This window comes from Ovis canadensis, chromosome 9 (genome assembly GCF_042477335.2).
Source record: "Ovis canadensis isolate MfBH-ARS-UI-01 breed Bighorn chromosome 9, ARS-UI_OviCan_v2, whole genome shotgun sequence".
Taxonomy (NCBI): domain Eukaryota; kingdom Metazoa; phylum Chordata; class Mammalia; order Artiodactyla; family Bovidae; genus Ovis; species Ovis canadensis.
In genome coordinates this window covers 87,080,803-87,218,450 of record NC_091253.1, presented here as the reverse complement: position 1 = coordinate 87,218,450, position 137,648 = coordinate 87,080,803, and the positions used below count along the sequence as shown (strand labels likewise).

Below are 137,648 nucleotides of genomic sequence, written 5' to 3'. Positions count from 1 at the left end.
TCACTCAGGCACTGGGTCCTGCCAAGGACACCTTAAAGTGTTTCAGGAATCTAGAATCTTTTCTGTCTTGTAACAACCAGAGTCCTAGCACAGCCTGCCATTCGGACTGTTGTGAAAACTTCCTAACTTGTTTCTCAGCCATTGCTTCCAGCGAAGTTCCCTTTAAATCCATTCTCTGAGATGAAAGCAAAATTATCCAAATGCAAATTTGACCTCCCTGAATCCTGTGGCTCCATTTTTGCCTCCTAGGGCCTGCAGGTGTGTGAGTGCTTAAGCAAACAAGAGTGACAATGGGTGCTAGTCCTGCAAGAAACTGAACACCTGCTTAGTCGTATTTATTGCCTTTTCAATAGGACAGGGAAAGGACAGGAAAAAAAAAAGCAATAAATCACTAACTTGGCCAAACAAAATCAGCAGGCCAGATGAAGTCAAGGGAGTAAAGGGGAATGGAAAGGGGACATGTGAGGGGCAAATCACCAAGGGCTTTCTCAGCCCTCGTAAGAGCTCTGGCGTTCCTTCTGAGTGAAATCCCAACTATAGGAGTTTTGAATAAAGAAGTACACAAGTTTACTTTTATTTGGAAATGATCATTCTGAGTGCCATGCAGAGAATGCAGATGGGCCAAGCAGTAGCAGGCAAGAGCAGGTGGCTCAGAGCAGGACCACAGCAGTAACATGTCTGAGATGGACTCAGATTCGGTATATATTTTGACAGTAGGGCGAAGAGGATTCCCTGACAAAGTGGATGTGGGAATGAAAGTAGCTGAGAATAACTTGAAGGTTTTTGCCATGAGCAGCCGAGAGGATGGAGCTGCTGTGCGTGGACCACAGGTGGGAGAGAGGTTAAGAAGCCTATTAACCATCCAAGCAAAGATTTTGAGTTTGCAGTTGATACAAAAGCCTGGAATTTGGGAGATATAAGTTGGAAAGTTGACCTACAAACAGGCTTGTCAGGCATTTGCTTGCACTGATTGTTTTGTCACCAGGGAAGTCCTTCTGCTTTTATCAGGCTCAATTTTCTCATCTTTAATATCTTTCTGTGAGTTCCTTTCATTGGCCTCTCCTCTCCTATTTAGTACAAAGTCATATCTTAAAGGGACACCGGCTACTCTCAGCACCACTCACCAGGAAGTGAACTCCTGGGGATGAAGGTGATTCTTGTTCTTTTAACAGCCTCCCCACCCAGCACCCACTACTGAGTGCTGCTGTGCTCGGTACATATTTGTTGAAATAGCTTTTCTTTATTGCAGTTACTCTTCACTGTGCCCTGCTCATAGACAAGATTTGTTAATTCCTGTTTTAGACAGCTATACTGATGAGAAGCCAATAATTTGTTTTAATATTAAGGGTGACTAACACAGTACACACACTGTGAGCCTTTAACAGTAACCACAAGAGATTGATATTGTCCTCAACAATTTAAGAAACTGGGACTTGGAGAGACATAAAATTTGCTCAAAGACAAACAAAGCTTGCAAGTGTTGAATCCACCAGCTGATCCAAGTCTGTCTAATTCAAAGCCTCTACCAGGTTTTGCAGCCTCACTAAAAATAATCTTGTCAGATTTTAAAAACAGCCTAAGAATCATAAAAACAGTAACTTGAACCCAAATACTTAGGTTATAAGCTATTCTAATGTTTTGATGATTTTTATAACAATTTTGAGATGTAATTCACATATAATATTCACCTATTAAACTGTATGATTCAGTGGTTTTTAGGATATTCAGTTGTGCAACTGAAGAGGGAATTCATAGGGCCTGGACCCCATCTTAGGCCTGTTCATGTTGATCATGCTTGGCCACCTCTCCAATGGACTCTGAGCTCTGTGTTTAGTGCCTATGGAAACGACAACAGAAGGATAAGACCCCTCCAGACAGGCCATACATTTTTCCGTACCTATCGGAGTGTAACCTCAGGCTTATTGATTATTGGCCAATTGTTTAACTGTTTGAGCACATAACACATGAATGATGGGGTTATTGGGATTGTATTTACTGTTCCTTTGTTTATGTAATTCTCAAGGAATTTGGAGTGGTGGGTTCAGATACATACACATGGGGTATAAAAGATTTTCACAAATGCCGGTCGGGGTCCTTGGGTAAGAGGAGACTCTGCCTTGGGCCCGCCAGTGTAATAAACTGCACTCTACTATCTGCATTGTCCTTCTGAGTTTGTTTCCCGGAACACGTGGCTACAACACAACCATCACCACAATCAATTTTAGAACATTTTTATCACCTCATATCCTTTACCTCATACCCCTATTATCCCATCCCCACCCAAACCCTATGTACCCACTACCTTCTGTCTCTATGTATTAATATTATATATTCTGGACATTTCATATAAATGGAATCACAGAACACACCACATGCTGGTCTTTTGTGACTGGTTTCTCTCACTTAGCATAATCATGTTTCTAAGATACATCTATGTTGTGCCATGAACCGGTTCTTCATTCCTTTGAGTTGCTGAATAATATTCAGTTGTATGGAGGTACTGCAATTTGTCCATTCCATCAGTTGATAGACATTTGGATTGTTTGTTTTTTTAGCTATTATAAATAACGCTGCTATGAGCATTTGTGTACAAGTTTTTGTGTGGACATATGTCTTCATTCCTCTTGGATATATACCTAGGAGTGGAATTGCTGGTAATATGGTAATTCTGTTTGGCAACTCTAATTTTTAAGGAACTACAAGTCTTCCAAACTGACTGTACCATCTTATATTACCACCAGCAGTGGATGAGATTTCTGATTTACCACATCTTAGCACTAACATTGTTATCATCTGTCTTTTTGAGTTAGCCATCCTACTGGGTGTGGAGAAGGCAATGGCACCCCACTTCAGTACTCTTGCCTGGAAAATCCCATGGACGGGGGAGCCTGGTGGGCTGCAGTCCATGGGGTTGCTAAGAGTCGGACATGACTGAGCAACTTCACTTTCACTTTTCACTTTCATGCATTGGAGAAGGAAATGGCAACCCACTCCAGTGTTGTTGCCTGGAGAATCCCAGGGACAGGAGAGCCTAGTGGGCTGCCATCTATGGGGTCGCACAGAGCTGGACAAAACTGAAGCGACTTAGCAGCAGCAGCATCCTATTGGGTGGGCTTCCCTGGTGGCTCAGTAGTAAAGAATCTGCCTGCCAATGCAGGAGACATAGGCTGGATCCCTGAATCAGGAAGATCTCCTGGAGAAGGAAATGGCAACCCCCTCCAGTATTCCCCCCTGGCAGGCTACAATCCATGGGGTCCTGGGAGAGTCGGACACAGTTTGGCAAGTAAATAACAATCCTACCGGGTTTGAAGTGGTATCTCATTGTGGTTTTGATTTGTATTTCTCTGATTATATTTTACCTAGTTTTAACACATTTTATTATGTTTCTGGCCCCCTAAACTAGCTAGATTTTCCAAAAAGGGCTTTTTCTATGACTAATCTATATGATTGTTGAAAACCAAGGCTGTTCAAAATCACAAGTTTATAATAAGAACTGTATCTACATAAATGGATTGTTTTTGTTTTATTCCCTTCTGATTCTGAACATATTCTAAGAGAATTAGAAGGGTGCGTTTGAGATAAATTTACTAAAACAGACTCTGTAGTACACAGTACTCTTGCCTGGAAAATCCCATGGATGGAGGAGCCTGGTGGGCTGCAGTCCATGGGGTCGCTAGGAGTCGGACATGACTGAGTGACTTCACTTTCAGTTTTCACTTTCATGCATTGGAGAAAGAAATGGCAACCCACTCCAGTGTTCTTGCCTGGAGAATCCCAGGGACGGGGGAGCCTGCTGGGCTGCCGTCTCTGGGGTCGCACAGAGTCAAACACAACTGAAGTGACTTAGCAGCAGCAGCAGCAGTACACACCTAAAGGCAGTTTGGGGAAACCTCGGAAAGCATCTCAGACAGTCTCCCTGCAAAAGAGCTAAAACTGTGATACAACTGTGGAACAGAACAGATGTGATATCATCTTAAAGTGCTGTAGACCAAAAAAAATAAAAATGAGCTTTCCAAATATGAAGCCCAAACCAAATGTCATGACGGCTGATCTGAACTGCAAGGATTCATTTGCTCAGTGAGAAACGACAGGGATGTACCCAGTGATTCTCACAAGTACTGCTGGAGAGCCTGGAGTGTATGTGTGTGTGTATACATTTCCTTGACAATCAACAGCAGATTTGTCAGGCATCCTACCTGTTTGGTGCCTGTTTACATGTATTGATCCTACCTTGGGTTTGGTGTGGTAGGGTCAAACTTAAGCCTAGTCCAGATCTTTCTAAATGTGAACAGGAATAGCATCAAAGAATGAAATTCATATTATTATTGTGATTTTAATTTTTGATAGTAATGGAATATTTAATAGAGAGTCTGAATGTACAAATGGACCATGGCCAGATCATATATGACAACAGAACTCTTGAAACCTCTGAAGTAACCAGCCTGGGAAGCCAAGCCACAACTTCTGCAGCAGTTAGGTCCCACGTGGTCAGGACTTCATGGCTAATGGCCAATTTCTCTTATTTTTACCCCCAATTCCAACTCAGAACCAACCAGGGAAAACCAAATGTGCTTCCCTAACTAGTAACATAGTGTGCCTGCTGGATCCTAGATAGCCCGCTTCCAGCTCCCCCTGCCAACAACCTCCAATCAGAGCATACCTGAAGTCCTCCCCTTCTTTCACTACACTGCTTTCCCACTCTCTTGCCTGCCTTTGAGCCACTGCCACATGCAAGTGATGGTGGCTGACTCCTTGGAGGCAACTGGCTCGGAATGAATAGCCTTTGTTTGTTCTCATTTGGGTTGTTTTCATGTATTTCCGCAGAGCGAAACTATATCCTTAATTTTCACATGAATCATTTTTATTCCTAAATAAATGGATCAGAATGACAGGATAATGCAAGTAGAATTGTTTTTCCTAGGAGCTGGATGGCAACTCAACACCCAACGATATGTGACACCAGCTCCAATCCCAGAAGTAACTGCGGTTGTGGCAAAGAGATCAGAAACACAGGTTATAAAATTTATGTAGTCTCTTTCCATTCTCTTTTTGATAACCACTGATTCTTTCCTTTTTGTGAAATTACATATCTTGTCTGTATTGGCTAACAACCCACTCCATACCACATTTAACTAGAAAACAGCACTCTTTTTTTCTATTTCCTCACTTAACAGTTCATAATTTTTTGAAGAAGGAACATATTTAGTTCAATACAGTCATTAGGCAATTTCTTAAGTTATCCAAGATAACTACCATCTGGACCTGCTGGTTTAGATTTATTCTAATTGTCAATATATTCCATTACATGACTTTGTTTCTTTCACAAACTGATGAGATAATTCAATTTTTTAACCCTCTCCTAAAGTTTGAAAACTAATATTGCTCTAGGATTTTGTAATTTTTACAGATAAAGAATACATTACTTTTACTTTTTCTCCTCCTTTTTCTCCCCTCCTCTATTTTTCTTTAAAAATAAATTTGTTTGAGCTCCAAGGTATTTTTTGACCTAGTGAGCCTCTCCTGTAGGCCCAGAACCTAGAACAAAGCCTGCCATGGTACAGTAAATGCTCAATAAATATGTGTTAGATTAGCAAATTACATTTAATGAAGAAGTAATATTATTGGAAGTTAAAAAAAAATGAGATACCACCACATCTCATAAAAACGCAGCCCACCAGGCTCCGCTGTCCCTGGGATTCTCCAGGCAAGAACACTGGAATGGGTTGCCATTTCCTTCTCCAATGCATGAAAGTGAAAAGTGAAAGTGAAGTCACAAGTAGTGTCCAACTCTCAGTGACCCCATGGACTACAGCCCACCAGGCTCCTCCATCCATGGGATTTTCCAGGCAAGAGTACTGGAGTGGGGTGCCATTGCTTTCTCCCATAAAAACAGACAACACCAAATGCTGGAGAGGATGTGGAGCAACAGGAACTAACTGCAAAATTGCTGGTGAGGTAGCAAAATGTTATAGCCACTTTGGGAGACTGTTTGGTGGTTTCTTATAAAACTAAACATACTCTTACCATATGACCCAACAACTGTGCTCCCTGGTATTTACCCGAAGGAGGTGAAAACTTGTATCCACACAAAAACCTTCACATGGATGTTTATAGCAGCATTATTCATAACTGGAAAAACTTGGAACCAACTAAGATGCCCTTCAGTAGATAAACAGATGAATTCTGATGCATCCAGACAGTGGAATATTATTGAGTGTTAAAAAGAAATGCAAATTGCAAAAAATTGCAGAGTCAGACACAACTGAGCGACTAACACTGCTACTAAAAAGAAATGAGCTATCAAGCCACAAAGACATGTTACTAAGTAAAAACCCAATCTGAAAAAGGTTACAGACCGTATGATTGCAATCATAGGATGTTCTAGAAAAGTCAAAACTATGGAGATAGTAAAAAGATCGGTGGCTGCTAGAGATCAGTGGCGAGAGAGATGAATAGGCAGAGCACAGAGGACCTTTAGGGCAGTGACAATACTCTGTATGACATTATAATGGTGGATACAAGTCATTACACATTTGTCCAAATGCACAGACTATACAATACCAACAGAGTACCCTAAGATACAGTATCGACTTTGGGTGATCATAAAGTGGGCTTCCCTGGTGGCTCAGAGGTTAAAGCGTCTGCCTGCAATGCAGGAGACCTGGGTTCAATCCCTGGGTCGGGAAGATCCCCTGGAGAAGGAAATGGCAACCCACGCCAGTATTCTTGCTTGGAGAATCCCATGGACGGAGGAGCCTTGTGGGCTACAGTCCACGGGGTCGCAAAGAGTCAGACACGACTGAGTGACTTCACTTTCACTTTCACTTTCAAAGTGTATATATAGGTTCATCAGTTACAACAAATGAACCACTCTGGTGGGGATGTGGATAAATGGGGTGGCTATGAAGGTGTAGGGACAGAGAGTCTATGGGAAATCTCTGTACTTCCTCTTAATTTTGCTGTAAACGTAAAACTGCTCTTAAAAAAAAGTCTGTTAAGAACAGTTGTAAAGAACTTTGGTCAAAATAAAAGATCTCTTCATTTTTTTTTAATTGAAGTATAGTTAATTGACAATATCAGTACAATACTCGGCTTCCTGGGTGGCTCAGATAGTAAAGAATCCTCCTGCAATGCGGGAGACCTGGGTTCTATGCCTGGGTTGAGAAAATCCCCCGGAGGGCATGGCAACCCACTCCAGTATTCTTGCCTGGAGAATCCCCATGGACAGAGGAGCCTGGTGGGCTACAGTCCATGGGGTCACAAAGAGTTGGACACGACTGAGCAACTAAGCACAAGCACAGTTAATTTATACTATCATATTAGTTTCAGGTACACAGCAAAGTGATTCAGTCATACACATATATGTGTATGTGTGCATTCAGTCATGTCCGACTCTTTGCAACCATTTGGACTGTAGCCCACCAAGCTCCTCTGTCCTTGGGATTTTCCAGGCAAGAAGACTGGATTTGGTTGCCATTTCCTTCTCCAGGGGATCTTCCCAACTCAGGGATCTAACCTGTGTCTCCTTCATTGCAGGTGATTTCTTTACTTCTTGAGCATTGAGCCTCCCTATATGTACATGTATCTATTTTTAATTCTTTTCTATTTGAGCGTATATTAAAATGTTATATATTATTATAAATAATATTATACCATATGTATTATATTAGAATAGTTCTTTGTGCTATCTAGTAAATCCTTATTGCTAATTTTATGTGTGGTAGTGTGCATTTGTTAATCCCATACTCCCAACTTATCCCTCCCCTGCCCTTCCCTTTTGATAACCATGAGTATGGTTTCTTTTTTTTTCTAAAAATATTAATTGTTTTGGCTGCACTGGGTCTTAGTTGTGGCATGCAGGATCTTCAAACTTCATTGCAGCATGCAAACTCTTAGTTGCAGCATGTGGGATCTAGTACCAGGATAAGAGGTTGAACCTGACCCCCCTGCATTGGGAGTATGGAGTCTTAGCCACTGGACCACCAGAGAAGAACCTCCTGAGTAAGTTTTCTTTGTCTGTGAGTCTATTTCTGTTTTGTAAATAAGTTCATTTATATTCCACATATAAGTGATATATATTATCTTTCTCCACTTCACTTAGTATGACAACCTCTAAGTACATTCATGTGTGTATGTGCAGTCACTTAGGCATGTCCCACTCTTTGCGACCCCATGGACTGTAGCCCACCAGGCTCCTCCGTCCATGAGATTTTCCAGGCAAGAATGCTGGAGTAGGTTGCCATTCTCTTCTCCAGGGGATCTTCCCGACCCCAGGATTGAACTTGTATCTCCTGTGGTCTCTGCATTAGCATGCAAACTCTTTACCACTATGCTACCTGGGAAGCCCCTAGGTCCATCCATGCTGCTGCAGATGGCATTATTTCATTATTTTTTATGGCTGCATAATATTCCATTTGAAGAAGGAAATGGCAACCCACTCCAGTATTCTTGCCAAGAGAATCCCATGGACAAAGGAGTCTGGCGGACTACAGTCCATAAGGTTGAAAGAGTTGGACATGACTTAGTGATTAAACCACCAATATTCCATTAGTGTGTGTGTGTGTGTACATATATTACTTTGTACTCCCGACAAAGGTCCATCTAGTCAAATGGATGGTTTTTCCAGTAGTCATGTATGGATGTGAGAGTTGGACCATAAAGAAAACTGAGCACTGAAGAATTGATGCTTTTGAACTGTGGTGCTGGAGAAGGCTCTTGAGAGTCCCTTGGACTACAAGGAGATCCATCCAGTCCATCCTAAAGGAGATCAACCCTGAATATCTATTGGAAGGACTGATGCTGAAGCTGAAGCTCCAATACTTCGGCCGCTTGATAAGAGCTGACTCATTAGAAAAGACCCTGATGCAGGGAAAGATTGAAGACAGGAGGAGAAGGGGATGACAGAGGATGAGATGGTTGGATGGCATCACTGACTCAATGACATGAGTTTGACCAAACTCTGGGAGATGGTGAAGGACAGGGAAGCCTGGCGAGCTGCAGTCTGTGGGGTCGCAAAGCGTGGAGACTGAGCGGCAACAGCTATAAACGCGCACACACACCACACCTTTCCACATTCTTCTCTTGATGACACCTTGGCTTCCATGATGATGTTTGCTTCCATTTCTTGGCTATTGTAAACAGTGCCTCTATGAGCACCGGGGTGCATTATTTTTCAAATTAGAGCTTCCATCTTTTTAGGATATGTACTCAGGAGTGGGATGACTGGAAGATCTTAATTTTCAATCTGCCAATCAGGTATAGGGCTTCCCTGGTGGCTCAGTGGTAAAGAATTTTCTTCCAGTGCAGGAGACATGGGTTCAATCCCTGGGTCAGGAAGACCCCTTGGAGAAGGAAATGGCAACCCACTCCAGTAATCTTGCCTGGGAAATTCCATGAACAGAGGAGCCTGGCAGGCTGCAGTCCATGGGGTCGCAAAAAAGTTGATACAACTTGGCGACTAAACAACAAAACAATCAGTGATCAGGGAAAATAAAAAGTCCATTAGCTTGAATTTCATATCTCCTTACCTTAAGTCAAACCGACAGCAAGTGATTCTCTAATAATCAGGGAGCAGGAGAACCAAAGTTTTGCTGCCATGGGAGAGAGCTACTACTCAGGTTAGTATGAGCAGGCAGAAAGCCTGCAGTCAAACAGCCACCATTTTAGCCTCAGCCCTAAATTCACTAGTGGGGATGAACACACTTTTAAACTCCTCTAAGCCTTAGCTGAAAGGGGGTCGGGGGGAGCAAGTATAATGGTACCACTCTCATAGCTTTGCTCTTAATATAATGAGATAATGTCCGTAAGATACATGGTTCACTTCCTGGCCAAATTAAAAATTAGCCACCAACAATAAAGATCTATAAATATTATAAACTGAGGTCACTGTCTCCGGAGTCCAGAGCCCATTTAGTCAACATTTGCTGTGTCTCTGATTATACTAGTAGACACTAGAGCACTAGAGACTGCTAAGAAAAAACAGCCCCTGCCCTTGGGATATTTACACTCCTCAGGAAACAATTCAAAAGCACTTACAAAGTAACTTGAAAATGAGTGCAGATATCCTCTGTATCAGTACAAAAAGAAAGAGGCAGCAGTGGACATTTTCCTGGCAGCCGAGAATAAGGGAAAAGGAGGCGTCCCATGAGGGCAGCCTTGACAGTGCCTTATTTTCAACAGTGACATGGAATGCCCTCTCTCCGCGCCCCAGGGCAGCCCATGTATATACCTAACCCAGGGTGAGCATGGGAAAGGTGGAGGGAAGCCTTCTGGCAAACGGTGATCTTCTATTCAGTGCTTCAGTACTAGACTGAGTAGTGGGAACTCAGATATGGGTCAGAGGACTTCACTGTCTAACGAGGAAAGCACAGACCTGCTGATGAATGCTGTGAGAACACATTGGTCTCTGGAGACTGACATAACCAGCCTGGGGGTCAGGGAAGGTGATCAGCTCTGGTGTCCACTGAGCAGAGGTTTAAGAAGCAAACAGGAGTGAGGCAGAAGGGAAGGGAGAAAACGGCAATCAGAAGGAGAAAGCAACACAGGCAAACTCTCAGTGACGGGAGGGTCGGAGCAAAGGGAGCATTCGTCCTCCACTTAGGCAGTGACTCGATTTTAGCTCTTTCAAAAGCAAACAACTATATCTGAAGTTCCCTAGGTTATCAGCTGAAAAAGTAAAGAAAACTGAGTTGGACAACATTTATCTCATATTAGGAATTGCTCAATTATTAATTCAGCAATTAAGATTTTAAACAAATGACTCAGATTTCTACTTCAATAAGATCAGATTTGTACTCAAACCAGACCATAACTGTTTTGTTCTTAACCCATGACTGTATTATTATGAGTTATTTTAAATATTTAAGGTTATTCAGCTTTTTTCAGGTGACATCCAAACTTATTCAAGTCATTAATATTTACCAAAATGCATGAAAACATCCAAGAGATAAAATAACATTCAGTTATCAGCTTAACCAGTTCTGGGGTTTTAATGTACAGCATGGTGATTATAGCTAATCATACTGTATTATGTACTTGAAGATGCTAAGAGAGTAAATGTTCCCACCATACACGCAAGCTGCTGCTAAGTCGCTTCAGTCGTGTCTGACTCTGTGCGACCCCACAGATGGCAGCCCACCAGGCTTCCCCATCCCTGGGATTCTCCAGGCAAGAACCCTGGAGTGGGTTGCCATTTCCTTTTCCAACGCATGAAAGTGAAAAGTGAAAGTGAAGTCACTCACTCGTGTCCAACTCTTCACGACCCCATGGACTGCGGCCTACCAGGCTCCTCCATCTGTGGGATTTTCCAGGCAAGTGTACTGGAGTGGGGTGCCATTGCCTTCTCGGATACACACAAGAAGAAACAGCAATTAGGAGATGGGATGGAAGAAACAGCAATTATGTGATGGGATGGAAATTGTAGCTAATACAAGAATGGAAATCATTCTGCAATAATATATGTGCATCAAGTCAACATGTACACAGTAAACTTACACAGTCTTATGTCAGTTCTACCTCAGTAAAGCTAGGGGAAAAATAAAATACTTTTCTTTTAATACAAATCCTAAGTTTTGAACACGTATTTCCCTCTTTCGAATACCAACACACACAAAAAATAAGTACCTTTGCCACCCTAGCACATAAAAATTTGGATGTTGTTTACTTTCTGCATGCAGTTCTAAGCCACTTAAAGTGATACATATTTCACCTCTAAAGGCCAAAATTCTCTGCCCTGAAACTCCTAACATTATGTATGTATATACACATACATGCATGCATATCTTAATTTTCATTCATAACAGTATATTTTATATCATATTATCATATCATATGATAATGATTATTTATTCAGCAATTAATACTTGCTGCACCATCTATCATGCACAAGACGTCCTGCTCTAAGAGACAGAGAGGTGGATAAAACAATTCTGCTCTTAAGGAACTTGCTAAGGGCAGAAGAATTTGTATTGATACAAATAAGACATGCCAGAATTACCACAAGAAAGGTATAAATGAACAGTAGATTCAAAGAAGGTAAGAATTTCATCTTGTTGGAGAGATCAGAAAATGATTCACAGAAAGAAACTAAGGGTCAGCTGGATCTGATGGGATTTAGTGTGGCAAGGGAGAGAGGAAGCGGGAGACGGCACTGGGGACGTTTAGAAAACAGTAAGTCTGGTTTGGCTGGAACAAAGTATGCAGAGCGGAACGGTGGGAGAGATTGCTAGAAAGTTAGGACCATTAGGAGATCCTAAATTCTGCTACATCTTTAATAGGAAGCAACATAATTGGAGCCACATTTTAGTACAAATAACCTGGCAATGGACACTGAGGACAGAGTCAGACGGGGGAAAGTAGAAGCAGAGAGACCTGTGAGGAGGCACTGAGCAGGATCTAGGCAGGATGGGAGTAGGGCCTGAGCCAGCACCTCCTTTCTGCAGAAATGAGAATTCCAAAAGGAAAAAATCGGCAGCACACCACCACCATTCACAATTAGCACTCACCTCCACGTTTCTACTGCTCCTTCCATTCTTCTGGCCCCACAGTCTGTGATGAGGGAGCCAGGATGGCAAGCCATTGGGCAAGGGGGAAAAAGATGGCCCAGCTACAGACCCAACTGCCAACAAGGTATTCTGTCGAAAGTCATTCCAGAAAACAGTACACTCTTGCAAGCCAGCTAAAATATTTTAATTACCAACTCTGAGTAATAACTACTACAAACATTTATTCTATATACATTTTAAAAGTTAAGTCAAGGAATATTTCCCATATCTGGCAATGTCACATCACATCGATGTCAAGTATATAAAAGCTAAATTTACTTTTTTGAAGGAAAGTCAAAATCACTATAAGTGAGTCTTTGGCGGCCCCTTGTGGAATGTTTAGTGTGAACTTTGAAATATTTACTCTCCTCCACAGCACAGGGTTTCCCTTATGGCTCAGCTGGTAAAGAATCCACCCTGAATGCCGGGGAAACCTGAGTTCGATCCCTGGGTTGGGAAGATCCCCTGAAGAAGGGAATGGCTACCCACTCCAGTATTCTGGCCTGGAGAATTCCATGGACTATACAGTCCATGGGGTCACAAAGAGTCAGACAGGACTGAGCGACTTTGACTTCCACAGCACAACATACATAGAAACAATAATGGGCATTTCCATCTTTAATATATTACATTATTTTTAAGAGATGCAATTTAAAATAAATCCACATGAATAACTTAATACAAACCAGGAACATAAGAGATCGGATGTAAAAAATGTTCAGTAAATTTTTGCGTCATAAGTTTATGATGGTTTTGCTTTGTGTCATAAATTAAGCAAAGATAACAAGAAGTCAAAAAACTTAGCTTTATATGGTGCTAAGTACATATAAAAATTTTTTCTCAATAATACTTCTACCCTTAAATTATTACTAAGAATTCTTTAAGACTTTATTAAGTCTTTAAATAGCTGGAATAAATTTTAACATATATTATTTCGCTCACAGAAATGCCAGAATAAAATGATTAGATAAGCTCTTAAGTGTCACTTTCCTTTATATGACTTATGGCAAGTTTATCACCATTTTTTCCAAATTAGAGTGTCAGGAAGTCTCTATCCTTCCTGGAATCAAGTTGAGGTCAAACAGAATATTACTGCCCATTAGCGAGCAAGGCTCGCTAGGAGGGGCACACCTTAGGGGGAAGAGATAGATTGCTATCCTAAATCAGGAGAAGGTAAAATATTTATTGGTTGTTCCCAAAATTAACACTAATTTTTTTCCTAATGTCTTCATTAGAAGTGAAACAAAATAGAAGAATATAAAGTGCCAAATTAATCATCCCTCAATATATGATTGGTGAGCTTTTTTCTTACTACTTTCTCCCACCTAGTAGTCAGTACCTGTAAGAATGTAGTCATTACTAGAATGTGGTAATATTTATTTTTGTCTTCATGCAATGAAGATGTAAAGACCTTGGGTTGGAAGCAGTGGCCTTTCTTTGGAACTGAACTCTCAAGATAATTGTATTCGTGCAACTCTTTTAGCTCATCAAATGAGATAGTTGTTTAAGCCACTAACACACTAAGGAGCTACTCTATTCAGGCAGAATTATTCTAAATTAGAATTTTCTTCCTGGTATACCAATAGGCTTTTCTTAAATGGCAAAACAATCTTCCATTTAAGACATGGTAATCATATGCGTCTTGAATTTATCAGCAAGAGTTGTGCAAAGAGTTTTCTCATATACAAGTGGCTGACTATCTCCGCTAGACCCCACACTTGCTATCTGTGTGATCTTAGATTATCCAACCTGATTCCCGGTTTCCTGATATAAAGCAGGAATGATACTAGCTGCATTAAAGAGTCACTTAGAGTCCCTCTGAGTCATGTAAAGGACTTAGGACAGTGCCTGCACATAGCAAATGCTCAGTTAACGCTTTGCTGAAAAAATTTTTCAGTCAGACAGTTTTCACAACCAGGCTAGAGGCTGACTTCACAGTTTCATTCAGCATAGTACTAATAATATCAAGATCATATGCTGTATAGCCATAACTGTTGTTTCATTTTATTTTATTTATATATACCCAAATGTGTAGTTACACTGATTGGTATCATAAATTAAGAGTAATTTCACAATACATCATTTCATTTAATTTCCCTTATTTAAAGAAACATACTTGGAATCAGTAAGTGACTTGTACAAGAGCACAGTTAGTAAGAAGTTCAGGATACCAACCCGGCTTTTTGATTTGTGGCCTAGTGTTCCTTCCAGAAAACCAAGATCATGGCATCTGCTCCCATCACTTCATGGGAAATAGATGGGGAAACAGTGGAAACAGTGACAGACTTTATTATTTTGGGCTCCAAAATCACTGCAGATGGTGACTGTAGCCATGAAATTAAAATATGCTTACTCCTAGGAAGAAAAATTATAACCAACCTAGACAGCATATTAAAAAGCAGACACATTGCTTTGTCAACAAAGGTCCATCTAGTTAAAGCTTTGGTTTTTTCCAGTAGTCACGTATGGCTGGGAGAGTTGGACTATAAAGAAAGCTGAGCACCAAAGAATTGATACTTTTGAACTGTGGTGTTGGAGAGGACTCTTGAGAGTCCCTTGGACTGCAAGGAGATGAAACCAGTCCATCCTAAAAGAAGTCAGTCCTAAATATTCATTGGAAGGACTGATGCTGAAGCTGAAACTCTAATACTTTGGCCACCTGTTGCAATGAACTGACTCATTTGAAAAGACCCTGATGCTGGGAAAGATTGAAGGTAGGAGGAGAAAGGGATGACAGAGGATGAGATGGTTGGATGGCATCACCAACTCAATGGACATGAATTTAAGTAAACTCTGGGAGTTGGTGATGGACAGGAAGGCCTGAAATGCTGCAGTCCATGAGGTCACAAAGAGTCAGACACGACTGAGTAACTGAACTGAACTGAACTGTTTCTTCCATTACACCCTAACTAGTTATAAGAAAAATCAGCTAAGAGAATGAGCAGGCCAAAAAATTGATTACATATTTTAAGGCAATTTAAGAAATCATTTATTATTAAGAAATTATTCTTATTATTACTATTTATTAAGAGACTATTTTAAAGCAATTTAAGAAATCTGACTGTGGCTCAGATCATGAACTCCTTATTGCAAAATTCAGACTTAAATTGAAGAAAGTAGGGGAAACCACTAGACCATTCAGGTATGACCTAAATCAAATCCTTTATGATTATAGAGAGGAAGTCACAAATAGAATCAAGGGATTAGATCTGACAGATAGAGTGCCTAAAGAACCATGGATGGAGGTTCGTAACATTGTACAGGAGGCGGTGATCAAAACCATCCATAAGAAGAAGTGCAAAAAGGCAAAATGGTTGTCTGAGGAGGCCTTACAAATAGCTAAGAAAAGAAGAGAAACAAAAGGCAAAGGAGAAAAGGAAAAATATACCTCCTTTGAATTAAGAAAATTCCAAAGAATAGCAAGGAGAGATTATTAATAAAGTCTTCCTAAGTGAACAATGCAAAGAAATAGAGAAAAACAATAGAATAGGAAAGACTAGAGATCTCTTTAAAAAAATTAGATACCAAGGGAACATTTCAGGTAAAAATGGGCACAAAAAAGGACAGAAATGGTATGGATCTAACAGAAGCAGAGGATATTAAGAAGAGGTGGCAAGAACACACTGAAGAACTATACCAAAAAAAGATCTTAATGATCCAGATAACCATGATAGTGTGATCACTCACCTAGAGCCAGACATGTTGGAGTGCAAAGTCAAGCAGGGCTTAGGAAGCATCACTACGAACAAAGTTAGTGGAGGTGATGAAATTCCAGCTGAGTTATTTCAAATTCTAAAACATGATGTTGTGAAAGTGCTCCACTCAATATGCCAGCAAATTTGAAAAACAGTGACCACAGGACTGGGAAATGTCAGTTTTCATTCCAATCCCAAAGAAAGGCAATGCCAAAGAATGCTCAAACTACTGCACAATAGCATTCATCTCACACACTAGCAAAGTAGTGCTCAAAATTCTCTAAGCTAGGGCTTCAGCAATATGTGAACCGAGAACTTCCAGATGTTCAAGCTGGATTTAGAAAAGGCAGAGGAACCAGAGATCAAATTGCCAACATCCGCTGGATCAGAGAAAAAGCAAAGGAATTCCAGAAAAACATCTACTTCTGCTTCATTGACTACACAAAAGCCTTTTGACTGTGTGGATAATAAACTGTGGAAAATTCTGAGAGAGATGGGACTACCAGACTACCTTACCTGCCTCCTGAGAAATCTGTATGCAGGTCAAGAAGCAACAGTTAGAACTGGACATGGAACACAATACTTTCCAAAATGGGAAAGGAGTGCGTCAAGGCTGTATATTGTCACCCTACTTATTTAACTTATATGCAGAGTACATCATGCAAAATGCTGGGCTGGATGAAGCACAAGCTGGAATAAAAATTTCTGGGAGAAATATCAATAACCTCAGACATGCAGATGATACCACCCTTATGGCAGAAAGTGAAGAAGAACTAAAGAGCCTCTTGATGAAAGTGAAAGAGGAGACTGAAAAAGCCAGCTGAAAACTCAACATTCAAAAAATGAAGATCATGGCATCTGGTCCCATCACCTCATGGCAAATAGATGGAGAAACAATGGAAACAGTGACAAACCTTATCTTCTTGGGCTCCAAAATCACTGCAGATGGTGACTGCAGTCATGAAATTAAAAGACACTTTCTCCTTGGAAGAAAAGCTATGACCAACCTAGACATCATATTCAAAAGCAGAGACGTTACTTTACCAACAAAGGTCTGTCTAGTCAAAGCTATGGTTTTTCCAGTAGTCATGTATGGATGTGAGAGTTGGAGTATAAAGAAAGCTGAGCATGGAAGAACTGATGCTTTTGAAGTGTGGTGTTGGAGAAGATTCTTGAGAATCCCTTGGACTGCAAGGAGATCTAACCAGTCCATCCTAAAGGAAATCAGTCCTGAATATTCACTGGAAGGACTGATGCTGAAGCTGAAACTCCAATACTTTGGCCACCTGATGCAAAGAGGCAACTCACTGAAAAAGACCTTGATGCTGGGAAAGATAGAAGGCAAGAGGAGAAGGGGATGACAGAGGATGAGATAGGTGGATGGCATCATGGACTCGATGGACATGAGTTTGAGTAAGCTCCAGGAGTTGGTGATTGACAGGGAAGCCTGGTCTGCTGCAGTCCAGGGGAGTCGCAGAGTCGGACACAACTAAGCAACTGAACTGAAGAAATCATTTAGATTCTATGTTTTTGTATAATCAAGCATTGAAAATTAACAAATTATTAGGACAGCATTATAATGGTTTACCTGGACATAAAGTAACACTGGTAGCGCTAAAAACAAATCCACTCATTCAATGAGTATTTACTGAGCCTCTGCTACTTGCCTGGCAGCAGGCTAGGTACTAGGGATACAATGGTATTTTAATCAAATATGACAGAGTCCAGGCCTTCACAGAACTTACAGTCTCACGGTGAGAGAAAATTAAAGACATAAATAAAAGCACAGGATGCTACTGGAGCTGTTGCCAGCCAGTAACATCAATAATTGACAATAATTAGGATAATGATTATTTTCTGGATATCTGGAGACTTTGTTTAATAAAGTTATTCACGAGTACCATGTGATCCTCTTCCAGTTAACCTACCCACCCCTTGATCTCACTGCATCTGTAAAACCTACCAATAAGAAGTTTGGAATTAGCTTCATTCATTAACTTTTGAATTCCTACTTTGATCTTTTGTCTTCACAAAGTTTTATTTTTATTATAAATTCATTTAAATACACAGCACTAAGTCCTTATACTCTTTCACTCATATCAATTTAAATACTCATCCCAATTTAAAGCCAGAAATTTTTTTTTAATTAAACTTCAATTGTTTAACAGTTCATTAAGTAGAGAATAACACATGGAGATTATTTATCTCTAAAACTAAACACGGTAAAATCTTGTTTTTCACCACCAGAGTGAAATAAAATATTATATTCTAGTGGACTGAGTAACCACAAAATGACAAATGTGACATACAGAGAGGGCAGTGTGATTGCGGAACATGGAACAATAACAAAGTGCCTCTGGATGGATTAGAGGCAGGATTCCAGATTCCTACACTGCACTACTGACAATTTCATATGTAACAAGGTAAAAGAAACTTGTGTGTGACTTATGGGGATTTATTAACTCACTAAAACTCTCACTGGAATAACCACATATATCTAATAAACTACTTTTTACATCTGCTTAGTTATCAATATTAAGTAAATTTTATTTAACCAGAAGTCTGTCCAAATATGACACTTGCTAAATTAAGAGAAAGATTGAGATTATAGAGTAAACTCAACAGAATTTCTGAAAACATTTTATTTATATTTCATTTTCAGTCAAATATTCAAAGATTTTGAAATCTATAAGGCCATCTGTCTCAAGTTCAAAAATTTTAATATTATCTGGAAAACTATTTTTGAAAAGTGATTAGTGAAGAACATTTCAACACATAGTGATGAAATGCACAGTTTTTAAATTTTACATGAAACAGTTAAATACATTTAACACTAAAAATTCTTTATTTAAAAACACTAAGTTATTAAAATGAATAAAAACGACATAGTAATATTAGATTTTTCCAAAACTCACTACTTCAAAGAAAACATACAATGACATGGATCATAATATATACAAAACAGGAAATAAATCATCATCTGTCATTGATGGGGAGATTTGCATGCTTTCAAAATACTCATAATTTTAAGTCACACAAAATGTTGCTCAGAGGGAATGCTTCTTTTATATTTAAAGTCTCTTTAGAGGCGTTTTAAATTCCGCTTACTCTGGGCACTTCCTGGAAGAACATCTTTTCTATTTCTTGGCTTTGCTGCTCCTCTACTACATTCTTCAGACCCATGATAAGCACACAAACATAGCACACAAAAGTCAAAGCCACAGGCTGTGCGGCTACATAGCCCCCTTTTCTTATAAGGCTGGTACTTAGCAGGGGACTGGCACCTTGGGCAAGGTTTTAACGCTTCATCAATAAAAAGTGTTTTGGCAACCTGCAGTAAAAGCACACACACTAAATCTTCCATTTTCGCATAGAGAACAGCTTTATTTCAAACTCTGTAAATAGTTACTCCTAATAACTTATGATAAATACTCACCTTGACATATTCTTCCTGTTTACTACTACTTAAGTGAGTAACAGAAGAGCTTGCTATAGGTGTCAAAACTTCTCCCCAAGGAGAAAATGTTGAAGCTTGTTCTTTCTGAAAACCTGGTGTCCTAGCCTGTGCTTGCACAGACCTTAAAGCTGATCGATTTAACAGATGGAGCCGAGTGGCGGCATCCTCAACATTTAATACAGCTCCCTGTGGTAAAAGACAAGAGGGGTCAACACTGCCATATCGAAAGTTCCAGGACAGGTTTCAGATGCACATGTAACATGTTTGGAAGTGATTTCTGTACCACTAGAATTTTCTCGCTAAACCATTCCTTTTTAGAGAGGAAAAAAAAATTCTCTTATCTAGCATTTAAAAGTCAAAGAAAAATACAAAGTTGAAACAATAAATGCTAGCTTTAAGTTTGCATCATTGGTTATTTTTCTGTTTAAGGCATGAGTTTGCAAATTTTTCCTGGAAAGAACCAGACAGTTGCAAGCTAGTCAACTGTCATTTTAGCAAACACAGCTACAGAGATATGTAAATGAAGGGTCAGGGCTGTTCCAATAAAACTTATAAAAACACAGGTGATGGACAGGATTTGGCCCACAGGTCAGAGTTTATCAAGTCCCCTTTTAACCCAAGGTGAAAGAGGAGGTAAATTTTTTCAAAATTTGCTATGGGACATCATGGAATTCTGTGAAGATTTCTTACTTCAGCCACATGTCAGAAAATTAATGGTCCTGGTTAGACCATAAAACCCAATTTGTTTGGCTGGCTTTTACAAATACCAAATACTTGCAAAACTTGATTCATTTTTACACTTGAGTTTAAACAGCTTTGATATTTTTAAAGGAGAAAAAAATATCTCTTATTTGAAATGGATTTCCACATTACTCAGATAGTTGCTGCCAAGTTGCTTCAGTCGTGTCCAACTCTGTGCGACCCCATAGACGGCAGCCACCAGGCTCCGTCGTCCTAGGATTCTCCAGGCAAGAACACTGGAGTGGGTTGCCATTTCCTTCTCCAACTCAAATAGTTAGCCAAGAAATATTTTCAGTGAATAATACTTACAGCCTTCTATTTTGTTAAGGTTGGAAATGAGAAAAACCATTGTAGGTTTTTTTTTTTTAAAACAAACTGGCGTTCTTAACTAATTATTAAAATAAAATATACTATAGGTGAATTTCCCGAGTGTCCACCTATCATTGTGTTTTCTCTCCCTTGACAGCCTCCCTTTGCCAGAACTGTTTCCTAAAGGGGGAAGAGGTAGAACATGAGAAATTATAGTAGGATAAGTATAGGAATGAAGCTAGCTGGCCGTGAAAAATTATGCAGTTGATAGCGTAACAACATAGGCATATGTGTAATGGGTGACTACTGGTTTTTAGAAATTAGAATGAATACAGTTGAACTTACTCAAGGATTCAATATGTTACATCCTATAAATGATTTGCCGCCTAGGCTAGAAGCATATGACACAAGAGTACTCTAAAAGAAAACACCCACTGGATTTCCACGCAGTTGGCAAATACAGTGATGATGCATGCACCAAAAAATGAATAGAGATATATTGTCAAAGCGAATTTCAGCCATAGAAGAACATTCATTCATTTAACAAAGATTTCGTCTAATAGGTGCCAAGTGAATAAAACAGTCTAACCCCTATCCTCCCAGAGCTTACTATCTCTGAACAGTGTAAGGTCTAGCAGTCAACAAAGGCAAATATTCATGAGTAACAACATTTTTCAAAATATAGGCACCCCCACCATACCAGAAAATATTTAAATGTGAGAGAGGAGTCTCTTACTGTTGTTCATTTCCATGATTATAAGTAAACAGTAAAGACTACAGTAAATTAAGAAATTTGATGGAAATAGTGTAATATTCCAATTTTATAGTCATTCTCACTGCTGCAAGGCAAACAGATAAAATGAGATCCTATTACACGTAACTGGTGCATGTGCCATTTATTTTTCACATGTAAGGATCTTTCAGTGACACTATACACATGTGAGGAAAACCATCAAACAACTTTGTTTTATAATTATTCTGTTTTGGTTAATGATACACATTAGGATAGTGCAGGTAGAAAGCAGCCAGTTCATTCGGGAACAAGAGGGCAAAGGGCATCTGGAATGATGTCTCTGAAGAAAAGAAGGAACAGGTAGAATACCTGATTTATTCAGACTTACACAGAGGAGAGTTCCAGTTCTGGCGGATGGTGAGTCAGGCATCTGTATAGAGAAACACTAAAAAGAAAGAAAGAGTAAGAGGGAGAGAAGGAGAAGGAGAGAGAAAGGGAAAGAGAGGAAAAAGAAAGAAACTGGGCAATTATTAACTTATTAACTGTGAGGGGAAAAGTTATATAAGAAAAAAGGTGTAATAGGTATAATCATACTGTACTATATGTTACGGCTGTCAAAAAGTCATAATAATCTCAACGCAGTCTTAATAATGTCAGCACCTAATCCTGATTCACTAATGATGGTGTAATTACATTCATAAACTAGGAGAAAAGACTTCAGAGGAAGAGCTGGGTAGACAGCTGGGTAGACAGGTAGTAGTGGGAGGTTAGAGAACTAACCTAGTTCCTCTACAGAAAAAACTAAACAAGCAATAGCAGTGAAGACACGCCACTCAGAAATATGCAGGTGAATATCAAAAGAAAAAGAACTAGAGAGTTGAAACTGATTGCCTTGATGAGGCAAGAATCAAGAGCAGGAAGAGCAGGAAAATACATGTTTTGTTATAAGCTTCAAAGTCCAATTTGGTGTTTTAAACCACGTACTTGTTTTTAGTTTTTTAAAAATTTAAAGCGAATCAAAATAAGGGGGAAAACTCAAGGAAAAAAATAGAGTTCTTTAGGAATCCAAGCTTTTTTAAAAAGTAGGATATAAGGTAGAATACTTTATCTAGAATTACTCAAAGGCTTGCCAATGTTTCTTTTACATAGGATGTAAGGAATGCATGAAGCTAAAAGCTTAATAGGTACTTGCTTAAAAATTTGTTTTTTGGTCTGTCCTTAGCAGTAGGGTGCCACTCTAAAAAGATATGTTAAGAAGGCAATTAATATCTTCAATATTATAAGCTCCCAGAGCCAGCAGCTACAGCAGTAAGTAGCTTGTGAGGGATTATCATAGGTGAGAAGATAAAACTTGCCTTCAAATAAAATAGAAAGTCAATACTTTAGTTAACAGCAGTCCCTAATATTTCCTTGGAATGAGAAAACCCTCAATCTGTATCTGGGTGTTCATATTTGTTTATACGATGATTCATTTCCCTGGAGGCTCAAGTGGTAAAGAATCCGCCTACACTGCGGGAAACCTGGGTTCCCTCCCTGGGTTCAGAAGATCCCCTGGAGGAGGGCATGGCAACCCACTCCAGTATTCTTGCCTGGAGAATCCCCATGGACAGAGGAGCCTGGAGGGCTACAGTCTGTGGGGTCGCAAAGAGTCAGACACGACTGAGTGACTAAGCACAGCACAACATGCCTCATTTCAATTATATTTAGCCAAAGTATAAGTTTACTTGTGTTATTACATGCTTTTTACTAGAATAAGAATAAGGAAGTTAATTCTGAGTTTCTCTTGGTATTTATGCCTAAGTAAGGTCTAAAAGTTGAATACATAGTAAATATGGGTACTTGAGTCATCAGATATTTGCTTATAACTTCAGGGCTGGACCTCAAATCTTTAAGAAAGTGCAAGTTCATGATGCTTTACAAGTACTAAGCCGCCATGCTCACTCACCTCCTGCTATTCCCTCTGCTGAAACAACTTTCCCGTCTAACTCATTATTCAAGTCTCAGCTGAGATGCATTTTTTCCTTCTCCTGATCCCCAAGTATCAAACACTTCTTTTAAATGTCCTAATATAACTAACTCTGAGCTTCCTCTAACACACCTGTATTGTAATCACCTGTTTATATTAGGTGTAAAGCTCCGAGAGAGCAGGGATCATGTCAAAAATGTTCACCACGGTAATCTGAGCAACTGGCATATACTATCTACTCAAGACTATACTTGAGTAGAGTATACTACAAGTATACTACATCAAGACTGGATGATTTAGTCACTAAGTCATGTCCGACTCTTGCAACCCCATAGACTGGAGCCCTCCAGGCTCCTCTGTCCCTGGGATTTCCCAGGCAAGGATACTCAAGTGGGTTGCCATTTCCATCTCCAGGGGAGCTTCCCAATCCAGGGGTCAAACAGGCGTCTCCTGCGCTGGCAGGCGGTCTTCTGCATTGCTAGCAGATTTTTTACGGCTGAGCCACTAGGGAAGCACATAAAAGACTGAATAGGTAATGCTATAACAATATCTAATTATGAACAGGATCTGGCATATCCTATTAAAATGGTATCAAATACCGATAACAGCATATATACTTAAACAACAAAACCCAGCAAGATGTTCTTCATTTCAGTTAGTCCACTCCATTTATGGACTTAGTAGAGATGGAGTTTGGGGGCGGGGGGAAATGAGTTTATGAATGTGGGAGTTCCCTGGTGGCCTAGTAGTTAGGATTCTGCGCTTTCACTGGCATTCAATACCTGGTGGGGGAACTGAGATTCTGCAAGACTGTGGTGTGACCAAAGGAATAAAAAAGAGCTTACGAGTGAATGTTGATAAAGAGAAAGACCGAAGAATAGCAGGAAAACCAAATTAGGTTGTCCAAACATATGTGATTATCAGATACTCATACAAATATGTTTTAGAAAAGCATTATTTACATTACCTCAGAATTTGTTTTCAGTTGTGTGATATGTAATTTCCTCCTTCGATTTGCTTTTTTATCTTGAACAATAATTTCGCGCCAATTTCTGCTCACTTTCCAAACACTGTAACGAAAAGATTATATTGTATATATGCCACAGAATTAGCATTTTTTACATATGGCAATAAGAGAAACTTGTTTATAAAGATTTTGGATAGCTAATTTAAAGCTAAAATTTCACATTAAAAATATGACTTGATTTGCATAGCTGTGAGAGAAGACCTATTAAAATACATCAGCATCATATTGATAGGTTACTATCTTACAAACGGTTAAGGAAATAAAACAGTTTCATATAAACCCAAGTGAGTCCACTGGAGACTGATTAAGAGGATTTAACTTACATGCAACACTAATATTTAAAACTTGGAACATGACATGCCACAAATGATTATCAGCTACAGTGCAAGAGATTATATAAATTTCTCCTATTATTGTATTTAACCAATATCTGTCATTTTGAGTAAACAAACACAAAAACAATCAATCCTGTTTTGGAACTACTAAGTGCCAGATACAGCTGACCCCTGAACATCAGTATTCTTGCATGGAACAATCCCATGGACAGAGGAGTGTGGTGGGCTACAGTCCACTGGGTTGCAGTCAGACATGACTGAGTGACTAAGCGCACACCTGAACAACACGGGTTTGAACTCTGTGGGTCCACTTACATGTGGATTTTTTTCCACGGTAAATGCTACACAGTCCCTGGTCAGCTGAAACCAGGGATGACGAACCATGGATACAGAGGAAACTCAGATGCGGAGAGCTGACTATAAATTATACAAAGATTTTAAATTTTAGGCTGCACACCAGAGGGTCAGCACCCCTATTTTCTGGTTGTCCAAGGGTCAGCTATAATAAATATTATTATGAGCAGCACTACAAAGTTTCTATTTTGTAAACCAAAGTTTATGAGAACAAAGCAGCTAAAGAAAAAACCATAATTTATGTCCAGTGAGTGCTTATTTATCAATAAAAGTGAATGAGGTTAAGAGAAGGTTATGGAGGGCCCTAGGTTACACCTAAGTTGTCAACACTACTATCCTTCCAGCCACCTCAGTTACCATTGCCTCTCTAAGCTGACACAGGCACCTTGTGTTAGATGGAGAGGAACTAGCAAAAAGTCACTCATTAATGGAAAAGAAATGAACCATCAATATATAGTTGGGTGTTCACCTCAGCTATTTCAACTGAGTCCGTCTCTCACATTTCCAAGAATAAGCACTGCCAAGTTGCACATGCACTCTGCAGTGCAAATACTAGAAATCTTGAGGGATGAGCAGGGAAGGCAATTATTGCAATGTGCTCTTTCACTTACATTGCAATATGACTGAATATCACTTGTCCCACAAGTGAGCACATAAAAGGGTCGCCCAAGTTTTAACTAGTCTGTATCCAAATATTCCGCCGTGTAAAAACAAAATCCCTATATCATAGCCATATCCCTAATTTTTTAAACAAATAATTTATCTCATTTGAACATTTTTTAAGGCATAGACATATAGGTCATTAATCTTTCTTATTATCCTATTTGGGTTACACCAAAGACATTCCTGACCAAGACTATTCTGAAAGGACTGAAACCTCAACAAGAGTTTGTGGGGAAATATGGGCTTAGACATCAGAGGGCTCAATTATAGATCTGCAGCCATTCCTATCTCCTTAAGTGACTGCTGGCAGGTCGCTTAACTTCTCTAGAGCTCAGTTTTCTCATCTGCAAATATGTGAAAGGACTAGACATTTCAGAAGATTTCTAGCAATGAAATTCTACAATTCTGTGCAATAGCCTACACTTAGTTTATGACAGCGGAGCCTGGTGGGCTGCCGTGTATGGGGTCGCAGAGAGTCGGACACAATTGAAGCAACTTAGCAGCAGCAGCAGTTTATGGGGGAAAGGTGAAGAAGGGTTTCAACATAAGTAGGAGCCAGAAAAGAATAAGGATTCGATGAACCAAACTCTTGACATATACCTATGGAAAAAGAGACTGACTAACTCTCTTGTTTGTCCTGCCTCAACCATGACCTTGCAGAAATCCTGTTCCACATGTATTCTCTCCTTCCTGGTCCTGGCATACCGATGGGGCTTGTCTTCTGATAGTCCTGCACTTTGCAAAACTGCCAGTATAAGCAGTTTCAATTTAGTCTTGTAACTAGTTCCTACCCTCAATACTTCCATATATGTGACTCAGTTTCTGTTTACTTATGAAGCAGCATTCAAGATACTGAAATTTCTGACACTGAAGAATTTCACTTAACCATCTTTGATAAAATATAAAGTAACCAAGACAGAGATCATAAAACAAAATTTCAAAAAGCTACTCAACTAACAGAAAAGTTTTCCACCTTAAAAAAAGAAAGTGATAAAAGGCAGTTTTATTCCAGAAAAAAAAAAATCTTACCTACATAGGCTTTCTGCAGTCAAGGAATCTAAAACCATAGCAAGAACATGCTTTAGATTTCTGTACTTTAATTCTGTTAAGATGTCCAGCTTTTCTATACCCATTTTCTTGCCAATCAGTCCTGCAAGTACACGCTGTAGTACAGCTATTTTCCCCCCGTCCCTTTCTTCTAACAATTCATGTGCACCGTTTTGCTGGAATCTTTTCCTTTTGCTTTTCATAAAAAGCTCATGCACTAATTGCAAGGCTGGGGTCTTTGATAAATTCTTAAAGCTTAAATCTTCACTCTTATTGTCACTGCTCGGTTGGCTCTCTGAAATGTCTGAAGCGGTCGCTGGTGTTGATTCAGAGCTAGAGAGGTAGGTTTGGTTTTCTTCTTCTGTCTCAGATTGTGAGCCTTGCTCCCGAAGGGTGGACAGTCTTCTCAATCTTCCAAGACGCCTTGACTTTTTTATGGTGTCCCCGACTTTGAGAGTTCCCTTATGTTTCTGAAGTAGCTCTTGGAAAGAGCCCTCTTGCTCAGATAGGGGATCTTCTGATTTATCCAAGCAAAGTGAGTTGAAACCACTGTCTTCAGGGGTCGAAATATTGCGTCTCACTCCAGCTGAAGGAGAAAATCTTCGACTTGTATTAAATTTAACACTTGGTAAAAGATTACTGATTGGAGTCACAAATATGTCCTCATCTGTTCTACAGCTTGTTCCACCAACAGAAGAGCCCAGAAGTTCAGGATATGTATTCTCATTATTAATACATAGACTGCTGTCACTGAAGTCATGTGTGATAGAGTCTTTAAAATTACTGCCCTGAATCGGAGATATACATTCAACTTCAAATAGGCCACAGTCATCTTTGGAATCATCCACTGTGGAAGTCTTCTGTTGAGAAAAATTAAGTCTCAGTTTTTGACTGCTGGAAGTTACTTCTTCTGTTCTCAAAGTGCTAGTAACTGAAGAACTAAAAGTATCTTGCCTTGGAAAACCTGAAGCACTGCTTGGAATATTTTTTTCTAAATTGGGAACTTGGCTTGTACTGCTTTCGAGGGAACTGCTTTGTGATTCAACATCCCTGTCTAGAAGAGAGAAAGATATGTCCAATCTTCTGCGCAGCAAATGTTTTTTTCCACTGACTTTAGGAGTTTCACAAAGGTCTGGGGTTTTATCATTTTCCTTCCTGAGGAAGACAAATCTCTTTCTTTGAGTGGGAGACTCTAAACTATGGGTTAAGGCCAAACTTGAAGTTTCAGGATATTCGTGGATCAATGTTGAGCCTCTTTCTTTCTTTCCAAATAATTCTTTATCTGTATTATCAAAGCTGCACGATTTTAACAGCTCACTGTAGCCACTATCTTGAAAAGAAGATGTGGAACAAAGGTCTCCAAAGCTGGAGGACTTGAGCCTGACAATAGGAGAGTCCACCTCATTTCCTGCTCCAGTGCCAGCTTCACCTGAATGCCTTTCTGACATCTTCAAAATCTCTGTTTCTACAAAGTGAAAACAAATTTTATTCTTCCTTTGAAATTAATAGCCTGACAGCTAATACCAAAATACTTGTTATGAGCACAGATGATTATGGAAAATTGTATGGCAATAAAAAAAAGTTACTTTAAAAAAACAAATCTCCTCTGCTACATACTCCTGTGTATCTTACTTACGACAGTGTTTCAACATCATAAAAACCAAAATTTCTAGGATATAAATGTTCACAGATTACCTGACTAAGCATAGTCTAGGCACTGTGCACAGATATTTTCATTAACTACGCTTGAGGAAAAAAATATATCATGGCATAATTTTTAGATGATTGTATTACCTTATAATTTTTACAGTGCTAAAATACATTATTGTAGTTCCAACATTCTAACTTATTTGTGCTGGCCTATATTTAGTCAAGTGGATATTTCCTTTCTGAGTTCTATAATGTAAATAAAGATGCTTAAAAAAAACTATATGCTGATTTTGACCACTGGTCAAGTGAGTGCAGCCACTATAAAACAGCAGTTCAGCAAAGCAACTCTAGGATAATGTTACTCATACTTGTAACATGGGCTTGTCTCAGAAACCTGGTCTTTCTGACCATTCACAAGGTCTGAATTCCAAGGCTTTCACCTTTGCAAAGGCTCTTTGGCTCACTGATAAATTAGTAACATATTCTTGAGCTAACCAAAATGAACCAAAGCTCCACAGGCCATCTCAAACCTGGAAAGTTATACTCATTCGTGCCTCATCTGGTAAATATTTTCTACTCAGGAACCCACCCTTTATAATATTCTTAAATTGAAAATAAAGAATTTAAGTACATAACTTAGAGAAGAAGTGTGATTCAGTATTATATTTGTAAGGAAGGACACTAGGAAACATTTCACTTTTTTTAAGGAAACACTTTAAGGAAACTCTTTTTAAGGAAACTCTTTAACGTTTTCAACAGTATCACTGCATTCCTTTTTAGAACTTGAATTCAATCTTAAAGTATAAGAAAGTTATTTATCCAGATTATTCAAAGCACACGAAGAAAACTGTCATTCTTTTAAAGTTTTCTCCAGACTGAATACATAGTTCTCTATTTAAAAGATCCTGGGAAGATATATTGTTAGTTGAGTATAACGGGAAAGTTATTTATGCCTAAGTTCCTATTCTAACCAAAAAACCAAATTGTTTCTTTGTGGTATAATGATCATTATTACTGGGCAAAGTAAGTGTTTTTCAACTTTTAAAACCTATATTCTATTTTGGTAAATCTCACATATGTTCTCTTCTGATTTAGATTCCCTCAGATTGTGACAATCACTGATCTCTTCTGTACCTGCTTACCAGCCAAGATGATCAAATTTTGCTTTCTGTATTTCATATTTTAAAACAATTTTTGTTTTCAAATTACACCTCCACACACGAATGTTTCCTACTCTCCGAAAATCACTTTATTAAGTAACAGTTTTTTCTCATGTCATTTGGTAAAGTTAGGTCCGAGCCTTTTTAAAACTTTTAAAAATTAAAACAAATGTAACTATTCTTCTACTTCACCACTAGGTGTCTCACCATGCTCGAATTTGGGAACCTGAGAGGCAAATTGATGGAAACAAAAGCAGGGATGCAAATAAAATCCTCTCCCCGCTAAAAACCATAGACCACTTGCTTTAGACATACAAAAAACTTCCGATTTTCCTTTTGTTCATCTACCCATTTGAAATTGCTTCCACCGTGCTTTCTCTGGTGTCATCATTTTTTTTTCCCCATCTTTCATCATTTTCAACCCAAGACACTGGTCTCAAAACGTGGTTTTTCAAACTTCAAAAGTATTTATGCAAAATCGTGGAATGCCGGTTGACTTGCTCAGTTTCACTGATTCAACAGTTCACTGATGAAACAAACAAGCCTCTTCAATATTCAATTTTTAAAACCAAGCTCCTGATAAAGAACACACATCTCTATAGTGCTCTTTTAAAAGGCAAAAACAAAAACACTGGTTAACTCAATGAAGTACTTAAAGTAATTAAAACCGAATTTCCTTCATTTGTTAAAGTGCAACATCTTACCATCAGTAAAATCTTGAGTTCTTAGACGCCAACGTTACCTAGGCTTCCGATAAAGGAAATTTCTCACTTTGCCTTTAAAATTCACGCCAAAGTAATACCACTTAAAGAGACAACTAATTTTGAACAATTAATGGAAACGTGCAGTAGCAGCACGATGCCGGCCAAGATTTGAAGGATACCTCAAGTACGTGCTATCGGGATTATTTTCTAACGCTTTAAAAGGCCTAAATCACTTTGAATTCCCCCCAGCTTTCCAGACAACAGAAATTGTCATATCTCTGTGTGCTCCAGCTAGTCTCGGGACGGAGGGAAACGGCCCCAATTCGGCTCTCTGACCACGCAGGGTCAGCGGCTGCGCGGTCGCGTCCTGCCCGAGGTGCCGTCGGCGGGTGGCTGGTTAACGGTCTCCCCGGGGGCGTCAACCAGGCCGCTCGTTGGTCCGCGGACCCTCCCCAGGCCGGGCTGGCGGAGGGAGGCCGGCCCCAGGGCCCCAGGAAGCCGCCGACGGGAAGAGGACGGGCCGGCGTCGCCTGGAACCAGAGCGAGAGGAAGGCGAACCGCGTCGGGGCGCCTCTCTCGTCGCGGCCCCTGGGAAGCTGAGCGGGCGCGGGGCAGCGGACGCCCAGGGGCCGGCCGCCCTCACACACCTGGCGTCCCCGCTCCCGCCCACCTGGGGGCCCCGGGGCGGCCGCGCCCACCGCGCCGACGCGCCGGGCGGGGATGTGTGGGCGGCAGCCGCCCGAGCGCCGCCGAGGAGCCGCGGCCTCGTCCCCAGGGATGCTCGGCTATGGCAACCTCCACGCCGGCTCCGCGTGGGGCCGCCGCCTTTTCCCTCCTTCGGTTTGAACTGCCCGCCCTGAGTAACCGCCCCGCCCTGAGTAACCGCCCCGCCCCGCGCCGCGCCGCGCCGCCCCTTCCTCCCGCCGGCCGCCGCCCCGCGACCCCGCAGACCCCCGGCCCTGCGTGCGCCCGGGAGCTCCGCCTCTGCTTTCCAGCCCTCCGCGCCCCCACCGCACCGAGGCACCCGCGTGCGTGCTAAACCGCTTCAGTTGTGTCAGACTCACTGTGACCCCTCAGACTCTAGCCCTTCAGGCTCCTCCATCCATGGGATTCTCCAGATGAGAACACTGGAGTGGGTTGCCATTTCCTCCTCCAGGGGATCTTCCCGACCCAGGGATCGAACCCGCGTCTCGTAAGTCTCCTGCATTGGCAGGCGGGTTCTTTACCACTGAGTGAGTGAGTGGAAATCGCTCAGTCGTGTCCGACTCTTTGCAACCCCATGGACTATGCAGACCATGGAATCCTCCAGGCCAGAATACTGGAGTGGGTAGCCTTTCCCTTCTCCAGGGGATCTTCCCAACCCAGGGATCGAACTGAGGTCTCCCGCGTTGCGGGCAGATTCTTAACCACAGCCACAAGGGAAGCCCTCTTTACCACTAGCGCCACCTGGAAAGCCCCTCTGAGGCACCTAGGGCTTTCTAATTTGGTAGGCTCTTTCTCACGCACCCCCAACCTCCCGCCCCCCATCCCACCCACCACCACCCCCATCCCCGCTCCCCGTCCCTCCCCCCCGCCCCGCACAACCCCCACCACCCCCACCTCCGTTTTAACTGCGGGCAGCACTGTATAGGAAGGTTAACAGGTCCTAGGCGCCATGGGTGCTAGGTTGCTTTAGTCGTGTCCGACTCTTTGCGACCCTACGGACTGACTGTAGCCCACCGGGCTCCTCTGTCCATGGGGATTCCCGACCCAGGGATCGAATTGGCATCTCATGTCTCTTGCACTGGCAGGCGGATTCTTTACCGCTAGCGCCGTCTGGGAAATCCAATAGGTCCTACTGTGGGATGCTATTAAAAATAACGTAGGAGAACGTTCACTTGAAGATGTTTCCAGAGATTAAATGAAGAGTGAAAAGCAGGTTACAAACCGAATGCCATCCTTTAGAAGTACAGATACACACAGGATAAGATCTGAAAGGTATGACTAACTTGGTTACAGCATCTGTAGGCTAGATTATGCTTAAAAAAAAAAAAATCTAAAAAGGGATATTTTATGTGCCAGGCTGCATCCTCTGCTCTTAGCAGTTTCTTTCTAATCTCTCTTTTTTTTTTTTCTGTCTTCTTTTCCTCTGTTTATTCCCTAAATGGGGCGTCCTACGTAACATTTTTCTTACTTTACCATTCTGTGCTTACATAATTCGGATTAGGAGTTAAAAGTCAGTAAAACTAACTTTAAAGTCAGTTACAGCCACTCCTACCACTCTCCTCCAACACAGAACTTCTCCATCTGGGTGCCCCTTCGATATTCTAAATGCCATATATTAAAAAAAAAATCAGACTCACTAACAATTATTAAGCTTTGACTATGTGCCAAATGAGGGCTTCCCTCATAGCTCAGTTGGTAAAGAATCTGTCTGCAATGCAGGAGACCCCAGTTCGATTCCTGGGTCGAGAAGATCCGCTGGAGACGGGATAGGCTACCTACTCCAGTATTCTTGGGATTCCCTCCTGGCTCAGCTGGCAAAGAATCCGCCTGCAATGTGGGAGATCTGGGTTCAATCCCTGGGTTGGGAAGATCCCCTGAAGAAGGGAAAGGCTACCTACTCCAGTATTCTGGCCTGGAGAATTCCATGGACTGTTTAGTCCATGGGTTCACAAAGAGTCAGATACGACTGAGTGACTTTGACTTTCACTTTCTTTCAATGTGCCAGTTACTGGGCTGCTGCTGCTGCTGCTAAGTCGCTTCAGTCATGTCCGACTCGGTGCAACCCCATAGGTGGCAGCCCACCAGGCTCCTCTGTCCCTGGGATTCTCCAGGCAAGAATACTGGAGCGGGTTGCCATTTCCTTCTCCAAAATACTGGGCTAGGTACTGGGAAAACAAAGATGGAAAGACGCATATACGCATATACGGCTAGCTGATATAAATGCTATAGTAGAGGAATGGCAGTAACACAAAAAGAAAGAGATCAACTAACGCTATAGAAGAAGAGCGGCAGAGCTGACTATACAAAGACTGTGATATGCTTTTATTTATCTTTTGGCTTCACCCGCACAGCATGTGGGATCTTATTTCCGAAACCAGAGATCAAACCCGTGCCCTTTGAAATGGAAGCACAGAGTCTTAAACACTCTGATATATGAGGTGGAATTTGAAGGACGAGTGACATCTTTCAAGAGAGCAGGTGATTCTAAACTCAAAACAAAATGTGCAAGAGCAGGAGAATTGAAACAATGGGGGCACATTACAGAAACCATAAATAACTTGTTATAGCTAAAAACTGACTCGTTCCAGGAAAGGGCAAAGAAAATTCTTGACAAGAAGTCAAGCCATGGAGAGTTTTGGATGCATGTTAAGAGTCTGAAGTTTATCCTCTCAGCAATGCAGAGCATTTTAGAAGGACCACTCTGGTGGCAGAGTGGAGGACAGAAAGAAGGGAGGTGAGAGGGGCACTGGAATCCACTGTATTACTCTGGAACATAGTGGGTGTGGAGAAGAACCTAGACCCGACTCAGTCAGCAGAACCAGCTGCCTGGAGCAGGGGAATGAGGAACAGAGCACAAGTTTGGGAGAAAGTAAGATGAATTTAGTTCAAGGTTGTTAAGTATGAGGTACCAGTAGGACTTATGGTAAGGAACTGGTAAATTACACATTTTCAAGATGGCACCTTCCTGAAGCCTCAGTCACACATTCAGGTAGAGGGAGGAGTGTTCTTTCTAGGTCCTCAAACAAGTCTCTATTACAATCCAGGCTCTATTTTGCCACTCCCCGCCCAGCACTTGCTATCCTCTTCTGCTGAATTTTCTCCATATCATGTATTACCTTCTATAATACCATATTATTGGAACTTCCCTGGGATGGTCCAATGGTTAAGAATCTACCTGTCAATGCAGGGGACCCAGGTTTGATCCCTGGTCTAAGAAGATCCCAAATGCCGCAGGGCAACTAAGCTCATGCACCACAACTACTGAGCATGCATGCAGCAACTACTGAAGGCTGTGCACCCTATAGCCTGTGCTCCACAAGAGAAACCACCGCAATGAGAAACCCACATACCCCAAAAAAGAGTAGCCCCACTTGCTACAACTAGAAAAAGCCCTCACAAAGCAATGAAGACCCAGAGCAGTCAAAAAGAAATAAATTCCTTTTTGGTTACCTGTTTTAAGGTCTGCATCACACTCCACTGTAATGTAAAAAGGGAAGGGAATTTGTTCTGTGGTTAAAATCCACACACCCCCAAACACCATTTAAACATTGCCCTTTTCTCTTTCTGTAGTTAATTTTTCTTTTGTTCCAACTGAAGAGTAAAAGAGTACACCATAACTCGTTTAGATAGTCAAAGGGTATTTTTAATACCACTCCTCATCCAAAAAAAGGGGGGCAAAAGACACCTGGTTACATGTTAGCTTGCCCTAGCTTTACTCATATAGCCCAAATTTAAGCCACTGAGCTATATTTTCCTATTATTTACCCATCACAGTATTTGGCTTCTTCCCTTCCCTTTCTGGATTGGCTGTAATCTCGTTACTGACCTCAGAACTCTAAAACCCAAATGTTTTCCACTGATCTAATGCTTCTTTTGGAAACTATCCAGGAATGCATAATGAAAGGTTTTCCATCACCATGATATTCAAGTTATGCAGTATACTTAAATGAATATGATCAAGGAAAAGGAAAACAGATATTCAGGGGAGAAAAACAGCAACATGTATCTCCATAACCACACTATAAGGATTTAAAAGCACTAGTATTCAAGATCACAAGACAAATATGTTCATTCAATTCAGTTCAGTTCAGTCGCTTAGTCATGTCTGACTCTTTGCGACCCCATGAACCACAGCATGCCAGGCCTCCCTGTCTATCACCAGCTCCCAGAGTTTACCCAAACTCATGTCCATCGAGTAGGTGATGCCATCTAACCATCTCATCCTCTGTTGTCCCCTTCTCCTGCCTTCAATCTTTTCCAACATCAGGGTCGTTTCAAATGAGTCAGCTCTTTGCATCAGGTGGCCAAAATACTGGAGTTTCAGCTTTAACATCAGTCCTTCCAATGAACACCCAGGACCAATTTCCCTTAGGATGGACTGGTTGGATCTCCTGGCAGTCCAAGGGACTCTCAAGAGTCTTCTCCAACACCACAGTTCAAAAGCATCAGTTTTTCTGTGCTCAGCCCTCTTTATAGTCCAACTCTCACATCCATACATGACCACTGGAAAAACCATAGCCTTGACTAGACAGACCTTTGTTGGCAAAGTAATGTCTCTGCTTTTTAATATGCTGCCTAGGTTGGTCATAACTTTTCTTCCAAGGAGTAAGCGTCTTTTAATTTCATGGCTGCAGTCACCATCTGCAGTTATTTTGGAGCCCAAAGAAATAAAGTCTGACACTGTTTGCACTGTTTCCCTATCTATTTCCCATGAAGTGATGGGACCAGATGCCATGATCTTTGTTTTCTGAATGTTGAGCTTTAAGCCAACTTTTTCACTCTCCACTTTCACTTTCATCAAGAGGCTCTTTAGTTCTTCTTTACTTTCTGCCGTAAGAGTGGTGTCATCTGCGTATCTGAGGTTATTGATATTTCTCCTGGCAGTCTTGATTCCAGCTTGTGCTTCTTCCAGCTCAGCGTTTCTCATGATGTACTCTGCACATAAGTTAAATAACAGGGTGACAACATACAGCCTTGATGTACTCCTTTCCCTATTTGGAACCAGTCTGTTGTTCCATGTCCAGTTCTAACTGTTGCTTCCTGACCTGAATACAGATTTCTCAGGAGGCAGGCCAGGTGGTCTGGTATTCCCATCTCTTTCAGAATTTTCCACAGTTTATTGTGATCCACACAGTCAAAGGCTTTGGCATAGTCAAGAAAGCAGAAATAGATGTTTTTCTGGAACTCTCTTGCTTTTAGGATGATCCAGCGGATGTTGGCAATTTGATCTCTGGTTCCTCTGCCTTTTCTAAAATCAGCTTGAACAACTCGAAGTTCATGGTTCATGTATTGCTGAAGCCTGGCTTGGAGAATTTTGAGCATTACTTTACTAGCATGTGAGATGAATGCAATTGTGTGGTAGTTTGAGCATTCTTTGGCATTGCCTTTCTTCGGGATTGGAATGAAAACTGACCTTTTCCAGTCCTGTGGCCACTGCTGAGTTTTCCAAACTTGCTGACATATTGAGTGCATTACTTTCACTAATATGTTCATTAGAATAGGGCAATGCAGTGATGTCTGGCACACAGTAAAGGCTCAAGAAAAGTTAGCTGTAACAGCATCTACTGACCAAGGTTCAGAATGATCCTAAAATTACTGATTCTTACAGATAGGAAAGGGAATGTTGGGCTGGGAACTAGCCTTGACACAAATTCTTTATCCTACCCCTCTGTAGGGTCCCAGGAATCATTTCTATTCTGCATGTGTTGATCCATTTTTGAGGATCCATTATCTTAATACCTCAAGCTGCAGAATCAGAATCCAAGTCAGTTTGCAATGACTAAAGTTACACTCTTCCAGGCAGTCTAGTTATTAAGAATTGGTGCTTCTAGTGCAGCAGACACATTTTTGGTCCCTGGTTAGGGAACTAAGATTCTCCATGCTGTGTGATGTGGGCCCTGCCTCTCAAAAAACAATTTTTGTTTTTAAACAGGCACAAAGATACACTTTCTGGATCACTCCATAACCTTTCTCTTATGATGACAATAGTTTTACCTAATATTTCTTCAGTCAGTTCAGTTGATCAGTCATGTCTGACTCTTTGCACACCATGGACTCCAGCACACTAGGCTTCCCTGTCCATCACCAACTCCCCGAGCTTGCTCAGACTCATGTCCATCGCGTTGATGACACCATCCAACCATCTCATCCTCTGTCATCCCCTTCTCCTCCCACCTACAATCTTTCCCAGCATCAGAGTCTTTTCAAATGAGTTGATTCTTTGCATCAGGTGGCAAAAGTATTGGAGTTTCAGCTTCAGCATCAGTCTTTTTGATAAATATTCAGGACTGATTTCCTTTAGGATGGACTGGCTTGATCTCCTTGCAGTCCAAGGGACTCTGAAGAGTCTTCTCCAACACCACAGTTGAAAAGCATCAATTCTTCAGCGCTCTATTGAGTTACCTCTTCCCTTTGGCTAAGAGGGGAGGTACTTCGTAAGACAGCTGCGGATAAAAAATATTTATGTTCTACCTTAGCCTGTCTGTGGAGGAAGAAACTGCATAGTTTCATCTTGTTTATTTACCTTATATGCAGAGTACATCAGGTGAAATGCTGATGCACAAGCTGGAATCTAGATTGCAGGGAGAAATATCAATAACCCCAGATATGCAAATGACGCCACCTTTATGGCAGAAAGCAAAGAGGAACTAAAGAGTCTCTTGATGAAAGTGAAAAAGGAGAGTGAAAAAACCGGTTTAAAACTCAACATTCAAGAAACTAAGATTATGGCATCTGGTCCCGTCACTTCATGGCAAATAGATGGGGAAACAATGAAAACAGTGACAAACTTTTATTTCTTGGGCTCCAAAATCACTGCAGATGGTGAATGCAGCCATGAAATTAAAAGACAATTGCTCCTTGGAAGAAAAGCTGTGACTAACCTAGACAGTGTATTAATAAGCAGAGACATTACTTTACTAACAAAGGTCCATCTAGTCAAAGCTATGGTTTTTCCAGGAGTCATGTATGGATGTGAGAGTTGGACTATAAAGAAAGCTGAGTGCCGAAGAATTGATGCTTTTGAACTGTGGTATTGGAGAAGGCTCTTGAGAACCTCTTGGACTGCAAGGAGATCAAACCAGTCCATCCTAAAGGAAATCAGTCTTGAATATTCATTGGAGGACTGACACTCTGATGCTGGGAAACATTGAAGGCAGGAGGAGAAGGGGATGACAGAGGATGAGATGGTTGGATGGCATCACCGACTCAATAACATGAGTTTGAGCAAGTTGCAGGAGTTGGTGAAGGACAAGGAAGCCTTGTGTGCTGCAGTTTATGGGGTCACAAAGAGTTGGACATGACTGAGCGACTGAACTGAACAATGAAGAAGCAGGATACTCCACTGAGTTTCCTGGATATTTAAAAATTGGCCTCTAGGAAAACCCGGAAAGTCAAGTCCCAAGTTGGTCTGTGGAGGTGCAACCAATTAACTCTTGGAAATGAAAGGTCAGGCTCAATGTTCCCAGGTTGCTGGATGGGAGAGAGAAAAGCAATAGAGCCTGCTTAATAAAAAACCAATAGAGGCTTCCCTTATAGCTCAGTTGGTAAAGAATCTGCCTGCAATGCAGGAGACCCTGGTTCAATTCCTGAGTCAGGAAGATCCGCTGGAGAAGGGTTAGGGTACCCACTCCAGTATTCTTGGGCTTCCTCTGTGGCTCAGCTGGTAAAGAATCCACTTGCAAAATGGGAGACCTGGGTTCAGCTGGTAAAGAATCCACCTGCAATGTGGGAGACTTGGGTTCAATCCTTGGGTTGGGAAGATCTTCTGGAGAAGGGAAAGACTACCCACTACAGTATTCTGGCCTGGAGAATCCCATGGACTGTACAGTCCATAGCATTGCAGAGTTGGACACAAGTGAGTGACTTTCACTTTCAATAAGAAACCAAAGTAGATGTTGCGGAGAAAGAAACCTGCTTCTCAGATTAACTACAATAGTTATTAACAACTGTTTATTTTCTAAATTGTAATAACTTCATTTTCTTCTTCCCCTTTCTGAGATAAATATTTGCTGTTGAGAGTGCTAATTCTTAGGTAGGTTGATTCAGGAGGGGGAGGAGAGGGGGAAGAGGAGGTGGCGGAAGGAAAGGGAAGAGAAAGGGGTCTGGGGCTCTCAAGGAGGAGAAAAGGACAAACGTTTCTTTCCTACATTCCTTCAACATAGTCACATAAAATGTTTTTTTCTTTAAGCCCAGAGCTAATAATTACACAACTCATCTTGCTCAAGGTATGTTTTTCCTTAAACTCTTTACCAATGATTATAAAACAACAGTGTATCCTGTTGGAGGACATGTTCCTTCTGAAGAACCTTCTGACTATCCTGTCATCTTAAAATGTATGTGGTGGGAGTGGGTCCGGTAAGATCTTTCTGGTGAAACTGAAAGTTGCTCAGTCCTGTCAGGACTCTTTGCTACCCCATGGCCTTGAATTCTCCAGGCCAGAATATTGGAATGTGTAGCTTTCCCTTCTCCAAGGGATCTTCCCAACACAGGGATCGAACCCAGGTCTCCCACATTGCAGGCGGATCCTTTACTGTCTGAGCCACAAAGGAAGCCCATTATTTTAGAAATGTTATCCCATTATTTTAAAATGTAAGTTGTGGGAATGGATCTGGTAAGACCTTTACAACCCTGAGACATTCTTTTGATTTACTGTAACAACCAACTGAAAAAGTATATAGCTCTCTTGCTAAGACTAGCGAGGGGGGCACTCTCCATCCCCTCTTCTGATGTCTACGTTAGAAGCTTTCCGTCCTTTTTCACTGTAATGAGACTTCTGCCACACAAAGTTCTGAGCGTCTGAAGCCTGGATCCTGATGCCCATGCTAAATCTTCAGAGACCACAAATCCGACATTGTTCACCGTAAGCTATTACTGTGAGAAAAAAAAAAAAAAAAAAGCAAAGGTTGTGAACCCAACTGTTCAATTTCATTAAAATTTTGACCTTTGAAAGCACACGGCCTCACTGGTGGTCTTCTTGTTCTTCTAAGGAGGAATGAATACAGGGGACAGAAGGAGGGCCAGTGGACAGCTGCTGCTGCTAAGTCGCTTCAGTCGTGTCCGACTCTGTGCGACTCCAGAGATGGCAGCCCACCAGGCTCCGCCATCCCTGGGATTCTCCAGGCAAGAACACTGGAGTGGGTTGTCATTTCCTTCTCCAATGCATCAAAGTGAAAAGTGAAAGAAGTCACTCAGTCGTGCCCGACTCTTAGCGACCCCATGGACTGCAGCCTACCAGGCTCCTCCGTCCATGGGATTTTCCAGGCAAGAGTACTGGAGTGGGGTGCCATTGCCTTCTCCACAGTGGACAGCTACCACTACCTAAATCCCTTAGCTTTAAGTGGGAGCAACTGACGTACCTGCCCACAAGTAAAATGTGTGAGTCAGAGAACGAGCGCCTAGGAGAGAAAGGGTCGAAAAGCAAAAACGAAATTATATGAAAGATAGCGACCGAGGGGGTGCTCCACTGCCCCGGCACAAACAGCAAACGATTCGAAACACGTAGTCTGAAAAGGGCTTTTCGACGTGGATATCCGCGGTGGAGCCGATTCTTCTACGTTCCTTGGAGTAACGGTCAGCCTAGTATTCCACGAGCACTTCACTGGGGTTTCTCTTCTAACCCTCTGCCCGCCTAGAAAAATGTTGCTTTCTGCAGACTTCATTTATCAGAGAGACAAACCTCCTTGGACATGAAAGGCTGCTAAAATGCTTTGCTTCCCTGAAAAATGAAAACAGCTAAGAGCGAAACAAGCACTCTCGACTAAACTCGAAAACAAGAAGGCATCCGCTTCACCCGCTTCTGCTCAATCCAGGTTCCTCAGCCACGCCCGGAACGGAAGGGGCGGAGACTACGGAACGGGCGGAGACTCCGACACGTCAGAAGCAAGCGCCGGAAGTTGGCCGCGGGTCAGAGGCGAGTCGGAATTTGTTTCGAAAGGCCTAAAGGTTTCTCCGTGTTACGTGAGTAGGAAATTGAAGGTTTGGGATTTGAGGGTGGGAAATTTGGTCCCAAACTGCAAAGACAGTAAGGTCTAAAGAGGTCTAGTGTAAGGGTTAGAGTCGGGAGAGGCTGGGGATAGAGTCGATACTTCTAGTGTTTTGCCTGTTTAGCTGTTGGGTTGTTTCCCTGTTTAACTGTTGACTGGCTTTGGGGAGTTATTTATTCTTCTCTTTGGTTCGCGTGTTCTCCTATTGAGAGAGGTGTTTTGTTTTTTTTTTCTTTTACAATCTCCTGCTAAATTTTGGAAAAATATAACGTGTTAAATGAAGACGCGGGCTTTGCAATCAGATCTAAATCTCTCTGATTCTGCAACTGAGTGTGTTAGTCGCTCAGTCGTGTCCCACTCTTCGCGACCCCATGGACTGTAGCCTGCCAGACTCCTCTGTCCGTGGAATTCTCCAGTCAAGAATACTGTAATGGGTTGCGATTCTTTACCCCAGGGATCTTCCCGACCCCGTGATCGAACCCGGGGCTCCTGCATTGCTGCTGAGTAATCCTGCCCAAATGAACTTCCCTAAACCTGACTCTTTCATCTGTAAAATAAGAGTCCAATTTGGGGGCAAATGCACAACGCGTTTTTTTGTTTGTTTGTTTCGTCCTTTAGACCCAGCCATAGGATTTGAAACAAAGTACCGACTAGGAATTGGGACCTTTTTAGCTTGCCCTCGGAAAAATGATTCCTGGTTGGATTTGTGAGGGCCCCGTTTTGAGATATTAAATATTTGAGTCTCCGATTTCAGGGACAACAATGGACACCCAGAAGGACGTTCAACCCCCAAAGCAGCAGCCGATGATCTATATCTGTGGAGGTAAGAATAACACAAAGTAAGAGTATTTAAACTCGGTTTAAAAAAAAAGAATTGTGCATTTGTCTTTGACTTAAGTGAGTCGTTCATCTTTAAAGTTAGAAAGCTGAACAGCTTTAGCAATCTTAAAAAAAAAATCCTCTCATTATGAAAGGAAATCTCAAATGAAATCCTTTCATTTCCTCTTCTAGGAAAAGTGCCTTGCCCACCACTCTTTTTTTCCTCTCTCCTTTAGCTTACTGATAATAGCAACACATCCTTAAGATTGAGTGTATTTTAGTGTGTTGGATGAAAAATATGGTCAAGATAATTTGCTTGTCTGTAATAATTTCTCTTTTAGGCATTGAATAAATGAATGTATTTTCGTTTCTAGAATGTCACACAGAAAATGAAATAAAATCAAGGGATCCAATCCGATGCAGAGAATGTGGATACAGAATAATGTACAAGAAAAGGACTAAAAGATGTATCCTTTTAACTGTACTTCTTAGGTATGAGATGGGAGCAAGTGAAGAATAACGCTTGGTTTGATAGTCAAAGACTAATTACTTGTGAAAATGGTAACAACTTGGATTACTTCACCAAAAAAAAAAAAGTTTATCATTTTCTTTGACAATACTTCGGTGTGTAGATGTATACCAAGTAATCTAAATACTAGTTGATTTTGGCTTTCATAAGTGTATTTTTCAGCAGTTCTATATAAGTACTCATTCCTGAGCTTCAGTTTATGAACAAACTAAATTATACAAAGGGAACTAAGTAGTGTTTTTATGCTACCTAATGGAAAAAGTGAGACTTATGAATTAGTTGAAAGACAGAGTAAATTGTTATGTAATAACTGACAGTATTTTTTAGAACAGTAAATTATTGCTTTTAACACTGCTTTAGTTTCTTGGTGCGTTGGTCTCTATCATGGAAAGAGGGCTAATAATTAAAATAGTTTATTTTTTAGTTCATTTCTCATCATAGTAGATAGTGAATTTTATTCTTCTGTGCATTTTAGATTAACTTAAATCTAAAATGACTAACGTTTTAGATTAAATAGATTATTGCAAAGAGAAAGTGACTTGGAAGTACTAAAATTTTAATTTTAATGTACCTTTTTATGTCCTTAACTTGGTATATTACAGTGGTGGTTTTTGATGCTCGGTGAAACATGAAATTCGGAGGAATATCTTCACTTTTATTTGGATTTGTTGCTAATGTATAGATTTTGATTAGTGTACTTTATGAATACAATTATATACACATTTCATTTTTAAAAACTATATTGTATTTAGATATCTGTTAATAGCTTATATAAAGATATTATTTTTCATTCAGTTACATGGTTTGTATTTTAATTTTATTGTATATGTAATCTGACACTCAGTGGAGGTTAAAAATGTTTCCCAAACTACACTTTGAGCAAAACCTGGAATCATCTGGGACCCTTGTTAAAAATGAAGTTTTCTGGGGCTTTTTAAAGGTCTGATTAAGTTCTTAGGAAACCTCTGTTTTACATCACCAATTGTTTGTAAACTCTCCAGCTTTTGTATAGAGTATACCAGTGCACTTACTGTCAATGTGCATACCTCATTTTGAGTTACAGTTTTTATTTGTTAACTTGGCATAGGCTTTCTGTATTTATATGTAATGGTTGACTTTTTAAAATCTTGGGCAGTGGAAAAGAAACTTTGATGGTTGCTTTCTGCAAGACAAAATCCCAAGTAAAGTGGATGAAGCAGACTGTTAAGGCAGGTGTGGTTTCCCAGTTGTAATTCATTAAAGTAAACAAAAAATTCTGCTTTCAGCATATTAAAAAAGTTGGTTTACACTTAATTATTGGATGAATGTTTAAAGCTTTTGCTTTGATAACTAGGAATATGGATACTGAGATACTCCATCTGTTCCAGGATTCGATTAGATAAACTTTATTGATAGCTTTGTGTGTCTCGAACATTCAGAGAATTATCTGTGCCATTTAAAAGAAGTACCTGTTATTTCTACTGCCATCCTTAAATACTAAGTTCTGTAAATTCATTATGTGCTATATAGCACTACCATACTCGAGATTTTTAAAGGCTGCTTCCTTGATCCAGTTTTTCCTAGACCGTGGCTTTCATAATTCTGTGATTCTGCCATATTCCTTAATTCCTTCTTGAGCTTGTCCTTTCTGTATGGAAGAGTCCTGATAAATGACAGCTGCCTAAACCCCAACTCACTGATAATGTTGCTCTTAACTATTCTAATTTCATCATAGGTCCTTTGTGCTTTAGTAGTTTGAGTATTGTTGTTTGGTTAACTAGTCTGTGGTTTAATGGGTAAAGTATGACACCTGGAATTCATTTCAATCAGTTACCTCCTTATGTCTCCTTTATCTATAAAATGAGAGTAATTTTACTTCTTGCCTACCTGGACAGTTATAGAAAAGGTAAAATAGATATAAAATAGCTTTTAAAAAATTCTTTTGAATACTGGTCTATAAATATAAAAATCAGTAAATCTGAGCTTGAAGCTAACACATAACTTGTTCCCTACTTAAACTGTTTATCAGACACACAGGTTCATCAAAATTTACTGGCCAGTTTATTTAACTTCAGCTTAATTGTTGAAGTCAAGAAATTAATACATCTATACCTACATATACCTGCAGAGTCCCTTGTTAGATGGCAGTGACTTCACCAGGATTCACTTTCCTTATTTGTAAGGTGGGCATCAAAAAATACACTACAGCACCTACCCCAAACATTTGCTGCAAGATAAAAACTCTTAAAGTAATAAATGTTAGCTATTCACACCGTTACAGTTTCTGCACAGATGATTGTATTCAGTTCAGTTCAGTATAGTCCCTCAGTTGTGTCTGACTCTTTGCAGCCCCGTGGACTGCAGCACGCCAGGCCTCCCTGTCCATCACCAACTCCTAGAGTTAACTGAAACTCATGTCCATTGAGTCGGTGATGACCTCCAACCATCTCATCCTCTATCATCCCCTTCTGCTCTAAATCTTTCCCAGCATCAGGGTCTTTTCAGATGAGTCAGCTCTTCACATCAGGTGGCCAAAGTGTTGGAGTTTCAACTTCAATGTCAGTCCTTCCAATGAACACCCAGGGCTGATTTCCCTTAGGATGGACTGGTTGGATATCCTCGCAGTCCAAGGGGCTCTCAAGAGTCTTCTCCAAGACCACAGTTCAAAAGCATCAGTTTTTCTGCGCTCAGCTTTCTTTATAGCCCCACTCTCACGTCCATACATGACTACTGGAAAAAGGTAGCCTTGACTAGACGGAACTTTGTTGACAAAGTAATGTCTCTGCTTTTTAATATGCTGTCTAGGTTGGTCATAACTTCCTTCCAAGGAGTAAGCGTATTTTAATTTCATGGCTGCAGTCACCTTCTGCAGTGATTTTTGAGCCCCAAAAATGTCAGCCACCATTTCCACTGTTTCCCCATCTATTTCCCATGAAGTGATGGGACCAGATGCCATGATCTTTGTTTTCTGAATGTTGAACTTTAAGCCAACTTTTTCACTCTCCTCTTTCACTTTCATCAAGAGGCTCTTTAGTTCTTCTTCACTTTCTGCCATAAGGGTGGTGTCATCTGCATATCTGAGGTTATTGATATTTCTCTCGGCAATCTTGATTCCAGCTTGTGCTTCCAGTTCAGTGTTTCTAATGATGTACTCTGCATATAAGTTAAATAAGCAGGATGATGATATACAGCCTTGATGTACTCCTTTTCCTATTTGGAACCACTCTGTTGTTCCATGTCCAGTTCTAACTGTTGCTTCCTGACCTGAATACAAGTTTCTCCTGTATAGCAAGTCAGGTGGTCTGGTATTCCTTTCTCTTTCAGAATTTTCCACAGTCTATTGTGATCCACACAGTCAAAGGCTTTGGCATAGTCAAGAAAGCAGAAATAGATGTTTTTCTGGAACTCTTGCTTTTTCCATGATCCAGCGGATGTTGGCAATTTGATCTCCGGTTCCTCTGCCTTTTCTAAAATCAGCTTGAACATCTGGAAGTTCATGGTTCATGTATTGCTGAAGCCTGGCTTAGAGAATTTTTGAGCATTACTTTACTAGCGTGTGAGATGAGTGCAATTATGCAGTAGTTTGAGCATTCTTTGGCATTGCCTTTCTTTGGGATTGGAATGAAAACTGACCTTTTCCAGTCCTGTGGCCACTGCTGAGTTTTCAAAATTTGCTGACATACTAAGTGCAGCACTTTCACAGTATCATCTTTTTGGATTTGAAATAGCTCAACTGGAATTCCATCACCTTCACTAGCATTGTTCATAGTGATGCTTTTTAAGGCCCACTTGCCTTCACATTCCAGGATGTCTGGCTCTAGGTGAGTGATCACACCATCTTGATTATCTGGGTCGTGAAGATCTTTTTTCAACCGTTCTTCTCTGTATTATATACACCTTTGGGTTAGTCTCAGCTACTGGTCTTGCTGTTTTCCATACTCTTCAGCTTGCTCATTGTAGAGTCCTAACCCCTAGACCACCATGGAATTCCCATCCCAACTTGGATCATTGTAAAATAGAAATTTCACGGCTCTGTCTTGCTGAAAATCTTCAGTAGCCTCCCATTTTGATAAAGTAAAAAACTGTTGGGAATAGTACAAGCAGAGCCCTCTCCCTCCTCTGTCACCACTTCAACCCACCTCTTAACCTTTGGTTCTAAGGAGATGTTTGCAGTTCTTTAATAGTGTCAGACTTTATCTTTTTGGGCTCCAAAATCACTGAAGATGGTGACTGCAGCCATGAAATTAAAAGACACTTACTCCTTGGAAGAAAAGTTATGACCAACCTAGATAGCATATTAAAAAGCAGAGACATTACTTTGCCAACAAAGGTCCGTTTAGTCAAGGCTATGGTTTTTCCAGTGGTCATATATGGATGTGAGAGTTGGACTGTGAAGAAAGCTGAGCACCGAAGAATTGATGCTTTTGAACTGTGGTGTTGGAGAAGACTCTTGAGAGTCCCTTGGACTGCAAGGAGATCCAACCAGTCCATTCTAAAGGAGATCGGCCCTGGGTGTTCTTTGGAAGGAATGATGCTAAAGCTGAAACTCCAGTACTTTGGCCACCTCATGCGAAGAGCTGACTCATTGGAAAAGACTCTGATGCTGGGAGGGATTGGGGGCAGGAGGAGAAGGGTGAGGATGAGATGGCTGGATGGAATCACCAACTCGATGGACGTGAGTCTGAGTGAACTCCGGGAGATGGTGATGGACAGGGAGGCCTGGCGTGCTGGGATTCATGGGGTCGCAGAGTCAGACACGACTTAGCGACTGAATTGAACTGAGCTGAAGCTGATAATGGACCTTGCCTGTGCCTTTTCTCGTGTTTTTCTCTCTGCCTAAAATGACCTTTCTTGTGTTATTGCGAACATCAGAATTTTGAAATATTTTGTTGTGTTCTAGCTATCTGTATTATTGTGGGAAAGTACAAAACCGATCTTCCTTACCCTTTGTGACCTACATTCTCTCTAGAAACTTAGAATGTTCTTTGCTAGTGCCCTGAAATTTTGCAGTATGTGCCTTGGAATGAATCTGTTTGCTTGTTTTGGTTGCTGGGTGTATACTCTCAGCGTGGAAATTGAAGCTCTTCAGTTCTGGGAAATTTTTCTTGGGTTAATCACTTCCTATCCTCAGTCAGCAAAAACAAGACCAGGAGCTGACTGTGGCTCAGGTCATGAACCCCTTATTACCAAATTCAGACTTAAATTGAAAAAAAAATGCAGAAAACCACTAGACCATTCAAGTATGACCTAAATCAAATCCCTTATGATTATGTACAGTGGAAGTGAGAAATAGATTTAAGGGACTAGATCTGATAGAGTCCCTGATGAACTATGGAAAGAGGTTTGTGACATTGTACAGGAGACAGGGATCAAGACCATCCCCAAGAAAAAGAAATGCAAAAAAGCAAAATGGCTGTCTTGAGGAGGCCTTACAAATAGCTGTGAAAAGAAGAGAAGTGAAAAGCAAAGGAGAAAAGGAAAGATATACTGATTTGAATGCAGAGTTCCAGAGAATAGCATGGAGAGATAAGAAAGCCTTCCTCAGCAATCAATGCAAAGAAATAGAGGAAAACAATAGAATAGGAAAAACTAGAGATCTCTTCAAGAAAATCAGAGATACCAGGGGAACATTTCATGCAAAGGAGCTCAAAAAAGGACAAAAATGGTATGGACCTAACAGAAGCAGAAAATATTAAGAAGAGGTGGCAAGAATACACAGAAGAACTATACAAAAAAGATCACGACCCAGATAATCACGATGGTGTGATCACTCACCTAGAGCCAGACATCCTGGAATGCGAAGTCAAGTGGGCCTTAAAAAGCATCACTACGAACAAAGCTAGTGGAGGTGATGGAATTCCAGTTGAGCTATTTCAAATCTAAGAAGATGATGCTGTGAAAGTGCAGCACTCAATATGTCAGCAAATTTTGAAAACTCAGCAGTGGCCACAGGACTGGAAAAGGTCAGTTTTCATATCAATCCCAAAGAAAGGCAATGCCAAAGGATGCTCAAACTACCGCACAATTGCACTCATCTCACATGCTGGTAAAGTAATGCTCAAAATTCTCCAAGCCAGGCTTCAGCAATACGTGAATTGTGAACTTCCAGATGTTCAAGCTGATTTTAGAAAAGGCAGAGGAACCAGAGATCAAATTGCCAACATCCGCTGGATCATGGAAAAACCAAGAGAGTTCCAGAAAAACATCTATTTCTGCTTTCTTGACTATCCCAAAGCCTTTGACTGTGTGGATCACAATAAACTGGAAAATTCTGAGAGATGGGAATACCAGGCCGCCTGACCTGCCTCTTGAGAAATCTGTATTCAGGTCAGGAAGCAACAGTTAGAACTGGACATGGAACAACAGAGTGGTTCCAAATAGGAAAAGGAGTGCGTCAAGGCTGTATATCATCACCCACTCTGCTTATTTAACATATGCAGAATTCATCATTAGAAACCCTGGGCTGGAGGAAGCACAAGCTGGAATCAAGATTGCCAGGAGAAATATCAATAACCTCAGATATGCAGATGACACCACCCTTATGGCAGAAAGTGAAGAACTAAAGAGCCTCTTGATGAAAGTGAAAGAGTGAAAAAGTTGGCTTAAAGTTCAGCATTCAGAAAATGAAGATCATGGCATCTGCTCCCATCACTTCATGGCAAATAGATGGGGAAACTGGAAATGGTGGCTGACTTTATTTTTTGGGCTCCAAAATCACTGCAGAAGGTGACTGCAGCCATGAAAGTAAAAGACACTTAGTCCTCGGAAGGAAAGTTGTGACCAGCCTAGACACCATATTAGAAAGCAGAGACATTACTTTGCCAACAAAGGTCCATCTAGTCAAGGCTATGGTTTTTCCAGTAGTCAGGTATGGATGTGAGAGTTGGAGTATAAAGAAAATGAGCCCAGAAGAATTGATACTTTTGAGCTGTGGTGTTGGAGAAGACTCTTGAGAGTCCCTTGGACTAGGAGGAAATCCAACCAGTGCATCCTAAGGGAAATCAGTCCTGGGTGTTCATTGAAAGGACTGATGTTAAAGCTGAAACTCTAGTATTTCGGCCACCTGATGCGAAAAGCTAACTCATTTGAAAAAACCCTGATGTTGGGAAAGATTGAAGGCAGTTTGAGAAGGGGATGACAGAGGATGAGATGGTTGGATGGCATCACCGACTCAATGGACAATGGGAGTTGGTGATTGACAGGGAGGCTTGGAGTGCTGCAGTTCATGGGGTCGCAAAGAGTCGGACACAACTGAGCGACTGAACTGAACTGATCCTCAGTATTCTCTCTCTAGATCTTTTAAATCTAGTTTAGACTCATTGACCTAACTTTTTCATCTTTTCTCTCTCTTTTTTTAATCTGTGAAAGATTTCACATTTACTTTCTAATCCATCTATATATTCTTGGATGGAATGTCTTTATGAAGATGATAGTGATGTTTTTAATTTGCCAACATAGTCTATTTACTTGCGAGTTGGTGTTTATCTTGCTTGTTTATTCAGCTTGATTGTTTCTGTACACAATTATGACCAGAAAAAACCATAAAGTGTGCGTGAAAAGAAATTTTCTGAGTACGTGTAATTGCAACTCCTGTTTAATTATCCTGTGTCTGAGTGAAGCTGGGTCTGCAAGGCCAATCAGTGGATGGCAAACCGGAGACTAGCCAGTCGTCACGCAGAGGCTCTCAACCCCGCCCGCGGCGGTCCGCCTCAAGCTCTCGGTCTGGGGAGGGGCGGTGTGGGCAGGGGCGGGGCGGAGCGGCGCGCCCCTCCCCGGGTGCCTGAGCGAGGCTGATACGGTGTGTGGCTGGGTCCTCTGCACGGCTTGGAGTCTGAACCAGGTGAGTATGTGCGCCCAGGAGTAAACTACATCTCCCCATCGCAATCCCTCCCTCCGGGGGGCGGGGTGAAAGATAGACTCTGAAGTAGGGAGGAAGCGCGGGATGAACAGCCTTCTCAGTCGGGGAAGAAACTGGGGCCTTTTGTTTCTCGGGGCTGAAGTTGGCGGGTGTTGGGGCAAGGTCTCCGGGGGCGGCCACTAGTTCTATTCCCCGGCCACAAAGCCGGGGAATAGAGAGAAATTATTCATAAGAGTCCTGAAGTGGCCCCTGACCGCTGCGGGTTGGCTGTAGAAGCTCCGGGATCGCGGGCAGGCCCTGAGCCCGCTGTCCTCTCTGGTCGCGCTGTACATAGAAACCGTTGCTACGGGCTGGAGGATGCCGTTTCCTTTCGGTCTCCGGCTGCAGGTGGCGCCCAGCCTTGTGGATGCTGGGGAGAACGTGCAAAGGTGGAAGTCAAAACAGTGTTTCCTGTTACTAGCGTATTGCAGTTTGCGCTGGAGGTATTACTGACAAACTGATGAGTAAATGTGGGAAATGGATGTGAGTTAGGATGGTGGAGAAGTTAACCCCAACTAGGACCACAACTTTCCTAATCAGATACAAGTTGCAAGCAGATGTGGAAGAGTTCTAACAGGAGCAAGTAAAGTATAACTTGTTTTTTGGAGTTTGAGAGTTAACATTTATTGATCTTGAGAATGTGTCTCCTCCCCACCGCAGTCCTCCACATGGTAGTTTTCAAAAAAGATTCTCAGAAACGTTAAAACGGGGTTTATGTTGAAATTCTCTTAATTAGGTAAGCGGTGTCTTTATCATTTCTAACGTTTTTCACTATGTGTTATTCAAATCATAAAACCTCAGGGGTTTCAAGATTCCTTTAATTGAAGGTAATCTATTTTAATCCTGTTAGGTGCTTAAATCCTCCCATCAAATATCCTCCAGCTCTTGGGAAAAAAATGTCCTACAGACAATTCATTCTATTCTGGGCAGCATCAATAATTTTAAAGTTCTTCACTTGGTTTCTTGTAACTTCCACCATTAAGGCTACCCTTGTGATGGGAGACCATCCTACTGGGCCCTGCTAGTTATGGTGTGAAAGCCATATTCTCACTTCCTCGCTGGACCTCATTCAAAAGCTGACAAACTGTCATCTATATTCTGTACCCAAGTCAAAGCCAGCAGGAATATGGAGATGCTGACAGTGCATCCTTTTTCTGCAGGGGTCTGATGTATGATCAGATTCAGAGGGCAGGCATGCTGAAGGGAATATTCCTTATGGATTAGACTTATTGCTACTTGTTTTAAAATTTATCACCCAGTGTGTTTTAGTGCAGTGTTTAAAAAAAAAAAAACTTTGACAATATAACTCATTATGTATACATTTTACTTTGCAACATTTATATACACATTTGTGTGTGCATTTATATATGCCTGTATTTATCATTTCTTTATATAGGCATGAAATAAAAGTTTCTGTGAAACAGTATTTAATGGTTAGTGTCAGGTAGTCTGATTTTATTCCTGATTGCAGCTGACTAAGTTGATTTCATGAGTTGCCACCTGTGATTTGAAAAGCACAATTAAGTATGACAGTTAAGTATGTGGGCTCTGTAGTGGCCTGAGGTTCAACTCTTCAGTTCACTACTTAATAGTTATATGACCATATGCAATTTATATACTTGAAACATCACCTTCTTCATCTGTAAAAAGGAAGTAATATCTTTCATGAAAGTGGTCTTGAGGACTGACATAATTCATGACATAGAAATTTAGCTTCATAAATGTTAACTGTTATTACTGCTCTCTGTTTAAAACATACTTGATACAGTAGTTGAAGGATTAAACAAAATAATAATATATGCAAAGTTCATTAAGAATTAATGTGTTTGTTGCTGTTATTGACACTATCATTAGCAGTATATCAGTAGAGTGAAGCTATCCAAGGCCATCATATTCCCAATTCAGTTGAATTTAGCAGGTATTTCTTAAGGGATATGAGACACTACTTACTATGTTAGTTCTGAAGCTCTGAGATGAGTTAGGTAAAATCTCTCACAATCTAGAAGAGAAGACAAAGAAATAGAATTTGGATATCTGCTATATGGTACGAGAGAGGTATGTGCAGAGTTCCTTTAGAACATATTAGGCCTGGCAGCTGTTCATTGATGGGAGTGGGCAACTGAGAATGTAAGGAGGCAGGGAATGTGGAAGAAGACGATGCAGAATTACAGAAAGGAGATTATTTATGTTTGTACGGAATCAAAAAAACAATTAGGATGTGAACAGCTAAAGTAGGAGATACCAAAATCAATGTTCAAAGATACCTTAAGAAAGCAGCTTGAGCACTAAAGAGGATCAGAATACGCACACTACACCCAAGTTGGCCACTTTGGCATAAGGATTATTTTGAGCAGAAGGCAAATAAGAGCAGACGCAGAAAAAACTCTTTCTGCCTTCTCCTTTTCTGCCTAACAGCAGGACATAAATTTCCCTTTATGAAGGTGTTCCCTCCTCTCCTCTCATCCCAAGGTGAGGAGTACAATCCTTATCACAGCAGATGGACAGTCAGCACTGAGGTGAGTCTGCAGAAACAACCCTCATTAAAATAACTCATCTTCCATTAGTTTTTCCATATATTTACTTTCTAGAAGCCAAAACCCTTTTTCCTTTGTCTAATCATTTCTACACAATTTATCACACTTTGTTAAAATGATACATAGGTTCCCAGAGGTAGCGGTTTCTTTGAGTTTTCACTTTTCTGTGAAGCCTCCAGGAGTATATAAAATAAACCTTTTCTCCTGCTGATATCTTTTGTCGGTATGAATTATTGGCCTCAGGTACTGAACCCAAATTGGTAGAAGAAAAAGATTTTTCCTCTACACACCAAATCTTGCTTTGTCATTACATTTCAATTTTGCTTAAGTGAGAATTAAGGAAGCTAATCTATGTGTGGTAGATAGTAATTTAGCCCCATGAATGCTAACTGCTCTTATAAGACAGAGTTTACAATGAGCTTCCTCCTTAGAAGAAATACTCCAGAGACTTCCCTGGCGATCCAATAGTTAAGACTTTGCAGGGGGGTGCCAGTATGATCCCTGATCAGGGAGCTAGGATCCCAGATGTCTTAAAACCAAAGAACCAAAACAGAAGCAGTCTTGTAACAAATTAAATGAAAAGCTTTTAAAATGGTTCACATTAAAGTGGTTCACATCACTCCATCTCCTTTTCTGTAGAAATGAAAAATAAACATTGCAGAAGTACCTAGATGGTTACTACTATCCAAATTGAGTTTTACTATATAAGATTCATAACTGTTTTCCTACACTACATTTCAGCTATGGCCACCAAAGATTATCCATCATTGTGGGGCTTCGGGACAACAAAAACATTTAAAATTCCTGTTGAACATTTGGATTTCAAGTATATTGAAAAATGTTCAGATGTTAAACACTTGGAAAAAATTCTTTGTGTGCTCAGGTAAGCGTTAAAAAATCTTGTTTCAGTCTGCCAATTTTAATTATCTTGTTGACTTCTGAAATTCAAAGCCTCATTAGAAATTTTGGAGCAAAATTTCAAATATTGAGATTGTTGTTTTTGTCCATGTTAGGTGCCAAAACAGTGGTTTTAAATCTGTGGTTAGTTTGGAGGGTTCTGGCCCGATTTAATTCCAGCAAGAAAATGCAGGAGACACAGGTTCAATCGCTGGGTTGGGAAGATCCCCTAGAGAAGGAAATAGCAATCCACTCCAGTATTCTTCCCTGGAGAATCCTATGGACAGAGGAACCTAGCAGGCTACAGTTCATGGGGTCACAAAGTCAAACATGATTTAGTGACTGAACCACATTTTTCAGCACCAGACTTAGGTTAATCGGCATCCCAGGAGGAGAGCATTTTTCTTGCTTCCTTCCTCCCATTAAGGTAAAGCAGCTTTTAGGAGGCATCTGCTTCTGCTGATAAAGCGCTTTGGCACTGTCTCACTTCTAACCACCTGCCAACAAAGGTGAGTGACTCACTGGGAGCTGTCACATGGACGGTGGGGTGGGAGCAGGAAGTAGGACCAAAAGTCAGGGAATCAAGGCCTTTTCTGGGTAAGAGCCCTGTGGCCGTGATTGTCAAACTTTCATATTCACCAAATATGGCGGTTAAAAAATTGCTAATTTGAGGGCCCCATTCCTAGAGATTCTGCTTCAGGAAATTGGGAGCGGGGCCCGGGAGCGGGGCCCAGGGACGTGTTTCCAACAACAGCCTGGAAGATCGACAGGCAGGTGGTCAAGGGGGCTCTGCAACAAACGCTGACCTGGAACTTCTCAGTGGTCCAGTGGTGTGCCTTTCAATACAGGGGATGCAAGTGTGATCCCTGATCAGGGAACTGGGTTCTCACAGCCCTCGGAGCAACTAAGCCCTGATACTGCAACTAGAGAGAGTCTGTATATGACAATGAACGATCCCACATGCAACAAAGATCCCAAGGCGCTGCAACTGAGACCTGACGCAGCCAAATAAACAAATGTGCTCAGTCGCTCAGTTGTGTTCGACTCTTTGTGATGCCATGGACTATGGCCTGCCAGGCTCCTCTGTCCATGGAATTTTCGACGCAGCTTACCTGAAGCAGGTTGTTGCCATTTCCTTCTCCAGCGGATCTTCCCAACCCAAGGATCAAACCCGAGTCTCCTGCATTGACAGGCAGATTCTTTACCACTGAGTCACCTGGGAAGCCCAAGTAAATAAATACTTTTTTAAAAAGGGAAACTGACCTGTTGCATACCAACCTGTGCCACCTGTGTGGTGTTTCTCAAGGAATTTTCGTTTGAAGGGTTTTCTCATATTGCGGAAGCACTTGTGAGCATGAACTTCCCCTTTCCAGGACATCAATAGTATTCCTTTTACTCAGCAGTGATTCATTCTTTCCTCTGATGCACTTCTTTATCTCTATGTCCTTTCCTTTTTCTTTCACCTTTAGCCTCCTGCCCTTCCTAAGCAGTCCTGCTTGTCCCCAGCCAGAGTTGAGGTAATAGCCTCATCATATCATTGTTTTCTCTTTTGTTTTTCTCAACATATGAGAACATTTTCATTTGTATTTGATCAATGACTAATAAAGAAAACAAGAGTTTATGGGATGGAAGAATTTGAAAGAGAGAAAACAAGAGTTTATGGGATGAAAGAATTTGAAAGATTTTTTTAATTAATAGCCTTTTTAAGTGGTATGGACTTGGAATTATATTTTAAACTTTAATTTGAAAATGGGATTTATTTTTATTTCTCTAAAAATTTAAAAGTAAGTAGATTCACAAGAAACAGGGAAAAGATTGATTTTCCTTAAAAAAAATTTAAAAGTAGATTCACAAGAAACAGGGAAAAGATTGATTTTCCTTAAAAAAGTAAACAAGCAAAAAAGAACAGATGTCTCTAACTCTGTAAGGAAGGAATTCTGTTCCTTGAGTGATTGAATTTAGAGGTGTGTTGTTCTAAACTCTTCCTCTGCCATTATCTTCCTATCCCCTTAGGGGGATAGGAAAAATTGAGCTAGGATAGTAATTCCTCACTGGAAAGTAACTCCAAAGTCTCACTCTTTGCCGGTCTCTAATAATGAATTTCCATTTATAAGTTTAAAATTACCTTATGTACAAAATGAACATGTGAGTGTTGAAGAGGAGAGAAAATGTTATTTATTCAACTTTTAAAGTGTGTGATGGAAATTGGTGTCTTTGGAGCTCCTGTTTCTCCCCTTCATTGCGACACTCCATAGATCAGATGAAAGTAGAGGTTGCTGAAATTGAGGAAGGTTCCGGGAAAGCAGCAGCCCAGCCTTCCTCCTTGTAGGGAGGCGGGTCATGAGATCTCCTTGGAACCCCTGGGCTCCATGGAACCCAGCTTGCAAACCACAGGTTTACGTGATCTCTAAATAAAGTGGTAACTCTAAAATTTCTGAATTTTTTAAAAGGTCTGGTGAGGAAGGATACTATCCTGAACTTACAGAATTTTGTGAAAAGCACCTTTCAGGCTTAGCTCCTGGAAGTAGAGCTTTGAGGAAAGATAAACCTGCGGCAACAGCATCCAGTTTTACAGCAGAAGAATGGGAAAAAATTGATGGTGACATAAAGGTATAGAGTAACATCACTTTTTTGGTGACATTGTCATGGGATATATATCTACTTGTCTGAAATCAGTAAAGGGAATTTTGTGGTAATTACTTACGTAGTATTGGTTGCTTCTTACATCCAGGAGACTATTGTGACTATGTTTTTGTAGATTTTTATATATATATGGAGGTATGGAGCATGCTCACGTACATGTATGTATTTTAAATGACTAAGTAATACCCCATCCTACGAAAGAAACATAATTCAGTCAGCATGTATGAATCATGCTATCCAAACATGTTTGTTCACAATTTTTTGTACATCCTGGTTATTTCCTAGGAATAAGTTATTAGAATTCAAGTGCCCTGATATGAAAGGATCTGAATGTATTTCTGTTAAAACATGCTTCTTTGTGTCTCAGAAAGTTGTACCTTTGTAGTCTCCCAACAGCAGTATGTAGGAATGCCCACTTCAGGTTACTCTTCCCTGGATACGATAATCATTTTTTGCATTTTAAAATCAAGTAAATGGTTTAAAAATGACAGTACATAATGTATTGTTTGTTTACCATAACATTAAAGTTTTAGAAGTCTGTCACTTGAATTTTTTATTTCGTTAATGACCTGCTTGTATCTTTACTGATTTCTTTTAATCAGCATTATTGTTATAGTTTACATTCAATAAAACTTAGCCATTTTATAAAACAAATGAATGTATACAACAAAACAGAAATAGGCTCACAGATACAGAGAACAAACTAGTGGTTACCAGTGGGGAGAGGAGAGGAAAGAGAGGCAGGATAGGAGTAAGGGATTAAGAGATACAAACTACTATGTATAAAATAAATAAACAGCAAGGATGAAATAGAGAAATAGAGTCATTACTTTATAACTTTAAATGGAATATAATCTACAAAAATATTTAACCACTATGTTGTACACCTGAAACTAACATTATATTGTAAATCAACTGTATTTCTATTTTTAAAAAGTTAGCTGTATTACGGTAATTTCACTGAGTTTTGACAAATCGTATACGATAGAATATTTCTATCACCCCTACAAGTTTCACTGTGCCCCTTTGCAGTCAGCGCTGACCATATACCCTGGTTCCTGGCAGCCACTGAACTGCTTTCTATCATTACAGATTTGCCTTTTCTTGCCTTTCATATAAATATAATTGTATAGTATATCTTCTTTCATATCTGTCTTCTTCCACTTAGCATGATGCTTCTGAGATTCATCTGTGTTGTTGAATGTGTCCATGGTTCATTCCTTTTAATTGCTGAGTAGTAGTGATTTGTATGGCTATCTTACAGTTTGTTTAACCATTTACTACTTGATGAACAAATGCCAGTTTTTTTTTCTTTCTTTTTGATTTATTTGGCTGTGTCGCATCTTCAGTCTTCATTGTGGTATGTGGAATCTAGTTCCATGACCAGGGATCGAATCTGGGCTCCCTGCATTGGGAACTACAAGTCTTAGCCACTGACCACCAGGGAAGTCCCCCAGAGTATTTTCTAAAGTGGCAATCAATCCTGCCAATAATGGATAAAAGTTCCAGTTGCTCTACATCATGGTCCATAATTAGGATTGTCAGTTTGGTTAATTTTAGCTCTTCTGTTGGGTGTATAATTGTATCTCATTGTGCTTTTTATTTGTATTTCTCTAATTGCTCATGATCAGATAGATTATATTCTTTGCAGCCAGATGGAGAAGCTCTATACAGTCAGCAAAAACAAGACCAGGAGCTGACTGTGGCTCAGATCATGAACTCCTTATTGCCAAATTCAGACTTAAATTGAAGAAAGTAGGGAAAACTGCTAGACCACTCAGGTATGACCTAAATCAAATCCCTTATGATTATACAGTGGAAGTGAGAAATAGATTTAAGGGTCTAGATCTGATAGACAGAGTGCCTGATGAACTATGGAATGAGGTTCATGACATTGTACAGGAGACAGGGATGAAGACCATCCCCATGGAAAAGAAATGCAAAAAAGCAAAATGGCTGCCTGGGGAGGCCTTGCAAATAGCTGTGAAAAGAAGAGAAGCGAAAAGCAAAGGAGAAAAGGAAAGATATAAGCATCTGAATGCAGAGTTCCAAAGAATAGCAAGAAGAGATAAGAAAGCCTTCTTCAGCGATCAATGCAAAGGAATAGAGGAAAACAACAGAGTGGGAAAGACTAGAGATCTCTTCAAGAAAATTAGAGATACCAAGGGAACATTTCATGCAAAGATGGGCTCGATAAAGGACAGAAATGGGATAGACCTAACAAAAGCAGAAGATATTAAGAAGAGGTGGCAAGAATACACAGAAGAACTGTACAAAAAAGATCTTCACCACCCGGATAATCACGATGGTGTGATGACTCATCTAGAGCCAGACATCCTGGAATGTGAAGCCAAGTGGGCCTTAGAAAGCATCACTATGAACAAAGCTAGTGGAGGAGATGGTATTCCAGTGGAGCTATTTCAAATCCTGAAAGATGATGCTGTGAAAGTGCTGCACTCAATATGCCAGCAAATTTGGAAAACTCACCAGTGGCCGCAGGACTGGAAAAGGTCAGTTTTCATTCCAGTCCCAAAGAAAGGCAATGCCAAAGAATGCTCAAACTACCACACAATTGCATTCATCTCACACACTAGTAAAGTAATGCTCAAAATTCTCCAAGCCAGGCTTCAATAATATGTGAACTGTGAACTTCCTGATGTTCAAGCTGGTTTTAGAAAAGGCAGAGGAACCAGAGATCAAATTGCCAACATCTGCTGGATCATGGAAAAACCAAGAGAGTTCCAGAAAACCATCTATTTCTGCTTTCTTGACTATGCCAAAGCCTTTGACTGTGTGGATCACAATAAACTGTGAAAAATTCTGAAAGAGATGGGAATACCAGACCACCTGACCTGCCTCTTGAGAAACCTGTATGCAGGTCAGGAAGCAACAGTTAGAACTGGACATGGAACAACAGACTGGTTCCAAATAGGAAAAGGAGTGCATCAAGGCTGTATATTGTCACCCTGCTTATTTAACTTATATGCAGAGTATATCATGAGAAACGGACTGGAAGAAACACAAGCTGGAATTAAGATTGCCGGGAGAAATATCAATCACCTCAGATATGCAGATGACACCACCCTTATGGCAGAAAGTGAAGAGGAGCTAAAAAGCCTCTTGATGAAAGTGAAAGAGGAGAGTGAAAAAGTTGGCTTAAAGCTCAACATTCAGAAAACAAAGATCATGGCATCTGGTCCCATCACTTCATGGGAAATAGATGGGGAAACAGTGGAAACAGTGTCAGACTTTATTTTTGGGGCTCCAAAATCACTGCAGATAGTGACTGCAGCCATGAAATTAAAAGACGCTTACTCCTTGGAAGAAAAGTTATGACCAACTAGATAGTATATTCAAAAGCAGAGACGTTACTTTGCTGACTAAGGTCCATCTAGTCAAGGCTATGGTTTTTCCTGTGGTCATGTATGGATGTGAGAGTTGGACTGTGAAGAAGGCTGAGCACCCTTGAAGAATTGATGCATTTGAAGTGTGGTGTTGGAGAAGACTCTTGAGAGTCCCTTGGACTGCAAGGAGATCCAACCGGTCCATTCTGAAGGAGATCAGCCCTGGGATTTCTTTGGAAGGAATGATGCTAAAGCTGAAACTGCAGTACTTTGGCCACCTCATGCAAAGAGTTGACTCATTGGAAAAGGCTTTGATGCTGGGAGGGATTGGGGGCAGGAGGAGAAGGGGATGACAGAGGGTGAGATGGCTGGATGGCATCATGGACTCGATGGACGTGAGTCTGAGTGAACTCCGGGAGTTGGCGTTGGACAGGGAGGCCTGGCATGCTGGGATTCATGGGGTTGCAAAGAGTCGGACACGACTGAGCGACTGACCTGAACTGAATTACTAATGATGTTGAATGTCTTTTCATTTCCTTCTCATCCATATATCTTCTTTTGTCTTTAAATCCTTTGCCCATTAAAAAATTTAGATTGTTTATGTTCTTATTGAATTGTAAAATATGTATCTTCTGTGTATTTTACACATGAGGATGTATCTTTGCAAATATTTGCTGATATTGTATGGCTTGCCTTTTCATTTTTTTTTAGATAGCATCTTTGGAAGAGTAAAAATTTTTACTTTTGATGAAACCAATTTTTCTTATAGTTTGTGCTTTTGTGTCCTATTTAAGAAACCTTTGTCTCATTTAAGATCCCTAAATTTTCTCCTATGATTTGTCCAAAAAGTTTTATCATTTTAACTCTTAAATGTAGGTGTAAGATCAGTTTTATTTTTTGGACACACAGACAGATATATACAGACACCCAGTGCATATATTTGTATATACCAATATGGATATCGAAATGTCAAGCATCTAATGAATGATTATCTTTTTTTCATTGAACTTCTTGGTTCGAGTGTCAAAAATAGGTTGACTTTGTACATGTAGCTCTGTTTCTGTATTCTGTTCACCAATCTAAATATCTGTCTTTACACCAGTATTCCATTGTCTTGATAACAATGTCTTTTTAAACATTTTTAATTTTATATTGGAGTATACTCACATGCTTGCAGAAGGCAATGGCAACCCACTCTAGTACTCTTGCCTGGCAAATCCCATGGACAGAGGAGCCTGGTAGGCTGCAGTCCATGGGGTCGCTAGGAGTCAGACACGACTGAGTGACTTCACTTTCACTTTTCACTTTCAAGCATTGGAGAAGGAAATGTCAACCCACTCCAGTGTTCTTGCCTGGAGAACTGGGGAGCCCGGTAGGCTGCTGTCTATGGGGTTGCCCAGAGTTGGACACGACTTACGCGACTTAGCAGCAGCAGCAGCAGCAGCAGCAGCAGCAGCAGCATACTCACATGCTAGCAAGATTATGCTCAAAATCCTTCAAGCTAGGCTTCAGCAGTACATGAACCAGGAAATTCTAGATGTATAAGCTGGGTTTCAAAGAGGCAGAGGAACCAGAGGTCAAATTGCCAACATTCATTGGATCAGTGCGAAAACAAGGGAATTCCAGAAAAACATCTACTTCTTCTTCATTGACTATGCTAGCACCTTTGACTGTGTCGATCATAACAAACTGTGGAAAATTCTTAAAGAGAGGGGAGTACCAGACCACCTTACCTGTCTCCTGAGAAACCTGTATTCAGGTCAAGAAGCAACAGTTAGAACCGGAAATGGAACAACTGACTGGTTCAAAATTGAGAAAGGAGTACGACAAGACTGTATATTGTTACCCTGCTTATTTAACTTCTATGCAGAAGTTAAATTTCACATCATGTGAAATACTGGGCTGGGTGAATCACAAACTGGAATCAAGATTTCCAGGAGAAATATCAACAGCCTCAAATATGCAGATGACATCACTCTAATGGCAGAAAGTGAAGAGGAACTAAAAAGCTTCTTGATGAAGATAAAAGAGGAGAGTGAAAAACCTGACTTGAAACACAATATTAAAAAACTAAGATCATGGCATCCAGTCCCATCACTTCATGGCATATAGAAGGGGGAAAAGTGGAAGAAGCAATGACAGATTTTATATTCTTGGACTCCAAAATCCCTGTTAATGGCGACTGCAGCCATGCAATTAAAAGATGCTTGCTCCTTGGAAGAAAAGCTATGACAAACCTAGACATATATTAAAAAGCAGAGACATGATGTTGCTGACAAAGGTCTGTAAAGTCAAAGCTATGTCTTTTCCAGTAGTCATGCTGGGATGTGAATCAGACCATAAAGAAGGTTGAGTGCCAAAGAACTAATGCTTCTGAATTGTTTTGCTAGAGAAGACTCTTGAGAGTCCCTTGGAGTGCAAGGAGATTGAATTAGTCAATCCTAAAGGAAATCAACCCTGAATACTCAGTGGAAGGACTGGTGCTGAAGCTCTAATAGCTTGGTCATCTGATGCAAAGAACCAACTTAGTGGAAAAGGCTCTGATGCTGGGAAAAATTGAAGGCAAAAGGAGAAGGGAGAGGCAGAGGATAAGATGGTTAGATAGCATCACCAACTCCATGGACATGAATTTGAGCAAACTCTGGGAGATAGCAGAGGACAGAGGAGCCTGACATGCTGCAGTCCATGGGGTCGCAAACAGTCAGATATGACTTAGTGACTGAACAGCAACAAAATAGTTGATTTACAATAGTTGTGTTGTGTTAGTTTCACATGTACAGCAAGGTGATTCAGTTATGCACTTACATATATCTATTCTTTTTTCAGATTCCTTTCTCATATCAGGTAGTGCAAGTCCTCCAACTTTGTTCTTTGTTTTCAAAGTTGTTTTGGCTGTTCCAGGTCCTTTGCTTGCCAATTTCTACAAAATAGAAATTGTATTTGTGTTGGGGTTGTTTTGAATTTGTTGATCAGTTTTGGAAGAATTGATATTTTGATAATATTGAAATTTCTGATTGATGAACATGTATTTTTCTGTTCATATAAGCTTTATTTAATTTTTTGAAGCAGTGTTTGTAGTTTTCAGTGTATATATACTTCTTATATATTTTTAATGAAATTTATTCCTAAGTATCTCTTTTATACTATTATAAAAGTTGATTCTCTAATTTAATTTGCTCATTCCAAGTCACTTCAATTATGAAATTTTATTTCTTTATTTTTATTGTGGAAAAATACACATCATATGAAGTTTATCATCTTTATCATTTTCAAGTATACAGTTCATTAGTGTTAAGTATATTCATATTATTATGCAACCAATCTCAAGGACTTTTTCATCTTCCAAAACTGAAACTCCATACCATTTAACAATAACTCTCCAGTCCTACCCCCACCACCAGCCCCTGGCAACCATCATTCTACCTTTTTTTTTTTTCTGATCTGTTTACATTCTTTTTATTTTTTATTTGTTTATTTTTTATTGAGGATGATTTACAGTGTAGGGTTACTTTCAGGTGTACAGCATAGTGATTCAGTTATACATACATATATGTTGGTATCTTATTTTTTTCATATCCTTTTCCCATATAGGTTATTGTGAAGTATTGAGTATAGTTTCTTCACTTTGATTTATCTCTAGGTCCATCCATGTTACTACAAATGGCATTATTCCATTCTTTTTTATGACTGAGTAACATTTCATTGAATAAATATACCACATTCTCTTTATCCATTCATCTGTTGACAAACATTTAGGTTTCTTCCATTTCTTGCCTATTGTAAGTAGTGTTGCAATGAATATTGGGGTGCATGTATATTTTCTTTTCTCTGAATCTATGCCCGGCAGTGGGATTGCAGGATCATATGTTAACTCTATTTTTAGTTTGTTAAGGAACCTCCATACCATTCTCCATAGTGGCTGCATCAGTTTGCATTTCCACTAATAGTATAGGAGAGTTCCTTTTTCTACACACACTCTCCAGCATTTATTGTTCGTAGACTTTTTGATGATGGCCATTCTGACAGTATGAGGTGATACCTCATTGGGGTATTGATTTGCATTTCTCTAATAATGAGTGATGTTGAGCATCTTTTCTTGTGCCTTTTGGCCATCTGTGTATCTTCTTTGGAGAAATGTCTATTTAGATCTTCTGCCTGTTTTTTTGATTGGTTCTTTGGAGTTTTTTAATATTGAGTTATATGAACCATTTCTATATTTTGGAGTTTAATACCTTGTCAGCTGCACCATTTGCACATATTTTCTCCCATTCTGTAGACTGGTTTTTCATTTTCTTTATGGTTTCCTTTGCTATAAAAAAGCTTTTATGTTTAATTAGGCCCCATTTGTTTATTTTTGCTTTTATTTCCATGACTCTAAGAGATGGATATTGCCACAATTTATATCAAAGAATGTTCTGCCGGTGTTTTCCTCTAGCAGTGTTTTGGTATCCAGTCTTACATGTAGGTCTTGAATCCATTTTGAATTTATTTTTGTGCATGATGTTAGAGAATATTCTAATTTCCTTTTTTTTTACATGTAGCTGTCCAGTTTTCCAGCACTATTATTAGAGAAACTGTCTTTTTGCCCTTCTATGTTCTTGCCTCCTTTGTTATAGATTAATTGACCACAGGCCTGTGGATAACTTTGAGGTTCTTTATCCAGTTCTATTGATCTGTATTTATGGTTTTTGTGCCAGTACCATACTCTTTTGATTATTGTAGCTTTGTAGTATAGTCTGAAGTCAGGAAGCCTGAATACTGCAGCTCTATTTTTCTTTCTCAAGCTTGCTTTGGCACTTCAGGGTCTTTTGTGTTTCCAAAAATTTAAAAATTTTTGTTCTAGTTCTGTGAAAAATGCTATTGGTAATTTGATGGAGGTTGCATTGGATCTGTAAATTGCCTTTGGCAGGGAATTTATTTTATCAAAACTGCAAAGTTATTGGTATAAATTTGTCTAAAATATCTTTTTTTAAAAATATCTGTAGGACTGTTAGAGATGAGCTTTTTTTATGCCTGCTAATTTGTATTTTTTCCTTTCACTTTCTTTTGACTAGTCTTGTTATGTTTGTCAATTGTTTAATTGTTTCCAAAAAAACCAAGATTTGGATGTTGATTTTATTTTTCTATTTTATGTTTTATGGATTTCTACTCTTATTTTTTAATGATTTTTATTTCCTCCTACTCTCTTTGGCTTTAATGTGTTTTCTATTAGTTTTTTAAGGTAGAAGCTTAATTATTAATAATTGATCTTGAACCTTTCTTCTTGCTTAAAGTTGCAAAATTTCCTCTAATACTTTATCTGCATGGTATAAATTATTATATATCGTGTTTTCATTATCTCTTAGTTCAAATTATTTTCCATCTGATTTCCTTTTTAACTCATGAACTCCTTATAAGTGAATTCAAATTCCAATTTCTTGGGGATGGTCTAAATACTTATTATTACTGAATTCTAGTTTAGGTCTCTTGTGGTCAGATTCCATACTTTGTATAATTTCAACCCTATGAGATTTATTGTGACTTTTTTTGGCCTATGCTCCATGTGCTCTTGAAAATAGCATAGAAGTCTATATTGATTAGGCCAAGTTGGTTAATGTTGCTCAAATCTACTCTAATGTTACTGATTTTTTGTCCACTATTTTCCTGTGTCCATACTCTTAATCAAATAGATTCATTTTGGATACTGAGTATTTTATTTTTGGAATTTCCATTAATTCGTTTTTAAAGTTTTCAGTCTTCTCCTGAATTTCTCAACTGTTTCTGCCTGTTGTTCACTCTTCTCATATATTTATTGCAGCTGTTTTTAAGTCTCTGTTTGTTATTTCCAACATCCATTCACTCTCTGTGTCTGCTTCTGTTGGCTATGGGTAGCCTTTTGCTGATTCTTTGTCTTTATTGTCATTTTTTATATTTTATGCTGTCCATTGTATATAAAGGACTTCCCTGGTGGCTCAGATGGTAAAAAATCTGCCTGCAATGCAGGAGACCCAGGTTTGATCCCTAAGTCACAAAGATTCCCTGGAGAAGGGAATGACTACCTTCTCCAGTGTTCTTGCCTGAAGAATCCCATGGCGAGAGGAGCCTGGAGGGCTACAGTTGCAATCCACGGAGCTGCAAAGAGTCGGACACAACTGAGCAACTAAACACAGCACAATACATTGTGTATAAGAAAATCAGAAGTAATTAATATTTACCAATAGAAAGGAGCATGTCCTTTCTGTCAAACTGCTAAAGTTGGAAAATGTGGTCAATCTAATCTGTATGTTAATTTGCACCTGATTTGCTTGGGTGTTTGAGATAAAGACATAGGTTCTACTGTCAAGGAACTTACAGTGTGGTAAGAGAGACAAACAGTAAATAGAGGATTTTAAATATTCATGCTAAACACTTTTCTCCCAACCAGGAAGTTCAGAGAAGGCTCACTGGAAGGGAGATGAATATGATCTTGCAAGATAAATAAAGTAGAAAGGGCAGAAATGAGTATACTGACCAATACTGAACTGTACACTTAAGAATAGTTAAGATGATACATTTTATGTTATTGTGTATTTCCCTACAATTGCAAAACACAGAGTAAGAAGGGCATTTCAGATAGAGAGAATGTCATGATCAAATTGTCACCTAAAAATTGACCCATAGTATGATGATATAGTCTTTTCTAATGTCTGGTTAATTATGTAAAGCTGTATATTTACCTTCTTTTTTGCCTCTCTTCTTCTCAGAGTTGGGTATCAGAAATTAAAAAAGAAGATGATAAAATACACTTTCATGAAACTGAAACATTTCCAGCAGTGGAAGATAATTTGCCCCCAGTTCGCGGTTCAAACAGCCATCTTCATGTTGCCAAGGTATACCTTTTTGGTGTGGGGGGTCGGTGGTAGGGGAGGAAGTTGTTGTTTATTAAGAACATTAGCTTGGTTTAATCATTGTAGCCAAAGCGTGGTGTCCTCTGGGCAGCTGGAGCGTTTTTTCATGGTGATCCTGTGTTTTCACCTTGTTGAGTAAGCCTCCCCTGGAGATCAAAACAAAACAATATTTTCCTTTGAAGAACTTGCATCTTGGGTTTACTGCTTCCCTTATTTTTGTTTTTTGACTGTTCTGTCTCTTCTACTCTGACAAGTTTTGATGAGTACTTAAGATCCAATTGAGTATGTAAACATTTCAGGGAATAATTTTATGTATCCAGTAGAGGTACAGTGGGAATAGTTTGCATAATTAAATATGGATTTAAAGCATTAAACAGATGGATTAATCTGTTTAATTAATCCATTAAATCCATGGATTTCAAGCAGTTATAGATGGCATTTCTCTGTTTAGTGCATCCCCTCCCCAACCCCCAGCCCCTCATGGTTATTTCTCTGAGGCTGGTCTCTATTTTGCCACGCAGGTCTCTCCTTTCTAATGCATGGTTTCCATAGAGAAGGGGCCTGTTGGAGTTCCAGGTTCACTTAACTTCCAGTTAAAACTGAGTTTCTTTGTGTCTCCTTTACCCTGATATTACAGATTCCAGCCTGTCTCCAGGGGATTTTGGCTTGAATCATACATTGCATTGCCTCTGCCCTCCTTTTTTCCCTGCTTTTTTTCCCTTTTATTCTTATCTCTGAGAGGATGGTTACCTAACTGTCTTCATTTTGGGTTGGGTCATTTTTGTTTTTCTCGTTTCTTCTTTGACCTCTCAGTTTCATTTGAAAACTATCCATAGCCTTTCATCACTCTGCTTCTTGGTAATTTACCTTCCTGGATCTTTTTACTCCTCACTAGGAATTACGCAGGTAACTGAGGTACACAGTAAATAAGTATGGTAAGGATAACACTATCTGTAATCAATGAATTTGTATTTATTGAACCCTCATTATGTGCTAAGTCTATATCCTGAAACTATAACAATGAATAATATTTCCTCTGTGTCCTTACTGTAGTCCAGTAGGAGTAGACAGACTAATGTAGTTCTCAAAGTATGGTCCATGGATGTTGGTTATCCCTGAAATCCTTCTAGGGGATCCATAAAGTCAATATTATTTTTAAAACTCTTTTATAAAATAACGCTTTGTCTCTTTCACTTCGTTGACTTTTGCACTAAGGGTAAAACTGCTGGTTGCAATTTAGACTATTAAGTCATGTCCAGCTCTTTGTGACGTCATGGACTGTAGCCACCAGGCTCCCCTGTCCATGGGATTTCCCAGATAAAAATAATGGAGTGGGTTTCCATTTCCTTCTCCAGGGGATCTTCCTGACCCAGGAATCAAATTCACTTCTGCATTGGCAGGCAGATTCTTTACCCCGGAACCACCAGGGATGCCCCAAACTGCTGGTACCTTACCGTGAATTGAGGCAGTGGCACTAATTGAGCTAGCGGTCATTGTTTTCTCCACTGCTATGCACTCATAGTAAGAAATTCCTATTTAACTTAAAAATGTCTTTGATGAAACAACAAAAAATGTATTTTTGTTAAATATGATACCTTGAAGACATATCTTTTTAATATTCTGTGCGACAAAATGCAGACTTCACAGAAGGCACTTCACTGTGAAATGAAATATGATGATCATCATAAGAAAACCCACTTGTGTGACTGACTGTCAGCTGAATTAGCAACTTTTTCCTGGAACAACTTTTACTTGAACAGATGACTGACAGACCAGCTGTAGTTATTCAGAGTTCAGTTTTTGGTAGACATTCTCATATAAATGAATGAAATAGTCTGTCACTTCAAGGAAAACAATGAATGGTATTAGCTGCCAGTGGTAAAATCTGAGCTTTCAGGTGGAATTCACAGTACTTCATATTCTTAGGGGGCTCTCAGATAGATGCTTGTGACCAGAAAAAAAAAAAATTTCCCCTTAGGGGAGACACTTAATGACTTTTATGATGAGCTCTGTGAGTAGTTTTAACTTTTTTTTAAAAATTGAGCTACAGTTGATGTATGGTATTATACAAGTTATAGGTCTTATAGTAATTCACAATTTTTAAAGGTTTACTCCATTTATAGTTAATATAATATATTGGCTGTATTCCCTGTATTTTACAGTATATCCTTGTACCTTATTTATTTTGTACATAATAGTTTGTACCTCCTAATTCCCACTTTCTCCTTCTCTCTCCCTACTGGTAACCACCAGCTTTCTATATCTGTGAGTCTGTTTCCTGTTTGTTATATTTATTAGTTTGTTTTATTTTTTGGATTCCACATACAAGTGGTACCATATAATATTTGTCTTTCTCTGCCTGACTTATTTCCCTTAGCATAATAGCCTTCAAGTTCATCCATGTTGTTGCGCATGGCAAAACTTCATTCTTTTTTATGGCTTAGTAGTATTCCGTTGTATGTATATGCCACTTCTTCTTGATTCATTCATCTGTTGATGGACACTTAGGTTGCTTCCAGATCTTGGTAATTGTAAATAATGCTGCTGTGAACATTGCGGTGCATTTATCTTTTCCAATTAGTGTTTTATTAGGTTGGTGCAAAGGTAATTGCAGTTTTGTGTTGTTGAACTTTGCTGTTTGATATTGGAATACATTCTTAAATGTGGTTATATTATATATCATTTTAATTTGAATTTCTTGCTTTATGGTTTTTTGCTAATGACTTATTTTTGTTGTTTGAGATCCCATGGACTGCAACATGCCAGGTTCCTTGTCCCTCACCATCTCCCAGAATTTGCCCAAGTTCATGGCTATTGAGTCAGTGATGCCATCCAACCATCTCATCTTCTGTCACCGTCTTCTCCTTCTGCCTTCAGTCTTTCCCAGCATCAGAGTCTTTTCCAGTGAGTCTGCTCTTTGCATCAGGTGGCCAACGTATTGGAGCTTCAGCTTCAGTATCGGTCCTTCCAATGAGTATTCACGGTTGATTTCCTTTAAGATTGACTGGTTTGATCTCCTTGCTGTCCAAGAGACTCTGAAGAGTCTTCTCCAGCACCACAGTTCGAAAGCATCAATTCTTCAGTGTTCTGCTTTCGTCATGATCCAGCTCTCATATACATACATGACTAATGGAAAGACCATAGCCTTGACTATATGGACCTTTGTTGGCAAAGTGATATCTTTGCTTTTTAATACAATATCTAGGTTTGTCATAGCTTTCCTGCCAAGAAGCAATCATTTTCTAATTTCATGGCTGCAGTTATTTGCTGTTTATATTACTCAGTTAGTAAAGAATCCACCTGCAATGCAGGAGACCGTGGTTCGATTCCTGAGTCTGGAAGATCCGCTGAAGAAGGAATCAGGTATCTACTCCAATATTCTTGGGCTTCCCTCATGGCTCAACTGGTAAAGAAGAAGACTGCAATACGGGAGACCTGGGTTCGAGCCCTTTGTTGGGAAGATCCTCTAGAGAAGGGAATGGCTACCCACTCCAGTATTCTGGCCTGGAGAATTCCATGGACTGTGTAGTCCATAGGGTTGCAAAGAGTAGGACACAACTGAGGAACTTTCACTTTTTCATAGAAAGGATGTTAGACAAAGAGCAAATTCAAGTGACTTTTTCATTCAAGTTCAAAATGGTTGTTAAGCAGCGGAGACATCTGGCAACATCAGCAATGCACTTGGCCCAGGAACTGCTAATGAATGTACAGTGCAGTGGTGGTTCAAGAATTTTTGTAAAGGAAAGGAGAGCCTTAAAGATGAGGAGCATAGTGGCCAGCTACTGGAAGACCAATGAGAGAAATCTTTGAAACTGATCCTCTTAAAACTACATGAAGAACTCAACGTCGACCATTCTACCGTCGTTTGGCATTTAAAGCAAATTGGAAAGGTAAAAAGCTCAATAAGTAGGTGCCTCATGAGCTGACCACAAATCAAAAAAATTCTTCTTTTGAAGTGTTGTCTTCGCTTATTCTACCCAACCACAATGAGCCATTTCTTGATCAAACTGAGGTGTGCAATGAAAATTGGATTTTATATGACAACTGGAGATGACCAGCTCAATGGTTGGGCTGAGAAGAAGCTCCAAAGCACTACCCAAAGTCAAACTTCCACCAAAAATAGGTCATGGTCACTGGTGGTCTGCTGCCTGTCTGATCCACTACAGCTTTCTGAATCCCAGCAAAATCATTACATGTGAGAAGGATATGTTCAGCCTATCTATGAGATGTACCAAAAACTACAAAACTTGCAGCTGGCATTGGTTAACAGCAAGGGCCCAGTTCTTCTCCATGACAACTGGTGCTTCAGAAGTTGAATGAAGCATCCACCGTATTCACCTGACCTCTTGCCAACTGACTACTATTCCTTCAAGCATCTAGACACTTTTTGCAGGGAAAACACTTCTACTACCAGCAGGGTGCAGAAAATGCTTTCCAAGAGTTTATCAAATCCTGAAGCACAGATTTTTATGCTACAAGAATAAACAAACTTATTTCTCATTGGCAAAAGTGTGTTGATTGTAACACTTCCTATTTTGATTAATAAAGATGTGTTTGAACCTAGTTATAATGATTTAAGATTCACAATTCAAAACCACAATTACTTTTGTACCAACCTAATATTTGGTATATACCCTGGAGTGGAACTGCTGGATCATATGGTAGTTCTGTTTTTAGTTTTTTGAGAACCTGCCATACTGTTTTGCACAGTGGATGCATCAATTTATGTTCTTATCAACAGTGTACAAGAGTGGTCTTCTCTCCACATCCTTTCCAACATTTGTTGTTTCTGGTCTTTTTGATGATAGCCATTCTGACAGGTGTGAGGTGATATCTTATGGTTTTAGTTTGCATTTCCCTGATGATTAATGATGTTGAACATCTTTTCATGTGCCTGTTGGTGATCACTATGAAAATTTTAACAGATATGATTTTTAATTGTATAATGAAATATAGGAATATTTGGAAGACCTGTGTTAACCCCTAATGACCAGTGTATAATATTACAGAATTGTGCTTGTGTATCCATTCAGATGATTTCAAATGATGATTTTTAAGAAACTATTTTTAAGCGGTTGTTTGCTTTCCTCCCATTCTCTTCTGGTGCTTGCAGTGGGCATGCGACCTGGGTTGAGCCACTTAATGACACGAAGCTAGGGATTGGTCATTGATGGGCCCAGAATGCAAACTAGCTAGTCAGAGCCGTTCCCTGGGATTTCTCTAACTAAAGATGGGGAGAAGAGTCAGTCTCCTTTTCCCTTCTGATTGGGAAGCCGGTGGGGTTATAATCCCAGACTGAGTATAGCCACATTTCCTGCTGCATAGAGAAAGCAAGCAATCAGGCAGAGAGAAGCAGAGACTTCTAGGGAAGAGAAGACAGGTGGAGAGAGGAAGAGCTATAGAGAGAGGGTATATGAATCCTTCATCCAGCAATATCCCAGCCCTTTCATCCATTTGGTTACATAAACCAGTAAATTATTCTTTTTAAACAAAATTAGTCCAACTTGGGTATCTGTCATTGCAAGCAAAACAGCTCTAATACAGCAAAGTAGCTATTCCTTCAATGCCTAGGTTTTAAAAGAATGAATGAAAAAAAAAAGAATGAATGATAGTTTCCTATTTTTTCATTATAAGAAAATCAATAATAATCACATTTCACACATGTAAGTTTTAAAGTTTTACATATGTACCTAAAGTCCTATTCATCACTCTCATTAATCTGCTGTGTATTATTATGTTAATAATTATAATACTGAAGCTGTGCTAACTTCAAGGGTAACTTATTCTTATCCATTCAATTCATGTATCTTAAGCTAATACTTCTCCTTTATAGGCAAATATGCTAATCTTATATTAAATATTTCATAAAATATAATTTTATTCTTTTAGGAAAAGAATTCTAAAAGTAGACCAGCTAAAAAGAAAATTCCGAGAGATTATGCAGAGTGGGATAAGTATGTTTTATATTTCTTTATATAAAATTGTCAGTAAAAATTCACTGTCATAAAATACTGTAATAACTCCTTTATTATTTTAAATCTGAACATATCAAATGTAAGTTACGTCAGTAGAGTACTAAGAGTATTTGGATTAAACACTCTTGATTTTGTTTTTTCATTAAATAAAAAACTATGGCATCCTTTTATGAGTAACCAAAAATAACTAATGTAATATTTACCCATCCAAAATAACAAATTTGTAAATTAAAAGAAATTAGTCACTACTGTAATAACAAAGTTCTGCACATTTAGGTCTGATTAATATTTAAGTCCTCGCTAAGTTCTGTGTTTTTTAGGAAAAAATACAGGTGATTTCTAATACAAACCTACCATATACTTTTGAAATATTATTTCTAAAGGTACAATGATAGGGATATAAGAGTATCAATAATAAGTTTTATTCTCTTGTTTGTACTGAGCTTTTTCCTAGTTTTTTATTATTCTTTCATTTAAGATTTGACGTGGAAAAAGAATGTGCAAAACTTGATGAAGATAAAGAAAGAACTGTAATAAACAACAAATCACATTTGTCTAAAATTGAGACAAGACTAGATACAGCAGGTAATGGGGGGAAATAGGAATGATTTAGTAGTCTTTAACTTTTTTGAATGATAATAAAAGCTGTTGACCCAAAGACATTCTCTTTAAGTGCTGCATATTTCCGTGGAAAGTTTATAAATTTTCTCCTAGGGCTGACCGCCTCTAACAAATTCCATTCTATCCTTAAACTTCTTAATTTTATGAGTAATAATAGTTATGATACTTAAATGTAATAAGACTTAAAAATATATGAATATATAAACCTATTTTTTTTACCATGATTCAGTTTTCATTCCCTTTTTCAAATCTTTTTTGCCCAAATCCTTCAAATTTCTTTTCCTCCAAACAAAAAGATGGACCATTTTCTGTTCACTTTAAGTCCACAGGTACATAGTACCTTTAAAGTAAAGCAAAACAATGATTCAGAAATCTAAACCTTCAAAAATTCTGAATGATTAAAAAGAATAGAAATATCATAATCTTAGGAAACCTTTTATTTTCTTTTGTTTTTATAGTTTTCTGCTTCTGTTAAAATAAGCATTTTTGGATTTAAATTTGGAAAATTCTATCAAGTTATAGTTTTACTTACAGCAGATAACATTTATTTCTAGGTCTAACTGAAAAGGAAAAGGATTTTCTGGCTACTCGTGAAAAGGAAAAAGGAAATGAAGCTTTTAAGTCAGGAGATTATGAAGAAGCTGTAAAGTATTATACTCGGTGAGCAGATTTTTGATGTGGTTTAATCTTGTCATTTAAAAAATGATAGTGTTTAATTGTTGAAATGATATAAATAAGCTAAATAATGTGTCATAATCACTCAGTATATTGTACTTGAAATTTATCATAAATTCACTTGTGTTTGCCTTGTTTTTTCAATACTTTTCTTAAAACTCCAAGTTCCCACTCCACTCCCATGTTTGACACAGTTTCTGACGTTACTATTTTACAGAGGAAATAGAAGCTGTCTGGATGGAATTCAACAGAAAGTTCATTCAGGATAGAGGTTAAAAACTCAGGTTTTACAGTAGACTGCCTGGCTCTAGTACTTATGGTACTACCTCCCACCACAGGGCCTTTGCATACATTGAACCTCTGTCTAGAATACTCTTTCCTCTACTTGTTATTTAGTTAATTCTAACTTGTCATCCACATCTCAGCCCATGCCTTACTTCTTTTGTGAAGTTTTCTTTACTTCTCAGACCATGTTAAACCTCCACCCGACTCAATTACCGCACCAATGCCCCCCACCCCTGCCACTGCCAAATTTGCAAACCCATATAGTAATTTTACCTCTTTGTAATATCTGTGGGAGGTATGATTCAAATTTGTGTGATCTGGCATTACCTGGACTATGAAGTCTGTAAGATTGAGCCCACTTGTCATTTTTAAAAATACCATTGGACCCCTAATGCCCAGCCGACACCTGGTTCACAGTACATGTTCTTTGTATGCTTGTATGAATGTATGAAGCTCTTATAGTCTGTGAAAAGTAAACTAATTTCTTAAAATACTGTTATAGACAAACTGTGCTTATAGAACCACTAATGCTATCTTATTAATAGAACTAAATGCTATAAAATCGTGCTTCCACCTTTGGAAATAAGTTTAAAAAAAAAACACGTTGTTTGTGTCTCTAAAGAGGTTTGCTCAGCTGTTGAAGTGAACATACAAAGTAAAGAGAATATTGAGGTATCATTCATTCAGTTCAACCTCCCCTGTTTAGGCAGGTGGATGTCAGCTCTGGTATTGTTTTCTCTCTACTTATAGATTTCCGCCAGCGGAGAATCTTTTGTCTGTTACAGGGAACAAACTTTCTTGTCTTCCTCTTTGAAGAAATCATAGAGGTGAAGAATTAAAGCAGCATATTGCAATGGTTAAGGGAACTCAAACTGCCCCTTTTCAGACCTTGGGTAGATTCTTCACCTCTTTTGTCTCAGACATCTCAGTGTGATGAGACTATAATAGTGCCAACCTCAGAGCAGCTGTGAGGATTAAATAAAACAAGTTGCTGAGAGGCAGGTAACATGATGGTAAAGAGGACAGGTGCGAGTAAACCACTGAGGTCTGAATCTTAACTCTCCCATTGTCAAGCTGTGGCCCTGGGCATGTTACTTAACCTTTCTGCCCCATCTGTTTTCTCGTCTATAAGATTGGGAAAGCAGTAACTCCTCCTCTGTGCATTATAATGAGGATTAAGTGAGTTTAATGTTTAATGTCTAGCATGTGGGAGGTACTCAGTGTCAGGCTCTTGTGTTATTCATTCTTAGATGTATTTTCTATGTTTGATTGCTACCCAACCATGTGATTTGTTTATATTCATCTTTAATGATCTTGTGGGGCTTCCCAGGTGACTCAGCAATAAAGTATCTGCCTGCCAATGCAGGAGATGTGGGTTTGATCCCTGGGTTGGGAAGATCCCGTGGAGAAGGAAATGAAAACCCACTCTAGTATTTTTGCCTGGGAAATCTCCACTAATGATCTTAATAAATGGACACTTTTTGTGTGAGTTTTCTGTTTTTATCTGATATTGTAATTCTGGATTTAGAAGATTCAGTGTACCAATACCCTTATCGTTCCTATATTTAGGAATACGTTATTTTAAAACTACAGAGAGAGTATTTATTTCTTTGACTGCACTAGGTCTTAATTGCGACAGGCAGGGTCTTAGATCTCCATTGTGCTGTGCGGAATCTTTTAGTTGTGGTATGCAAGCTCTTAGTTGCAACATGTAGGATCTATTTCCCTGACCAGGGATTGAACCCCCTGGCCTACTTGATTGGGAACATAGTGTTTTAGCCACTGGACCACCTGGGAAGTCCCTAGCAAATGCATTATTTTATAGCATTTCAAATCAATTTTATAAGCAATGGCCAGGTAGGTTTAAAATTCTTCTTTTCATTAATTATATTACATTCATACCCTTAGTGTAGCAAAACTTACTCTGTTAAGATATGTATTCCTCAATTACTACTGCTCTTTTCTGTTTCCTTCAATTGAAATCCTTTGGTAAGATTATGATTCTTTCCTAAGAGTTAAATCTACTTTTAGATAATAGACTAATTTGTGTCTGTTAAGACAATAATAATTTAACAAAGGGTATTATTTGTGGTTGATCACTATTTGCATGTTTTTTTTTTTTTTAACTAGGAAATTGTCTCCAAAAAGTAAAAAAAAGAAAAAAAAATTTTGATGTTAACTAAACTGGCTGTTTTTGAGGAGATCTGTGTGGGTATTTAAGGGCTTCCCTGGTGGCTCAGATGGTAAAGAATCTGCCTGCAATGAGGATTTGGGTTTGATCCCTGGGTTGGGAAGACCCCCTAGAGAAGGGAATGGCTACCCATTCCAGTATTCTTACCTGGAGAATCTCATGGACAGAAGAGCCTGGTGGGCTACGGTCCATGGGGTTGCAAAGAGTCGGACACAACTAACGTGACTTAGCAGCAACAATATGGGTATTTAAATGATCATGTCACTTCTAAAGCCAGAATCAATTTTAAACCTTTTCGCTAGAAACTTAAGCATCTGTCTAAACATTGATTTAGTAGTCTGTAGAATTTTATGTTATTACTTTTGACAGCCCATGCTGTGTTAATTTGCTGGGGCTGCCCTGCAAACTGCCACAAACTGATCGACTTAAACAGCAGAAACATATTGTCTCACAGCTCTGGAGGCTAGAAGTCTGACATCAAGGAGTCTGCAGGGTTGGTTTCTTCTAAGGCCTCTCTCCTTGGCTTGTCTGTGGCCATCTTCCCTCTGTGTCCTCAAGGGATTTTTCTTCTAGGTGTGTCTTCTTATAAGGATACTAGTCATATTGGATTAGGAAACACCCTCATGACCTCACTTTAACTTAATCATCTCTTTCAAGACTATCTCCAAGTATAGTTATATCCTGAAGTGCTGGGGGGTGGGACTTCAACATACCTATTTGAGGGGACGCCATTCTACCCGAAACATGAGCTGTGATTGTTTTAGCTTCTAACTTTAGCTGAGTTTCCTGTCATTTTATGTTTCCCTGTCATTGGCTTGTTGACATTAATGTTTATTTCATACATTTTACCACAATAAAATATTAAAAACTTTTTAAAAAGTGTCTCTTTTACAGGAGCTTATCCGTGCTTCCCACCATAGCAGCTTACAACAATCGCGCTCAAGCAGAGATCAAACTGCAGAACTGGAACAGTGCTTTTCAGGACTGTGAAAAGGTCTTGGAGTTAGAACCTGGGAACTTAAAGGGTAAAACATATTCATAAAATACCTTTAAATTTGCAGCACCATCTGTTGAAGGTCATTTGTAGACACTCATTATGTTTACACTAAAAAAATTCAAATAAACTCAGATTTCTATACGTGAATCATTACCTTCCTCAAGTTACTTTGAATTTCAAGTTTAACTTGGGATTTAACTTCTTAATTACTTGCACTGATGTAGCTAGTAATCCCAGATGATTGAATAAAATGTACATGTTTTTGTTTTTAATTGTTTTTGGCTGCACTGGGTCTTCACGGCTGCCTGCAGGCTTTCTCTAGCTGTGGTGAGTGGGGGCCGCTCTTCGTTGTGATGCGCAGTCTTCTCACTGCTGCGGCTTCTAGAGCACGTGGGCTTCAGTAGCTGTGGTGCATGGGTTTAGTTCCCCTCAGGCTGTTGGATCATATTTCCCCAACCAGGGATCGAACCCACATTCCCTGCATTGGCAGCTGGATTCTTAACCACTGGACTACCAGGGAAGTCCTACATGGGTTTTTAAAGAAATATCTCATGCTTGCATTTGAACTGTAGTTTGTGGGGTTTTTGTTTCCTTTCAATTTTTAAAAAACTGTGGTAAAATGGACATAGCACAAAATTTTACCATCTTAGTCATTTCTAAGTACAGAGTTCGGTGGTCTCAAGTACATTCACATTGTTGTACAGTCAGCTCTGCTGTCCACCTGCAGAACTTTTTTAATCTTGAAAATGTACCCATGAAACAGCAACTCTTTGTCCTCTCTACCCACCCCAGCCTCTGGCAACTCAGTCTACTCTCTGTCTCTGTGATTCTATTATCCTAGGTACCTCATACAAATTAAATCATACAGTATTTATCTTTTTCTGACTGGCTTATTGAACTATATCTTTTTATCTAAAAAATAAATTTAAATATGATTTAAAAAATATTTATTAGTAAGCCCACACCAGAGCTCTAGAACGTTCTACCAGCTGCTTTTTGGGTTTTTCCACCTAGATGTCCACAGACCATTTTAAATTAAGTGTGTCCAAAGCTGACTACATATTTCTACCAACACCCGTCCCCTGTTCTGATTTCCTATACTACCTTCTTGTGGTCCAAGCCTGACGTATGCAAGTCAGACTCTCCTCTCCTTTTCTGTTACCAAGGAGTCATCCCAAAAGGGAGAGGCATAAATTCGTCCTGTTTCTAAATACTATGGATTCAGATAAATACAACCACTTACTTTTTTTCCCACATGCCTACAAACATGGGTGGGCAGAAACCATGAGTGTGCTGAGGATGGATCCTGGTGCATCAGCCCAACTGTCATCATCACAGATGCCCTCCCTTCCCCAGTGAAGTTCTTCTTTGCTTGTATGTTGTCTCTGTCACAGCATATGGGTGGGGTCCTAGCTTTAGGCAGGTACCCATAAAGGTTTTACAGTTTCTACACCACCACTGTGCCAGGCCCTGTGCCATGCAGTACATGTATTAACTCCATTACTTTTCACAACAGCTCAGTAAAGGTGCAGGTACTGTTTTTAGTGGACTTGCCAGGTGGCTTAGTGATAAAGAACCTGCCTGCCAATGCAGGAGATACAAGTTTGATTCCTGGGTTGGGAAGATCCCCTGGAGAAGGAAATGGCAACCCACTCCAGTATTCTTGCCTGGGAAATCCCAAGAACAGAGGAGACTAGCGGACTATACAGCCCATGGGTTCGCAAAAGAGTTAGACATGATTTAGCAACTAAACAACAACAGCTGTTACTAGCACACTCATTTTACAAAAGGACATGGACATATTGAGAGACTGCACAACTCACCTAAGATCACCCAGCTGGTAAGTGACAGAGCCAGGACTTGACTGGATGAGACTCCAGAGTCCACATTCAACCACTGTGCTACTCTTCTGCACTAGAATGGTCTTCTGTTTTCATTTTTCCCCATTTGAATAATTTCTTAAGCACCAGAATCTTCACTATATAAAAAAACAAATTTGACAGAGCCAAATCTAGTAATCAGTATGGCCATAAAACATTAAGAATTCTTAGACTTTCTTAAGTGGATAAATATCATGCTCTTTGAAACTTTATTTTTTACTTAAAAATAATTGTTCTAAATGTAGCATGGTATATGGTTATAACCTGAAGCAGAAGATGGACATTAGTGGAAAGATTGGTGAAATCCACAGAAAGCCTAATGTTTAGTTAAAAATATTTCTTAGTTTTAGCAAATATATCATAGTTATGTAAGATGTTAGCCTTGAAGCTGGGTTGGGGTATATGAGAACTGTCTGTTTTAGCTTTGCAACTTTCTGTAAATCTGAAATTATTTCCAAAATAAAGAGTTTTTTAAAATGGTAATTGTTATATCATGAATATTTCTTTATGGACAGTTCCTTCTGAAATCTGAGTAGGAACAGTAATAGCTCAATTTGTACTTATGCTATAATTTTGTTTATATTAATGATGAAATGATTTATCCTCTAGATTTTCCTGGCTCATTCTTAGACTAAAATCAAACTAGCCAAATTTGTTTTAAAATAGTGTTATTAAAATAAATCAGATATAAATTACAGGATCAGATATAAATTCCAGAGTTACAAAGCCTTATTTTTTTCACAATCATGGCTTACTATACAAAGTTCTCTTATGACATAATTAAGCATGATGGGACTATGAAGGCATTCATTTTAGTATTAAAAATTATCAAATTAGATGCTGTAACCTTCAAAACTTCTCTAATACAATTTACCAAAGTGTGCAATTTCTGAACTTAACTGACTTAAACACCAAGATTCTCTCAGTTCCTATTCATTTTAGATTGCTATAAAGACTTCAGTAAGGACCCATATTCTGAGTTAGGTGCTTGGTTATTAATATAAATGCCACATTTAACTGAAAGGCTTTTTAAGTTTTCAGAAAGTAGAAATAATAGTCGTGATGATTATAAGGAGGGACATATTATTATTTAGTGAAGAGCTTCCCAATATTGTAGCACAGTATGGTGCCTCCAAAGGGTTAAGATGTGGAGTCTCTCAGCCTTGGAGGAACTGGCAGAGCCTGGGGCTGTCAGAGGGCCAGGCTGTTGGAAGGGACAGTTTTTTATTGCAGCTTCTTCTGTTTGACCTCAGGATCATTTTCTATATTTATAAGAATGTGAAAATGGGTCTAGTTTGCACAATTGCATTATAAATTCTTCCCCTTGAAAAATGTGTCATAATCAGAATGCCATATGTTAAAAAAATATAACTTTATTTTGGTAAATTTTCAGCTCTTCTGCGCCGTGCCACCACATATAAGCATCAAAACAAGTTCCAGGAAGCTATAGAAGACTTGAATAAAGTACTGGCTGTTGAACCTGATAATGAGTTGGCCAAAGTAAGCACAGAAAGCAATCCCTCACCTAATTCTATAGTTTGCTTTTTCTGGGTTTATGTTAAGATGATACCAACCTTGCTGGATAAATGATATTGAGGAATGAATAGGACACAACTTTAAATAGTAGATACATCTCAGACACTCCCGGTGTTAACATGTATTTGAAGTGAAAGAAAGCAGACTCTTAAATTGTCCAAAATCATTAACCTACTCCTAAAGGATAAATAATTTTCTCTTTCCTGCAGCGCTGTAGGCAATCCTTTTCTTTGAGCCAATTTCAGTTTATTATGCAGAGTGGTGTAGAAGTTCCTAGGTAGGATTAGGCATGAGCTTAATGGCCATAAAGAGTGTTTTATCCTTTAACTTGTATGGTAAGCATAGCATCATTGACAGTAAACTGACTCAGATATGTACTCAGGGGATCTGTGTTCAGACCTACAGAGTGGAGGTAAGTGTCAAAAACTATGAAGGGTCTGAGACACTCCCCTACTTAAAACTTAGCAAGGTAGCCTAGAATATACAGGACTTCTGGGTCAGACACAGAAGACTCTTGCTCCTGGCATGGCAATCCAATGAGCAACTCTTTGTCCAACTCTTTGCGACAGTTTGGCTCCTGGAGTTTGCTCAAACTCATGTCCATTGAGTTGATGCCATCCAACCATCTCAGCCTTTGTTTCCCCCTTCACCTCCTGCCCTCAGTCTCTCCCAGCATCTGGGTCTTTTCCAGTGAGTCAGCTCTTCATATGTGAAGGCCAAGATGGTTGGATGGTATCAACTCAATGGACATGAGTTTGAGCAAACTCCAGGAGATAGTGAAGGACAGGGAAGCCTAGAGTGCTGCAGTCCATCGGGTCAGAAAGGGTTGGACATGACTGGGCTACTGAACAACAACATTATAAAATATGGGTGCTGAGTTTTCTAAATTTGAGATTCCTCAGCTGTGACACAAACCCACTGAGTGTGTAGTACCTATCTGGGCCTTCTGGTGCCTCCATGGAACTTGGTGGCCAGGGTAACTGCATAAGCTTGAAGCTTATGTCCGTCTAGTCGGTAATGCCATCCAACCATCTCATCCTCTGTCATCCCCTTCTCTTCCCGCCTTCAATCTTTCCCAGCATCAGGATCTTTTCAAATGAGTCAGTTCTTCGCATCAGGTGGCCAAAGTATTGGAGCTTCAGCTTCAGCATCAGTCCTCCCAGTGAATATTCGGGGTTGATTTCCTTTAAGATGGGATACAAGCAAATCTGCCGAACCTTTAAATATTACTCTTTAAAAGCATGTGTAGTATGGTTTAATTTTTATAAAACTTTTGGACATGTCTGCAAGTTTATATGCATATAAACATATCTAGGAAGATGATCATCAGAATATCAGTAGTTTATCTGAGAGGCAGGATTGCAGATAGTTTTTTTTTTCCTTTTTTATGCTTGTTATACTTTAATTTTTTTAAAATAGAAATATATAATTATAATCAGAGAAATTAATGAAGTTATTTGAAAAGAAAAATAAAGGCCACCATAAAAAGCTTTATCTTAGTTATCTTTATTTGCTTTTCAATATCTTCATATTATTACCTGCAAGAATAGTTGTATTTTTTACTAAAGAAAAAAATTTTCTTTAACATGGTGATTATGTTGTAGAAAACCCTGTCAGAGGTTGAAAGAGATCTGAAAAATTCTGAACCTGCATCTAAGACTCAAACCAAGGGGAAAAGGATGGTTATTCAGGAAGTAGAAAACTCAGAAGATGAAGATGAAAAGGACAGTGGAATAAAACATGAAGATGGCAATGGAGATAAAAGTAAGACATCTTCTCTTTGGTTTATGCAAAAGAGCTATCTTGTTACATGATAAGCTGCTTCAAGTTTTCTGTTTGTACTGAAATTCTTAGTCTACCAAACTTTTTTTAGCCTTTACCTTGTAAATCCACAAGCAAGTTTTTTCTTCTTTTTCTTAATATGGCTCATCTGTTTTTCTTTTATTATTGAAGCATAATTGCCTTATAATATTATGTTAGTTTTGGCTGTACCACATGTTTCAGTAACTTTATATATCATGAAATGATCACCATGTAAGTCTAGTTAAAATCTTTTCCTTAATACAATCTCCCAAACCTATTTTTCTTCATAATCTGACATCTTTTCTAATGCTCAATTTAATTCCTGATTATCACCTTTACATACAAATGGCTGCTTGTTTGTCACCAACCATTTGTAAGTTAACCTTAAATCAATCTCTGAGATGATTGTTTTATGGGTAACTGCTTAGTTGCAAACAAATATGTTGACTTCAGAGGGGTTATTTACCTAAAAATGAATGCACTATTGCTGTACATGCCTCTCTCCAAGGAAATTTTTAAAAAATATGCAATTTCACTTTTGATGTAATTGTTTTTTTTAAAAAAAAGAATCTAGACTATATAAACTTTCATCTTCATAATGTAAGACGATGAAAGTTATATCAACTTTAAGCAGAAAAAAATCTGCCTTTTCACCTGACCAGAGCAAGAGGAAGTTTTTGATTTTTCTTGAGAACTCCTGAGCGACTAAGGGGGAAATGTCAGTGTTGAAAATCATTCCCAGGTAAAAATCAACTTTAAGTAATTTGACAGAATATTTTAATTTTGAGGGAGAAATATGAAGTGTTCAAGTCATTCAACTAAAAAACAAAAAAAACAAGGAGTATAAGTTTTTGTTTTTTCTTTTAAAGTGGCAAAAAATATAATGTAAAATACATACCTCAGGTTAATATATGACCAGTTAAGCTAGGATGAAGACAAAAGCACAGAAAAGGAGGAGGGGAGAGAAGCGGAGACAGAGCAGAGCAACTGAGGGGGGACAGGAAAGTGAGGGCACCAGAGGGAGGAAAGGAGACTTTAATGTAGGCAGCTCTTCAAGCACTGAGGTGCACCTTTTTAAGTAAGTTCTGGCAGCAAGTGTTTTTCTTAGGGTTTATGTGTAACAAGATAATTAGCCAGCATTTTGCAATTAAAGAGTTATTTAAAGTCTTATCTGAAGCAATATAAACTGTATCAATTGCTATTATTTTACAATTATTTTAAAAATTTAAGTATAGCAAAAATGGGCTTCCCCGGTGGCTCAGTGGTAAAGAATCCGCTTGCCAATCAGGAGAACAAGTTCAATCTCTGGGTCAGGAAGATCGCCCAGAGAAGGGAATGGATACCCACTCCAGTATCCTCATCTGGACAACTGCATGGACAGAGGAGCTACAGTCCATGAGGTCACAAAAGAGTTGGACACTACTCAGCAACTACACAACAAAAACTACAATGGTAAAAACGGACTGTTTTGGTGTGCAGTTCTAACACGTGTGTAATTTCGTATAACCATCACTGCAGTCAGGAGACAGATCACAAATTGTTGGCCAAAAGAAAGTGTTCTTTCTTTTTTGCTTCCCTTTTAGCCAAACCCTCCCCTCCCCGCAAGCCTTGGGTAGCCATTGATCTATTCTCTGTTCTTACAGTTTAACTTTTCCCAGAAAGTCACATCAATGGAAGCAGAGAATATGTAACCTTTTGCAACTAGCTTCCTTCACGTAGCATAATGTCACTGAGATTCATTCATGTAGTTGCATGTATCTTTGATTCATTCTTTTTTTATTACTGAGTAGTACACCTTTACATGGGTATGTCGCTGCTTGTTTATCCCTTCATTTCTTCAAGGGCATTTGGGTTTTTTCCCAGTATTTGGTATTTATGAATAGATAAACACTAAGATTTATCTATTCATAAAATATGCTACTAAGATTCATGCACAGATTTTTGGGTGAACGTATGTTTTCATTTCTCTAGGGTAAATACCAGGAGTGAACTGTGAGTCATAGGGCAGGTGTATTATGTTTAACTTTACTAAAATCTTCCAACTGCTTTTCCAGAATGGCAGTACCATTTTTCATTCCCATGAGCAGCATTTTCATTCTTCCGATTTTCATTTTATTCCCATAAGCAGCATTTTTCATTCCCATGAGCAGCATTCCCATGAGAAGTATATGGCTTCAACAGTACATGAACTGTGAACTTCCAGATATTCAAGCTGGATTTAGAAAAGGCAGAGGAACAGAGATCAAATTGCCAACATCCTCTTGAAGAAAACAGAATTCCAGAAAAACATCTATTTCTGCTTTATTGACTATGCCAAAGCCTTTGACTGTTTGGATCACAATTAACTGTGGAAAATTCTGAAAGAGATGGGAATACCAGACCACTTGACCTGCCTCTTGACAAATCTGTATGAACAACAGATTCATAACAGCAACAGTTAGAACTGGACGTGAAACAACAGACTGGTTCCAGATAGGAAAAGAAGTACATCAACGCTGTATATTGTAACCCTGCTTATTTAACTTACATGCAGAGTACTCCCTGGTGGCTCAGAGGTTAAAGCATCTGCCTGCAATGCAGGAGACCTGGGTTCGATCCCTGGGTCAGGAAGGTCCCCTGGAGAAGGAAATGGCAACCCACTCCAGTATTCTTGCCTGGAGAATCCCATGGATGGAGGAGCTTGATGGGCTACAGTCCACGGGGTCGCAAAGAGTCAGACACGACTGAGCGACTTCACTTCACTGAGTACATCATGAGAAACGCTGGGCTGGAAGAAGCACAAGCTGGAATCAAGATTGCCGGGAGAAATATCAATAACCTCAGATATGCAGATGACACCACCCTTATGGCAGAAAGTGAAGAACTAAAGATCCTCTTGATGAAAGTGAAAAAAGTTGGCTTAAAGCTCAACATTCAGAAAACTAAGATCATGGCATCTGGTCCCATCACTTCATGGCAAATACATGGGGAAACAATGGAAACAGTGGCAGACTTTATTTTTTGGTGCTCCAAAGTTGCTGCAGATGGTGATTGTAGCCATGAAATTAAAAGACGCTTACTCCTTGGAAGAAAAGTTATGACCAACCTAGATAGCATATAAAAAAGTAGAGGCATTACTTTGCCAACAAAGGTCTGTCTAGTCAAAGCTATGGTTTTCCCAGTAGTCATGTATGGATGTGAGAGTTGGACCATAAAGAAAGCTGAGTGCTGAAGAATTGATGCTTTTGAACTGTGGTGTTGGAGAAGACTCTTGAGAGTCCCTTGGACTGCAAGGAGATTCAACCAGTCCATCCTAAAGGAAATAAGTCCTGAATATTCATTGGAAGGACTGATGTTAAAGCTGAAACTCTAATACTTTGGCACCTGATTTGAAGAAGTGACTCATTGGAAAAGACCCTGATGCTGGGAAAGATTGAAGGCAGGAGGAGAAGGGGACGACAGAGGATGAGATGGTTCAATGGCATCACTGACGCTATGGACATGAGTTTGAGTAAGCTCCAGGAGTTGGTGATGGACAGGGAAGCCTGGTGTGCTGCAGTCCATAGGGTTGCAAAGAGTTGGACACGAATGAGTGACTGAACTGAACTGAACTAAGCAGCATATGAGAGTTCTAGCTGCTTCACGTTCTTGCCAGCATTTGGCATTTTATGTTTAAAAATAATTTTAGCCATTTGGTTAGGTGTATGGTGGTTTCTCATTGTGGTTCTAATTTGCATTTTGTTGTGGTTGTTGTTTAGTTACTAAGTCGTGTCTGACTCTTTCGCAACTCCATAGACTGTAGCCTGTCAGGCTCCTCTGTCCACGGGATTTCCCAGGCAAGAATACTGGAGTGGGTTGCCATTTCCTCCTCCAGGGGATCTTCCCAACCCAAGGACTGAACCCACGTCTCCTGCATTGGCAGGTGGATTCTTTACCACTGAGCCACCAGGGAAGCCCTACCCAGGGTTTGGTATTACTTAATTGCCTTTTCCCTTGCTAAATGTTGATATTTTCTTTCTTCCTCACTTGTAAGGAATTTTGTACTGTATATTAGCAGTTCGTAATATTATTATATGTGATTTTCAGTTTTGTTCAAATCTGATGCGGAACTTTTAAAATCTAGTTAGTTTTGGGTAACAGTTTTCCTACCTAATTCTGTGAACTATGGTTCTATTGTTAGTTTCAAAACTTTTGCAGTGTTATCTGAATCTGTCCCACTTGTGTACCACCCCATGACCACCTGGGGTCTGGGCAATGGTTTCCCCTGTAAATCACTTCTCAAAAATTTTGGTAGAATGTTTGAGGTTAGATTTATGCATATGGATCCCCTGGCAGGCAAGCTCATTTCAGATACAATTATAAAATTTTTTTTTTTTAAGTTCCCTCCTCTCTATGATTCTTCCCTACTCTTTGTGGCTCTCAGAGGTTTTTCTTCCTCTTCCTCTAGCTAGAAAACAACAATTTAATTCTACTGTACACATCCCATGACTATGCGCCTCTAGGACTGAGCAGTAAGAGGAGAGAAAGAGAAAAAAAAAAAGAATGGGGATATCCTAGGGACCAGTTTCTCTGACCAGAATAAGAGTTCCTCTCCCCCAAGGTTTTAAGTGTCTACTACTTGACTGCCGCTGCGTCTTCAGTTGCTAATGCACTGTTTGGGGACTGGGACTGGAGAGAAAGGAAAAACAAAACAAATGGAAATAGGGAATTTCCCCATAGGGGCTAAATATCTTTTTTTTTTGTTTGTTTTAAGGTAAATAGCAGAGGGCGTCTCCTAAAGCTATTTCTTTCCATACCCAGCAGACTGTTCTGGGTTTTGAACTGCCATTGATCCAGGATAGGAAATATCAAAGAAAAGAAAATGGAGAAACTGACTGCTGTTTGGGGGGTATTTCCAATTCTAGTTCCATTCCCCCATCAGCCTGCTACCGTTTTCCTTTCAGTGTCCTCATATAACTGCTCCATGAATTCTGTCCAAGGTTGTTAGTTGTATTCAGTATGAGACACAGGGTGGACTTTATTTATTCCATATTTATTTGTTTATTTATTATTTATTCCAGTTTGTTTATTCCTGTGATTCCAGAGGAATCACACTTCTCATTACTTCTATTTGAACAATTAGCACCCTTGAAGAACTATGAAAGTGCTTTACATATAGTATTTCACTTAATCCTCAAGGAAGCGATTAATTATCCATACTTGAAGTATTCGCCTGTAATGCAGGAGACCCGGGTTTGATCTCTGGGTTGGGAAGATCCCCTGGAGAAGGAAGTGGCAACCCACCCCGGTGTTCTTGCCTGGAGAATCCCATGGACAGAGGAGCTTGGCAGGCTACAGTCCATGGGGTTGCAAAGAGTCGGACACGACTGAGCAACTAACACGCACACATAGATTAGGAAAGGTTGTTTGTCACATTTGCACAGATTGTAAGCCACGTGGATAGGATATGGCTTCAAACCTGTGAGATTCCAAAGTCTATCTCTTCAAGGTGGTTATTAGATGCCAACTAAGGCCCAGGGACTCCAGCAGTGCCTTTGGGCGGCATGTTGACTGATGCCTGGTGCCCGGTGAAGGTTTGTGTGCTCTGTGAAAACCAACGGTAGGAGAACTGGGGCACCCGGCATGTCGCCTGGCCACGTGGAGCAGCTGAAGGGCATGTCCCTGCTACTTAGGGCCTGACAAAACGTGGTTCACTGGAGAAGGGAATGGCAAACCACTTCAGTATTCTTGCCTTGAGAACCCCATGAACACGATGAAAAGGCAAAAAGATATGACACTGGAAGATGAGCGCTCCAGTGGGTAGGTGGGTAGGTGGGTAGGTGTCCAATACACTACTGCGGAGAAGTGGAGAAACAGCTCCAGAAAGAATGAAGAGGCTGGGCTCAAGCGGAAATACCACTCAGTTGTGGGTGTGTCTGATGGTGAAAGTAAAGTCCAGTACTGTAAAGAATATTGTGTAGGAACCTGGAATGTCAGATCCACAAATCAAGGTAAATTGGATGTCGTCAAGCAGGAGATAGCAAGAGTGAACATTGACATTTTAGGTATCAATGAACTAAAATGGATGGGAATGGACAAATTTAATTCAGATGACCATTATATCTACTACCATGGGCAGGAATCCCTTAGAAGAAATGGAGTAGCCCTCAAAGTCAACTAAAGAGTCTGAAATACAGTACTTGGATGCAGTCTCAGAAACGATAGAATGATCTCTGTTCATCTCTAAGGCAAACCATTCAACATTACAGTAATCCAAATCTATGTCCCAATCACTGATGCCAAAGAAGCTGAAGTTGACTGGTTATATGAAGACCTACAAGACCTTCCAGAACACCAAAAAAAAAAAAAAAAAAGATGTCCTTTTTATCACAGGGGACTGGAATGCAAAAGTAGAAAGTCAGGCAATACCTGGAGTAACAGGCAAGTTTAGCCTTGGAGTACAAAATGAAGCAGGGCAAAGGCTAACAGAGTTTTGCCAACAGAATGCACTGGTCATAGCAGACACCCTCTTCCAGCCACAAAAGAGACAACTTTACACAGGGACATCACCAAAACTGAAATCAGATTGATTATATTCTTTGTACCTGAAGATGGGAAAACTCTATACAGTCAGCAAAAACAAGACCTGATCATGAACTCCTAATTGCCAAATTCAGACTTAAATTCAAGAAAGTAAGAAAACCACTGGACCATGCCCTAAATCAAATCTCTTTTGATTATGTGGTGGAAGTAATGGATAGATTCAAGGGATTAGTGCCTGAAGAACTATGGATGGAGGTTTGTAACATTGTACAGGAGGTAGTGACCAAAACCATCCCCAAGAAAAAGAAATGCAGGAAGGCAAAGTGGTTGTCTGAGGAGGGCTTCCAAGTAACTGGAAAAGAAGAGACGTGAAAGGCAAAGGAGAAAGGGAAAGATATACCCAACTGAATGCAGAGTTCCAGAGAATAGCAAGAAGAGATAAGAAAGCCTACTTAAGCAACCAGTGCAAAGAAATAGAGGAAAACAATAGAATAGGAAAAACTAAAGATCTCTTCAAGAAGATTGGAGATACCAAGGGAACATTTCATGTAAAGATGGGCACAATAAAGGACAGAAACAGCAAGGCCCTAACAGAAGCAGACGAGATTAAGAAGAGGTGGCAAGAATACACAGAACTAGACAAAAATGTCTTAATGACCCAGATAACCATGATGGTGTGGTCACCCACCTAGAGCCAGACATCCTGGAATGTAAAGTCAAGTGGGCCTTAGGAAGCATCACTACGAACGAAGCTAGTGGAGGTGATGGAATTCCAGCTGAGCTATTTCAAATCCTAAAAGATGATTCTGTCAAAGTGCAGCACTCAACTCAATATGCCAGCAAATTTGGAAAACTCAGCAATGTTCTAGGATTGGAAAAGGTCAGTTTTCATTCCAATCCCAAATAAAGGCAATGCCAAAGAATATTCAAACTACCATATAATTGCACTCATTTCACACGTTAGCAAGATTATGCTTAAAATTTTTCCCGCTAGGCTTCAGCAGTACGTGAACTGAGAACTTCCAGATGTTCAAACTGATTTAGAAAAGGCAGAGGAACCAGAGACCAAATTGCCAACATCTGTTGGTTTATAGAAAAAGCAAGGGAATTCCAGAAAAACATCTACTTCTGCTTCATTGACTACGCGAAAGCCTTTGACTCTATGGATCACAGCAAACTGGAAAATTCTGAAAGAGATGGGAATACCAGACCACTTTACCTGTCTCCTGAGAAACCTGTATGCGGAACAAGAAGCAACAGTTAGTAGCCGACATAGAACAACAGACTGGTTCAAAATTGGGAAAGGAGTACGTCAAGGCTGTATATTGTCATCCTGCTCATTTAACTTATATGCAGAGTACAACGGCAAAATGCCAGGTGGGATGACTCAAAGCTGGAATCAAGATTGCCAGGAGAAATATCAACAGCCTCAGATATTCAAATGATACCACTCCAACAGCAGAAAGCTTAGAGGAACTAAAAAGCCTCTTGATGAAGGTGAAAGAAGAGAGTGAAAAAGCTGGCTTAAAACTCAACATTCAGACAACAAAGATCATGGCATCCATTCCTATCACTTGGCAAATAGATGGGGAAAAAGTAGAGACAGTGACAGATTTTGTTTTCTTCAGCTCCAAAATCACTGCAGAGGATAACTGTAGCCACAAAATTAAAAGATGTTTGCTCCTTGGAAGAAAAGCTATGACAAACCCAGAGAGCATATTAAAAAGCAGAGACATTACTTTGCTGACAAAAGTCCATATAGTCAAAGGTATAGTTTTTCCAGTAGTCATGTACGGATGTGAGAATTGGACCATAAGAAGGCTGAGTGCCAAAGAATTGATGCTTTCGAATTGTGGTGCTGGAGAAGACTCTTGAGCATTCCTTGGGCAGCATGGAGATCAAACCAGTCAGTCCTAAAGGAAATCAGTCCTGTATGTTCATTGGAAGGACTGATGCTGAAGCTGAAGCTGCAATACTTTGGCTACCTGATGCCAAAAGATTAAGTAGATTAAATGGCTGGAAGCCCAGTAGCATTGCTTTGAAGATGAAATAAGAACAATGGAACTATCTTATATTCATTTTTACCAAGTTCCATTGTTAGATAACATGGACAGAGAGGTCCTGGAGGCTTGGACAAGACAGGAGAAATCCAAGTTACTTTTAGGAAAACAATGTGAAAGCCCAGAGAGAGGTTATCAAGTTGGAATCTTTGCTGGTGGTTCCCCTCCCACCACATTCTAAGAAAGAACCTCAGTCATTATGGGGTATGATGCAAGGAGCCCTGAGACCATGGGAAAATGCAGCAATTAGTGTGTTCTAACCTCAGGTGATAATGCTGCTCCCCTGTGGGCTCCACCTGGGTTGGCCAGGCCCAATTCATCCAGACTGAGGTACAACATAACCAATGGGTTTAATTTAACAGCTGACAGCTACTGAGCGCCTACTCTGTGTCAGGTACTGGGATAAGACAATTGATAGGCTTTCTTCACCTGTCCTTCTAAGGACTCCCAAAGCTGATTGGTTCTGGGATTTGAATTCCTCGGCTTTCTCGGAAACTTCCCTATTTTCAGTTTCCTTCTCTAGTAGAGGGGGTGTCCCAGGGGTAAAGAATCTGCCTGCCAATGCAGGAGATGCATGTTTGATCCCTGAGGTGGGAAGAATCCTTGGAGAAGAAAACGGTGACCCACTCCAGCATTTTTGCCTGGAGAATCCCATGGACAGAGGAGCCTGGAGGGCTACAATCCATGGGGTCGCAGAATCAGACATGACTGAGCACGCACACAAATCCCTAGGAGAGAGCATTTAGAAGTGGCCATCAGAGGAAAATAGCGTCTAGACTCCCTTGTAGTGTTGTTGCTTGTTCCCTGCTTAAAAATGAAATATAAGAAAATTAAGTCATTAACAAACAGAAGAATAAAATATAAATATTGTTCTTGTCCTAGAATTGTTGGAATCAGGAGGGTGTCAAGGTGGGGATTTCAAAGAGTTAAAAGGCACAAAATCATAAAGAAAAAGAATGATTTTGATTACGTAAAAATTAAAAATTATATAAGATAGATACAATGAAAACATAAAAGGCAAATGAAAAACTAAGAGAAGCACAAGGGGTTAATGACATTAAATATGAATAACTTTTACAAAGCAATAAGACCAAGTTAAAGAGCCTAGTACCAAAATGAACAAAGCATGTGTGTGTATGTGTGTGTGTGTGTGCACGCGCGTGCGTGCACGCTCAGTTGCTCAGTCATGTCCAACTATTTGTGACCCCATGGACTGTAGCCCGCAGGCTCCTCTGTCCACAAAGCATATAAGTAGATAAATCACTGTTGAAGAAATTAAATGATCAATACATTTTGTATTGCTAATAAAAAGATGAAAATTAGATTCTTTTTTCCTCTCCCATCCAATTAACCAGGATAAAAAAAAAGTATTCTTTGTTGTCAAGGGTTAGATAAAATAATTTTATCTTACCCTTAAAATAAGGGTAAGATAAAATTTATATCTCAATTTAAAAAAATTGAGATGTAATTCCTGTATCATAAAATTCACCCTTCACAAATTCACTGGTTGTACAACCATCCTGATTATCTAATTTTAAAACATTTTATCATCACAAAAAGAAATCCCATACCCATTAGCAATAGGTGCTGTCTCCCTTTCCCCCTGGCAACTACTAATCAACTTTCTGTCGCTATGGATTTGTCTGTCCTGAATATCTCATGTAATGGAATCATGCAATATGTGGCCTTCTGTGTCTGGCTTCTCTCATGATAGCATGATGTTTTCAGGGTTCATCCGTGTTCCAATATGTATCAGTATTTCATTCTTTGTTTTTCCCCTTTCAGTTTTATTAAGATATGAAATTTTTTAAATAGAAAATCTTTTTCCTTATGATGAGAACTCTTAGGACTGTTGTTCTCTTAACAGCTTTCATATAAAACTGTTAATTATGTTTATCATGTTGCACATTTACATCCCTAGTACTTACTTATCTCATAACTGGACGTCTGACTGCCTTCATCCAGTTCCCCCCTCCCCTCGTTCCCCACCTCTGGTAACCACAGATCTGATCTTTTTTCTATTGAATACGCATTTGTTTGTTTGGTTTTGAAGTATAATTGACCGACAACATGTTATACAACTTAGTGAGTTCATCAGTCAGTTCAGTTCAGTCGCTCAGTCGTGTCCGACTCTTTGCGAGTTCATATTTCTATACATTTCAAAATGATCCCCACAGTAAGTCTAGCTATGATCTGTCACCATGTGAAGGTATTACATGATTGTTGACTATATTTGCCATACCATACATTCCATAACTGTGACTCATTTATTTTTGCAACTGGAGTCTGCGTCTCTTAATCTTCCTCAGAAAATCTCCTCCCTTCAGCCCTTTTGCCTCCAGCTACCACTTGTATCTATGACTCTGTTTTGTTATGTTGGTTCATTTGCTTTGTTTTTATATTCCACATGTAAGTGAAATCATACATTATTTGTTTTCTCTGACTTATTTCACCTAGCGTAATACCCTGTACATTTATCCATGTTGTCACAAATGGCAAGATTTCATTTTTTATGACCAAGTAATATAATATTTCATTATAAATAAATAAATATATATATGTATATACACACACATGCTAAGGTGTGCCAAGTCACTTCAGTTGTGTCCGACTCTTCGTGACCCTATGGACCACAGCCTGCCAGGCCCCTCTGTCCATGAGATTCTCTTGGCAAGAATACTGGAGTGTGTGTTTATATATAAATAAATTACATCTTCTTTATCTGTTCATCTATTACTGGGCACTTAGGTTGCTTCCATATCTTGGCTGTTGTAAACAATGCTAAGAGGTATATTTATCTTTTCTAGTTAGTGTTTTCGTTTTCTTCAGACAAATACCCAGGAGTGGAATTGTTAGTATGATCGTGCTGTTTTTTGATTTTTTGAGGAACTTCCATACTGTTCTCCATACTTGCTGTACCAATTCACATTTCTACCAAGAGTGCACAAGGATTATACCTTCTCCACATCTTTGCTAACACTTAATTGTCGTCTTTTTGATAATAGCCATTCTGGCAGGTGTGAGGTGATAGATCATTGTTGTTTTAATCTCTGATGATCAGTAGTGTTGAGCATCTTTTCATGTACCTGTTGGCCATCTGTATGTTTTCTTGGGAAAAATGTTTATTCATATCCTATGTCCATTTTTAAACCAAGCTGTTTGTTTTTTTGCTGTTGAGTTATATGAGTTGTTCATATATTTTGGATACTAGCTCCTTATCAGATATATTGTTTACAAATATCTTCTTCCATTCAATAGGTGGCCTTTTCAGTTTTTCATAGTTTGCTGTGCAAAAGTTCTTTAGCTTGATGTAGTCCCATTTGTTTGTTTTTACTTTTATTTCCCTTGTCTGAGTAGACATATCCAAAAAAATATTACTAAGACCCATGTTTTAGTACTTCACTCCTTTTTATGGACAAATATTCCATTGCATGGATAATATCACATTTTCTTTTTTCATTAATCAGTTGATGGACATTTGGGTTTTTCCACTTTGTGGCTATTATGAATAATGCCTCTATGAACATTCATGTACAGGAATTTTTGGTTTGTGTCTGTGCATGTACATATGTTTATAATTTGGGGAGGTATAAACTTAAGAGTGTCTTCCCTGGTGGCTCAGATGGTAAAGCGTCTGCCTGCAGTGCGGGAGACCCGGGTTCGATCCCTGGGTTAAGAGTAGAATACTGGTTCTATGCGAGTAGAAAACTGCAAGACTGTTTTCCAAAGTGGCTACACCATTTTATATTCTCACTAGCAATATGTACAGATTTCAATTCCTCCACATTCTTGCAAACACTTGTTATAGTTCACCACTTTCAGTATAACCATCCCAAGGGGTGTAAAGTGGTAATTCCTTATGGTTTTGATTTGGATTACCCTCAAAAAGCTAAGATCATGACATCACCCCATCACTTTATGGCAAATAGATGGGGAAAAAGTGGAAACAGTGACAGATATTATTTTGGGGGGCTCCAGAATCACTGTGGACAGTGACTGCAGCCATGAAATTAAAAGACACCTGCTCCTTGGAAGAAAAGCTATGACAAACCTAGACAGGGTATTAAAAAGCAGAGATATCACTTTGCCAACCATGGTCTGTATACTTAAAGCCATGGTTTTTCCAGTAGTCATGTACAGATGTGAGAGTTGGACCATAAAGAAGGCTGAGCGCCAAAGAATTGATGCTTTCCAACTGTGGTGCTGGAGAAAACTTTTGACATGGACACCCTCTTGGACAGTGTGGAGATCAAACCAGTCAATTCGAAAGAAAATCAACCCTGAATATTCATTGGAAAGACTGATGCTGAAGCTGAAGCTCCAATACTTTGGCTACCTGATGGGAAAAGCCAACTCATTGGAAAAGACTTTGATGCTGGAAAAGATCAAGGGCGGGAGGAGAAGGGGGCGACAGAGGATGAGATGGTTGGATGGCATCACCAACTCAGTGGACATGAGTTTAAGCAAACTTCAGGAGATAGTGAAAGACAGGGAAGCCTGGCATGCTGTGGTCCAAGGAGCCAAAAAGAGTTGGACATGACTTAGCGACTGAACAACAACAACAGCAACGACTTATGATGTTGATCATTTTCCATGTGTTTATTAGTTATTTGTGTGTCTTCTTTGGAGAAATGTTTATTCAAGTCATTTGCCCATTTTGAAGGTTGTCTTTTTATTGTTTCACTTTGTGTTATTTACATATTCTGAATACTAGACCCTTATCAGGTACTTGATTAGCATATTTCTTCCATTCTACAGGTTTTTTAACGTTCTTGATAATATCAGCTGAGGCACAAAAGTTTGGTGTCGTATACAAAAATCAATTGTTAAATCCAAGGTCATGTAGATTTACTCCTATGTTTTCTTCTAAGAGTTCTAGGGTTTTAGCTCTTATTTTTAGGTCATTGATTTATTTTGATTAATTCATATAAGAAGGAGTCCAGCTTAGCTTTGGTTTTTGGGGGGGGGTTTTGTTATTGTTTGACATGTAGAAATCTAGTTATCCTAACATCATTTGTTAAAAAAAAAAAAAAAAGAAAAACTATTCTTTCCTTATTGAATGGACTTGGCATCTTTGTCAGAAGTTAGTTGGCCATACCAACACACTTATGGTCAATTAATCTACAACAAAGAAGGCAAGAATATATAATGGAGAAAAGACAGTCTCTCCAATAAATAGTACTGGGAAGACTGGACAGTTCCAAGTAAAAGAATGAAATTAGGACATTTTCCAGCACCACATACAAAAGTAAACTCAAAATGGGTTAAAGACCTAAATGTAGGACCAGAAACCATAAAACTCCTGAAGAAAACTTAGGAAAAACATTCTTTGACATAACTTGTATTTTTTTGGATCTGTCTCCGAAGTCTAAGGAAACAAAAGCAAAACTAAACAATGGGACCTAATTGAACTAAAAAGTACAGCAAAGGAAATCACCAGCAAAACAAAAAGACAATCTACTGAATGGGAGAATATATTTGCAAATGATATGATCAATAGAGATTAATATCCCACATATATAAACAGTGCTAACTTGCTCTGTCCAAAGAAACCACTCAATTAGAAAATGGGCAGAACATCTGAATAGACATTTTTCCAAAGAAGATATATAAATACCCAACAGGCACAGGAAAAGATGCTCAACATCATTAATCATCAGTTCAGTTCAGTTCAGTCGCTCAGTTGTGTCCGACTCTTTGCAACCCCATGAATCACAGCACACCAGGCCTCCCTGTCCATCACCAACTCCCAGAGTTCACTCAGACTCACGTCCATCGAGCCGGTGATGCCATCCAGCCATCTCATCCTCTGTTGTCCCCTTCTCCTCCTGCCCCCAATCCCTCCCAGCATCAGAGTCTTTTCCAGTGAGTCAACTCTTTGCATGCAGTGGCCAAAATACTGGAGTTTCAGCTTTAGCATCATTCCTTCCAAAGAACACCCAGGGCTGATCTCCTTTAGAATGGACTGGTTGGATCTCCTTGCAGTCCAAGGGACTCTCAAGAGTCTTCTCCAACACCACAGTTCAAAAGCATTAATTCTTCGGCGCTCAGCTTTCTTCACAGTCCAACTCTCACATCCATACATGACCACAGGAAAAACCATAGCCTTGACTAGAAGGACCTTTGTTGGTAAAGTAAAGCCTCTGCTTTTCAATATGGTATCTGGGTTGGTCATAACTTTTCTTCCAAGGAGTAAGCGTCTTTTAATTTCATGGCTGCAGTCACCATCTGCAGTGATTTTGGAGCCCCAAAAAATAAAGTCTGACACTGTTACCACTGTTTCCCCATCTATTTCCCATGAAGTGATGGGACCAGATGCCATCCATGATCTTCATTTTCTGAATGTTGAGCTTTAAGCCAACCTTTTCACTCTCCTCTTTCACTTACATCAAGAGGCTTTTTAGTTCCTCTTCACTTTCTGCCATAAGGGTGGTGTCATCTGCATATCTGAGGTTATTGATATTTCTCCTGACAATCCTGATTCCAGCTTGTGCTTCCTCCAGCCCAGTGGTTCTCATGATGTACTCTGCATATGATTTAAATAAGCAGGGTGACAATATACAGCCGTGATGTACTTGTTTTCCTATTTGGAACCAGTCTGTTGTTCCATGTCCAGTTCTAACTGTTGCTTCCTGACCTGCATACAGGTTTCTCAAAGAGGCAGGTCAGGTGGTCTGGTATTCCCATCTCTCTCAGAATTTTCCACAGTCTATTGTGATCCACACAGTCAAAGGCTTTGGCATAGTCAAGAAAGCAGAAATAGATGTTTTTCTGGAACTCTCTTGGTTTTTCCATGATCCAGCAGATGTTGGCAATTTGATCTCTGATTCCTCTGCCTTTTCTAAAACCAGCTTGAACATCAGGGAAGTTCACGGTTCACGTATTGCTGAAGCCTGCCTTGGAGAATTTTGAGCATTACTTTACAAGCGTGTGAGATGAGTGCAATTGTATGGTAGTTTGAGCATTCTTTGGCATTGCCTTTCTTTGGGATTGGAATGAAAACTGATCTTTTCCAGTCCTGTGGCCACTGGTGAGTTTTCCAAATTTGCTGGCATATTGAGTGCAGCACTTTCACAGCACCATCTTTCAGGATTTGAAATAGCTCCACTGGAATACCATCTCCTCCACTAGCTTTGTTCATAGTGATGCTTTCTAAGGCCCACTTGACTTCACATTCCAGGATGTCTGGCTCTAGGTGAGTGATCACACCATCGTGATTATCTTGGTCATGAAGACCTTTTTTGTACAGTTCTTCTGTGTATTCTTGCCACCTCTTCTTAGTATCTTCTGCTTTTGTTAGGTCCATCCCATTTCTGTCCTTTATCAAGCCCATCTTTGCATGAAATGTTCCCTTGGTATCTCTAATTTTCTTGAAGAGATCTCTAGTCTTTCCCATTCTGTTGTTTTCCTCTATTTCTTTGCATTGATCGCTGAAGAAGGCTTTCTTATCTCTTCTTGCTATTCTTTGGAACTCTGCATTCAGATGCTTATATCTTTCCTTTTCTCCTTTGCTTTTCGCTTCTCTTCTTTTCACAGCTATTTGTAAGGCCTCCTCAGACAGCCATTTTGCTTTTTTGCATTTCTTTTCCATGGGGATGGTCTTGATCCCTGTCTCCTGTACAATGTCATGAACCGCATTCCATAGTTCATCAGGCACTCCATCTATCAGATCTAGACCCTTAAATCTATTTCTCACTTCCACTGTATAATCATAAGGGATTTGATTTAGGTCATATCTGAATGGTCTAGCAGTTTTCCCTACTTTCTTCAATTTAAGTCTGAATTTGGCAATAAGGAGTTCATGATCTTAGCCACAGTCAGCTCCCAGTCTTGTTTTTGCTGACTGTATAGATCTTCTCCATCTTTGGCTGCAAAGAATATAATCAGTCTGATTTTGGTGTTGACCATCTGGTGATGTCCATGTGTAGAGCCTTCTCTTGTGTTGTTGGAAGAAGGTGTTTGCTATGACCAGTCCAGTCCGTTCCTTGGCAAAACTCTATTAGTCTTTGCCCTGCTTCATTCCGTATTCCAAGGCCAAATTTGCCTGTTACTCCAGGTGTTTCTTAACATCCTACTTTTGCATTCCAGTCCCCTATAATGAAAAGGACATCTTTTTTGGGTGTTAGTTCTAAAAGGTCTTGTAGGTCTTCATAGAACCGTTCAACTTCAGCTTCTTCAGCGTTACTCATTGTGGCATAGACTTGGATTACTGTGATATTGAATGGTTTGCCTTGGAAACAAACAGAGATCATTCTTTCATTTTTGAGATTGCATCCAAGTACTGCATTTCGTACTCTCTTGTTGACCATGATGGCTACTCCATTTCTTCTGAGGGATTCCTGCCGACAGTAGTAGATATAATGGTCATCTGAGTTAAATTCACCCATTCCAGTCCATTTTAGTTAGCTGATTCCTAGAATGTCAACATTCACTCTTGCCATCTCCTGTTTGACCACTTCCAATTTGCCTTGATTCATGGACCTGACATTCCAGGTCCCTATGCAATATTGCTCTTTACAGCATCGGACCTTGCTTCTATCACCAGTCATATCCACACCTGGGTATTGTTTTTGCTTTGGCTCCATCCCTTCATTCTTTCTGGAGTTATTTCTTCACTGATCTCCAGTAGCATATTGGGTACCACTGACCTGGGGAGTTCCTCTTTCAGTTTCCTATCATTTTGCCTTTTCCTACTGTTCATGGGGTTCTCAAGGCAAGAATACTGAAGTGGTTTGCCATTCCCTTCTCCAGTGGACCACATTCTGTCAGACCTCTCCATCATGACCCGCCCATCCTGGGTGGCCCCACACGGAATGGCTTAGTTCCATTGAGTTAGACAAGGCTGTGGTCCTAGTGTGATTAGGTTGACAAGTTTTCTGTGATTATGGTTTCAGTGTGTCTGTCCTCTGATGCCCTCTTGCAACACCAGTCATTAATCATCCGAGAAATACAAATCAAAACCACAGTGAGATATCACCTCATATCTGTCAGAGTGGCTAGCATCAAAAAGACCACAAATAACAAATGTTGGCAAGGATGTGGAGAAACTGTAACCCTTGTGCATTGTTGGTGGGAACATAGATTGGTGTACGCGGCCTGGAAAACAACATGGGCAGTTTCTCAATAAACTAAAATAGAACTACCATATGATCCAGCAGCTCTACTCCAGGGTATATATTCAAATAAAACAAAAGCACTAATTCGAAAAGATGCCATGCACCTCAATGTTCATAGCAGCATTATTTACAATAGCCAAGATATGCAAGCAGCCTGTGTCCATCGGCAGATGAATGGCTATAGAAAATATGATATTCACGCACACACTGGATTACTAGTCCGTCTTAAAAAAGAGTGAAATTTTGTCATTTGCAACATCATGTGGATAGAATTGGAGGGAATTATGTTTAGTGAAATAAGTCAGAGAAAGACAAGTACTGTGTGATAAAACTTATGTGTGGAATCTAAAAAATAAAGTAAGCTAGTGGATATAACAAAAAAGAAACAGAGTCACAGAGAACAAACTAGTGGTTACCAGAGGGGAAAAAGAAGGGGAGGGGCATGCTAGGGGGGTCAAATTAAGTGCTACAAACTATTATGTATAAAATAAATAAGCTACAAGGATTTATTATACAGCACAGGGAATATAGTCAATGTTTTATAATAACTATAAATGGAGTCTAAGCTTTAAAAATTGTGAATCACTATTTTATATACCTAAAACTTACATAATACTGTAAGTCAACTATACCACACACACACACACACACACACACACACAAAAACCCAACTGATTGACTGATGGACTGACTGATGTGGCCCAAAGCTGTGGTTTTCAGAGGTTTCATTGTACTATCACATTGATTTCCATTTGATAAAAATTAAAACCTATGTTACCCTAAAAAAAAAATCACTTGGCCATAGATATATGGGCTTATTTCTGAACTCTCTGCTTCATTGATCTACATGTCTATCATTATATCAGTGTCACAGTTTTGATTACTGTAGCTTTCCATAAGTTTTAAAATCTGAAGTGTAAGTCGTTTGACTCTGTTCTTTTGCAAGATTGTTTTGGCTATTCTAGGCCTCTTGAAATTCCGTACAAAGTGAAGGATCAGCTTTTCCATTTCTGCCCAAAAAGTTATGGATGTTTGATAGGGATTATGTTGAATCCGTAGACTGCTTTGTATAGTATTGATATTTTAACAAAAGTGAGTCTTCCTATCCATGATGAAGAGATATTTTTCCATTTAATATCTTTTAGCAATATTTATCTCAAAAGTCCCATTGCCTTGGTTAAAATTGCCTTATTTACTATTGTAAATGGGATTGTTTTTGTAATGTCATTTCAGAAGTTTTCATTGCTAGTTTATAAAAATAACAGATTTTTATATGTTGATCCAAGGAGAGATAAGAAAGCCTTCTTAAGTGAACAATGCAAAGAAATAGAGGAAAACAGTAGAATGGGAAAGACTAGAGACCTCTTCAAGAACATTAGAGATACCAAGGGAACATTTCTTGCAAAGATGGGCACAGAAAAGGACAGAAATGGTATGGACCTAACAGAAGCAGAGAATATTAAGAAGAGGTGGCAAGAATATACAGAACTGTACAAAATAGATCCTAATGACCTGGACAACCATGATGGTGTGATCACACACCTAGAGCCAGAAACCCTGGAGTGTGAAGTCAAATGGGCCTTAGGAAGTATTACTATGAATAAAGGTAGTGGAGGTGACGGAATTCCAGTTGAACTATTTCAAATCCTAAAAGATGATGCTGTGAAAGTGCTGCACTCAAGTGCCAGCAAATTTGGAAAACTCAGCAGTGGCCACAGGACTGGAAAAGGTCAGTTTTCATTCCAATCCCAAAGAACGGCAATGCCAAAGAATGTTTAAATTACTGTACAGTTGCACTCATTTCACATGCTAGCAAGATTATGCTCAAAATCCTTCACGCTTGGCATCAATAGTATGTGAACCAAGAATTTCCAGATGTTCAAGCTGGATTTAGAAAAGGCAGAGGAACCAGAGATCAAATTGCCAAGATCCGTTGGATCATTGAAAAAGTAAGGGAATTCCAGAAAAATATCTACTTCTGCTTCATTGACTATGCTAAAGCCTTTGACTATGTGGATCACAACAAAATGTGGAAAATTCTGAAGAAGATGAGAATACCTGTCTCCTGAGAAACCTGTATACAGGTCAAGAAGCAATAGTTCGAACCAGACATGGAACAACGGATTTGTTCAGAACTGGGAAAGGAGTGCTGCTGCTGCTGCTGCTGCTAAGTTGCTTCAGTCGTGTCCGACTCTGTGTGACCCCATAGACGGCAGCCCACCAGGCTCCACTGTCCCTGGGATTCTCCAGGCAAGAATACTGGAATGGGTTGCCATTTCCTTCTCCAGTGCATGAAAGTGAAAAGTGAAAGTGAAGTCGCTCAGTCTTGTATCCAACCCTTAGCGACCCCATGGACTGCAGCCTACCAGGCTCCTCCGCCCATGGGATTTTCCAGGCAAGAGTACTGGAGTGGGGTGCCATACTACAAGGCTGTATATTGGCCCCTGCTTATTTAATTTATATGCCAAGTACATCGTGGGAAATGCTGGGCTGGATGAAGCTCAAGGTGAAATCAAGACTGCCTGGAGAAATAACAGTAACTAGATATGCAGAGGACACCACCCTTATGGCAGAAAGCGAAGAGGAACTAAAGAGCCTCTTGATGAAGGTGAAAGAGGAGAGTGAAAAAGCTGGCTTGAAACTCAGCATTCAAAAATGATTCCAGTTCATTTCAGAAAACAATCAGAAAACTCAACATTCAGAAAACTCCAGGGGATAGAGGACAGGGAAGCCTGGTGTGCTGTAGTCCATGGGGTGAAAAAGAGTCAAACCCTACTGAGCGACTGAACAACAACTTGTACCCTGAAATTGCTGAATTTTTTAATTAACTCTAGTAGTTTGTGTGTGTGCGTGTATTATGTAAATATATAATCCTAAAGAATCTATCTGAAGATAATCATGTTATCTTTGAATAGAGATAGTTTTACTTTTTCCTTTCCAGTATGGATGTCTTTCTTTTTCTTGTCTCAACTGACCAGGTTACAGCTTCCAGTATAATGTTGAGTAGCTACAGTGGAAACTATCTTCAGGGGAAAGCTTTTAGGGTTTCACTACTGAGTATGATCTTAGCTGTGAGTTTTTGATAAATGTACTTAATGTACTTAATCATGCTGGGAAGTTTTACTTCTTCATTTTTTGAGGGTTTTTTTTTTTTTTTTTAAATCATGAAAGAGTATTGGATTTTGTCAAGTTCCTTTTCAATGTCAGCTATGGTCATATGGTTTTTCCCCCATGTTCTATTAATGGCAGGTATTGAATAAATTGATTTTTCTACTGTTGAAATACTCTTCCATTCCTGAGATAAATCCCATTGGTCATGATGTATAATGCTTTTAATATGCTATTGGATTCAGTTTGCTACTATTTCATTGAGAATTTTTGTATCTACCAGCTACCCTAAACCACAGCACCACCCAAGGTTACTCAAGTCTTTGTGGTTTTTAGATCTGATGGTTTCCTTCAGTCTTTATGCAGTGAACTGTTGGTCATTCCTTCCTTTGGCTGTTGTTTTCGTTGACTCCTTTGTCCCTGAAATGCTCTTTCCTCTTGGTTTCAGAAGCAGTACACCTTCCCGTTTTTCTCATTTCTAGGTGGTACTCCACTTCCACTGGCGATTCTAATCATCTTTTTAAGTGTTGTATTTCTCAGGGATCCTTTGGAAGATCTCAGTGACTCCTTCCACATCCACCAAACTTCTTTGATGATTGTTATTATGCTCGCAATTCCCAAGTCAGCGTCTTCCAGATAAGGCCTCCTCTGATCTATATTTGGAGCTATCTTCTGAATGACTCCTCTGGAAGGTCTTCCAGGGAGCTAAATAGCCCCCAGGACTCACAGGTCTTTCGTGCCTGGGCCTCTGCTTACCTGTGCAGGGAAATTTCAGGGGCATTTCAATCTTAAGGAAAGAGGTACAGCATTCATTTCATTTCCTCTGGATCCTGAATCCCAGTTACGTTGGTTTCTAGCTCTTCATGCTTGAGGGAATTCCTTAGTCTTCTCCTTGTGTCTCTCTTTCTTCATTTGTAATGTGGGGATAATACTTGGTATGAAGGTTAATGATAATGTATGTAAAGGTCCTGACTCATATTAAGTTTTAAATAAATAGCAGCTGTTTAGTAACAGTATTGGTCAGACATGAGTGGATGACACCCAAGGGAACAGAAAACAATACTAGCTGCTCATCATTTCTTCTGACACTGATTTATGCTTCCGTCCATTTTTATTCTGGGTGGAACCTGAGCAGCAAGTACCAGATGAAGAGTACTAGAGCCTTGCTGTAATAATTCTACTGGGTTCAATCTAGGGATTTATCACTATTACAAGATCATCTTTTGTTTTAATAATTAAGCCTCTTTTGGTTAGTGATCCAAAATTGAATGTCATTCTGTTGTATGGAAAAGTGAAAGTGAAGTTGCTCAGTTGTGTCCGACTCTTTGCGACCCCATGGACTGTAGCCTACTAGGCTCCGCCGTCCATGGGATTTTCCAGGCAAGAATACTGAAGTGGGCTGCCATTTCTTTCTCCAGGAAATCTTCCCAAACCAGGGATCGAACCCGGGTCTCCTGCACTGCAGACAGACGCTTTACTGTCTGAGCCAGGAAAACTCTTTAGTTTGCTTTTATACACTCATTTTGCCTTTTTATACTGTTCATGGGGTTCTCAAGGCAAGAATATTGAAGTGGTTTGCCATTCCCTTCTCCAGTGGGCCACATTCTGTCAGACCTCTCCACCATGACCCGACCATCCTGGGTGACCCCACACGGCATGGCTTAGTTTCATTGAGTTAGACAGGCTGTGGTCCGTGTGATCAGATCGGCTAGTTTTCTGTGATTATGGTTTCAGTGTGTCTGCCCTCTGATGCCCTCTCACAAGGCAAAATGATAGAGGAACTCTATCCTGAAAGAGGAACTCCCCAGGTCAGTAGGTGCCCAATATGCTATGAGATGGCTGGATGGCATCACTGACTCGTTAGACATGAGTTTGAGTAGACTTTGGGAGTTGCTGATGGACAGGGAGGCCTGGCGTGCTGCGATTCATGGGGTTGCAAAGAGTTGGACACAACTGAGCGACTGAACTGAACTGATAAGCTCATTGCTTGCCTTAAGGTGACCATCATCTATTCACTGATTTTCATTTATGTACTTGTTGCTTTCTATTTCATCTGTGCTTCAGATTCTGGCTTTAACATTCATGAAACAGAATGGGAAATACATTCATTAAAAATTAGATGAGAATTTGTTACAAGAGAAAGTTGGGAAGTCTCTGCAGTTAGTGCTTTGAAATGATGAATTGCTTTGTTTTAAATATTTAGACACCCATCAATGAAATATTTATTTTCATAGTTAAAAATCAGTTCAATAATCAATTATTAAAGCTCTGATAAATACTTGAAATCTTTCAATCAAGATCAGAGGAATTTTTACCTTGGAGTAAGGTACTGTAATGGAAATTTTACTGACTTTTTAAGGTTCACTTTAAAAACTAGGTGGCTGTTTTATGTGAGTTCCTTGCTAAAACCATTTTTAAATGCCTTAAAAATCACTTGGACTTGATAATTTGAAAAAGTTGATAATTTTTTGATTATTTGAAAAAGATAATTTGAAAAAGTTATCTTCTCCCAGTTCTTTAACAGAAGGAAAGGGTACCCTAACTTGGGAGTGCAGTTGTATTCAAGTCTTAGTAACTTCATTCATTCATTTGTAAATTGTTAAGCGGAAGAAAAGTACAAATTATGTAAGGTCTACCTCGACACGTATGCTGTGATGAAGGGAATGATGTTTGAAATGCCGGTTTTCACATCCCAAGCTCTTCGGCGTTCGAAGAGTTAAGTCCGGGCTTTACTTGAGTCCTCAGCCCCGGAAACCCTCTGGTTCCACAGGAGCGCGGCCTCCGGTGCTCAGCCCTCGGGGCGGACCGGCCCCCAGCGGCGCCGGAACTGCCCGGCTCCCGGCGAGGGGCGGGCCGGCTCCTCCCGGCTTCGCCCGCGACCCCGCCCCCGCGCCGGCACTGCCGCGGCCTCGGCGGTAGCTGCTCCCGGTGATGCAAACAGTCACTTCCCGCATCCACTCCCCACAGAGGCGGCGGAGCCGGCGGGAGCCGGGAGCGCCGCCGAGCCGCGCGCCATGGGCAACATCCAGAAGAAGCTGACGCGCAGGAGAGAGGGCGGCAAGCGGCCGGAGAGGGGCGCGCCGCGGCGGGGCCGGGCGCCAGGGGCCGGCGCGGACAAGCGGGACCGACCGCGGGCCCGGGCCCCGGCGGGCGGCGCCAACGGGCAGCCGGGCGGCGGGCGGGGCGCCGGGGAGCCCGCGGCCGGCGCGTCCCCGGGACCCGACGCGCCCCCGCCCGTGCCCTCTGCCCCGATGGGCCCCGCCGCCCTGAAGAGCCAGGGCAACGAGCTCTTTCAGAATGGGCAGTTCTCCGAGGCGGCGCTCAAGTACTCGGCGGCGATCGCGCAGCTGGAGCCCGCAGGTGAGTGAGCTGCGCCCGGCGGTCTCCCCGGCCCCTTGCGAATGACAGGCGCCCACTGCGTCCGTTCCCTTCCTGGAAACCGAGGGCAGGGCGGATGCGGCCGAACCTCGGGGCGCGCCGCGTGTGCCCGGGGCGGGGCGCGTGGGCAGCTGCCGGTCACGGGCTTGGCCTCTGGCCGGAGCGGGCCCCGGCAGCTGCTCGCAGCCGCGTTAGCCGCGGGTGTAGGACCGTGGTGCCGCGGGAGACCTCAGTCTTCTGCTGAACTGTGATTCCGCCAATGGATTGTAACTATTTAATTAAATGTGATTTTTAGGAAGTGGAAGTGCAGCCGATCTAAGTATCTTATATTCAAATAGAGCAGCATGTTACCTCAAAGACGGAAACTGCAGTGGCTGTATTCAGGATTGTAACAGGTAAACTGCCCGTTTTTCAGCTTTGTCAACAGATTATCATTTCAGTGGGATGAATGCAGTATTTAATACCCTTCTAACGTTTCTGCGTAAATCTGATTTTTTAAGACATTGAAGGTGCGTTAATTGGTTAACACATAAAGCTCATACATCCTTTTACATATATGAAGACAATTATAGAAGATGTTTGTGCAAACTTTTTTCATTCCTTAGCTACCACCTTAATCATAATCTTTCTACATCGATCCCAGAGTATTGGAGAAGCCTTCTGACCGGTGTCTCTGCCTCCTCCAATCCACTGTGGCATCAGGATGACTTTTCCTGAAGCATTATTTTGTGCAGACTGTTTCAGCCTGTGTTCAGTTGCCCAGTATGCTGTTGCAGATCATTATAATCTCTGCTTCCCTGGTGGCTCAGGCGGTGAAGAATCTGCTCGCAATGCAGGAGACCTGGGTTGGATCCCTGAGTCGGGAAGATCCCCTGGAGAAGGGAATAGCCACCCACTCCAGTATTCTTGCCCGAAGAATTCCAGGGACAGAGAATCCTGGCGGGCTACAGTCCATGGGTTTGTAAAGAGTCAGACACTACTGAGTGACTAACACTTTGTCACCACACTGCACCCCGTGCCCCTTCTCCCCCCAATCCCCCCCCCAAGCTTTCTGCTCCCCTTTGGTCTGTATGTGTAATGCCCTCTGCACAGCTTTGCTTCAGGAATCTTTCCTCAGCTTCCCCCTCATCTCCACTTTCCTTGTCACCTCAGACTTCGTGGTCTTCTGCGTGGCTATGACACTTGACTCACTCTCACACCTGTAGGCACTTATGTCACCCTCTGCAGAGGAATTTAAGCTCTCTGAGGTCAGGAATTGTGTGTGCATCCCTCAAGCACAGTAGTCACCCATGGTACTCAACAAGTTACATACTGAGATGGATGAATATATTTACATAAATAAAAAGTATCTTAAAAAATTTTTTTTAACCATTAAATATTAAGCCTTCTTGAGGAGCCCTTTGGAAAGAAGTTACTATTTATTGTTGTTCGGTCACTAAGTCATGTCCGACTCTTTGAGACCCCATGAACTGCAGCACGCCAGGCTTTCCTGTCCTTCACTATCTCCCAGAGTCTGCTCAAACTCATGTCCATTGAGTCGATGATGTCATCCAATCATTTTGTCTTCTGTTGCCCCCTTCTCCTCTTGCCCTCAGTCTTTCCCAGCATCAGGATCTTTTCCAGTGAGTTGGCTCTTTGCACCAGGTGGCTAAAGTATTAGAGCTTCAGCATCAGTCCTTCCAGTGAATATCCAGGGTTGATTTCCTCTAGGATTGACTGGTTTGATGTCTGTGCTGTCCAAGGGCCTCTCAAGAGTCTTCTCTAGCACCACAGTTTGAAAGCATCAATTCTTCAGCACTCAGCCTTCTTTATGATCCAACTGTCACATCCGTACATGACTACTGGAAAAACCATAGCTTTGACTATATGGACCTTTGTGGGCAAAGTGATGTCTCTGCTTTTTAATACATTGTCTAGGTTTGTCACAGTGTTTCTTCCAAGGACCAAGCATCTTTTAATTTCATGGCAATAGTCACCATCCTCAGTGATTTTGGAGCCCCCCAAAGTGAAATCTGTCACTGTTCCCATTTTTTCTCCATCTGTTTGCCATGAAGTGACGGAGCCAGATGCCAGGATCTTTCTTTTTGAAGTTGAGTTTTAAGCCAGCTTTTTCACTCTCTTCTTCCATCTTCATCAAAAAGCTCTTAAGTTCCTCTTCGCTTTCTGCCATTAATATGTTACTGTTAGTGCATCTAAAAAGTAAGAAGCTGCATGTACTGGTGTAATCGTCACAATCTTCATTTACTCCTGTTGTGTGGTTTAATTATTAGTATTACTCCCTTTCACTCTTAGAAGCCCTAGTTTGGACAGTGGCATACATGGACACCTTGATTATAAGTTGAACAATTTTTTTTTTTCATTGACAATATCAGTTTACATATGTGGGTTATCTGTGCCTGCAGCTTAAAAAGAAAGTCGTGAGCTGCTTGTATTTTTTTTGCCAATTTTACATATTCAAATTTAAAATAAATAATATTTATATTTACTTTGGTCTGTCCTGGCATCATCAACGGTTGTGCTAGCTCACAACGTTTTCAGGATTTGGGGAGTTGGTTGAAGTCAAGTTGGTAGTTGAAATCTGATATGATTGGCGTACTACTAATACTATGAAAATTGGCAAAGGCCACAATTCTGGGCCTTTTTCTCAGGAGAGCCAGCTGTTAAACGTTTGCCACTGCCCATAACTAACAACAAAACCAAGTAGATTTGCATAGTGTCAGGCACCTTGCGATTTGCAGCTGAGAACCTTTCAGTTCAAGTTGTCTGTTGCCTAATACATTACCCTTCAGATGTGTCTCAGGTCTTCCTTCAGTGAGTTCAGTACACTGGTTAAAAAACAGTGGACTTACTTTATCCTTAAGTGAGATGGTGTAAGTGAGATATGGTGTAAGATGTTTTCTTGCTAAAATGTGTTGTGTTTCGGGGGAGACCCAGGAGGAAGTCACAGAGGAGACTGTTGAGACTGGAGTGGAGTTTTGTCGTGAAGAAGAGCAGGAGATTGCCTTCCGGGGAGGGAGGAGGCAGAGGGGAAATGGGTGGTGGTTTAGGTGAGGGGTCCTTAGTGAAGGGCTGTGTTCTCCGCCAAGGAATCTGGTTCTGCTGGTCAGTACCGACCTTTCTAGAAACTGACCTACTTAGATGTTTTCTTTGATACCTGACATAAGAGTCTCAGCATAAGGTGACTGGGTGATTGGGATGATTTTACTCAAAAGCAGTGATTCTCAAATTCATCTTAATGCCAGGGAAACCATGATTTGCCTTGGGGGACATGTTGAAGTATGGCTGTATTGAAAACCAGTTTTCTCTTCACCTCGAAAGAATCTGTGTTTTAGTTTTTCAGTTAATTATGTTTGCTCCTTGGAGAGTTGTTTGCACAGACTTTTATTACAAGTGGTAGCAGGTTTCAAACAGTGAAAAAGAAAAATTCCCTGGGAGCAAAATTTAAAATAAGGGAGAACCTATGAACTAACTTTCATAGATTTACTTGTGAAATAACTTTTTATGCATTTTTGGGGGGAAAAAGACAGAGAGAACACTAGCACATCTTGACTGAACTTAGGCAAACATTAAGCAGATATTGCAAAAGAAGCATTCAGCATAGTTACTAGACATACAGTAATTGTTCCAGAAATGTCAGAGCTTTGAGGATGACAATGGTGACATGCCAGCCCCTGTCTGCACCAAGTACATGTGCAGGAAAGCAAACGGAACTCCATCCTTTCAGGTTACAGAGGTTAACATGAATATTTTCCCCTAAGATTACTATGTTGTGCCCTATTTTTTCCCTGAATGACAAGATTAACTTGTTTTTCAGGAATTAAGCAAATCAAATATCAGTTAATTTGGCTTATTTTTAAAATAATAATTGAAGGGGCACTAGAAGTATTTAGTTTGCTCAAATTCACATCCTCTGCTATCCCCTTCTCCTACCTTCAGCGTTCCCCAACATCAGGGTCTTTTCCAGTGAGTTACCTCTTCGCATCTGGTAGCCAAAGTATTGCAGCTTCAGCATCAGTCCTTTCAGTGAATATTCAGGGTTGGTTTCCTTTAGGATTGACTGATTTGATCTCCTTGTGGTCCAAAGGACTCTTCAGGAGTCTTCTCCAGCACCACAATTCAAAAGCATCAATTCTTCAACACTCAGCTTTCTTTATGGTCCAACTTTCATGTTGGTACATGACTACTAGAAAAACCATAAAACAATTCTCATAATTTTTTATCAGCTAAAAAGTATCTTCACTGCTCCCAATCTGTCAGAGAACCTTTATGAGTTATCTAAATACATCAAAACTCTTTCCTGGACTTTTCATTGAGAGTGTTTCGACAGACTCAAATGAATGTTGCCTAGTAATTCTGTTTCTGCTCGTCTTTGCTTCTCTCTGATGGACTTGAAATTAGAAGGCCTTCTTAACTGTGTTAACTTGAATAGTTAAGCTCTTGTAAACTCTGATTTTAAAGTTCTCTGTGTGTTTATGAATAAATGCACTTTTCTTTTTTTGCTTTAGTGGAATTCCCATTCATAAGCTCACATTCATTTTCAGGATTGTGGTTAAAAAGAAAAGCTGGGAAGTGCTATAAATTAAATGCATCATCTCATTCAGCTTTAGATTCCACGTCTATCTCAGGTCCATCTTATGGATAAATAGCTCCTTGGGCATTGGAAGTCTTTGGTAAAATGGGGATAGTCTTGTGTCTGTGACCCTATATTTATAATTAGTGTTCATGTAGTTACTATCTCTTAAGCATTAAGCTAAGGTAGATTTAAGACAGGGGTACAGGTGATAGATCCTGATATCCCAAAACCTGTTTTCTAGTGTTTGAGTGTTTTTAATAGACTTTTATTTTTTAAATAACTTTTACTGGTTACAAGAGTAACACATACCTATTATGGAAAAAAAGAATTTTAAATCCAGTACAATGCAAAAGAGATTGTTAAAAATCATCCCCGATCCTAGTACCTAGGCAGAGCAAAAATGATTCTTTTTCAAAGAAATGATGCTAATTAGGTTTAATGACATTTCTGGAACAGAGTGAGTGATATACAGCCCAGGAGCACACTCACATGTGCAGTCAAGTATCCATACAATGTGAAGAATCATCAAGGGCTCTCTCTGGGTGGCAGGTGACTGTGCCTTTCTTAATCTGTGGTGCTTTCATCTGTGCTTGTGGTGGCAAGAGTGTGGGTCCTGAAGGTTCACTTGGGAGGGCTTTGCTGAGTGCCTCCAGTGGCCCTCTGTGATCTAAGTGCTGGGATATAGTAATGATCAAGACCAGCAATGCCCTTGGTCTCCCCTGGTTTAAGTTCAGAAGATGAGGCATGTGGGCAGATTGCTCCCTCATCTGTGACCTGAATGTATGAATGTTTACCTTCCAGGCCTGTTGTGACATTAGCTGTCATCTGCAGTGACTCACACCTGCAGGTGTTGTCAGGGTTTCCTCCTTCCAGATCACTGTAGACAGGGATAAACAGACCTACTGGGGAAGAAATCATGCTTTTCCTGAAGCAGGCCAAATGTCTGATATATGGAAACTGCTCGTGCGTAAAGAATCACCAGCAAACCTTTATCCCCACTGTAGACAGTCTGGCACAGATTCTTGTTAGTGGATCAGAGAGGAGAAGTAGGCTCTTCGTGGGATCTCTGCAAGGAATATTAATAAATGTTGGTATCGACCCATAATACTCCTTCACAGTTTCAACTGATTTTGTTAAAACTAAGAGCGTACAATAGTTTTCACTCAAATACCATCTTTTGATTGTATGCTTTATTTCAGAGTATAGTGAAGTGTATTAAGTTAGTGACGTAGCCTTAAGCAGTTACTTCAAATAAAACCAAGGAACATAACCTTGAAATATATCTCTAGTGATACTGGAAGTACTTCACAGAATAGAAAGTACACTAGAAAATTCATGACTTACAGAAATCATTGTATACCAACTTCCTCAATTTCCTCCAGTCTATTTTTGACCGGCAGCAAGTAAATCATAATCAACTGTGTTAAGCTTTAGAGGGCTGATTTTCAAAAGGTATTGTAGGTTTTTGTGGTTCTATGCTAAGTGCCTTAGTAAGTACATAGGTGCAGATAAAATTTTCCCTTGGATCTGTCAGTAACAAGAACCTGGTGCAAAGCCTACTCTGAGCCAGTGCCATGCGGGCTGTTAGCCCATGGGGGTGGGGGGCGACCCTGGGATGGGGGCTTGGAGGGGTAGGCAGTGCCTGCTGCCTGGGAGCTCAGTCTCACTGGGGGAAGAGCAAGTGCCAAAGGGGACTGGTTTAAAAGAAGGGAAGTAACCACAGATTGATTGCTCTGGGTTTGCCTTTCTGGTATGTTGCCAGGTACCCAAGGTGAAATATCAGATATGCATGTATGTGAGAGTTCAGTCCTAACCGATATGTCGGGTTAGTATGAGTTAGGGAGTGATCTTCATAACAAATGACATGTAATATTTCTGTCTCCTTTAGGGCCCTGGAACTTCATCCATTCTCTATCAAGCCTCTTCTTCGACGAGCTATGGCCTATGAAACTGTAGAGCAGTATCAGAAAGCTTACGTGGATTATAAAACAGTGTTGCAAATAGACTGTGGAATCCAGATAGCAAATGACAGTATTAACAGGTAACCTAATCAGAGGCTGCTGCCCAAGGGCGAGTTGTTTTCTAATGGAATGAGGTTTCGTTTCTTCCCCTCCTTTCAGAACGAGGTCGAGGTGTGGACATGTTCTTCCTTATTGGCATTACATGGATGTGTGCCTTTTTTCACCTCTTCAAAACCAAATGGTTCTCACTCTCTAACTTTCTAACTATCCCATGATATGTTTTGAGTTGTCCTCTGACACCTTTATCTTTGTTTCCTGGTCCACTTATCACTGTTCAGGGAATATTATGTGTGATATACACTTAATTTTAAAAACAGCACAGGGTATGGCTCTTCTGCGCAACTCAAGGTGTACAGAATTTGATTTTAGTGTTTGTTAATATCTGTGGGGTTAGAAAGGTGTTTCCAGTGATGTCATACATCAGTACTGATTACAGTCCGAGATCTAAAAATGTGGCAAAGCCTGCCGTGTTGAGTCTTCTTTTGCAGGATCTGCAGGCATTCACTGGCAGCACATCTGTCAGTGGAAACATGTTTTATTTTCTCCTCAGGCGAGGGGATGTTTCATGAGCCTGCTAGAAGTTTGTGTTATCTGCCCTTTAGTAGACACTCATCTAGGATGGTGATGGCTTCCCTTGTGGCTCAGTAAAGAACCCACTGGCAACGTGGGAGACCTGGGTTCGATCCCTGAGTGGGGAAGATGCCCTGGAGGAGGGCATGGCCGCCCACTTCAGTATTCTTGCCTGGAGAATCCCTATGGACAGAGGAGCCTGGCGGGCTACAGTTCATGGGGTCACAAAGAGTCAGACAGGACTGAGCGACTAAGCACAGCACAGGATGGTGAAATAGCACAGAATTTATATTATGACCTGTTTACTCCTCAGGTGAGAACGGGAAAGTAAGAGCTTCCAGATTTCATAAACCGCTTTCACGTGAACTTTGAAAAGTTACTACTTGGCTATGTATGATATTTTCTAGTTCCATTTGTCCAAAGTATAATTTCTTTGAAGGATTTTTGTGTGTCACACTGCCTTGTGTGGATCTAGAGTAGCATGTCCCACACACCACACAGAAAGAGAGGAAGGGGGAAAATGACATAGGCTCTGTCTTTAAGCAAAGTAGAATGTAGCTAGAGGGGAAACAGCTTAACATAAATCACGTTATCCCCAAGCATGAACATTAATTGATGAGTGGGGGCATCACAGAGGGGTCAGGCTGCCCTGGTCTATGGGCTACAGCTTCAGAGAACAAGCACTGGAGGTGGTCAGTGAAGGGCATTGATTGGCCATGGAGGGGACCTTGGACAAAGCTGAAGAAGATGAGAACTCTGTCTTACAGTCCTGCCTTACCTCCCCACCTGGTCCCATTGCACTTTGGAGAAAACTGTTGGAAAGATCTGTGTGTTGAGTGGGCAGCTTTTCCCTGGTGCTTCTTCTCCGTGGTCACTAGGGACCCGCCTGTTGGGAAGAAAAGAAAAGATACTGGTTATTGGATCTAGAGTGGGACCCAATGGAACCCTGGGCATTCAGGGCCTGGTCTCCATCCTGTAAAATGAGGGGTGTCCCTGGGAGCCCTCCAAGCCTTTTCTCCTGCTGCACAGCCACCTGGTTGCACATCACTTGCTGCCTCCACATGGACTCCTGAAGGCTCTTCTTCCCCACTTTTGTGCGGCTAAGTCCCTTCTGCCCTTTAGGAGAGGACGTCGTCCCCTGATCCACCCATCTCCCCCAGCACACATGCCCCTCAGGCTCCTCTCCCTCCCTGTGCCTTCTTTGCATATTATGTGTTTTCATAAAGTTCTTTTAGATTCATTCCACTAAGAGTTCTGGGAAGTCAGGGTTGTGTTTTATCCAGCTGTGCTGTTGCGGTACCTTGTACAGTAGGCATCCTCAGTAAAATTGTGTGGAGTGAATGCATTCTCCAGCAGACCCTGTGCTGTGGGCTTCTGCTATCAGTTCGCCCATCCTCTGCCTGCGAGTCTCCGAGATGGTTGGGAAAGTAGGATCTTCTCCCAGGGTTAGAGGGTCTCATGAAAAAAAGTGGGCAGACACCTGAAGTGTCTGCCAGAGACAAGGGGCCTGTGAAGAGGTGTTTTAGGAACTCTGGTTCATAGTGATAGACTGAATGGGTCTGAAGGGAGAAATTTATGTCTGAGAGACTGGGATCATTCATATTTCTGAACCTTCTACATTTTTTACACTTAAAAAAAATTCAAGTAAATTCACATAACAACTGAGTTTACTATTTTTAGGTATACAATTTAGTGGCCTTTAGTACACTCACAGTATTGGACAGCCACCACCTCTAATAGTTCCAAAATACTTCATCCCACCCCTGCCAAAGGGAAACCCCCATTAAGCCCCCAATTTGCTTTCCGTCTCTGTGGATTTACTTATTCTGGAGAGTTCATATAATAGAAACATACGGTGTGTAGCTTTTGTGCCTGACTCACATAGCTTATGTTTTCAAGGTTGGTCCATGGTGTGGCATGTGTGATGGTGTCATTTCTGTTTATGACTGAGTAATATTCCACTGTATGGATGTGTTGCACCCATTAATCTGGTGAAGGACATTTCAGCTGTTCCCACCATTGGCTATTGTGAATAGTGCTGCTGTGAGCATCATGTGCAAGGTTTTGTTTGCATACCTGTTTTCAGTTCCTTTTGGGGTATTCCTAGGCATGGAATTGCTGGATCATGTGGTAATTCTGTTTAGTTTTTTGAGAATTATATTGTAATTTTTAGATGTACTCAAGAAGGTGCTTCTACACAGACTGACTTTTAAGACTCATTCATTTTTTTAATGGAATGGTTATTGCTTATATATCATTTTATAAAAAGGTAAGGAGGCTTTGTCTGGTTTTGGCATATATATTTTCTGTAAAATATTCATTAAAAAATTACACTATTCCTTTTCATGAACCCTATATTTATGCTTGCTTTTCCATCTAAACAGCTTTTTTTTTGGAAAAAAAAATTTAAACATCTATGCTTATTTTGTTTCTTCCATTAACCATATTCCTCTTTTCCTCTCCAGGAATCTCATATGTTACATTTCCCTGTATATACTTATTTACTCCCTGGCAACACATCATCTCTTTTAAGCTGCTTCTTCCTTCCTTTCTGCTGGTAATACACGTTTTGCTTGAAAATTCTTTTTCCTAAAGCGCCTTTTTCTTCTTCTATGGTGGGTGGTTATACATTATTTTTCAAAAAAAAAATTTTGCACTAAAATATGAGATGTGGCTATCATAACCAAAGATCACTGTTGAAATTTAAGTTTATGAAACTGTAGGGAGAATGTATGTATTATATTTGGCTCTATATAAATATAATTTTTTCACATAAAAAGTACTACTGAGTTAACTAATTTGAATGCATTCTACTAATTACCAGTGACTTTCTCAGTCTTGGGGAGCACCTTTTTTTAAAACCAGATTTATCCCAGACATAATTTAGTTTTGTTTTAAAATCTAAGTATGATACTTTGTGTGTTTAAAATGATGGGAAAGTGATAATCAGGGGTGGTAATCTGAATATTATTTATAGCCATTAGCAAATGTCATTAATACAAGGGTCCTTGTAGTAGACTCCATTATCAAATTCTTTCATCTTTATGCATATGAAAACACAATGAGTAGATCATTTTAGAGATGAAAAAATGCAAGGTAAGAGTATCTTAACCATATGTTAATGTTTCAAAAAGAAGCACTATTCCATTTGACAGCCACTCCTCATCAGTTTTGGGCTTCCCAAGTGGCTGAGTGGTAAAGAATCCTGCCAGTGCAGGAGATACAGGTTCGATTCCTGGATTGGGAAGATCCCCTGGAGAAGGGAATGGCAACCCACTCTTGCCTGGGAAATCTCATGGACAGAGGAGCCTGGTGGGCTATAGTCCATGGGGTTGCAAAGAGTCAGACATGACTGAGCAACTAAGCACACACATGTACACACCCTCATCAGTTTTAGCAGCCAGTCCTGTATACCTATTTTTAGTATGCAGTTTGGGCATAGAAGTTCTAAAGTACTTCTGTTAAGTCTCAAGAGTAATAATCACTTTAGCAATTATATGAAATGTTATGTGGGGCACATTTCTTCTAGGCTTCCTAAATTTTAGTTTTATACTTTACTTTTTTAAAAAATTAAAATTTTATTGCATATACATTTTAAAATTTCTTAAACCATTTAGAAGTGTCTTCATTTTTCTTTTGATACAAAAAAGATCTAAAGTTACATAGTTGGGAGCAACTTTTGAAAGTCCTTTCAAAGACAGTTTATGTGGACAGCATATAGCTCAAGTTGGTGTGTTTTCTACAGGAAAGTATACAAATGCATGTTGTTGTTCAGTCGCCAAGTCGTGTCCAACTCTCTGTGACCCCGTGAGCTGCGTAGCATTTCTGTTTTACCTTGATGTGACCTTCAGTAATATAAAAAAGCAAACTGCGTGATCAACAGAGAAAACTGATTTTCTTTTTAGGATAACAAAGATTTTGATCGCTCTGGATGGCCCAAACTGGCGGGAGAAGCTGCCGCCCATTCCTGCTGTGCCCGCCTCCGCACAAGTGCGGGCTTGGCGGCCTGCGGTAGAGACGCCCCCAGACCAAGTGGGAGATTCCTGTTGCCATCCCCAGCCAGGCATGCCAGGTAGGGGAAGCCTGCATTCATTTCTTCTGAGGGTTACTGTGAGCTGTGCGTATTATTTTCTCAGTAGAGCGGGAGGATAAGTGCATAATATCAGGTGTCAGACCTGGGTTTAAGTTCAAGACCCTGCTCTCCCTCTGTCTAACTGCATAGTCTTAAGGAGTTGCTGCCCACGTCCAGTGTCTTCATGTATATGAAAGGGGGAGGTGTGAGTAACTGTCTCACGGAGTTATGCTCAGGAATAAGAGGAGATATACATACGGCATACTCAGCACAACGTGCTGCCTGTGTAAGCGTACAGTAACCTCTTCATAGAGTTGGAATATAAAGAAAGCTGAGCGCCGAAGAATTGATGCTTTTGAACTGTGGTGTTGGGGAAGACTCTTGAGAGTCCCTTGGACTGCAAGGAGATCCAGCAGTCCATCCTAAAGGAAATCAGTCCTGAATGTTCATTGAAAGGACTGATGTTGAAGCTGAAACTCCAATACTTTGGCCACCTGATGCAAAGAAATGACTCATTTGAAAAGACTCTGATGCTGGGAAAGATTGAAGGCAGTAGGAGAAGGGGACAACAGAGGATGAGATGGTTGGATGGCGTCACCAACTCAATGGACGTGAGTTTGAGTCAGCTCTGGAAGTTGGTGATGGACAGGGAGGCCTGGCGTGCTGCAGCCCATGGGGTCAAAAAGAGTTGGACACGACTGAGTGACTGAACTGAACTGACTGAACCTCTTCATAAAGGTTGTTACTGTTTAATCGCTCAGTTGTTTATAGCTCCGGCTCCTCTGTCCGTGGGATTTCCCAGGTAAGAATACTGGAGTGGGTTGCCACTTCTTGCTCCAGGGGATCTTCTCGATCCAAGCATTGAACCTGCATCTCCTGCATTGCAGGCGAATTCTTTACCACTGAGCCACCAGGGACGCGCCTAATAAAGGTTGAGTCAGCATTATTGTTAATAATAAGAAAATGAATTAAGTAGCCATGTAGTTCTCATCATACCATGAATGTGGTGGCAAGGCTAGTGTCATGAAATTGATGTTTTTGAAAGAATAAAGCCTTATAACATGTATCTTAGCAGTACCTCCATCTCCCTTTCATCATAGTTGTTTAGGTCCACAACTATATCCCCACAGTGCCCATCTCAGCACTTTGTGTAGAGTGTGTAGTCAGTGTGACTTCACGCTTGCCTTCTTCCTGAAAGCCAGCTGAGGCTGTTTCTACTGCCTGCGTAGGGAGCCATGGGTGTCTTTGTTGGGCTTCATCTTGCAGAGCCCCTGAGGTTCCTGAACTCACATGTCCCGAAGGCTGGTGTCAGACCCTCACTCTTTTCCTTGCCTAGAAAGAAGAGGCAGGGAACTTCTACCAAGGCTTTTAAATGGGCAGCAGTTCTGGGGAAAGTGTGGGAATCTCTAGTTTCTAGAGTCTGTAATCAGTGGGGACTGGCACAAAGTATTTGGTCAGTAAAGGGTAGCTCTTCATTATTAATAATGTGCAAAAACTAACCATGCTGTAGATATGTGCTAGCAAGTCATGAGCACAAGAATAATCAGTTCTTTCCGTTCATATTTATTAGTGAGACTGGATTCCATGTTCCTAAAAACAGTATGGGAAGAAAAGCTTGAGGAAAAATTTTCAGCAAATTAGAGGGAAAAAATCCTCTGTAATAATCTGTTATAGAGCTTATATAGATGCCAAGATTTATGGCGAGTGTCATTTGGCTGCATAGTGTGAGATCTTTTGAAACATGAAACATTAGGCAGAAATATTCTGTGATTTGAAATAAAGGATGAAAAGTTAATATCCTTGCCATTTGTGTGGGAGGGACAAATAAGGTTATCATTTATATTCTGAGTTTATGCTATAAATTCAGTGCATCTATCAGGATCTTTAGATCATAGAATTTAAAGATATATTTTAAAAATTAAGTGATGGATTTTCATTTTATATCTAGATACTCTATAAAGTTAATACACAGATTTAAAACTTAAAATTTTAATATTTTATGTATGGTAGACAACCTTGGTTGCAAGTCACAGAAAATCTGTTGACTTATAACTGTAAGGAGATAGTTTTGGCTCAAAGTAACTGAAAGGACCTGGGCAGGCTCCAAAATCAGGTACAATTTGTCAGGGCTCAGGGTATGGCCAGAAGTAGAGAACTGTAGCAGTTTTAGACTTAATGACTGCACAGATCAGTGTCCAAAGAGAGAGAGAGAGACACTACTGCTTTTGGTGGTATTAATTTAAGGATGAGGAAATACATTGCCCTAAAGACCTAGCTTTTTTTGGCCTGTTGTTCTGTAGGCTAAACTGTCTTGGTATTTATTCTAATGAGTCATATGCTTATTCCTGAGCCACTCCCTGTGATGAAGAAATGCCTTGATTGGCTTAGACCCAAATTCTGATTGGTGGGGTCAGCTTCTCCTGGACACGTGGGCTGAGTAGGAGAGGAGTGAGAGCTGCGTGAATATCGAGGTACCCTTAGGAAGAAGGGAATGGATCCTGAGTGGAGGGTCATGCTCACGGCAAGATAATAGGAAACAGTAATAGCTGGGACTCTCTGATTGCTGGTAACAGAAAACCCGACCATGAATGTCTTAAGCAGAAAAGGTTGTTTATTGGCTCCCCTCTTGTGGAAAAGTCCACAGATAGGATAGCTGCCCGGGCGGCTGGATTCAGGGCTAAGAGGTTATGCTTGAGCTCTCTGTCTTAGCATCTCTCTTGCTCTGTTGACCCCATTCTCAGACAGATTCTCCCCTTGTATTGCACAATGACAAAATAGCCCCTCCTTTTATCCTCGTGTTCCACAGGGAAAAGCAAGACTCACCTTAGCAGAAGCTGCCACAGAAATCTTATTGTCACTCATTGGCTCTCATAGGCCCTTCCCTGACCAGTTAGCCGACTGTGGCCAAGGGAGTATAATGTGCCGGTTAGCAAAGCACAGGTTATTACCCCAAAAGGTAGGGTGGGGTGGGGTTTGCTTTGCTGAAACCGCAGGAGCAGAGAGGGGAGGAGGTGTGGTTTTTCCAAGGAAACTTGGACTATTGGAAGAGGTCTAATTCAGGCTTTAGTGGGTTTGTTGGTTCATTTTTCACAACACAGTTACCGTTTCCAGCAGAGAGAAGGCATACCAATATGGATAAGATGATACAATCGCTTGTATTCTATTTTCTAATGTGAAAAAACTGTGTTGTCATTGTGTAATCAAATTTTTACTTGTAACCAATTTATCTTTTTAATTCATATATAAAATTTTGTTCCATTTAGACTTTAGCTCTGTGTGGTTTGTGGTCACTTAGTTTACAGTATACTTAAAGTTTTGTAGAGGTGCTTGTATGAATAATTCCACTTCTTTTGTGTGTCCCATAGATGAAAAATTATTTAAAACCCTTAAAGAAGAAGGAAATCAATGTGTAAAAGACAAAAACTATAAAGATGCCCTTAGTAAATACAGTGAATGCTTGAAGATTAACAACAAGGAATGTGCCATTTATACAAACAGGCAAGTTCTCTGCCACTTGCTCTATTTCTTATGTTGATATCTTTGATGAAAAAATTATAGACTGATTAATTGCCAGCTTTTCCCCATGACTGAGAATTTGGTATATACAGTAACTTGTTTTAAGTGAGTGTTCTTTTTTTAAAAAAAGAAGTGAGGCCATAGGAGAGATTGAAAGCCTGAGGTATCTTGGTGTCTTGTTGCTGGGAGGGCTGACACAGGCTGTGTTAGGGTTCCTGCTCAGCCATTGCTGGCTTGGCGGTGCTGCCCCTCCCTCCCTGGTGTGAGGCCTCCCTGCCCCTCCCTCCCTGCCTCCCTGGTGTGAGGCCTCCCTGCCCCTCCCTCCCTGCTCCTCCCTGGTGTGAGGCCTCCCTGCCCCTCCCTCCCTGGTGTGAGGTCTCCCTGCTCCTCCCTGTGTGAGGCAGCTGGTGTGAGGCCTCAGCCTCCAGAGTGGGACCGGGAATCAGCTGTCTTGCAGGCTAGTGTCTCCAGTGCCCCTTTCCTCTTGAAGTACTGAGGGCAGGGTCTGCATCTTCTGGAGGGTAGTCGGAATGAGCCGACTGTTCCAGAACGCTGCTCACGTTATGGTGAAAAAGGTAGTTACCTGGAATACAGTGATTGGGGATTTTTTAGGGAGTAGAGTCTTCAGGGACAAGGACGATTAAGGTATGGTTTCTGAAGAATAGTGACTCAGCATGGGTTTTTGTAGCTGTTTCAGAAAATATTTTAAACTTAAGTTCTCACTGTTTTGTTTTGCCACACGTTTTCCTCTTTTGGGCAACCTTCTTTTGTGAAAAGTTCTCTTACTAAACCAGCATTTTTCTGCCCTTCTGTTCGGCCTCTGTGGTCTTGGACGTCAGTGGCCTCTTAATTTTCCCCAGAGACTACCTCCCCTCTCGTGCAGACTGCTCACGTGCCTGGCACTCCCCTGTTCCCTCTCTAAGGCTTGTCTTGTTTTTTTTTTTAGGCTTTTCTTTCTCTGCTGTTCTTGGGCTTCTAAAGGTGTAGATCCCTTTTTTGCTCTAATAGCTGCTGGCCCGTTTCATCTTCTCCCCAGCTCCATTTACCACCTTCCAGTTCTGAGCCCCACATCTCTGTGGACATGAGTTTGAGCAAGCTGTGGGAGTCGGTGATGGACAGGCAAGCCTGGCGAGCTGCAGTCCACTGGGTCACGAAGAGTCAGACACGACTGAGCGACTGAACTGACTGATCTCTGTCTCTGAGCCCTGGACCTGAGCGCCGCAGCCCTGCCTTCTGCGCTCATGATGGATTCTCACCCTTGACCCACGCCTCCCTTGTCAGTCCATGCAGTGCAGGTGTCCTGACTTCTCAACTCTTCTAGGACTTCTAAACTCCTTGCCGTCCCCACTCCCTTTCAGTCCCGCTCCGGCTGTCACCAACTCCCCCTCACCGTCTGCCGCACCCTCCCAGGTGTTCCCTGCACAGCCTCGTCCCTTCCGATTCTCCACTTGGCAGCTAGAGTGACCTTCCCCAAACACAGTGATTGGGTCCGCCTCTGTTTAAAAACCCATCGTGCATACTAAGTCGCTTCAGACCGCATGGACTGTAGCCCGCCAGGCTCCTCTGTCCATGGGATTCACCAGGCAATAATATTGGAGTGGGTGGCCATGCCCTCCTCCGGGGGATCTTCCTGACCCAGGGATCGAGCCTGTATCTCTCACGTCTCCTGCGTTGGCAGGTGGATTCTTTACCACTAGCACCACCTGGGAGAACCTTAAAAACCCATCACCAGACTCCATTAAGTGCTGGATAAAGCTCAGCCTCCTGCCAGGCCCTTCCTGTCTGGCCTCCCCCTCCCCAAACACCCGCCCCCCCACTCCCGCCATAGCGCCAGGAGTGCCACGTTCTCTGTTACTGTTGAACTCTGCGCACTGTGTGCCCTCCCTCCACCTTAAGTCTCAGCCCGGTGCCTTCCCATTGGATAATACTCACTGCGCACGTACTCTGGGCTTCAACTTAAATGTCCCTTCTTCTGGGAAGTCTTCCCTGACTATCCCTTCACTTCAGTTTCACCAAGTCTGAAGAGACTCTCAGCTCTGTGTTCCCAGAGCATCCTTGACAGATTTCACTGCATTTGCTGCTTTTAACAGACTGTCTCTTCCCCTAGACTGCAGCCTCCTTGAGGGCCTGGACTGTTTTGATTGCAGTGGTATCCCCAGGGTCCCTAATTGCAAGTATTGCTAGAAAATGCCATCACTGGAGAAAAAAAAATGTTAGGTTTCAATTGCAGCAGCTGTGGTATCGAAACAGACTTACTTAGTTATTTTCTGATTTCTATTAGCTGCCCAGATTTATGGATATGTTGTTTTTACCTTTCATAATGCTGAGTTCCATTTCATTACACCAGAGCCCTCTGTTACTTGAAGCTGGGCCAGTTTGAGGAGGCAAAGCAGGACTGTGACCAGGCCCTTCAGATGGATCACGGGAACGTGAAAGCTTGCTATAGACGAGCCCTTGCTCACAAAGGGCTCAAGGTGAGGAAATCTTCGTTTTCATATGTCAGGGTCATCTTTGAACAAATCACGTGCTTTCGATGAACATAAATTGTGGGCTTAAGGAATGGGCATGGCAGTATCCTGTTTAAGCCTGGTTCTGTAGTCACCAATCCTGAAATCTAGGAAGATGCCGCAGATTTCTAAGATTCCTTCCAGCTCAAAAATGATGATTTATTTCCTGATTTTCTGAGGAGTGTCGTTAGTTAGAATAGGTCCACTTTAAGGGACAGGAAGGTTTGCTGAGTTACTGAAGGCCATCGGCAATGCCGCTGGATTCCTCGGGCAGAGGGCTGGGGTTGTCTGTGGCGGGGTGGGGAGGAAGGAACGGGACAGAAGAGGTGTTCACCCGTGGACACTGGCAGAGACGCAGCAGAGGCGGAAGTTCATGTGATTTGAGCCTTAAACTGGCAAGTGGTCCCTATGAGGCCATAGGACAGCATTCTTCTCCAAGAAAACCACGCCATTATTTTCAAAGAAGGTTTATATAATTAGACTTTTCTTGATGCTGCTGCTTCTGTGTGGAAAACTCAAGTGAACATTTTCATTTGTAGAAAATAACACAAAACTCAGAACATTCTGGGAAATGGCATTTCCTGCAATGGTATTTTTAAAGAATCTGATTAAAGTTTAATACAGTGAAGTTCGCACATTGTAAGTGTACACATCATTTACTTTTTTTTCTTCTTTAAAGTTTGTTTTAATTGAGATATAATTGACATTTTATATTAGTATCAGATGTACAGCATAGTGATTTGATATTTGTATGTATTGTGAAATGATCAGATGATCACAGTATGTTTAGTTCACGATACCGCTGCTGCTAAGTCACTTCAGTCGTGTCCGACGCTGTGTGACCCCATAGATGGCAGCCCACCAGGCTCCCCCGTCCCTGGGATTCTCCAAGCAAGAACACTGGCGTGGGTTGCCATTTCCTTCTCCGAGTTCACCATACAGTTAACACATTTTTTTCTTGTGATGAGAACTTTCAAGATTTCAAGATTCTCTCGGAGACTCTCAAATGTACAATATGCTATTATTACCTCTTGTCATCATGCTGTACATCACATCTCCCTGGCTTATTTCGTAACTGAAATTTCATACCTTCTGAACATCTTTGACCATTCTGCCCATCTTCTACTCCCCAACCCCCACCTTTCCGCTGCAACCACTATTTTTGTTCTCTGTTTCTGTGAGTTCAGGTTGTTTTTCATTGTTGGGTTTACTTTTTTTTTTTTTAGCCAGGTCTGGGGACTGGCTCAGAGGGTAAAGCATCTGTCTGCAAGGTGAAAGACCTGGGTTCGATCCCTGGGTCAGGAAGATCCCCTGGAGAAGGAAATGGCAACCCACTCCAGTACTCTTGCCTGGAAAATCCCATGGACGGAGAAGCCTGGAGGCTACAAGCCCACGGGGTTGCAAAGAGTCAGACACGACTGAGCAACTTCATTTTTTTCTTTTTTTGGACTCCACATATAAGAGATCATATGGTAATTGTCTTTCTCTCTATGACCAATTTTACTTAGCATGATGCCTTCAAAGTCCATCGTGTTGTCACAAATGGCAAGACTTGCCTTTTTAATGGCTGAATAATATTCCGCTGTGTGGATATACCACATTCTCTTTATCCATTCGTTCATCGATGGACACTTAGGCTGCTGTTGTGAGTAATGCTGCAGTGAGCGTGGGAGTGTCCTTTTGAGTTAGAGTTGCCGCTTCCTTCGGATGAATCCTGGGGCCGTGTCCCGGCTCCTGTCTTGGGTGGCTGTGATGCGTGTGGTGCAGTGTGATGAGGGAGGGTGTACAGCAGGAGGGAGAGGTCTGCGGGCAGAGTGTTGACCTTACTGAGTTTGAGAGCATTCTTTTAACGCCATAAAACCTAGGTTTTGTTGAAAGAGGGCGGCCATGTTTTTTGTGTCCTGTATCAGATGAGGATGTGTGCTTGTGTGCTCTGAGCACTCAGGCTTTTCTAGGGCCTAGATCCCCTCTGGTTGCAGTGGAGTGACACCCGTACTGAGGCAGGATGACCCGTCACGACCCCTCAGCCATGCTGCTGCCCTGCCTCCCCTCCCCGGCCCCTCCTTTTGTTATAAAGGATACAGATGAACAGAGTCGAAGAGGTGCAGAGGGCAAGGTCCAGAAGTGTCCCAAGTGTAGGAGCTTCTGTCCTGGTGAAAGTGGGCCGTGCCCCCCTCCGGCGCATGGCTGCCCCATTCGCCAGCCCAGCAGCTCCACGGCGGCCCTGGACGCCCAGGGTGTTTGCCCTATTCCCGGTGCTCAGGCCGCCTGACCACAGCCACCACGCGCCCCCGCCCCCCCCCTCCCCCGCCCTGCTTCTCTTTTGTTAACAACATACTCATTTGTAAACCTCGCAGAAAGATCTCCTGGTTGGGGGGGCGGGCGGTGTGGCAGCATGAATTAAAAGAGGCTTCCTGAAAGTTTACTCAATTGTTTTTGAACTTAATGGATTGGGTCCATGAGGCAGTCATGATCTGTGTGACTCATGAGCTTCTATATCATTATTCCAAACTCTTAGAGCAGGTTTATCCCATACTGGCTGCCTCACTGTTTGAAAGACTGGAATTTTATACTTCCTTGGAATGAATTCTGGAAATTGCATTATGATGCAGAAAGAGAATCCCAACTTTTAGTCATCCTACCCTGGTAGAGTGTGAGACTGGCAGCTTGTTTTTCTGGTTTGATCTCTCATAGCTTTATCTATGTCCCCTGTGGTTTGAGTTATGTGCCAAGTGAATTTGAGTATCTTCAAAGGCTGTTTATAAAATGCATCAGAACTCACACCTGGACTGGCTTCCTCTGTCTGACTGGTAAGGAGGTAGCCTATGGGCCCACAGGGAGCAGGGCCTTGCCTGTGCTTCTGAGTTAAACTCTGCTTTCTCAGATTATTTTGTTTTCTAGCTGGCTTTAATTTGTATGTGTGTGTGTGTGCCAGGTTTGACAACTACAGAGCTTTCCTTTTTTTTTTCTCTATATAGTTTATTTTTGGCTGCACAGGGTCTTCATTACTGTATGCTGGCTTTCTCTAGTTGTGGAAAGCGGGGCTCCTCCCTAGTTGTGGTGCGTTGGTTTCTCACTCCTGTGGCTTCTCTTGTTGCAGAGCACAGACTCTAGGGCACGCGGGCTCGGTGATCAGCACACAGGCTCAGTTGCCTCATGGCATGTGGGATCTTCCCGGACCAGGGATCAAACCCACGTCCCTTGCATTGGCAGGTGGATTCTTAACCGCTGGGCCACCAGGGAAGTACAGGGCTTTTCTTCCTGTTCAGCTGCTCTTCATAAGAAAAGGTAACTGAGCATCTTGGTTTCAGTTCCAGTTTGTTTACTCTCTCAAGTGCCACGCGTGTGCTGGGCTGTGGGAGCACAGAGGTGGTGAGACATGTAGCCTGCCCTCGGGAACTGGCAGCCATCGGGGACGCCAGCAGGCCCAAAGGATCGAAAACAGTAACATCATCTAAAGTAATTGTTGTTATTGTAGTTTAAGCACATTTATTAATAGTAAATGTTGTCACAAACATATGTGATTGATCTTTTTTTTCCAGGCCTACTAAGGTCATTAGCACCTCTTCCTGTCCTCCTTTTTTGCAGGAGCCACTTTGCTCTGTGTGGGAGCTCTGCCCTCCACTCCAGGGGCTGGCTTCCTTTCCAGTCTCCTCTGCTCTGACAAGCAGTATCAAAGGAGACGCCTGCCCTTGTTAGCGTCCATCTCAGCCCTTGCTTTTCTTACTTGCATAAATGACAGTGCACACACACTTTATTTATTCGTCTATACCCTCGTCTTATTATTGCTTTCCCTCATAAGACGTGAGCTTCCATGAGGGCCCAGGCCCCGCTGTCTGCTCCCCCTCCATGTCCCAGCCCACAGCACACGGAGCACCAGTGACCCGTCTGCTCTGACGCTGTGTTGACCCGGCGGCCGGGCCCCTCCTCTGCACCCCCCACCCCGTGGCCGTCCGGCCCTTCCTGCACTCGGGCCCTCTCTCCACACTGCCTGCCTCTGTTTATCATTTATCGAAGTGTATTTCTTGCTTTCTTAGTTTTTCTTCTAACCAAACAGATTGGTTCTTTAGGCACAAACTGTCCTTGAACGGATGGAAAAAGAGTCATGTCCACGCCTCGGTGGTGACCCTCCATTTCCAAGGCTCCATTTTCAGGCCTCTCCTTTGAGCTCCACAACCGTCCTCACACCTGCCTTCTGCTCATTGCTGCCTCGATCATCTCACAGATCATCTTTCTGTGCCTCGGTTTCCTCGTCTTTAAATGGGGACAGTAAAAGTTAGTATTTAGAGGGCGGTTGTGGGAATAAAATGCGGAGAAGGAAGACTATTCCCCGCTCCGCCTGCCCCGCCGCTCCCTGCCTGAACACCCGGGATGGAGACACAGGGCCACTGGTTTTCTTGAAGCAGGTTCTGACTGTGCTCTGGTGACACGTTGGTGTGTGCAGATTGGTTGTCAATAGTACTGATGTACTATATAGTTCGTAAATAATTCGCCTTTTTTAAACAATAAGTTAGAGCGGTGTAAGGCTATCCCTTTAAGCACATCGCTCTTGCTCTGGTGTATTGCTGGGTGGAGTGGGAAGGGCTGTGTCCTTACAGCTAGTCCCCCAGGAATGTCACATAACCACCAACTCATTTTACCTGTGCTTCGTGTCCAGCGCATGCTATTATTATAAGTCACGAATACTTGAGAGGTTACACATCATTGGAATTCTTCGCCTCCTCACAGAATTAATTTTGGCTTAATCAGAACATGAGTCTGGTCTATAGTTCTAGAATATGGCCTCTCACCAGCGGGCTGATTTTGTGGTGTCCTTCTCTGCCACCAGATTCTGCACAGTGTTTGGTTAAACACAACACTTTTCATTCCCTTCTACTTCTCCAAGGTATTGCCTGACTCTTTATGGAAGAAAAAATGTTGATCTAGCCTGTCTGGATAGCTTACAACTCCAAGGGTGTCATGGAATAGGATATTATGGTAACAACTAAGATTTGTCCAGCTCTTTGTAGGTATTAAGCCACTCACATTTTATTAATTCATTTATTACTTGGCATAACTCTGTGAAAACTAGAATGAAGAATCTTTTGTTATTTCTATTTTAAAGATGAGAAAACTGAAGCCCAGAAAGGTGATGTGGGATCTAGCTCAAGTTTTCGCTGCTAGTAGGTGCTGATATGAGGCTGTTGCTTCTTTCATTTATTCATTTAGCAGACAGTGCCTGTGTGTCAGGGGCAGTGAAAGCTGTGGTAATACAGGATTTAACTTCTGACTCCAGGTTCTGTGCTCACTCTTCTGTGTTATGTGTGTGCGTGCTCAGTTGCTCAGTCGTGTCTGACTCTTTGTGACCCTGTGGACTGTAGCCCACCAGGCTCCTCTGTCCATGGGATTCTCCAGGCAAGAACACTGGAGTAGGTTGCCATGCCCTCCTCCAGGGAATCTTGCTGACCCAGGGATCAAACTTGAGTCTCCTGAATTGACAGGTGAATCCTTTATCACTAAGCCACCTGGGAAGCCCCTTTTATGTTATGGATTATAGTATCTTAGCCCAAGACTTAGCTCATAGGCCTGACTTCTTTCACTAATGGGAACCTACTGCACACGCTCTGTGTACTTATCTCACCAATTCAGGCTCATCTGTGCCCCTTGTCCTTTTATTTATGAGAATTATTTTCTCTGCCCTCCTGCTTTCAGAATTATCAGAAAAGTTTAAACGATCTCAATAAAGTTCTCCTACTAGACCCAAGTATTGTTGAGGCAAAAATGGAACTGGAAGAGGTTACCAGAATCCTTAATATTAAGGATAATACAGCATCATTCAACAAAGAAAAGGAGAGAAGGAAAATTGAGATTCAAGAGGTACGTGAATTTGATTATCTCTGAAAGTACTCTTTTGGAGATTCTATACTCATATGGGATTCTGAGGTCATATTCCTATGAATTTTAAAAATTCTGTATTTTTATCCTAGTATTCAGTGAAGACATTTTAACAGATTATAATGACAAAATTTTTCTTTTGTTGTGATAACTGGCCGTTGCATTTCCACCTTGGATTTAAGAACCTGTTGGGTGTCTGCATTCTTTCTTTCTGTGCTCCTCTCCCTCCATGCCACCTGGCCTGTGGCTTTATTGCTTCCACTCCAGGTTGCCCTGTGAGCCTGTGACCACTGAGCTTTGCTTCCTGGTTGACCTGAAGAACCCTAGAGGACTGATTCAGTTTCAGCGTCCTGCACACCACACCCAGAGAAGTTCCTGATCAGTTCAGACCTTTCTTAGTATTTGTAAACAAGATCAGCCTCATCAGGGGTCCTGGCCCACCTAGAACCAAACCTGCCTTTGTGATTTCAGATAACCCAGTGCCTTGTGTTGTAGCCTTTAGTGAAGAACGTCAGCTCGTGGATCCCTATGTATTCATGAATGCTCATATCAACCTACCTATCATCTAACATTTTCACTAAGAGTAGGAGGCTAATATGTGAAAGAAGCAAGGGAGTTTTTTCCCCACTAAGGAGGGAAGAAAAAAACTCTTTTTTAAGAGAACTGAAAAATGTAAGTTCAAGTCCCTATCAAATATAAGGAAATAAGTAAATATAAAATCTGTCATGAAGAGATACAAAGTTGTTATAGGTCTTCTTTTACACAGCAGCTTTTACTCATGGAAAATTATAAAAATTTCATGGTCATATTCTCAATGTCAAAAAAAAAGTTAAACCTTAAAAAAAGAATACTTTTATGAATGGATGCTTAGACTTTAAAACTTCTCTTCCTAAAAAATAAGTAGATTTTATGATTTATTGCAAATTATATATTTTTCACTCAGAACTTGACTAAAATACAGCCCATGGTGTTTTTCAGTTCCTTCCTGTTTTAATGAAAGTAACCTGGGGGGGTGTGCAGGCACTGCTGTCTGGGTCCTGGTGTAATTCTTCTCCTCCTGCAGGTGAGTGAAGGCCATCAGGAAGAGCCTGAGGGGACCTCGAAGGAGGTCCCCATGGACAGCCTTGCTTCTGAGAAGGGGGACACCAGCAACGGGCCACAGGAGCTCTATGAGAAACTGCTAATCTCCAAGCCTAACAATGCCTACGAATTTGGTCAGGTTATAAACGCCATCAGCACGAGGAAAGATCAAGGAGCCTGCGCACACCTGCTAGCCATCACTGAACCGAAAGATTTGCCAGTGTTGTTGAGTAACAAACTTGAAGGGGACACATTCCTCCTCCTCCTCCAGTCTCTGAAAAGTCATCTTATTGATAAAGATCCCTCCTTGGTGTATCAGCATCTTTTATATCTGAGCAAAGCAGAAAGGTTTAAGGTAAGTGGCAAAAATATCTCATTCGTGGAGATAGATTCTTTTAGGGTTTTTATAACTTCAAAATGTTCATTTATAAGCTGATATAATTTTTTCCCTTATTGCAGATGATGTTGACACTAATTAGCAAAGGCCAGAAGGAACAGATTAAGCAGCTCTTTGATGACCTCTCAGATGCACCAAACAAACATTTTACTTTAGAAGATGTACAGGCCCTCAAAAGGCACTATGATCTTTAAATCAAGATAATGGTTAGATTTCTTCCATGTATGTATGTGTTCCGGTAATGCCAGTGAGATGGTATTGTAATAGAGTTGCATGGATAAAACCTGGCTTAGAAAAGATCCCTTGGTCTGGACTATAAAATATTTTACTTATTTTTATACACAGAACACGTATATTCTACAATCTGCTTTTTATTAGTTGTAAATATTTTCTTATGTACCAGAGCTAACATCTTTATATTTAATAATAAGTATATTTGGAACTTATTAAGATGCATTTTAATTTATATTATACATTTTCTCTTAATGACTTGTTAAAATTTTGAGTTAAATTCTACTTCTTTGGGCTATGAAGCAGTCCTCTTAAGTTTGATAGAAATGTCATTTCTTTATAGTTCATTTTTAAAAGTGAAAATCATTAACAGTGATTATTACGTCACCTTTATTTCCTGCTAAGATATATATAAATCCCATTTTATATTACTTATGGATGACAGGCCTCTAAGATGAAACACAACATTTAAGTCTATAATATGAAATGATTATTAAATGTGGTTATTTAGCGCTATAAGAGGAACCTATTTTTTTCTAATATGGTAGTATTGCCTACTAATTAAGAACAGAAATTGCCAAAAATTCTATTACTAGATTTTTAAAGGCTGGTTTCCCTTATGTGTTGTTTATATAAGCAATAACAGAACCACCACTGTATAAAATCAACCAAGCCTGCATTTCTATTTGAATTGTCACTCACACATTTCCCCCAAACATTTTAAATTACTTCTCCCTCTTTTGTCCCCTCCTCCTTTAAGCATGATCATATTTATTCCCTTAGTGCAAAAGGGAAAATGAAGAACTCTTTATATTGAGAGCTCGCTTGTTACTTGGGTCAAAGTAAAGGTATTTCTGACAATAAAACTCTCAGGCCTCTCTCAGTGTGCTGTCGTAAAGGTGTTTCTTACAGTAAACCTCTCCGGCTTCTCTCAGTGTGCTGTCGTAAAGGTGTTTCTTACAGTAAACCTCTCCAGCCTCTCTCAGTGTGCTGTCGTAAAGGTGTTTCTTACAGTGTGCTGCCGTAAAGGTGTTTCTGACGGTAAACCTCTCCGGCCTCTCTCAGTGTGCTGTCGTTTATTCCTGTGGTCTTGGGTCGGTTCTCTTTTTTCTGGAGCTTTCTCTCGTTCTTCAGAAGAGCAGATGAAAGAAGACTATCGCATTCATTATTGCCATACGCATTATTATTTTATCTAATATTTAATAATTAAAGAATATTTAAAGTGTTGTGGGGAAATGGTTTCAAACGGCCATTTTTCCTTAAAATATTTATGTATTTATTTCCGGCTGTGCTGGGTCTTCGTTGCTGGGCGGACTTTCCTCCAGTCGAGGTGAGCAGGCTTCGCCTGGCGTGGCTTCTCTTGCTGTGCAGCAGGGGCTGTGGGGCGTGTGGGCTTCAGTAGTTGTGGCTCCCAGGCTCTAGAACATCGGCTCAGTACTTGTGGCGCATGGGCTTGGTTGCTCCTTGGCACGTGGGATCTTCCCAGACCAGGGATGCAATCCACGTCTCGTGCATTGGGCTGGCAGATTCTTTACCACTGAGCCACCAGGGAAGCCCCCGCCCCCCTCAATTTTTCTTTTAAACTATTCTTTCTTAAGTTCATAAATGAAAATCTACTGTGATGGGTATTTAACTCTAGTCTTCAAGCAAAAAAAAAAAAAATAAGTTTTCTCCTTTTGAATAATAGTTTTTTTGTATAAGCAAATGAGGGAGCGTGTTAGTAACTGTATAGTAGAAACATAAAAAGGAAACAGGTACACACCGAGTACTAGCTGCAGGGGACAGCCTCCCCCGTGGAGGCGTGGGAAGCAGTGGGCCGTCCCAACTGTTGGGGTCACGCCTGGAGACACTTGTTTCTCCGCAGCAGCACTAGCAGTCCGGAGGCGGGACTTCATGACGGAAGGAAGGGAAGAGGAGGTAAAGGAAGCAGGCAAGAATATCAAGGGCATGAAAGGAGCACGGTTCCTGCAGACTGCTTCAGGACCTCAGCAGGAAGTCTGCCCACGAGTCTCTGGGAGTACCCCACTCAGGGTTCTCGCCACTGGGTCTGTGGGCATCCCCAAGCGCTAACCCCACACCCCCTCCCGTTCTGTGGCATGCCCCTGAGTGTGCAGGCAGTGAGAGCAAGCCCAGTAGTTGGAGGATTCACAGAAGAGTGGACCAGGGTGTGCAGGTAAGAGAGAAATTGCAGTTGGAGATGTATATAACACTACCTTCCAGAAAACGAGAGAGATTTCCAGCAGCCACTCTGGTGAGCTCTAGGAACAAGAAGAAACACCGGAATTCCTCCACAAGGCCGACTAAGAAGAGTGGAGGAGGTCCACCCATTCAGAAATCAAGGAACACCAGCAATCAGTACCGTCTAAAGGCAACCAGTAAAGACTTCAGGAGAGGTCTACTACTTCAAATACAGAAACTGCAACACAAAGATACAAGGAACATGAAAAATCAAGAAAATATATCACCCCCAAAAGATACCAATAATTCTGCAACAACTAAGCTCAAAGCCACAAAATACTCTGATGTAGCTGATAAAAATTTCAAAATGGCTGTTTTGAAGAAAGTTAGTTACAGGAAAACTCAAAGATAGCTTAATGATAATAGGAATGAAAATACATGAACAAAATTAAGTCTTTGCCAAAAAAATCACAAAAAAGAATTAAACTCTGGAGCTGAAAATTTCAATGCATGAGATAAAGAATGCACTGGAGAGCCTCTGCAGTAGTGCATTTCTTCTGATAGTAAATGACTTGGGGATGAGAATTTTTAAATAAATCACAATTTATAACGCAAAGAAAGCATGTATGATCTATGGGATTTGAGAGCAGATATATGCTAGGAGAAGTGGGAATCCAGACAGGGAAGGGACAGAATGTTTACTTAAATATTAGCTGAAAACTTCCCAAACCTGGGGAGACCCTGACACCCAAATTCACAAAGGTAATAGATCACCCTATTATCTAAATGTGAAAATGCCTTCTTCAAGACACTGTAGTGAAATTACCAAAAATCAAAGCATCTTAAGGGCAGCCAGGGGTTTAAAAAAGAGTGTAAGCTACAATGGAGAAGGAAATGGCAACCCACTTGAGTATTCTAGCCTGGAAAATCCCATGGACAGAGGAGCCTGGCAGGCTACAGTCCATTGGGTCACAAAGAGTTGGACACGACTGAGCGATGGAGTATAAGTATAACCTACAAAGGTATATCCATTAGACTAGCAATAGGTTTTTCACCAAAACCTCAGTCTAGGAGACAGCAGAACTACATACTCAAAGTATTGAAAGGTAAAAAATGCCAACCAAGAATACTCCATCTAGCAAAGTTATTCAGATATGAAGGAAAAATACCTTCTCAGACAAACAAAAGCTGAGGGAGTTTATCACCATTAGACCTGCCTTGCAAGAAATGTTAAAAGGAGTTCTTCAAGCTGAAATGAAAAGAGGCTTATCAGTGACATGAAAACACCTTTATACCTGTAAAGATGAAAAATATGTACTCAAATTTAGAAAATTCTATAATAGGATGCTGTATTAACCACTTTAATTATAGATAATTAAAGGAAAAGTATTAAAAACTATAGCTATTATAATTTGTTAACAAATATACAACATAAAAAGATAATTGTGACATCAAAAATATAAAAGGGAGGGGAGGGTGGAAATTTCATGAAAGGAAGATGCTATCAGTGTAAAATGGACTGTCATCTATGAGCTGTTTTAGGTAAGCCTTGTGGTAATCAACAAAGCAAAAGTCTAGAGTAGATTCATGAAAGAATTTTAAAAAGAATCATAGCATACCGTCATGGAAAACCACTTTCCAAAGACAAAAATGAATGAAAAACAAGAAGAAAAAACAAGCAGAGGAAAAAGAAACAATGGAAATAAAAACCACCAGAAAACAGTAAGATAGAAGGTCCTTACATATGCGTTCATCAATTAAAAAGAGTGGCTGCGTTGATTAAAAAACAAGACCCATTCCCCACCCCCCCAAAAAAAACAAAAAACAAGACCCAGTTCTATGCTTCCTTCAAGAGATTCACTTCAACTTTAAAGACACACAGACCCAAAATGAAGGGATGGAAGAAGATAATTCCAATACAGGTGGAAACCACAAAAACTGGGATAGCATATTTATATCAGACAAAATAGACCTTAAGCCAAAAACAATAAGAAGTGAAGAGAGTCATTATGTAATAATAAAAGGGGTCAATAAACAAGAAGATATAACAATCATAAAGATGGGGATATGCACTCAACACAGGAGCATCTAAATATATGACTAAGTGGGATTTATCCTTGGGCTACAAGAATGGTTCAACATATGCAAGTTAATAAATGTTATCCACCATATTAATAGAATAAAAAAAATCTCAATCATCTCAGTAGGTACAGAAAAAAAGCATATAACAAAATGCAACATCCCTCGCAACAGATTAAATACAGAAGAAACATACCTCAACATAATAAAAGCCATATGTGACAAGCTCACAGCAAACATACTCAAGAGTGAAAAATTGAAAGTCTTCCTCTGAGATTAGGAACAAGACAGTTGTTCTTATTCAATACTAGTATTGAGAATCCTCACTAGAGCAATCAGGCAAGACAATGAAAGAAAAGGCATCCAAATTGAAAAGAAAGGAGTAAAATTTTCATTATTTGCAGATAGATGATATGATTTTCTATCCAGTTGGCCCTCGCTATCCATGGATTGACTTCTGGGGTTGACTGGATCTATAGATTCAGAATCCATGAGAGGGCCAACTGTACTACACCTTTTTTTCATAAGGAACTTATGCATCCATGAATTTTGGTATTGGTGGGGATTCCAGAAATCAGTCCCCCATAGACACCAAGGGATGACAGTTTAGAAAATCCCAAAGTCTCAACCAATAATATTGTTAGAACTAATCAACAAATTTAATAAAGTTGCAGGATACAAACTCATCTTATAGAAATCAGTTGCATTTCTATACACTAATAATTAAACACCTGAAAAATAAAACTATCCCACCCACAACAGACTTCACAGGTGGTGCTAATAGTAAAGAACCTACCTCTAATGCAGGAGACAGGAGAGATGCGGGCTTGATCCCTGGGTAGGGAAGATCCCCTAGAGGAACGCGTGGTAACCCACTCCAGTATTCTTGCCTGGAGAATGCCATGGGCAGGGGAGCCTGGCAGGCAACAGTCCATGGGGTCACAAAGAGCCAGACACGACTGAGCATGTACAGGCATACACAATAGCATCAAAAGCAAAATACCAGAAATAAATTTAATGAAAGATCTATGTAACCTCCCTGGTGGCTCAGACGGTAAAGCGTCTGTCTACAGTGTGGGAGACCTGGGTTCAACCCCTGGGTCGGGAAGATCCCCTGGAGAAGGAAATGGCAATCCACTCCAGTACAATTGCCTGGAAAATCCCATGGACAGAGGAGCCAGGTAGGCTACAGTCCATGGGGTCGCAAAGAGTCGGACATGACTGAGCAACTTCACTTCACTATGTAACTAAAACTACAAGACTTTGTTGAAAGAAATAAAAGATGGCACAAACAAATGGGAAGATATCCCCACACTCATGAATTGGAAGAATTAATAGTGTTAAAATGTCCATATTACCCAAAGCCATCTTTCTGGGATTCAGTGCAATCTCTATCAAAATTCAAATGGCATTTTTCACAGAAATAGGAAAAAAAATCGCCCGAATTTGTCTAGAACCACTAAAGGCCCCAACAATCAAAACAATTACAAGAGAAAAGAGAAAGCTGAGGCATCATACTTTCTGACTTTGAACTATACCATAAACCTTAGTAATTAAAACAGCATGATGCTGGCATAAAAATAGACACATAGACCACAGGAATAAAGACCCCAGAATGAAACTTCTACATATATGCCAACTGGTATTAGACAAGGAAACCAAAAACACCCAGTGGGGAAAGGGTAGGCTATTCAGCAAAGGATATTGGAAGAACTGAACAAACAAATGCAGAAAACAGAAACTGGACTACTCCTGTTCCACTCAGAAAAATTAACTCAGATCGAAAACTTATAAGACCTGATAAAGTGCTCATCAACTGATAAATGGATAAAGAAGATATGGAAT

The 137,648-nt window shown here is 40.6% G+C and overlaps 3 protein-coding genes across 4 annotated transcripts; 2 read left to right on the top strand and 1 right to left on the bottom strand.

Moving 5' to 3' along the window:
• Nucleotides 1-18,864: 18,864 nt before the first annotated feature.
• On the bottom strand, nucleotides 18,865-28,463 carry FBXO43 (F-box protein 43). The gene is made up of 4 exons (XM_069600820.1): nucleotides 26,852-28,463; nucleotides 24,411-24,513; nucleotides 19,674-19,880; nucleotides 18,865-19,568 (listed from the first exon to the last, which is right to left on the bottom strand). The coding sequence occupies exons 1-4, from the start codon at nucleotides 28,315-28,317 to the stop codon at nucleotides 19,320-19,322; spliced, it is 2,025 nt and encodes a 674-aa protein (XP_069456921.1). The 5' UTR covers nucleotides 28,318-28,463; the 3' UTR covers nucleotides 18,865-19,319.
• A 12,474-nt stretch (nucleotides 28,464-40,937) lies between these two features.
• On the top strand, nucleotides 40,938-44,218 carry POLR2K (RNA polymerase II, I and III subunit K). Of its 2 annotated transcripts, none has more exons than XM_069600515.1 (4): nucleotides 40,938-41,045; nucleotides 41,826-41,894; nucleotides 42,265-42,357; nucleotides 43,022-44,218. In XM_069600515.1, the coding sequence occupies exons 2-4, from the start codon at nucleotides 41,834-41,836 to the stop codon at nucleotides 43,042-43,044; spliced, it is 177 nt and encodes a 58-aa protein (XP_069456616.1). In that variant the 5' UTR covers nucleotides 40,938-41,045; nucleotides 41,826-41,833; the 3' UTR covers nucleotides 43,045-44,218. The 2 variants fall into 2 exon arrangements, with proteins under 2 accessions (XP_069456616.1, XP_069456618.1); XM_069600517.1 differs by having other exon boundaries at nucleotides 40,963-41,045; nucleotides 41,690-41,894.
• Nucleotides 44,219-50,141: 5,923 nt separating this feature from the next.
• On the top strand, nucleotides 50,142-132,429 carry SPAG1 (sperm associated antigen 1). The gene is made up of 19 exons (XM_069600514.1): nucleotides 50,142-50,238; nucleotides 53,571-53,712; nucleotides 56,177-56,336; nucleotides 66,436-66,561; nucleotides 72,469-72,533; nucleotides 73,033-73,139; nucleotides 73,730-73,835; nucleotides 77,221-77,351; nucleotides 80,597-80,703; nucleotides 82,344-82,503; nucleotides 106,295-106,687; nucleotides 107,001-107,100; nucleotides 113,167-113,319; nucleotides 117,775-117,941; nucleotides 121,307-121,439; nucleotides 123,805-123,931; nucleotides 129,656-129,820; nucleotides 130,902-131,273; nucleotides 131,378-132,429. Exons 2-19 carry the CDS (start codon nucleotides 53,573-53,575, stop codon nucleotides 131,507-131,509), a joined length of 2,844 nt encoding a protein of 947 aa, XP_069456615.1. The 5' UTR covers nucleotides 50,142-50,238; nucleotides 53,571-53,572; the 3' UTR covers nucleotides 131,510-132,429.
• The last annotated feature ends 5,219 nt before the right edge of the window (nucleotides 132,430-137,648 follow it).

Coding starts and splice junctions, on each gene's coding strand:
- FBXO43 (XM_069600820.1), bottom strand. CDS start 28,317: ATGTCAGAAAGGCATTCAGGTGAAGCTGGCACTGGAGCAGGAAATGAG. Junction 24,514..26,851: donor ACTGCAGAAAGCCTATGTAG/GTAAGATTTTTT, acceptor TTTTCGTTACAG/TGTTTGGAAAGTGAGCAGAA. Junction 19,881..24,410: donor AACTGAAAACAAATTCTGAG/GTAATGTAAATA, acceptor CTTTTACCACAG/GGAGCTGTATTAAATGTTGA.
- POLR2K (XM_069600515.1), top strand. CDS start 41,834: ATGGACACCCAGAAGGACGTTCAACCCCCAAAGCAGCAGCCGATGATC. Junction 41,895..42,264: donor GATGATCTATATCTGTGGAG/GTAAGAATAACA, acceptor TTTCGTTTCTAG/AATGTCACACAGAAAATGAA. Junction 42,358..43,021: donor CAAGAAAAGGACTAAAAGAT/GTATCCTTTTAA, acceptor GGTATATTACAG/TGGTGGTTTTTGATGCTCGG.
- SPAG1 (XM_069600514.1), top strand. CDS start 53,573: ATGGCCACCAAAGATTATCCATCATTGTGGGGCTTCGGGACAACAAAA. Junction 72,534..73,032: donor GATTATGCAGAGTGGGATAA/GTATGTTTTATA, acceptor CTTTCATTTAAG/ATTTGACGTGGAAAAAGAAT. Junction 129,821..130,901: donor GGAAAATTGAGATTCAAGAG/GTACGTGAATTT, acceptor CTCCTCCTGCAG/GTGAGTGAAGGCCATCAGGA.